Source organism: Giraffa tippelskirchi, chromosome 11, assembly GCF_054371585.1.
Source record: "Giraffa tippelskirchi isolate mGirTip1 chromosome 11, T2T-mGirTip1v1.2.pri, whole genome shotgun sequence".
In the NCBI taxonomy this organism is placed as follows: Eukaryota; Metazoa; Chordata; class Mammalia; order Artiodactyla; family Giraffidae; genus Giraffa; species Giraffa tippelskirchi.
In genome coordinates this window covers 50,183,211-50,327,389 of record NC_137285.1, presented here as the reverse complement: position 1 = coordinate 50,327,389, position 144,179 = coordinate 50,183,211, and the positions used below count along the sequence as shown (strand labels likewise).

At 42.0% G+C, this 144,179-nt stretch overlaps 2 protein-coding genes, 1 long non-coding RNA gene, 1 other non-coding gene and 2 pseudogenes across 6 annotated transcripts; 3 read left to right on the top strand and 3 right to left on the bottom strand.

Moving 5' to 3' along the window:
• The window catches only part of LOC145525210 (transmembrane 9 superfamily member 1 pseudogene), an 8,126-nt pseudogene extending 4,253 nt beyond the window's left edge, over window positions 1-3,873 (top strand).
• A 9,675-nt stretch (window positions 3,874-13,548) lies between these two features.
• Window positions 13,549-65,651, top strand: SETD7 (SET domain containing 7, histone lysine methyltransferase). 2 transcript variants are annotated; one of them, XM_081540609.1, is made up of 9 exons: window positions 13,549-13,797; window positions 14,627-14,759; window positions 23,829-23,958; window positions 38,665-38,866; window positions 43,613-43,802; window positions 49,782-49,863; window positions 52,301-52,418; window positions 53,923-54,080; window positions 60,054-65,651. In XM_081540609.1, the coding sequence occupies exons 1-9, from the start codon at window positions 13,783-13,785 to the stop codon at window positions 60,232-60,234; spliced, it is 1,209 nt and encodes a 402-aa protein (XP_081396735.1). In that variant the 5' UTR covers window positions 13,549-13,782; the 3' UTR covers window positions 60,235-65,651. The 2 variants fall into 2 exon arrangements, with proteins under 2 accessions (XP_081396735.1, XP_081396734.1); XM_081540608.1 differs by having other exon boundaries at window positions 13,549-13,922.
• A 24,455-nt stretch (window positions 65,652-90,106) lies between these two features.
• On the bottom strand, window positions 90,107-90,213 carry LOC145527998 (U6 spliceosomal RNA). The gene has a single exon (XR_014070078.1). It is a non-coding gene; the product is annotated as a U6 spliceosomal RNA (small nuclear RNA).
• A 5,343-nt stretch (window positions 90,214-95,556) lies between these two features.
• On the bottom strand, window positions 95,557-113,824 carry RAB33B (RAB33B, member RAS oncogene family). Its single transcript, XM_081540607.1, has 3 exons — window positions 113,596-113,824; window positions 113,196-113,448; window positions 95,557-98,362 (listed from the first exon to the last, which is right to left on the bottom strand). Exons 2-3 carry the CDS (start codon window positions 113,442-113,444, stop codon window positions 97,922-97,924), a joined length of 690 nt encoding a protein of 229 aa, XP_081396733.1. The 5' UTR covers window positions 113,445-113,448; window positions 113,596-113,824; the 3' UTR covers window positions 95,557-97,921.
• LOC145526030 (large ribosomal subunit protein eL33 pseudogene) lies at window positions 105,335-105,710 on the bottom strand (annotated as a pseudogene). The gene has a single exon (XR_014068630.1). The product of XR_014068630.1 is annotated as a large ribosomal subunit protein eL33 pseudogene (transcript).
• Window positions 113,825-113,925: 101 nt separating the features above from the next.
• On the top strand, window positions 113,926-128,925 carry LOC145526031 (uncharacterized). The gene is made up of 5 exons (XR_014068631.1): window positions 113,926-115,043; window positions 115,212-115,271; window positions 115,836-116,075; window positions 127,668-127,855; window positions 128,037-128,925. It is a non-coding gene; the product is annotated as an uncharacterized LOC145526031 (long non-coding RNA).
• The last annotated feature ends 15,254 nt before the right edge of the window (window positions 128,926-144,179 follow it).

Genomic DNA, 144,179 nt, shown 5'->3' with positions numbered 1-144,179 from the left:
CCACTTCTGTGTTACAGATGTGAAAACTAAGGCTCAGAGACATTACTAAATGGCTCAGTGGTGAGAGTGCTTGAATCTGAACTCAGGTCTGCTTGACTTAAAAGCTTGGCTTCCTGATTTCTATGTTCTTCCACATTCAGCTTGACTCTGAGACAGCTGACTCATACCAAGCTACACTGAGAGCCAGACAGCGTCCTAACATGCAGAGCTGGGTCATGCTCCCCTTGTCCTCCTCGTCTGCATCCCAAACTCCCACCCCTGTGGGAAGCGGATTTCCTGCAGTTTTTCTCTCCACCCTGCCCCCACTCCCTTCAACCTCTCTACCGTTCATGGGTGGTTTCTGATGAAAAGGTATTGACAACTCTTTATAACCATCCTTTAAGTTCTCCTTTAAAAAAACACACACATTCATATCTTAAAATGTGAAAATATGGCTCAGTGGTGTAAAAAATTATGTCGGAACAAATAACATAAAAGACAGGACCTACAGGAGGAGACCTACCAGTCTGTACAACCTGTTGCAAAGCTATTTTACATATCAAAAAAAAATCACAAATGCTCCAAGACCTGCTGTGCCCTGGAAATGCTTTCTGGAACAAGCAGCAGTGAGAGAATCTTTGTGTTCACCTTGTAAGCATCACCAGAATTAAAGCCCTGGCTCCAGAACTTCCCTGGCAGCCAGTGGTTGAGACTCTGGGCTTCCAGTGCAGGGGCTGTGGGTTTGATACTTGATTGGGGAACTAAGATCATACACGCACAGCTGGGGAACAACAACAACAAAAAAACGTCCTGGCATCATTGGAGAAGAAAGTTGGAGCATGGAACCAGCCCTCAACTAGGAGTCAGTCAACTACTTAACACCAACCAAGCATGAGGAGTCATGCAGCTTCCTTGGGCCTCATTGGAGAGCTTTTTTAAGGTTCCTCTCTCCCCTACCACTCTGATGGGATATCTCTCAGATGAAGCCTCGGAACTGCCACATTTCAAAATTTCCCTGAGTGACCCTTACCCACAGCCAGATTTGGGAACAACTAAACAAAATGGTATCTAAGAGATCTTCCAACTCTAAGAACTTATGATAGTTTCCCTTCCTCCACTAAGGGCAACTTGATAAGATACCCACAGTCCTGGTACTGCCAAGTACATCCTAAATGTCACATGAAACAGGGACACTGGTCTCTATTGCAGACCAGAGTCTATGAGGATGGATTTGGATGACCATCTGAAATCAAGACCTAGGGAGGGGCTTGGTGACCACCCAAGAGAGAATGGGTTTTGGTTCTTGCCTGTCTGGATGGAAGGCAGTGAATAGGGTACTGGTAACATGTACTGAACAGAATTCTGCTAGAAAGAATACCTCCCTCTTTAAACAAAGCAAATGCCTTATTTTCAAATTGATTGACCAACAGAACCAACTTAAGAGTTTACGTCTTTATAGCTAAACCTCCCTGATGAGCAAAATCTCAGTGATAATAAAATCTTGTGAGGAAAGATTTTAGACATGTGAGACACTACTTCTTACTCTGGAGAATTTTTTTTTTAAAAAAAAACTTGCATTACTGTTATGAGTCGAATAATGTCTCCACCTCTCTCCACCTCCACCAAAAAAAAAAAGATATGCTGAAGTCTGAATTCCAGGAGCTCAGAATGTAACATCATTTAAAAACAAGATCTTTGCAGAAGTCAAATTAAAATGAGGTCATGAATGTGGGCCCTAATCCAGTATCACAGGGTCCTTTCAAAAGGGAGAAATTTACACACAGAGATAGACATGCGTTCTGGGAAGACCATGTAAACCACACATGGAGAAAATGCCTCATGCCTGGAGTGATATACCTACAAGCCAAAGCACTAGAAGCTAGGAAGAGACAAAGATTCTCCTGCTCGTTTCAGAGGGAGCAGGCCCCTGCTAACAACCTGACTTCAAACTTCTAAGTGTTGAGAATTGTGAGACAATATATTTCTGTTATTTTAAGCCACTCAGTGTATGGTACTTTGTTACAGCAACACTTGAAGATGAATACAATTACCAGCCTAGATTTTAAAATAATAACACTATAGCAATAATGGCCACCATCTATTGCTGGGTTTTACATGCATGATCTCATGTAATCCTCTCAATAACCAATGAAGTAGATCCATCCCTGCCTGCGTGCTAAGTCACTTCAGTCGTGTCCAACTCTTTGCGATCCCATGGACTGTACCCCGCTAGGCTCTGTCCATGGGGTTCTTCAGGCAAGAATACTGGAGTGGGTTGCCATACCCTCCTCCAGGGGATCTTCCCAACCCAGGGATTGAACTCGAGTCTCTTATGTCTAACCTGCATTGTCAGGCAGGTTCTTTACCACTAGCGCCACCTGGGAAGCCCAGATTCATCCCTACTTTTATTTTATTCTCATCTCCATTTTAAAAAATAAAGGACAGGTGTGACTGAGTAAGATTAAGAATTTTGCTGAAGATCAGATGACTCTATAAAAGAATAGGACTTGAACTTGATCTCGGACTATCTGACCCCAATGCCTTCCACATTATACTGCTGCTGACCCTTCAGTAGTCTCTGTGGAAGGACTAAACTAGAACAGAAAGACTAAGTAATTCCTCAACTACTGATGCTAATATTTAGGATCTAGTGTCATTGTTTTGTTTAAAGTAAAATGCCAGGCCAGATACCTACAATTAGGTAAATACCAAAGCACATTAAGTAAAAGTCCTGAGTGTTCATTGGAAGGACTAATGATGAAGCTGAAACTCCAATACTTTGGCCACCTGATGAGAAGAGCTGACTCATTTGAAAAGACCCTGATGCAGGGAAGGATTGAGGGGAGGAGGAGAAGGGGACGACAGAGGATGAGATGGTTGGATGGCATCACCAACTCAATGGACATGAGTTTGGGTGGACTCTGGGAGTTGGTGATGGACAGGGAGGCCTGGCGTGCTGCAGTCCATGGGGTCGCAAAGAGTCGGACAAGATTGAGCGACTGAACTGAACTGAACTGAAAATGGCTTTAAATTAAATTATCCGAGATTTAAATCAAGTAAACAGGGATAAAGACCCTGCTTCTATTAGTATAAATTAATCAACAATTAAATCTACATATTTATAAGAAAAGTGACAAAAAACAGTGATGTAAGAAGTGTGACTGTTTTTATTTTATAGTTGATGAAACTGAGCTACTTCAGAGAGTGAAGCTTTGATCTCTGAGATGCTCTGTCTACAAACTTCCAGAATTAGAGTTGATTGAAGTTGTGTCAGGTTAATAGGTCTTCCCCAAATGGAACGCTTTCTTATGCAAAATAATACGCAACATTTCAGAAGAACTGCCATCAAAGGAGCCCCCCTGCTTTCTGGGGCTTAATTTTCAGGCAATAAAAGCTTTGGCCTTAAAGTGGCAGCACAAAGGTCAGATACAGGGAAAAACATGCTTGCAATTACCTTGTGGTACTTTCAGTGATGCAACGATGATCTTGGGTAATGAAACCAACACTGAACTTACTCTTTTTTAAGCTGCATTGTAATGTTTATACTTAGGTAACTCGGGCAGAAATTTTCTGAGAATGCTCATGGACCACCAGAATGACAGCCTTATGGGAACCTGGTCTTATGGGAGGACTCTCACGTGGTGACTCTAGCCTCTAGAATTGAGCGTGTGGAAGAAAGAGTAGGTGTCAGCCTCACAGGAATGTTCCCTCAGACAGGCTCGGACCTGTCTGCTCCTAGGAGACGTGGCTTTTATCAACGTCCCGGGTCCATCAGACCCAGGACCGAGGCGTGGCCGTGACAGCCAAGCTTCTCCTCTGCCCTCCAAATCCTCCACAACCTTCACCTACAGCCCCATTCTCCTTTGTTGGACGCTGCTTCCCCGCAAGCACTAGTATTCAAGAGAAACATCTAAACTATATTTCTTATTCATTTTGCTTGCTTTGTTTCCTAGATTAAAAATTTTTTTTTTTCTTCCCTACTGAGCATGGTAGGTTAAATAGGCTTTTGTGGGCTAGTCTGGGAACATTGTTTTCAGTGAAAAATGCATTCTGTGTTGGAAACAAACAACATACGCAGAGAAATGTTGGGAACACGACCTCTTTTGTAGAGTGGGGACTGCCTGTCCAGTCTCATGCATCAGAGTGAAAGCCTCTAAGGGTTCTCTTTTCAAATCTGGACAGCTCTTTTTTTTTTTTTTTAAGTCTCACTCTAGGTTGGAAAGCATGAATCTAGCCACATCTGGGAGACCCTAAGAAATAAACAGTTTTGATGCTTGTATCATCCGTTTTCTAATTGGGAGAAGGGGTTAGAAGTAAAGTGGGGACTTCCCTGGTGATCCAGTGGTTAAGACTCTGTGGTTTCAATGCAGGGGGTGCAGATTCAGACTCCATGCCATGTGACTTGGCCAAAAAAATAAGAAAAGAAAAAGAAATAAAGTGATATGTCTGCCACTGCCTTCTTCCTCTTTAGGAAAACACCAGCCCTCTGAAGAGAAGGCGGTGGGAAGTGACTGAACTGCTCAAAGATAATTTTCACTTAACAAGGATAATTTACTTAGTTAATTAAATCATCCAGCAACTATATATTGAGTGTTTGCAACCAGCTGGACACTGTGGTAGGTGTTCTAGAGGAAATTCTGACGAAAAGAAGAACGTCTATGGGGAGACGGACACTAGGAGTAATAGTGTAACAGAGTAATACAAATAAGCAAGAACATGTTGTTGCAAATGCTACCATGAAAAGGAAACAGAGGGAGAATTAAACAGGAGAGGTGTGCCCAGGCAGCTCCTTTTGGTTGAGTGGCCAGGAAGGCTTCCCTGAAGAGGGACTATTACACTAACACCAAAACCCAGCTATGAATTAGAATTGACCTATATACTCCATCATGTGTAAAACAGATAGCTAGTGGGAACCTGCCTTTTATCACGGGGAACTCAGCTTGGTGCTCTGTGATGACCTAGAGGCGTGCGATGGGAAGCGGGGTTGGGAGGGAAATCCAAGAGAGAGGGGATATATGTATGTATACACGTAGCTGATTCACTTCATGGTATAGCAGAAATTAACACAATATTGTGAAGCAATTTTACTCCGATTTTAAAAAAACAAAAGAATTTGAAAAAGTATATATGTAAATGTACGTATGTATGTATATGTGTAACTGAATCACTTTGCTCTATACCTAAAACTAAAATAACATTGTAAATCATCTATGACCTGCTCAGTAGCTCAACTGCGTATGACTCTTTGCAACCCCATGGACTGTAGCTCACCACGCTCAGTCCACAGGATTCTCTGGGCAAGAATACAAGAAGATCCTCCTCCAGAGGATCTTCCCAAACCAGGGAAGAGCCCAAGTCTCGAACCTAAGTCTCGTGCATCTCCTGCATTACAGGTGGACTCTTTCCTGCTGAGCCATTGGGGAAGCCAATAAATCAACTGTGCTTCTCTGTTTTTAGAAAGTGTCTGAAAGAGTATATGTGTTTAGTCACTCAGTCGTGTCTGACTCTTTATGACCTCCTGGACTCTCGCCCTCCAGGCTCCTCTGTCCTTGGGATTCTCCAGGCAAGAATACTGGAATGGGTTGCCATTTCCTCCTCCAGAGGATCTTCCCAACTCAAGGATCGAACCCAGGTCTCCCACATTGCAGGCAGATTATTTACCATTTGAGCCGCCATATACAGCATTGTCTTTTTATAAGTTACTATTGGTAGGATTTCAAGTGAGTTTTACTTTCTTCTTTTTGATATTCTACTTTTCTAATATCTCTACAATGAGTGTTTTGCTTCTGAAAGTAATAAAGTAAATGGTGATCTAAAATTATAGATTAAGATTGGTTCATCTTTGGGAATTCCCTGGCTGTCCAGTGGTTAGGACTTGGTGCTCTCATTGCTGGGGCCCCAGGTTTGATCCCTGGTCGGGGAACTAAGATCCCACAAGACACAGCCAAAAAAAAATAGACTAGATTTTTTAACTTTACGAAGTTCTCCAACAAACATTTTTCAGTCTTCTGCCATATCCATGACTCAAAAGTCATCTGTCAGACATAAGTTGCTCCCAAGATGGCCATTCCCAGCAACAGGCCCTTGGTGGGCTTGTTAGAACCAGTCCCTCAATGGTAGAGAGCACCTCTGGGCAACAAGCACACATCTCCTCAACACCTACGTGTCCAAACTGTACGAGGCACCATGCAGCCTAGTGCAGCAGCAGCAGCAGACATAATTTCTGCCCTCCCTCTCAGCCACCATCACCAGAAAAACAAACTGAGTAATGTGGGCCCAAGCAGTAGGCCATCTCAAATAAGTGAAGGTCAGCTAGGTCACCTCCATAAAAGCATACCTCCAAAGGTGGTGGAAAGGTACAAACCCTCAGTTATAAGGTAAGTAAGGACTAAAGATGCCATGGATATGACGACTACAGTTAACACTACTGTATGACATACAGGAATATTGTTAAGAGAGTAAAACCTAAGAGTTCTCATCACAAGAAAAAAATTCTTTCGCTTTTTTTTATTGTATCTGTATGAGATGATAGACGCCAACTAGCCGTATTGTGGTAATCATTTCATAATATACCTAAGTCAAACAACTATGCTGTACACCTTAAACTTATACAGTGATGTATGTCAGTTATGTCTCAATAAAACTGGGAGGGGTGAGCATACCTTCAGAGATAAAGTCAGAGCTTTCCTCTGCTAACCAAGGTCAACCATGTATACGCTCCTGTGGTTTTACTCCCGTAAATCCATCTTGCAAGACACCATGAAAACTGATGTACTTTTCCTTTACTCAATCAGCTTCTAGAATCGTTTCTCCACCACTATCCTGTCGCTTTCCCTTCCTCCATATGTGGCTCTTCATGGTTTGGACATCTTGGAATCCAGTCCCAAAACCACTACAGATATGATTATAGATGAGTTATTTAGAGTTTCAGGTTTCCTCATCTATATATGGAGATAATATTCCATAAGGTCATTTCAGGATTAAATGAAGTCACATGGATCAAGGCCCTGGGACATAGCAGACTGTCTCTAAGGACTGTTCTCTTCTCACTTGTCTCTTGCCCTCCCATGCCTGTCCTCTGAAGGATCTCATCACTCTGCATGAGATGTGTGATATGATTGAAGGACCAATGGACTTGATTTGAAGGACCAATGGACTTGATTTGAGCACCATTATGCCATGTTTTTGTTGTGGGATCCTGGGCAAGTCTTTACATCATCATGCTCTTGAGGGTTATTTTGAGATAACTGGGCTTCCCTGGTGGCTCAGTTGGTAAAGAATCCGCCTGCAACGCGGGAGACCTGGGTTCAGTCCCTGGGTTGGGAAGATCCCCTGGAGAATAGAATGGCTACCCACTCCAGTATTCTGGCCTGGAGAATTCCATGGACTGTATAGTACATGGGGTCACAAAAAGGCAGACACGACTAAGTGACTTTCACTTTCTTTCTTTGAAATACTGAGATCATAGATAACAAATTGCTTTCTATTCAACATAGAGTTCTCCATATACTAGAAGAGTATGGTAACAAAAGGACTTCCCAGGTGACTCAATAGTAAAGAATCCGCCTGCCAAGCAGAAGACACAGGAGACGTGGGTTCAGTCCCTGGGTTGGGAAGATTCCCTGGAGGAGGAAATGGCAACCCACTCCAGTATTCTTGCCTGGGAAATCCCATGGACTAAGGAGCCTGGTGGGCTACAGTCCATGGGGTCGCAATGAGTCAGTCACTACTTATTGATTAAGCAACAACAACATGGGAACAAGAGAAATAGGCCCATAGAAAAACGAATCTATAAATGAGATACATCCATTTTATAACCCACATGTTTTCAATAAGTATTTTCAGAAAGAGCCTTTTGAAATAGGAAAGTTCATTACAAAATACCCAAATCATATAGGATTGGTGGGAGGGAAAAGAAAATTGACTTCCCCATCTCTCTTATATACAACTTACAAAGAAACTAACTTGCTTTATATCACAATCTTTTGTTACTCCTGAATGAGTAGAGAATCCCAGGAGAAGCCAGTCCAGAGATGGGCAGCACAGGTAATGTGGAGGACGTGCCCTGTCTTCCTAGCCAAGCAATAACTAGGCAGCCCACCTCCACAGTGAACTGATGCTCAGCCCAGGCATGAGGCACCACCTAGATGCCAGGTTGGGAAAGGATGCTCAGGGCTTCTGGAAGACCTGCCCCCACAACACAGCTGCTCAGCTAGCATTGCTCTCCAAGGGGACAGTACAGGGCCTGCCCCTGGGCTTATTCTTTGTGTTTCTCTATCTTGAGCACAGGAGTATTTGATCTGGGCTCTTTAAGTTGGACCAAAAGATATTTCAAAAGTTGGCCACAGTATCTTTTCCTGGGACTTGATTTATGGGCTCAGCAAGAAGAATCAACAGGACCTTAGGTGACCGGAAGGGGCACTCTACATTCAAAAGGACTGCAAGGCAGGTAGCAGTAAAGTCCATCTCAACAAGGGATGGCTTAGCATCCAGCTTCTCTGGGTGGGGATACTTATAGGTCAAGGATGTCATTTCAATGCCAGGTTTCAGAAACACTTTGTCAATCTGCCCTTGTTTGTAACTTGAGTTAGTGAGGCCATGTGAATATTTTCATTTCTGAATATTAAGCTCAAAAATCAGAGTCCTGTTCACTCTCCATCTATGCTAGAGTAGATAGGACCTGCACCTTCAAGGTGGAATTTCGCAGCCTAAGTCATCATGAAAAAAGGCTAGTCTCTCTACTCCCACACAGAAGAGGAAAAATATCCTTCAGTTGGGTGCCCAGGAAAAGATGGACAACTCTATCACATCCCAGGACCTCTGGACCTTAATAAGCCTGATACCTTTATTGAAAGTCCATGATAACCAAAAGAAGGTTAGGTCACTGTCAGTACCCCATGAAGCAAAAATGAGCTGCTTTTCCAAGAACTTGTAAACCAGGAGACCCTCAGAAAGTTAGACTAGCAAAATCTGCATATATGGTGGATTTGACTAGAATTCAGCCCGAGTGAACCAAGACACTGAATGAATTTGTGACTAAAGAATTTGTAACCCAAATTCCCATCGAAGTGACTTGACCATAATATCAGGAAGGTAGACACGGAATGTGATTATGACTTTAAAAGTGTAACTCTGCCTAGTTGGCCATATAGGATGTTGTGTGGGAGAAACTGGCTTGAAGAGACTCGTGCATATGGAAAGGAAGGCCAAACTCTCAGAAGCTGGCAGGCCCACCTAAGCAAGTATGGGTGGGGTGGGTGGGCTGCATCATTCTTTCAGGGACTTGTGTCAGGGGTATTTCTCTGTGGACCATACAACTAATTTCATTTATTCTAAATCCAGTTTAAGCAAACATCTGGATAGAATTTGTCTTCTCAAGTACCTTTATTTATAGAGACTGTGCTTGCCATGGCAGCATGAGTATTCTGGTCTGTTGGTCATAATTCAGGTATGTACATCAGTCTCTGGGGGTCTGTTTAATGTGAGCTTATTTTAGGAATTTCAGAATCTGGGCCTTGATGAATATTGTGACATTTGTGGTAAATAAAACAACTGGAAATGCCCTTCCGTTCACTCTGTGGACGGTAATGTCAAAAGATACACAATGTACCCACCCCCTGAAATGTTAGCATTTGCACATGACTGATTATAGGACCCAATAACCTTAATTTCAGCCCAGTAAAATATTTTTTAAAAAGCAACACAATAACTTGATACTTAAGAAAACACATTTGTCTTGATGGTCATTATTTATCAAATTCCTGCACCTTATTGATTTTTCTAAAGTATTTTCTAAAGCAGTCACCTCTTTGAAATCGTTTCCAATTTTTTTTTGTAATTATGTCATTCAGCAGCTTCACAGAACCTGAGAATGACAAGGGTTTTTATAACCCATAATGCAAAGACCAAAAGAACCAGGCACACGGCAGAGGAAGAACATGTGCCCAGAGTGGACCCAGACAGGGAGACCTGGGCTTCATCTTCCCTTCCTCCATGCTGCAAAAGGTCTAAATTTAGTTTACCGTATATACTGCAATGACATTAACATGTTGCAAGAACAAGAATCAAGCCAAAGAGAGAAAAAGAAGCTTAAGGTGGTGCGAGATATTTAAATGCCATGGCAACAATGATGTCTTCTCCTTTAATTCACTTCCTCAGGTCAGATTATCCTGCCCTCTCTCCCCTGCACTTCCTGTTGCAGTGATCAAATCAGGTCACCCTGAATCCGTGAGTCCTCCTCACGACTGCAGTCATGTCTATTTCCAGCAGAATGAATTTTCTCCATCTCTTCCTTTGCTCCCAGACCTTTATTTTGGTGCCCTTGATGTTCCCAGTTGCTCTTCGCTGAGCTCCGCATGCTGTAAATGCTTCCCTTTCATCCACGTCTCCTCCCCCACACCCTTCCCCCAGCGCTGCTCTCTGCCCTTCCCTCCAGCTTCTGCAGTTGTCACTAACACAGTTAGCCACTTGATTAGCAACTCAGTGATTCAGAAGCCAAGAACCTTAGCTCTCCGCAAAGGCCCCTGCTTCTCTTTTCAGAGTCAGATCAAGTCCATCACCCCCAGATCTCTTTACCATTCAGTATAGATGACCAGGGGGCCTTGAATATTCCACTTGCCAGGTTTACCCCAGCTTCTTCCCTTTTCTTTTTCTGTGTGTGTCTCTGGAGCTCCTCATGCTCTATTTAACTTTTCCCCAAGAAAGGTGGACAGAGAAGGTTTGAACTTAGTATTTTGGTGGATGACCAACCTCCTCGTTTACAGATGGGAAAACCAAGGTCCAGAGAGTTTAACTGAGCAGCTGCATGGCTAGTCCTTGGAGGAACCAAAACAAATGGGGTGAAAACTCAAGTACAGTGGCAGATTTGGTGGGGACAAAAGTCTTATTAAGGGGTGAGCAGTGCCAAGACAAGACTTGATGATTATCTAAGAGTTCCTTCACTCTTTCTGCTCTTGTCTGCCTGCCAGCAGTGCAAGCAAAAGATCAAAGCAGAGCATGCATAACAGTCATAGATCCACCAGGACACCTGGGGAGGCTCCGCCTCCTAGGGGCATGGAGACCCTGAAGACCGCCTGCGCCCCTCCAGCCCGGATCAGTGGGACAAGACAGGGCTCAGAGACAGCCAGGCTAATGAACTCCACTCGAGTCCCACATCCACTAGGCTTTTCACTATTAGCCAGCGTGCACAGTGGTAAATTGACAGACAATTTCCCCCTCAATGTAGGAAGATGCATAAAATACACCATGCCTGTGAAAATATATTTATTGCAAAAGTTATATCAGTCTTGTAAGAAAGCACCAGCCTTCTCTGGGGAAAGGCATGGGTGGGAAAATGAATAAAATAACTCAGTATTTTTACTGTTTGCTGCAGTGGAAGAGGGACTTCTGTTTCTCAAGCTGAGTGGGAAGAGAGGGATTTATCCTTGGATGCCTAGGAACAAGGCAGAGTAGCGTAGAAAAGTCACTCCTTGGCGTTAGCATGGAAGCAAGTCCCCACCCCTACCCCCAGGCCTGGTCGATGGTTGTTCCAAGCCGTCCCATTCCTCCCTGGTCAGGCTTGTTCCAGCGCATTGGGATCTGCTGAGTTAGGCACTGAGCCTGGCTGCTGCGCCGCCGCCCAACACTGTGATTAAGAGCTCAATGATTGATTTTCTAGCCCATGACCACATTGGTAGGGACAGAGTATGGCAGAGGAGGCTGGCGGGAAGCCAAGTGGAAAGAGGGTTTATGAAACGAGCTCTCAATGAAGAAAACTGTGGGAAAGAATGTGATGGAAGCAGATCTGGGGCCAGTAGATGTGGGAAAGTAGAACAACTCAAAAATGCTCTTCAAACTCGAACTAAAAACACAGCATTTTGCCAAACACAGGAAGAGGATCCAGTGTGTGAGAAAGGCTCAGCACTGTTTATACAAAACAGACTCTTCCTCTCTGCACAACCATCACGGACAAGGCTTAACCTTCCTTCCGTACAGGGCACTGTGCTGGGTTCTGAGGCTAGAAAGAAGAATCAGTCCGTCTAGAGAAGGGGATTGAAAACACACACAATGACGTGTTAAAAATGCAAATGGCTCTTAAGGGAGTCATCAAAACATTTTGCCTAAACTTTGGGCCCAGAGCCAGCAGGCAGGAGCAGGGCAGGGAGGGCCTGGGACTGTGCCCTGGGTGCTGCCTGCCTCCTGTGCAAATCTGAGGAAGGTTCTAGCAGGAAGATTCTGATTGCTTCCCCCCTACCCCCACCCCCCTTACATCCAGAGGAGGTCTGCTGAAGTGATGGGGGCTGGGAAAACCTCCCAGCCCCAAGGGGGCAGTTAGACATCCTCCTTATAAGCCTAAGGTTGTGGCCACTTGTGACATGATTCCTTTCGCTCCCCCCACACACACCCCCACTCACCTCGAACTTGGGTCTCGGTTGACTCCACCTGTGTGTTTTGAGGGAAGATTTCTTTTAACCTACTGTGCCCCTGTTTCAACCCCCTTTGAGTAAAGAAATAAATTATTTGTGTTTCCTTTAGCTTTTAGCATCTTTTTTTTTTTTTGCCCTGGAAAATAAATTGGAAGCTGAAGATGAGTATCTGGGTGTTTTTGTGAATCAGTGTAATATGTAAGAGAGGAGATGATATGTTTTAAAAGGGGAAATAAGAAAAAAATATCATACAACTCAAAACTAGTGCTTGACCAAGCTCAGTACCTGATAGTTTTTTTTTTAAATATCAGAAATAAAATCCTATTTCTGCAGTTCATGTCTGAAAATGGTGTAATCCAAAGTGGCTCTTTCATCTTCCACCGCAGGAACCCGTTCTTTTTGTAGCTTTGGAGCCCAGGTGTCTGCCCTGGAGGACTTTAAGGAGGTTATATTTAAGCCAGAAGACTTTAGAAAAGTATAGACTAAGCTGGAGGACCTCTGAGCAGTCTAGCCTGAGCTGGCAGACCTGATACCAGTGTAGCCTAAGCCTCTTATCTCCTAGGGGAGGAATTCAAGCTGTGAAAAGGTGGCCTGCCCAGGCCCTTCTGCAGGTGAGCATCACCAGGACACAACCTTCTTAACCCCTGGTTCAGGGGCCTTCTCTGTCTTTCTCAGTCAAAACGGACTGAAATTTCTGGCAGCGCTGAGACAAATGTCCCTAACATTGTGCTCTTTTTCACAGAATAAAAACTGAATTTAAGAAGAAACACAGTACTCGATTAAAAAAAAAAAAAAACCTGGCATTTAAGCACAAAGCCCCAAAGCAAGGCGTGGTCTCCCGGGTACTGGAAGTACTCCGAAATCCGCAAAGTCTCATTCGTGGTTCAGAAAACAAAACAGAACAACTTTCTCTGCTCCCTCCTCTCCTCTCCCCACCCTCACCCACTCCGTGCAGTAGCTGTTCTTGGCAGATGCCCAAAGCGGCACCCGGTAATTCCACGGTACATTGTGTACATTTGCCTCCATTTAACGAGCTATTTACAGCCGCCCTTTAACGCCACCTGTAAGAGGCACGCCGTAACGACACTAAGTGGCGGGGCCGGGAAGCGGGGGCTCCGTGATGTTCTACACTTCAAGAGCAGGAATCTGTGACGGGCTGGCCCTTGGAGAAACCAGGAGACGGCTGGGGACATCACACGTACTGGGCGGGAGGCGCGAGGAGGAGGCGCGCCAGACGGAGGGTCCCTCCTCGGGAGCTCCACTCGGTGGCTCCTTTTCCGTTACCACCAGCGCGAGGAGGGACCTGCCGGGCCTTCCGCGCGGCTGATTTCCTGCCTGATAAAGAGCCCTCTGCCATTTGGATTTGCTGAATCTCTGAATCACTCGAGACGAACGCCTGATGGTCCCGAGGAGGGTGGGGACGCAGCGCGCTAGGGTGGGAGCCGCAGTCCGGCGGCATCCGGGCTGGATGTCACCCCCTGGCGCCTGGGAAACCTGCTCGCGGATGTGATGCGGCGACGCGGGGACACCTGCGCTCCCGTGCGTGCCGCACTCGTGCCGCTCCGGGTGGCAAACGGGATGGAGCGGGGGGAGGGCGAGAGGAAGTTGAGGCGCTGGAGTATCAGGAACGCTGCCTTAGCTTGCCTGGCTCTTTGGAGGCTGTCCCGAGGAGCCGGGGCGGGGAGGGGGGGGTTGCTGCGGCTGGCGGGCACTGAAGGCGGACTTCCAAGCGGTCCCTGGCATAGTTGGAGGTCGAGAGTTCTGAGCCCTCCTCCCCACCCCCAAGGGTGGCTACCCGGAGGTCCCAAGTGCCTCGAGGAGCGCGCTCGGAGCGCACCCAGCCTCGCAGAAGCAAAAGCTAAAGCCGTGATGGGCCGGGGGACTGGCGGGGTGGGGCGCAGGGCCAGCGCAGACCCGGAGCGCCTTTCGTTTTAAGGAGCCTTACTTCTGGGAAGGGACAGGGAACTGTCAATCAGCGAGGGAGGGAGCGCCCCGGCGCTGGGTGATGTCAGCGGATCAGCTGCTCGATAACAAAGAGGGGGTATTACAGGAGAAAGTTGCAGCGGCGGCGGCGGCCACGGCGGCACCCCGGAGCCTGGGAGGCAAGGGGGCAAGCGGGCGAAGGAAGGAGAGACGGCTGCCGCCGGAGCAGCTTAAGGCCAAGGAATTGAAAGGGCTGTAGGGGGAGGCAGTGCGAGCCAGCCCTGACTGCTCCTCCTCTTCCTCCTCCTCCAAACTCGCAGGGTTCAGCCCCAGCGCTCGCTCAGCCGCCGGGAGCACCGGGAGGGACGCGAGGCAGCCGCGCGGCCCAGAGCTGGGCAGGGTCCCCAGCCGCCATGGATAGCGACGATGAGATGGTGGAGGAGGCGGTGGAAGGTACAAGCATCTCTGTGGGGCCCCGGGAGGAGGCGCCGGAGGGGGCACGGGACGCGGAAGGAGTGGCGGGCTGCTACCGGCGTGGCTCCGGGCCCCCAGCGGCCGCCACTGTCCCCTACGCGGTGGCTGGGTTCGTGCAGGGGCCGGACAGCCACGGCCACGCCGCCGGGAGCGCGCACTTAGCGGCGGGGCGCAGGCCGGGAACGGGGCTCAGCTGGGCCGGGGTCCCTGGGGGCAGTCAGGAGGGGGGCACGGCTGCTCCATCCTGCCCGGCCACCGCCTGCATCCGCGCTCGGAGTTGCAAAACCTGCCCCGCACTCCGGCCTTCCCTCTTTCGGGGATGGGAGATGGAGGTGCGCAGGAGGACAGACCCCCCCCCGACCCCCCGCTGGCGATCTCGGCGGAGCAATCCCGAGCCCCTCTCCCGGCGCCAGCCCTTTCGTTCGGCTTGTCGCTGCGACCCCCGGTGACCGCGGCCGCGTCCGGGTCCGTCCCCCGGCGCAGCGCACGGGGCTGGACCAGGCACGTGGCAGCCGCGGCTCGGGCGGTCGCTCCTCCGAAAAGATGAAATCATTGCAGGGCCTGGGACAAGGCTCCCGACCCGAGGCTTGAACGCACGCCGACCTGGCCTCCGCTGCCCTGGAGCGCACTCGGCCAAACCGCCCCTCCCCCTTCCTGCTTCCCCGGCGGGTGCCGCCGCCGCCGCCACGCGGTGCAGGCGCGCCGCAAGCCCGGACCCAAATTGCTGGGTGACACTTAACTTTCTGAATTCCATGCAGTTGGCTGTGGGTGATATCACCGCCTCTGTGTCGTGTTTCTCCGCCCCTTCGCTTCCAGCGCCCCTCCCCCGACTTTTCTCGCCACTTTGTTTTGCTGAGTTTCTCCACCTCTTTTTTTTTTTTTTTGACTAGTTCTAAAAAAACGAGGTGGGGACGTTATACAATCTAGTTGTTTGTATCATGAGACGTTATGATTTTGTAACACTGAATACTGGAAAATACTCTTTAGCGTTATTTATTTATATGATTCTACCCTAGACGGTACGTCGTGATGTTTTGCCGTGTTGCGTGGTATTATTCAAGAATATTTTAACCAAACAGCTAAGTAAACATTTTTTAACTTTTGGTTGAATCTGCTTTCTGTCTCATTTGTATAAGCAAGTTCTTAGAAATGGTAAACAAAGACAAAGTGACAAGGCTTACAGATGCATGAGAATGCAGTTACTGCTACTTTGGGAGGAAAAAAAATCAATTTTTATATCAACATAATTGACTCCGTTTGCAATGCTCCCAAGGTCTTAGGGAGAGATTAAGTTGAATAATATTTTTGAATTCTCTAAAAGCTGTCTTCATGTAACTGTTGAAACTTCTTATTTCTTTAGCGTGCTTCAAGGACTGTTGGTTTTGTTTTAAATTCACAATGCCCTGAACTATTTCTCTCTAATAAGTAAAGCCAATGCTGGGACTTCCTGGGGCCCAAAGATGTTGATTGGTAGTCTTCTTTAAACTTAAATTATTGACTACGTGTTCCTTCATGTTATGAAAGATAATTGAAAAATGCTACTCTCAAATTGTCAGGACTTGCTCTCATTCTTCAAAGTTTACTTTGACTCGTAAAAATAATGCAAACCCTTGATCACAGGCAGTGCTCCCAATGTTAAACCACCTTACCCTTTGAAGCTGTTTGGAAACCTAAGGCCCAGTTGTCCACAGTCCCAGGCTCCTTGCAGAATGTGAACAAGCAGCTTTAGAAACATATCGATGCTTTTGAGATTGCTCAACGGGTGGAAGCAGAGAAACTTCTTTATATAAGCAAGGAAGTTTCTGTTATATAGAGTGTGAGGGTGTGTTCATATACATTATTATCCAAAGTCAGAATATACTTGAGAAGGGTCACTATTTAATACCTGCTAAGTCGCTTCAGTCGTGTCCGACTCTGTGCGACCCCATAGATGGCAGCCCACCAGGCTCCGCCGTCCCTAGGATTCTCCAGGCAAGAACACTGGAGTGGGTTGCCATTTCCTTCTCCAGTGCATGAAAGGGAAAAGTGAAAGTGAAGTCGCTCAGTCGTGTCCGACTCCTAGCGACCCCATGGGTCTGCAGCCTACCAGGCTCCTCCACCCATGGGATTTTCCAGGCAAGAGTACTGGAGTGGGGTGCCATTGCCTTCTCCGATTTAATACCTAGGCTGGCACAACTGGCTTAAACCTTGAATGCTGGAGCGATCCAGGACACATGGTTACTCAGTCATACCAACAGTGAACAAAGTAACACAGAGTCTTTAAGTCCTTAGAGGCCCACAAGGCTCAGACTCACACAGTGTCTAGAGCATGCATGTGTAAAAGTGGGCTTTTTTCCAGCCATTCTTGGCCTTTTAAAGTGCTGTCGGTGATGGTGTCAACATCTAACACATGCGTGGGGGACTGGTAAAAGCCTAGTCTGAGTAGCTTGGTGTTGAAGTACCAGCTAACCTACGTCTGTCCATATACAGAGCCTGTGTTCTCTGTCGTTTCATTGTCTTAGCTATCATTCCTGCTGTAATTATTTAGTTCTGACTATGTGCAGGCTCCGTGCTAAGTGTTTCACACACACATAATCCATTCAGTCTCATGACGTGGGTACTCATATTATCCTGATTTTACAGAGGAGGAAGCCAAGGCTTAGGGAAGTTAAGAACTGATCCGAGGACCCTCAGCCTTGCAGGGGACAGGCTTGGACCCCAGAGCCCTGCTCCGCATGCTACACTGTGTCCCTGTGTGTGTGTTAACAATCGCTCAGTCACGTCTGACTCTTGGCAACCCCACGGACTGTAGCCCGCCAGGCTCCTCTGTCCATGGAATTCTCCAGGCAAGAATACTGGAGTGGATTGCCATTCGCTTCTTCAGATAGTCTCCCTACACCCTTCTTATTTTTTATTTCTTAATGAGCCAGTCACATATAGGAAACAGTTGGTAGCTGAGTTTGAAAGCAACAGTTAAATGTTGTATCAGTGTCATTTTTTATCAGTGTCACTCTTTAGAGGCTGGTTCTGAAAGAGTTCAGTGACTTTCAGAAAAATATATATTTGGGGAAAGAGAATGTAACTTATAGCCTCTGCTACAGACATCCTCTTTCTTCCTCCTTAGAAATTACTCTGGGGAAGAAACTGGTCTCCGGGACTTCACTTTGAGAGTTGATTGTCACATCCCGTATCTTTTGGTTACCTCTCTGTTAGGGAGGAACTGTAGCTTGGTTGGAGTTCTAAGCTTTGGTGGAGGAATCCCTGAGGGCAGGTGAGTGGAGGGGAGGCAGTTTCTGTTCATGTTGGCTGTGCTTCCTTAGGAAGGCAGCTCTGGGCCTCAGCGGGCCTGCGAACATCACCTGAGCTCCCGCTGCGGTTTTTATTCTTTTATATTATTATTATTTTAAAGGTTTTCTTGGCTGCACTGCACAGCATGCGGGATCTTAGTTCCTACAAGGGAGCGAACCCATGCCCTTGGCATTGGAAGCGCAGAGTCTCAACCACTGGACGGCCAAGGACGTCTCCTTGCTGTAGCTTTTTTTCTTTGAGCCTCTTTGGTTCAGCAAAGGGTGAAGTTTAGCTTTGGGAATAGAATTATTTTTATTACATCTATTTCTTTGCCTACCAGTAGACACAAAGATGAATACAAGGTGGTCCCTAATATAATTTGAAATAAATATATCATATCTAATCAGATGAGTGATGGTGGTTGAGAGGAAGTGAAAATTGCATACAGCTTGTGGAAGTAGTTGGGGAAGAAATTCCCTGAAGAGCTGGCATAGAATTGAGTCCAATTGAAAGAGGCACTTTGCGAGTAAAGAGAGGTGTGGAATGAAACAATTCACAGGAAAAAAAGAAAACAAATGACCAACAAGCATTTGAAAAGAAACAACTTCACTAAATAAATACAAATGCAAATGCTGAAATAAAGGTTTTCTCTAATTAGGTTGGCAAAATTCAACAAAACTGATATCATCTTGCAGAGAAGGGAGCACTCTTATGTATGATTCATTAGTATCATCAAGGAATTTCAGCTAATCGAATATTAACCCAGGTGCACCAAACATTAAAAAAAAGAAAAGAAAAAAGGGAGGGGGAGAGTGGAATTATTGCAGGCACATTGCTTCTACTATAACAGAGGGTCGAGGAGGAGGGAAGTGGAACGGAGTCTTGTCACAGGCCCAGACCGTGAACTATGTCCTAAAGGCTCTTTAGAACTCAGAATGGAAGGATGAGGACTCTGCTCTGGGAGGAAGAACAGGCAGTGGGGAGCAGGTGAAGCGATCATCTAGAAGGCTCTTTGAAAGGCAGGAAAATCAGACAGGCCTGGAATCATAAAGGCGGCATGGAGGAAGAAAAACAGGGGAAAGAGCAGCATCGCTAGAACGAAGAAGCCAGAATGAAAATAAGAATCTCCGTGTTTCACTGCCCCAGTCCCCTCAAATAGTAAGAGGATTTTTTCCCCTTAAAATAGATTTATTTTTAATTGATTGATGATTGCCTTACAATATTGGTTTGATTTCTGCCGTACATCAAAATGAAGTAGCCACAGGTGTACATATATCCTCTGCCTCTCAAACCTCCCTCCCACCTCCCACCCTTTTGCACCCCTCTAGGACCCAGGGTTGAGCTCCCTGAGTCACACAGTGAATTTCTATTTGCTCTGTTACACGTGTTAATGTACATGCTTCCATGCTGTATGCGTGTGCTTCGTCACTCAGTCATGTCCAATTCTTTCTGACCCCACGGACTTGCAGCCTGCCAGGCTCCTCTGTCCACGGAATTCTCCAGGCAAGAATATTGCAGTGGGTTGCCATGCCCTCTTTCAGGGGACCTTCCCGATCTAGGGATTGAACCCACATTGCTGGTGGATTCTTTACCGTCTGAGCCACCATAGGAAGCCCCATGCTTCCATGCTACTCTCTCTCAAATATTAAGAGTATTTTTAACTGTCCTCCTAATGACTTATCCTACCTATCTCTAATAAGACTGCTGATGCTCTGAACTTAGGAAAAATACAGGTGAGGTGTTCCGGTAACACCCTTTGTATTTAGGCCTCACATTAAAACTATGACCCTCACAACTAATAACAGCTCTTGCAAAGGATGACTTTCAAAAATCAAACTGTGTTTTTAACCACAAGCATAAGTGCTTCATCATGAAGGCACATTCTTGCACTAAACAGAAGAAGTTTGCCTTTTTTATTATTATTACCTTTTAAAAAATAATTCTGTTCTACAAAACCAACAATGCATGTAAGGGTCTCTGGTTCTGAGAGGAACACACACACACGCACAGAAACACACTCAGATCTCCTGTGAGTAAGCCTGAGGCTGTAAGCTGCAGAGTGTCTGATCCAGAGGGAATTTCCTCTGCTGAGAGGAACCATCACTACACAGAATACAGCCCTCGCTCTCATCAGATTGAGGAAAAAAACTCGGAGGGAACCTGAGGGGAAAAAAATTGAACTTTCTGTCTGTTCAGTAGATAATGATCTTGAGAATAAAGTGGAAAAATAGATTTGTGAGAAGGTTCCTTTTTTTCCCCTTTCTCTAACTTCTGTCAATATTTGAACACCATGCGCCAGACAGATATACGACACAAGAGCTGGGGCAGCTCTCCCAACACACGACCGTCATTGGAGCGGGTTTTCCTTGTTTGGGTCTGGCATTCAACCTCTGTTGAGTGGGAACTGGCCTGGAAGGCTGTTGGCTGACTTGGCACATTGCACAGACCGACCTCGATCTGAGCAGGCAGGGCTAGTGTTTCCCTTTGCATTGGGTAACACGTAGAAGAGACAGGCATTTACCGTCAGGATACACTGGTGCTGTGAGAACTATCTTAACTATGAAGGCCTCTTCCATTTCTCTGCCTGGGACCTGAGATCACCTCTCTTTAGAGGTCGCTTCTTCTGCCTTCGGCAGGAAAGAAAGGATACCCTGCCAGTTTGCTCTTATCCCAGGATTGAAAGAGTTGGGGAAGGTGTTCTTAGCATCTATTAGCTCATTCAGGGTAGCTGTTAATGTGCTTCTTGGGCAATAGGGATGACTTTCTCATCTGTAAGACTGGAATTTGAGGGATGGTTGTGAGGTTTAATTTAGATAATAGGAAATTACATAACTCAGTGCCTGATGTATAGTAGGTATACCGATTTTTTTTCTTCTCTGTGTGCCAGTCTCCCTGTCCATTAAATTGACTTCCTGGCAAGATAAATATTACATGATCTTATTGTCCAAATGGCTTTGGAACAAGAGTTGTACCAGAAGCTCCTGTACCACTAGTTGGTAGGAGATGTGAGGTCATAGCAACCCAGTCTCTTCTCTTCCTGACATTTCTTTTCTTGAAAGGTCTCTTAGTTGTTATTGTTTTGGTTGTGGGTGTTGTTTTAAACATAAAGTTCTGCTGCCAGAAACACCACCCCAGGCTATTAAATATACAGGATGGACGTCTTGAATGATCATAAACCTTATTAGCTTTTAGCTCCTTTTCACTGATCCTGGTCATTGATCACATCCTGGTCACTGATCACATCATCCTGCTTTGGGAAGGATGAGAAGCAAACAAACAAGCCAACCAGAGGGCCCTGCTGTGATCTGATAGAAGGCGATTTCTGAGATTTCTCACCACACACAACCTGAACACCCATCCCAGCCTTCTTCCTAAACACATGGTGTCACCAGAAAAACAGCCATCATTCAGCAGCTCTTCTGTTCCTTTCTCCCTAGAGACTAAGAAGGTGATGGGACTTCCCTTCACTGGCCTGTAAAGAGGCAAGCACCCTTCATGGAGCCGAGTTGGTGTTACCGCTTTCATCTCAGTAGGATTCAGTACTGTCCCTCAAGTGTTTTTATTGTGTTCTGTGATGCTTCCAATTTTCTCTAAGATCTAAATGCCGCTGCTGAGGGTGCACCTGCAGTGTTTTGCTCAGAAGTAGGACAGGACTGAGGAAAGATGGAAATGAATTTACACTGGTTTTTTTTTTTTTTTTCCCCTTAGTGTTCATATTTATCATAATACTTCTCGATCTAAAGTAGAATAGGGACTTTCCCAGTGGTCCTGTGACTCTGTGCTCCCGATACAGGGGGCCCAGGTTTGATCCTTGGTCAGGGAACTATTAATAGATCCCACATGCTACAACTAAGACCCGACATATCCAAATAAATTTTTAAAATATATTTAAAAAAAAATAAGGTAGAATCACTACTTTCATCAAACATTAGTTTTATAAAGTCTGAAATATATGAACTGTTTTCTACGGAGAAAACATTTTCAACAGATTAGTAGGTACTTCAATATGAGGCTAAAATGGTTATTCTGATAGTTATACCTAAATCAAAAGTGGGTTGCTACATTCTTAGGAATGCTAACAGCTAAATTTAATTTGATCTGAGCAACATTTCATTAAAAAAAGCTCTTAACTATACACTGAGTGGGTTTTTTTATGAAAAAAGAAAAAGATTTAATTTATTTCAATGAGAAAAATGTCATCAGTAGATATTTAGAAAATAATTGTCCAAATTATTTTATATGATTCAAGTGTCATTGAATCATGTCACATACAGTTTCTGGTTTTTGAGCAAGGAAGCAAATGTGGCCTAGTTCCCTCCTAACCATTAATTTCCTGGCCCTTGGTGAAAAAAAATTGTATTAAGAGAAAAGGATCCTTATTGATTGTGATTTATTTAAGTAGCCATGTTTTCTTATGATATATTCTAGGTAATTCATTCTATACAGAATGAGATATAGCAATAAAACAGTCTTTGTTCATTTGTATTTTATGTTTATGTAATCAATAATACAAATAAACAGGTTTTTTATTCTTCATAAGAGTGCTTGCTTACTATCCCTTCTAAGGGATGACACTCTTATCACTTGAGAAGAAATTATTTTAGGAGAGTAAAGCATTCATTGTGGTGTTATGGTCTGTGTTCCTTTTTTTTTTAATGTCTATGAGCCATCTGGAAGCCATATTTAAGTGTTTAATGTGCCTGCATTGCACAGTTTTTAATGCTTTTATACCTTTTCGTCCATGACTCAGGTCATTAACCCAGGGAAAAGCCAGTAGATTAACTGCTGCCTTCATTTTCAACCCACCTCTGCAAAATTAACTCAGCAAAATGACTGGGGAGACACCAAGGAGGTGACTCCTGGGTTTTGTGAAATATGTGGATAATAATAAGAAACCTAAATGTTGACTGGAAACGTATATTAGAATATACCAACTGGTGACCCGGAAGAACCAGCAATTTAAAGATCACAGTGTAATCATGACTGCTGATGTTCAAAATCACTGCTTAAATGGTCATGTGGATATCTCTGGCTACCTTTAAAGCACAAACCCTCTGAACCCAATGGGCAGAAGGTATATGACAAGGTTATTACTGAATATTGAAAGCGGAAAGATTTTTACAAAGTAAAGCAGTAAGTTCAATGTTAAGCTTAAGTTCAAGCTTAGAAGGACTCTGAGTTTGTGTGTTTGTACAATGAGGTGCGGACATTAGGGCAGTTGTAGAGAGGTGGGTCGAGCTCTTGTTGTCAGAAGGTAACAAAGAACAGGGGGGTTTTCAGAGGGTGCCTGGCCAGCAGAGCTCCACATCAGACCATATACTGATGTATAAGATTGTATTGTACCTCATTCTAGAACCACATCACATATTGCCAAGACAGTGTGCCATCTCAACCACATTTCAGTTAAGCATGACTGTTCAGGGGCATTAATTCCAAACCTGAGGAGTACCATGTGGAGAAGTACTGAGTCAATTGAAACTCACACTGCAGATGTTATTATTGAGAATAACTTTCAGTCCCTAGTAAAATATGAGTGTGGTTTGGGTTCCTATTCTTACATGTGTCTAAGGTGCTCTACTGTGGACCTGGCCTTTTGAAAGAGTATCTAAGTGGAATTGATGGTGCTGATGCAGGCAGAGAAAGCTTGGCATTTGCCCTTCCCTGAGCAAGGAAGGGACCCCCAGGCTGCTCAGGGCACTTGCTGGCAGCACCTGAGCACAGACCTGATGGTGGGGGAACATGGAAGATGTTAAGGTTTGCCTCGTGTTTCCCTTTCCCCAGGGCACCTGGATGACGATGGATTGCCGCACGGCTTCTGCACAGTCACCTACTCCTCCACGGACAGATTCGAGGGCAACTTCATTCATGGAGAAAAGAATGGACGGGGCAAGTTCTTCTTCTTTGATGGCAGGTAGCACTCACGGTTTTGTTTTGTTTTGTTTTGGGGGTAGGATGTAGGTACCAAATTATTTGGAAGAATGATATGAATGAGAGAATTTCAGTATTTTAGTACAATTTATAGAAAAGGTCAGGGTAAGCCCAACATGCACGTACTGCTTTGGGGACCAGGGAATTCACCCCCTGTTACAGAACTCAAGTGGCCTGCACACAGTAAAGCCAATCTGCTGACACCAGGTGGTGGTGAAGGAAACTGTTTAGTGCAGGGTACCATGCAAGGAGTCCAGGGCACCTAGTGCTGCCTGTTACACCCCTGTACGGGCTTCAGGAAAGCATTTTTAAAGACAAGGTAAGGGCGGGGCACCCCAGGATATCTAATGAGCTTGTGTACAGTTCTCTGATTGACGGCGGGGTAATGGCAGCATCACAGGGGTTAGCTTTACCAACCCATAGGCACCAGTAAGTCTGGGGGCTACGTGCTCATGGTCATCAAGTGGTCAGTTTCTTCCATTTGGTGAGGGCTTTAGCATCTGTAAGTCAACTTGGGGAATGTGCATCAGATACTGTTATCTAGGTACTTCAGAGGGAAGCTACAGCAGAGGATATGGGGGAGGGGTCTGTCCCGGGAAGATCCCATAGGGTCCTGCTTGGTTACCCCCCTACCATGGCTCTGGCCTGAGACTCAGTGCTGCCGTCATCACCTCCGAGGGTGTACTTGTCAAAGACACCCTCTGCTGTGCCAGATTCAGGGGGCCCCATCTTGCACAAGTTGGTGGGTCTTTGATGGATTTCACCTGCTTGTTCAGGTAGTGCGTCTCCATAAAGTTACACAAGTGGGGATCGTTCTTTGTCAGGGACCAGTGTGTGAAATCCCAGAAGTGACTGATCCACGCTCTTTTTCAAGTGTAATGCACACTTACTCCATTGCATTCAGCCCATTCTCAGACATCATGGTCCAGTTTCTTGATTTCCTGAAAGAAGCTTCAGCCACCCCATTGTTCCTGCAGCTCCATCATTTTCTCAGCGTATTGTCTCTCCTCCTGAGATTAGTCAAGAGAATATTTAGCAGAGCTCTTCAAAGCCCCATCATCACGGTTCATGTAGTAAGACCAGTGAACACAGGAGGGGTTCCAGACCCAGTGCTGTAAAGGCTTGTCTTTGGGGTGACTAGACATTGCATGTGATACCTTAATGCTGATGTTTTAATAGTATTTCCTATGTTCTCCCTCTAGTTAAAATATTTTTCACAGCAGGATTCTTTTACTTTGCTTTCACCTCCTGTATGAGAACACCATGAGGAAGTTCTTCACCCTCTTGAGATAGGTGGGAATAGCTAGGACTGCTGCTGCTGCTGCTGCTAAGTTGCTTCAGTCGTGTCCGACTCCGTGCGACCCCATAAACGGCAGCCCACCAGGCTCTGCCGTCCCTGGGATTCTCCAGGCAAGAACACTGGAGTGGGTTGCCATTGCCTTCTCCGAGCTAGGGCTATTCTCTTTCAAAAGAGATGGGTTACACAGGCACAGCTTGCCAGTAGTGACTTTTAAGCCATGTCATCTTCAGAAATGAGGAGTGGCTGGGTGAATTTCTCCAGCAATTAGAGGAATTCAGAGGCACAGAAGAACTGGCTCTTTTCATACCACTTGACTGAGTAATACAGAAATGGATTTTTTTTGGCTGCATGTAAGATCTTAGTTCCCTGAACAGGGGTCCAACCCACGCCCCCCTGAGTGGAAGCACAGCATCCTAACCACTGGACTTCCAGGGAAGACCCCAGAAATGGATTTAGCTAAAGCAGATTATAGAATTCTGTGGGACAAGATGCTGAAAGCTCAGCTTCTCTGTACACCAGTGCTGAATCAAATCTTGGAGACAGGGTTTTGAGTGAACTAGAAAAGAGTAGCTTTATTGCTTTGCCAGGCAGAGGGAAACGCAATGGGCTAATGCCCTCAAAACCAAGTGTCCCAGCTTGGGGAAGACAGTGACAAGTTTTATAGTAATTGTTCAAAGAGGGTGTGACCAACTCATGGACATTCTTCTGATGGTTGGCAGTGAGATAAGTAGGAGTCCACATGGTCAACCTTCAGGTCCAACTGGTCTGGGGTCTTCATGCTTGTGGGCAGCATACCGTCATTAATCGCTAACTTCTCCCACCTGGAGGGGGTTTAAGTCTCTGCAGAATGTCTCAAAGATATTGTCTGTCACCTGTATCTGTTGATGGGAAAATAAGACCTTGCCCCAAGGCTGCTCTGGACTGTTTCTCCCTGGTCTTGCATCCCCTCCCTTCCCTAATTAACAACTGCTTGCATCTGCCCCTTGGAACTCAGGGGAGATCATGGAGGCTGAATGAAGGTTGTTGCCTGTAATCAAAGAAATGGGGGCACAGAAAGGCCTTCTGCCCAGGAGCCCCACAGGGTCCTGCTCAGTATCAGACATAGCACCACTTGCTAAATTCTTAGCGTTGGTAATAAGCTGAAGCTTCCACAAACCCTGGAATTCCTTCAGGAGAGAAATGGTCTAAGCTGATAGCTGAAGGGTGATCACAGACACTGGCTTGTGACCCAGCATCCCATCCCTTTTCTGTAGATGGAGTGAGTTGCTTTTTTTTAAAAAAAATATTAATACGTCTTCAGGCTCTCAATTACCTGAAATAAAGAGGGGTGAGGAAAGCAATAAAAGCCTCAGAGAACTTTTGTAAACTTTTAATTCCAACCTTCTCTTTCCCATTGTCCCCAACCCCACACTCAACCTCATTTTAGCAGAAACTGGCTTCCAAACTATTCACGTTAATCAGTATTCTACTTCCTTTTCTCTGCCCTGGTGGATACCCAAGGCCTGTAGTGGCCTCTTACTGGCTTTCCTGTCTCACAATCCCTTTAAGCCATCCAGAGGGAGATTTTTCCTGCCTCGTTTCCACAGAGGTTATTCATAACTCTTCATTTATTTATTTATGACACTTTTTTGTAAAGTGTCACTATTTACTTCATGCAGTTATTCTTCTATTCATTCAACAAATATACATTTACATAAATTTCTATGTATTTATATCTTATTTCCAAGGACTTCCCTGGCAGTCCAGTGGTTAAGACTCCTCACTTCCAATGCACAGGTTCAATCCCTAATTGGGGAACTGAGATTCCACAAGCAGCAAGGTGCGGCCAAAAATAAGTCTTATTTCCCCTACAGAAGTGAGGTTTCCTTGAGGGCAAAATCTGTGTCTGTTTCATCTTCTATGCTTCATAGCACTTTCTCTTAATTTGGTACTAAAAAAAAGTTCTTGCTGAATGAGGATGGGAGATGAAAAAGAGGGCAGAATTCTCACACACACACACACACACACACACACACACACACACACGCTTTAAATCTCTTAGTCTGAAGGTCATACCTAATTAATTGATTGGCTCTGGGAAAACAGTCCAGCAAGTTTCATTGAATTTAGTGTTGGTTACGGAGAAGGCAATGGCACCCCACTCCAGTACTCTTGCCTGGAAAATCCCATGGACGGAGGAGCCTGTTAGGCTGCAGCCCATGGGGTCGCTAAGAATCGGACACAACGGAGTGACTTCACTTTCACTTTTCCCTTTCATGCACTGGAGAAGGAAATGGCAACCCACTCCAGTGTTCTTGCCTGGAGAATCCCAGGGACGGGGGAGCCTGGTGGGCTGCCGTCTATGGGGTCGCACAGAGTCGGACACGACTGACGCGACTTAGCAGCAGCAGCAGCAGCAGTGTTGGTTATGGGCTTGCTTTGGGTTTTCCCAGGTGGCTCAGTGGTAAAGACTCCACCTGCCGACACAGGAGACTTGGGTTTGATCCCTGGGTCAAGAAGATCCCCTGGAGTAGGCAATGGCAACCTGCTTCAGTATTTTTCCCTGGAGAATTCCATGGACAGAGGAGCTTGATGAGCTACAGTCCATGGGGTCACAAAGAGTCTGACATGATGGAGTGACTGAGCATATAGGCTTCCTCTATACTCAAGAGTTAGGCTAAGCTTCCCAACCAGTGTGCCAGGAATGAGGCCTTGGGACCTTGAGACTTCCAAACATATCCCTCCTCCTGTCAAGCTAGTCACGTCCAGCTCTGACCAGCTTCATCCAGTTCCTCCAGTGTGCCCTACTAATGCAGTGATCTGCCTGTGGGTCAAGACCAGGGCGAACTGGAGCACCAGATAAGGCTGAAGCATTAGGTCGGTAACTATCTAAGGAATAGGAAAAAATTCACTTTTTTCCTTTTTTTCTTTTGGGGGCACAAATCCACTGGTTTTTATACCTACCACTGAAGCACCTGAAGAGACTTAGGTCCAGTGGGAGACTCAAAGAATGATGCTATTAGCAAGGACCTGAAAGGCTCACCCTTGTTAGCCTTGTGCACAGGGCAGGTGATCCCTTGAGGGGAGGTCAGTCTCACTGCCTTTGTGACATGGGATGAAGCAGTGTAGTGACAGCTTCTTAAAAGGTCATAATCACCTTCTTTCTGAAACCCAATAACGATCATGTTGTGAGACATCTATTAAAAGCATTTGTGAAAGAATAGATTTATGGTCACGGTGGGGGCAGGAAAGGGTGGGATGACTTGAGAGAGTGGTCCTAAAACATACATGAGCATATGTGAAGTGGACAGTCCGTGGGAATTTGCTGTACGACCCAGGAAACTGAAAGCTGGTGCTATGTGATGACTTGGAGCGGGGGTTGGGGAGGGAGGTGGAAAGGCATTTTAGGAGACAGGTTGGAGGGGTGTATGTGTGCCTTGACTGATTCATGTTAATGTATGGTGGATACCATCCCCATATTGTACTAATAGAGTAATTATTCTCCAGTTAAAAGTAAAAATTAAAAAAAAAAGAATTTGTGGAAAAATTAGTGAGTCTTATGACTGAAATAAAATGCTGTGGAATCTATTAGATCTAACCGGGAGGTGCAGGAAGTGGGCATAGAGAAGTCAGTTTCTACATGAAGCAGCACCTTAGTTTACAATGCTTTATTAATTTTTCTCCCTATTACTGCTTCCAATTTTTGGGGGTCTGAAGTATTGAGTAAAATAAAGTGGGCATTCAAGGTTTTTACTGCCAGTCAGGAGGCTTTAATCTGGAAAAATTCCTCCAAAAAGGGGGAAATTAAGGTTTTGAAATAACCATTGAGGAAACGAGGTTTCTGATAAAGTTTTTTAAAGTTGTGTGAACCTGTAGTACTAGCTTATGTTCCCATCAAAGGTTTTGTTTGCAGTTACAGGAGCCTGTGTTTGGAAGATTCCAGGGTAGTGACAGAAGACTTGGCTTGATGCATTTTTAATCTTATATAAAACCTGAACCTGGGTGTATGATTTTTTTTTAACTTGAGGCATGATTCATATTCAAAAATCTGTACATGTTTAACGTACACAACTTGAATTTGGCGTTGTCTGCATCCATGAAACCATCACCACAATCTGTGCTATAGACTGGGTGTGTGATTTATGAGAAGGTTTCAAACAAATAAAAACTTATATCAAGAAAGGTCTGGAATCAGTTTTTCCCTTTACACAGAATATGATAAATCTGAATAAGAATTTAAAGTATGCAGATTGCCAGGAAAGATGGCCTGGAAAAGTAGAAGCAGAATATTTTATTTTGATTTTAAATTACATAGGTAGCAAATACGTGGTAGAAAAAAGAACTTCAAGAAATACAGAAATGTAAAAAGTGAATATGCTCAGTTGCTTCAGTCATGTTGACCCTATGGACTATAGCCCACCAGGCTCCTCTGCCCATGGGAATTCCCAGGCAAGAATACTGGAGTGGGTTGCCATTTCCTTCTCCAGGGAATCTTCCCAACTCAGGGATCGAACCCAGGTCTACCACGTTGCAGGCAGATTCTTTTCCGTCTGAGCCATCAGGAACTAGCTATCTGTTTCTAAATCAGTATAAATAGCCAACATGTACATTTTTACTGCTGTCTCAGCTTCAGAGGCTTCAGAATTGTCACCAGTTTTGAGATCTTAACAAACAGTTGACCTGTCTTTTCTTAAGTTAAATCTGGCTTATTATGTCAGAAACCGAAAGTATGACCAACCAGATAGTTTATCCCACAAATGAGGAATGAATAAGAAAATTGACCTGATTTTTTAAATTGTCTTTTCAAGCAGCTGTTGTTTTCCAGTCTGCCCCTCCCACCCACCCCCACCTCCGCCCCAGCCTTTTTTTTTATTTTTTGGCCACATCATGCTACTTGCAGGATCTTAGTTTCCTGACCAGGGATTAAACTCAAGCCCTGCCGTGAAAGTGCCGAGTCCTAACTGCTGGACTACCAGGCAGTTCCCCGTTTTTCCCCCTTTCTAATGGAAAGAAGATTGTCCTAAGATTAGGTAATTGGGACTTCCTAACATCTGCTCAGGTCCTGATACAAAGATATTTATGTGGTGAGGAAAAAGGAATCTTGAGGCTTTGTTGGTGTGATTCTGGAGTCTCTCTGGCACCAGTAATTCGCTGGAGTACTGTAAGGTATTACAAAATGTTTAGTAGGCAAAATGCTTTGATATACACATCTCTGATTTTTATACAGTAATAATCCCAGATTCTGGGACATCTTAATGTCCCAGTTGTTCCCATCTCAACCAAGACTTGTGGATGTAAAGACAATTTAGCAGGACTTCTTGAAATCTTAGAACGGTAACAAGAAAAAGATATTTCAATGTAGAGTGGCTTTGGTCTGTGTGATATTAGGGCATCATGTGGTTTTTAGCCTGATTATGAAATAGAGATAAGTGAATTCATTCAGGTTTTTTTTTTTTTTTTTAACATTATTTACGCTTCCTCCTGACCTGCCAATTAGATTTCCAAGTATTATTTGTTACTCCATGACTTCATCCTCCTCTGCCCAAGTCATTTTCTGATGTTGATTTGTTCCTAATGAATCTGCTAAGAGGGCTCCTTGTAGTTAATCACTGACCAGATAATTTAAGAGAAGCTGCCCATCTGATGAGCCACTGAGAATGGTGATATTTTCCAGGTGACAGGTCCACAGAGGAGTTCTTTTGTTTGGTTTTTAGAAAGCACTTGGTTGCATTTCAGAGAAATTGGAGTTGGAACAGACTTCTGAAGTCATGTATCCCAACCTCCCACACAAGGCAAAAGTCCCTTCTATGTTGCTTTTGTTGGAACCAGGCTCAACAAATACATTCATCTGTATTCTAAGGAACAGTTCTGACTGAGGCAAAGAGTTTTGTGATGTATGAGAAGAAAGGGAGAGGGAATGAGATGGAGAACTTTGCATACCTACCACTTTGAATACCTACCATTTGTTCAACACTGGGCACACAGCCCTCACAACAATCTGTGAAGCAGGTTTTATAGTCCTTTTTTACTTATGAAGAAACTAAGGCACAGAGAGGTGAAGTGACTTGCCCCAGGTGACCTCATCGGTAGAAGTTGGAGCTGAGGGTCAAGCCAAGGTGAGTTCAATTCCAAAGCCACCCCACTTCTCACTGCATCTGCTCCCTTCCTCTCACAGGAAGCAAGGATATAGCTCCAAACTTCCCTGGCAGTCCAGTGGTTAAGCCTTCGCGCTTCCACTGCAGGGAGCGCAGATTCAATCCCTGGTCAGGGAACTAAGATCCCACATGCCAAGGAAAAAAAAATAGCTCTGATCCTGACAGTCTTTGTTTCATGCCTTCATTTTACTTGAGGTTACTCATTAGATTTAACTGTGGAAAATTCAAAGGAGTCCTGCTGTGAATTCGGTTACCTTCTTGTAGGAGCTTAAACAGCTTGGGAGCTTGGCACATTGACAGGAGATTTTCCTGAGGAATCACCTCTGAGGAGCCCTGACCTTGCGAGTTGGCCTCCCTAAACTTGTTTCCTCATTTGAAAAATGGGGATAATTATATCAACTTCTCCTAGTTGTGAAGACTGAGTTAAAAACCTGTGAAGACCTTAGAGAGGAGGGTACCTAGTAGGTGCTCTACTAGTAATTTTTTTAAAAACTTGATCACCAGTCTATTAAAAAAAGGATATAACTTAGGATATGACCCTTTATAACGGGTTTCCCTGGTGGCTCAGTCAGTAAAGAAACCCCCTGCAATGCACCTTCAGTCCCTGGGTCGGGAAGATCCCCTGGAGCAGGAAATGGCAACCCACTCCAGTCTTCTTGCCTGGAGAATCCCATGGACAGAGGAGCCTGGTGGGCTACAGTCCATGGGGTCGCAAAGAGTCAGACACAACTTAGCAACCAAACTCAGGAACAGCCAGATGGAAGAGATGCACTGAGCAAAGTAAGAGGAAGCGGCACAGGGCTCCCAGACCCCCTCCAAGGGCGTCACTTTCCCAGCGTCTTCACAAGTTCACCAACCCAGAAGCTCCCTACTTTTTTCCTATTACTCTGTGTCTGCATTTTTTTCCATACAATCAGATAACACTTCCATTTCCCCACATCATTGCCTTTTGGGTGTGTGTGTGGCGATAATACTTAAGATCTAACTCTCTTGGGAGTTCCCTGGTGGCCTAGTGGTTAAGATTTCAGACTTTCACTGTCAAGGCCCAGGTTCAGTCCCTGGTCAGGGAACTGAGATCCCACAGCTGTGTGGCATGGGCAAGAAAAAAAGATCTACTCTCTTAGCAACTTTCGAGTATAAAAGTATTGTTAATTATAGTCACTATGCTGTATATCCTCAGAACTTACTCATCTTATAACTGGAAGTTTGTACCCTTTGACCAACATATCTGCATCTCCCCACCCTCCAGCCCCTGGCGTCCACTACTCTTTACTAGTCTGTTTCTAGGAGTTAGACTTTTCTGTTTTTATTTATTTTTTATTTCAAATTTTTTGGCCATGCCAAAAGGCATGTGGGATCCTAGTTCCCCAACCAGGGATTGAACCCTCGCCCCCTGCATTGGAAGTGAGGGGTCCTAACCACTGGACTGCCAGGGAAGTCCCAAGTTAAGCTTTTTTAGGTTCCACATATGAGTGTGGACATAGAGTATTTGTCTTTGTCTGACTTACTTAACATAATGCCCTCGAGAGCAAGGGTGGATTATTATTGTTATGATTTTTACTATTATATTTCATTACTGCTATTAACTATTATCAGTTAACAGTGGCCAGCAGGGTTTTCTCAGGGCTTATTTTTACAGAGCAAAACTCAATTTCACTGATTGCTTTTCACATATCCTACTGTTATCTTGAACCTTGATAACAATCAGAAGCTATAGACTCATAGATCTTCTATTAAAAGGTAAGACATTTTGAAGCTGGAACACAGGAATACATGGAAGCATGATGGAGCTCCATTCAGTTTGGTGTCACATCCTGGAGGAAGTTGGCACTTCTGGTTGGATGGTGCCCTAGCAGATGCCTTGGGTTTTTTATTGCTGTTCTTCTTTACTCAGTTCTCAATATTTTAAGAGATAATATGTAATATAATGTTGTATGCTGATGATATCTCAATTTTTTAAAAAAGAGCATTTTAAAATATATATAGTCATATAACAATGTTTTAATAATGAGTCACAATTTAATTTGGTTAGAGATAGGCATTTAAAGTAGAATTACCCTTCATTTAAAAAATCCTTCTCGGGTCTTCCCTGATTGTGCAGTGGTTGCCCAATGCAGGGGTCCTAGATTTGGTCCCGAGTCAGGGAACTAGATCCCACGTTCTGCACCTGAAGAGCCATGTACTGCAGCTAAGACCCAGCATGGCCAAAAAATAAATAATTTTTTTTTTTAATAAGATTTCCCTCTAGGTTCTGTACCAGACAGAAGGAAGGGAACACAGTGCTGGAGGGAACAAGTTTATGCCTCAGGAGCTGGCAAGGCCCAAACCTTCTAGAGCCCAAAATATGAAGGAAAAGCCAAAGCTGTTTAGTCTCCTAAGAACACTTTTGTGTATTCAAATATTAAAGAGAATTCCTCAATGAAAATAGTTGAATAGATTGCAGATGTATCTGCCTAGGTAAACAACTATAAACTTTTTTCATTTCTTTGTAAGTTAGGTTTTCTTATTTAACTTAATACCGGAAAGTTAAGTACAAGAGCTTTGATAAAACAGATAAAAATGGTCTGTGTGTATATGGGAAGAAAGAAATCTAATTAAAATTGATTTTTAAATTTTCTCCATGTTTTCAAGTTATTTGATTCAAGTGCTGGTATCGGAAAAATCAAACCATTTTTTGTAGCTTCTTAACATACTAAAACATATGCCAAGTGTTGAAAGAAATTTTAAGAAAATACAAGTCAAGAACATTGGGTATGGTATGATCCCATTTTTGTTAAAACAGCAACCACACATGGTTGAAAAATGTATAATGTATTAATGGAAAAAAGTCTAAAATGATATACACTGAACCGAGGAAGAGTACAGGGAGTTTCTGCTTTCCACATCTTTGTAGTGTTTGATTTGCTTTATGTTTGTTTGTTTGTTCATTTTACAATGAATATGTTTTACTTCTTTCACTTAAAGAAGCATTTATTCCATCCTTCCCTCAGAGAGGAATCTTTCTAGCTGATTTTTTGAAAGTAAATCTAGAGCAGTGTTGTTAATTTCTTTGGCTGTCTACTCCAGGGTCTCATAACCAGTTCCCTAGAGCTGTTGTTTTAAGCTAAGTTTCTCAGTAAAAAGCTCACCGTCATACACATGAAAGTGCATGCTTCATAATAATAGTTGTTATTCAAGCAGTTGTTATGTTCTAACATCTTCTAAACACTTGCTGTGTATTAAACCTTGTAATTCTGAACAGCCTCATTAGTAGCTGCAGTTTACAAATGGAGAAATAAAGCACAGAGTTTAAGAAACTTTCCTCACTTGCAATTGAGTGGCTACAAGATAATGCCATTTTCTCATAGTTGATTTCTTTTTTAAATGCACATACACTTCATGTAAAAAATTCTCCCTGCGCTTGAGAAATACTCTTAACATGGTTATGTTCCCTCTCAATTTTCTCTTCTCAGAGCAAGATTATCCCAGTTCTGCTCTCATTTGGGAAATACCGCTGAAGATATGCTGTGTTTATATGTGAGGGGAGAAATACATAATGCCTGGTTTGTTCCTGTAAAGGGCTTACAATCTATTTAGAGAAATAGGACCCATAAGCTGATCATGGATAAAGACGTGGCACATCCTGTCCTAGTCCATGACTAGGCTCCAGTGATGGTGGTTGCAGAGGTCAAGGTAGCCACCTTTGGAAGTAGGGCTCCATGTGGGTGAAGGGTAGGCTCCAGGGAGGCCAGTGATGAGCACCCTTCTCTATAGCATAACTCCCCATGCCATTTCAGCAAGAAAGATTAGAAAGTTATCCCTCCATAGCTACTTCTCAAATATGATCAGATACTAACAATCTAGTGTAACATAATGCCATTTTCTCATAGTTGATTTCTTTTTTCAATAGAAAAAGACCAGAGGTTGGAGAATATTCATTTTTTTCCCAAAGTTATTTTTGTTTTGAATGATAAAATGGCAAATGTGACCCATAACTTTTTTTGAAGGCATCCTTAGGAATTTAAAAAGTTTAGTTACGTATGTTTTAAGGGAAGAACCAGGGAAAATAGAGTCTAGAAGCTAAGATACATAGAGGTGTGCTTGAAGCCAGTGAATAAACTAATGTAAGCAGAGGATTCTAGAGCAGAAGTCGGGTAAACCTTTTCTGCCCAGGGGGAGATAGTAAATATTTTAGACTTTGGGGGCGACATATGGCCTCTGTTGCAACTATTCAACTCCACTGTTGTGATATGAAAGCAGCCACAGAGGATACGGAAAGGAATGTTCGTGGCCGTGTTCCAGTAAAACTGTATTTACAAAAACAGGCAGCCAGCCACGGTTTGCCAACCTCTTTGGGAGGAAAAAGTTAGAGAAAGAAGTGGTGCCTTAACACCAGACTAAGAAGTTTTTTTTATTTTATTTCCTCAGTGACAGAGGATTTCAGAGCCTTATCATTTTTTTATTGCCGTGGAGATCACAGTTCATATGATAACATGTCCCTTTTTTGTTATCAGATTCCATCCAAGTTACCAAAAAAATTTACCAAGGAAGCTAAGCTGTTTCCTCAGGCAGGGACTGGAAAACAATGCAGTAAGTTTTGCTCTCCAAAGTCTTAAGCCTTTGCATTTGGGAATCTTAGGTTTATTGAGCTACAGGAAATAGCAGTTTGTTCTTAGGATTATGATACTAATAAGGGTGGGCTCTGGTGTAAGGGAGCGGGAGACAAGCTACTGGATGTGACCGGGGGAAATATGTGTAAATCCACATGATTGTTTAACTGATTCTTGAGACCCATTCCTTATAGATTTCATCATAAACCTAAGAAATATTTGCAGACTAGTCTATCAGGGGATAATTCTGCCCAAACACACACAGTAACATTTTGAATGCCGCTGAGAATTCAGTCAATAGGGTTGCCAGGTTTAGCAAATAAAAATCCAGGCCACCCAGTTAAAATGGTATTCCAAGTGGCTCAGTGGTAAAGAATCTGTCTGCAAGACAGGAGACCTGGGTTCAATTCCTGGGTTGGGAAGATCCCCTGGAGCAGGAAATGGCAACCCATCCCAAAATTCTTGCCTGGAAAATTCCACGGACAGAGGAGCCTGGCAGGCTACAGTCCACGGGGTCGCAAAGAGTCAGACATGACTGAGCACACACAAACACACAGATAAGCAACAAAAAATGTTTTAGTATAACTATGTCCTGTTCAATATTTGGGACATAATTATGCTAAAAAAGTTATTTGTTATTTATCGGAAACTCCACTGAGCATTCTGTATTTTATCTGGTAATTCCCCAAGTCAAGATGGATAATTAAATAGTTTTTTGTCCTGTCTGTTGAATCATTATATCGGTTGATTGGTTATCCTTTACCAAGGTTGTTCTTTTCTTTTTTTTTCATGGTGGGAATCTAATGACAGTGTAATCTCATTAATTCCAACCTCACTGATTTAGAATTTTGATTATTGATGCAAGGGCTATGCTGAAGTACACCTTCGTCTCTACATGAATTTACTAGGCCTATTTATCATTGATCGTACAAACAAAACTGAAAGAGAATGATTTATCTCTTTGGGAGACTACAAATAGTCTAATTACATTGTAATCAGAGGGTATCATTATTTCAACTGTGCTTTTCTTTTAATAATTACAGATCATTCTGTCATCCATTAACAGCAAGATAAGACTCTTCCAGGCAGAGTCAGGTGCAGCCACATCTGTCCCATGGCTCCCCCCGCCCCCAGTACCTGTCTCCTGGTTTTGTGGTTGTCTTGTTCATAGTGCTTCCTAGATTCTCATACAACTGTGCTCACTGCTTGAAGGTGTTCTATAAATATCTGTTAGTTGAATTAATGAATGAGTGTTATCTGTGCATGTTAAAATAATCAAACTGTTTGTTGCTAAGCATCTTATGTTTTAATTGTAAAAAATATAATAATTTGAGCTGGTCTTTCCCTTTAGTCCAAATTTCAATTCATGAAGGAATTTTTGGATAAAGTTAGCTTTGTTGCATAATGGCCTTTGCAAGGCTGACACTCAAAATATGTTATGAAATCCAAAAAGTGTTTTATGAGGAGAGAAAAAAAGGTTCTTATAAAATCACCATAAACACCCCTGTGAGCTTTCTTCAGTTTTGGGACTATGGATCGCAAACTTTCTATCAGGCTACTAATGAATCCACCTACAATGCAGGAGACTCAAAGAACTGGGTTTGATCTCTGGATCAGGAAGATCCCCTGGAGAATGAGATGGCAACCCACTCCAGTATTCTTGCCTCGAGAATCCCATGGACAGAGGAGCCTGGCGGGCTACAGTCTATGGGGTCACAAAAGAGTTGGACAGACTTAGTGACTAAACAACAACAATTGATGTTAGTCAGGTTTAGCCTGCGATCTTCCATACTTTACCCCCATTCCCACACACATCACACACACACACACACACACACACACACACACACACACACACGTACCTCCCCATATATCTTCCAAGAGATGGAAGGGGATACTTTTGATTGGATACTAATTATGGTTGTCACCAATAAATAACGCATTAATAATGTAAGACAGATAGGTAGACATCTACACATTCTAAACCACGTTTGTATTATTAGAGACCACTCTATACAAGCCATCTAAAGACCCTTGAGAATTCCCAGTGAATTCTGGACCACTCTTGAGGGAAATTAAGCAGGAGTGGTTGATGTGTGGAAAGGGTAGCACCAGCATTTCTGTTGCCTGATATTGGTCAGCATCTAGCCTTGGAAACGTGTGCTTAGTCACTCAGTCGTATCCAATTCTTTGTGACCCCACGGACTGTAGCCCACCAGGCTCCTCTGTCCAAGGGGATTCTCTAGGCAAGAATACTGGAATGGGTTGCCATGCATCCCTCCAGCGGCTCTTCCCAACTCAGGGATCAAACCTAGGTCTCCTACATTGCAGGTGGATTCTTTACCATCTGAGCCCCCAGGGAAGCCCCAGGAAACATAACTTCGATGAGGCTTATTCTGTTTCCACTTGTGGTTTCCTTCTCTTGTATTTCTTTCAGTAGAGAAACTGGATTTAATAGGAGCTAGGAGATTAGGAATTGAATCTTCCTCTGTTTCTAATCCTACCCATGTCTCAGGAGTACTTTTTCCTAGCAGTCTCAGAGAACTCAGGAGGATGTACTGAATACAGGTGGGCATTGCAACAGAGGTGGGCACGATACGATCCTTTCTTTTAGGAGAGTTGAGTCGCTGTCTCATTCTCCTCTTTTGTTCTCCCTTCTCTCACAGCACCCTGGAGGGATATTACGTGGATGATGCCCTGCAGGGCCAGGGAGTTTACACTTACGAGGATGGAGGAGTTCTCCAGGGCACCTATGTAGACGGAGAGCTGAATGGACCGGCCCAGGAGTACGACACAGATGGGAGACTGATCTTCAAGGGACAATATAAAGACAACATTCGGCATGGAGTGTGCTGGATATACTACCCAGTAAGTCTTGTCACTGCTCATTTTGCTGAAAAACAGCATGCTTTAAGACAAGGCTTTGAGTCTTCCCAACAAAGAATAAGATGTATTCTCTACATTAGAAAATGTGAGACTGTGAGAACTTGAGAGCCGGTAGCTGAAGCCAGCAGCTTACGGGGGTCGTCCTCTCGCTGTGAAACAGTTGACTTAAATTGTCCTCCGATCTGCTGTAAATTCCTCTTCAGGGTGGCTTTGGAAAGAAATGATTAGTCACGATTATAACAAAATGGAGGAGGCTTCCCGGTGGTCAAGTGGCCAAGACTCCATGCTCCCAATGCAGGGGACCTGAGTTTGATTCCACATGTGACAACTAAGACCTGGTGCAGCTAAATAAATATCTTTTAAAAAATTAAAAGAAAACCAAACTGAGACAAACTGGCCTGATTGTACCACCAATAAAAAACAAAAATACATTGATTTTAAATGATATTTCTTTGGGATATAGAAAGAATGTTGGAATGTTTCATTGTTGCAATTAGTTTTATTCTCTCATATGTAAGAATGATTCCAGCAATTTCACATCTTTCTGGACTTATTACATTATTGTTACTTGACTTTCCAATCCCCCTCCCCATTTTTTGGTTTATACTGCTTAAATTAAGGTGATTAAAATTAACTAGCCTTTGAATATTTGATAACATTTTATGATCTTTGTGGAGTTGACTAGAGCAGAAAGATGCAGCAAAAACCCATGTCTGGGAATTAATGCTGTAATTTTTGTTTGCATTTCAAATACCCCATCTGTTCTTAGTGAGTTTCCAGAAAATGTTTCAGAAAATAGACCTGCAAAAATATTTTATCTAATATTTTATTTTGTCCAGAGCTTAAGTCAAAATATGTTTTTTCTTACTCTTAATCTTGTCCTTTTATGATTTAAAAGTATCAATAAAAATAAAGTCTCTATATTATATGTATAACAAGAAAAATAATACCAGCGAAATATACTTACACATTATTGTTGCTAAAAAATCAGTTATACTCTAGCCAAAGAAAAAAATTGTGAAATGTTTTTTTAAATAATTATTAAAGCATTTACACATTCTCTTGGTAGGATCTGCAGTAGCTCAGAAGTTTCTGTTACAGAGGAAGAAGAGGTGGAGGTACTTACCAGATTAGGAAGCCTGAAGCTTCTGTTGCTTCGTCACTAGGCAGGATAAGCTTCCTACTGCATCGTGCTAGCGAGATGCCCGTAGCACAGTGAATCTTGAAGTCAGGGAAAGTGGAATTCCTCCTGGGGGTTGAAATGAGGGAAATACAATGGATTACAAGATTCCCCCACTACCTGTAATTTTACTTGTAACTGTGATCAATTTAAGTCCCTAGAGGAGATCAAAGATGCGCTAAGGTAAATGGATCTGATTCACTCAATGTAGTTGCAGTTTGAAACCTAAAACGCGCAGCTGCATTTTAGCCTTCAGCTTTAATTAGTGTCCTCTTAAACACCAAGAGAGGACTCCACCTTAGGAAGGAAGAAGCACTGAGGAGTTACAAGCTTTCAAAATTAACTTGGTTGATGACATTTGGTGTATAGTATCTGTTGGTATTGGAGCCAGGCGTGAGGCTGGTGATCACATCCCACTGCTCTGATCTCCGGGTTGAGAATCAGTTAAGAAGTGGGCTTCCCTGATGGCTCAGACAGTAAAGAGTCTGCCTGCAATGCAGGAGATCTGGACTCAGTCCCTGGGTATGGCAACCCACTCCAGTATTCTTACCTGGAGAATCCCGTGGACAGAGGAGCCTGGAGTAAAGAATCCGCCTGCATTGCAGGTGACCCAGGTTCGATCCCTCGGTTGGGAAGATCCCTTGGAGAAGGGAATTGCAACCCACTCCAGTGTTCTTACCTGGAGAATTCCATGGACAGAGGAGCCTGAAGGGCTACAGTCCATAAGGACACAAAGAGTCGGATTCAACTGAGCATTTAAGAAATGGACATAGGTGTCAGGGATCAGGACTTCACTATGGCAGAGTTAAAATGCAGCTGTGTCTCGCGTTTCTACTTCTGCCCCTCTGAACTAGACCGATGGGCCAGGCGCCCACAGAGCAGCCAGAAAGCTGCAGGTTTCCCTTGGGGAGTAGGGCTGCCTGGGGGAGCTTCCCCAAGGAGAAGAGAGGATGAGAGCAGCAGTCTTTATCCTGTTAACCCCCACCTGGTAGAGATGAGTGTCGGATTCTACCTTCTAACCAATCAAGTGAAGGATTCCTCTTCCCATAGGGGGAGCCACTGAGCAGAGGAGAAAAGGGAACAGCTTTCCCTCTGCTCCCCCTGGTACAGCCAACAAGGAAGTGTCTGTGACATGAGGTCAAAGTAGGAACAAAGCGAGGCAAAAAATAATGATCCTCCATACAGGATTCGTAAGCTCATTCTAAGGGTAGTTTATTTCTTCCAAAAGTTTACCTTGGAACAGTGATGGAGAGTTTTAATTAAAAACTCATAACTCCTTTCCCTGGTAGCTCAGTAGGTAAAGAATCTGCCTGCAGCAATGCAGCAGACCTGGGTTCAATCCATGGGTTGGGAAGTTCCCCTGGAGAAGGAAATGTCATCCCACTCCAGTATTCTTGCCTGGAGAATCCCATGGACAGAGGAGCCTGGAGGGCTACAGTCCATGGGGTTGTGAAGTCGGACATGACTTAGCAATTAAAACCACCAACTCCTTTCTGAAATAAAAGAAGAATCTCTTCTTTATCGTTCTAGACAAATCAAATCACTTGCCCCCAAAACGAAGTTTAAAGCATGTAAGGGGGAAGAAAACCTGAGACCCTAGAAAGACAGAATGCTGAGTAAATAGTAATCTTGATGGTTTAATTAGTTACGGTGTGTACAAGTGGTCTAACACCACTCAGCTGTCATCATCAGTGAAAGTCTGAAGGCAGATCTTGCAGAAAATACATCTCTGTTCAGGCTGAGTTATTAAGAATTAACTCAGGGAGGAGGAAGAGCAATAATACATCCCTAATGTCCTTTCTATCTGTGAAAAATGCTTCCAAGTATTTTCCTTTCTATGGAAGTGCTGTGATTCGTTTTTAAATTTATAACTTTTTTTCCTCCAAAGAGCAATTAGACTACAGTGAACTGGGGAGATCCTATACCTGGCGGTTATTTCTTCCTGCTCTCTCTCAGTAAACAGCATTTGAAATCATTCAGAAGTCATCCCACATCACTGACTCTGAGTAGCTTCTTCTAGAACCTTTCAGCTGAGGAAATAACCAAGCTTTTAGAAGATGTCATGGCCTTACTAGTCTTAGGTCAAACCTACAAAGGTCTTAGATTTCCATTTATACCATGAGGACCTCCTAGATGGAAAGGAAAAAAAAGGAAACATATCTTGTACCCTAGATTAGACTTTTAAAAATTAACTTTTTATTTAATAATATATAGTAATATTTAATTTATATAATTTAATAATATTTAATAATAATTAACTATTAGTTTATTTTTAGTGTTCCAATTCAATTTACAAAGTATTTATATCACCCCCTGTGTCCCTACCACTGGTACCAGGATACAGAATTCTACAATAGCCTCTGCCCTAAACCATTTAAGGACACTTGGGAATGAAGCAAGTGACAGTAAAACAGGAAGCACAGCTGGCTCCTCTCCTGGAAGGAGGCAGAAGGGAGCAGTAAATAAAGAAGAGTGGGAAGAGAGAAGTGATAGGAAAAGGAGGAGAATTTAGTTGTTCTTTTTTCACTTTGCATTCTAGCTCAAAAAAATAAAAAACCATGGTATAGGACTCTCAGAAAGACAGTATCCTTTGTTTATTCCTCAGAAAACACAGACAACTCTCTACTCATGTACACTGGACTAATTCTTAAGTATCTTTGAACTAAAGATTTTCTTAACAGACCAGAAATTCAGAATTCAATATTTGAAAAGCGAATTTCTAAGAATAGTGAGTAAGACTGGTTTGCTACAGATCCTCATCACATTTGCTATCGGCCCAGAGTAATCCTTGTTACTTTTCCTTTCAGTGTTTATGACACATTACAAATAGGTGGCTCAGTGAGTAAAGACTCCACCTGCAACACAGGAGACATAGGTTCCATCCCTGGGTGGGAAAGATCTGGAGGAGGACATGGCAACCCACTCCGATATTCTTGCCTGGAGAATCCCATGGACAGAGGAGCCTGGTGGGCTACAGTCCATGGGGTCACAAAAAGTCAGGCATGATTGAAGGGATTGAGTACACGTGCATGCACGAATATAGCATGTTTGTTTCTTAGATCAGAAACCAGGATTATAAAGTACAGCTCCATCTCTGACTCTCTAAATCAGGTTTATACGCCCCCGTGCATATAGCCTATAGGGGACTGGGTGGGGAGGGATGATATGCCTCATGCTTTTCATGCTCATGTGAAAAGCTGAGTTCTTAAACTGTTATGATCCATATTAGTGCTACTAACAGTGGGCGTGTACAAGAGAAATATCTTGAACTCGAGTCATATGAATGAGTGAGTGAAAGTCGCTCAGTCATGTCTGACTCTCTGGGACCCCATGGACTATACAGTCCGTGGAATTCTCCAGGCCAGAATACTGGAGTGGGTAGCCACTCTCCAGGGGATCTTCCCAACCCAGGGATTGAACTCGGATCTCCTGCATTGCAGGCAGATTCTTGACCAGCTAAGCCCCAAGGGAAGCCCAAGAATACTGGTTGTGTCATATAGATAGATACTATAATATAATATTTTCTGGTTTTGGGTTTCTCCCATCAGGATGGAGGCAGCCTTGTAGGAGAAGTAAATGAAGAAGGGGAGATGACAGGAGAGAAGATAGCCTACGTGTACCCTGATGAAAGGACTGCCCTGTATGGAAAATTCATCGATGGAGAGATGATAGAAGGGAAGCTAGCTACTCTTCTGTCCACTGAAGAAGGAAGGCCTCACTTTGAACTGATGCCTGGAAGTAAGTTGAATCTGCTTCGGATGGGTTGCTTTAATTCCAAAACAAGTTGTTAGGGCTTATTGGGGAGAAGTTAATTTCCTTGTCTTGTCTGGTGTATTAGCTTGACTGCTTCTGAGACACCTCAGCACCTCAATGGTTTACAACAGCAAACACAGGTCTGATAAGCAGCTGTATTCAACTGGTCCAGGTGGGGCGTGGCCAGGCCAGGTGGGACTCAAGGCTTCTAGTCAGCTCGGTGGTGGTGATGGTGGTTTAGTTGCTAAGTCATGTCCAACTCTTTGCGACCCCATGGACGGGAGTCCACCAGGCCCTTCTGTCCATGGTATTTCCCAGGCAAGAATACTGGATTCAGTAGCCATTCCCTTCTCCAGGGGATCTTCCCAACCCAGGGATCAAACCAGCATCTCCTACTGATTGGCAGGCAGATTCCTTAACACTGAACCACCATTCTCTAATGCTAGGGAAGTCCTAGTCAGCTCAGAGCCTGTGCTGTGTCTTAATTCTGGGCCCTGTCAGTTGGTTTTCTCAGGTAACTGCAGGAAGCCAGAGCTGAGCACACACCTGGGATGCCTCTTGAAGCCTCAGTGTGTAACTGACACAAAATCCCTTTCACCTGCTTGTCATTGGTCAAAGCAAGTCACACAGCCAAGCCAAACATCAGTGAAACAGGGAACTATATACCAGGCACTTTAGTAGCAGATGCTGAAAAGTTACCTGACAAGGGCATAGCTGTATAATTCTAATGCACAGGAGGAGTGAAGAAATGACAGCAGTAACTTAAACAGTTTTAAATATTGTACCTCAAGGGGATAAAAAACCCTACAGTTTAATGACTTAATTGATAAAGAATCAAATTAGGTAGATCTCCAAGTTGTAACACTGAATCTACCTGAGTTCCGATTGGGGAAGGTAAATGCACATTGGCACCTGGGCTCTCTTCAAAGTCTAACATCGAGACTTTCCTGGTGATCTGTGGTTAAGACGCTGTGCTTCCACTGCAGCAAGCATGGGTTCAAACCCTGATTGGCTAAGATCTCACATGCTGAGCGATGCGAGCGGGGGGAGGGGAAAGTCTAGCATCTTCTTGGAAGACATACTCCATGCACAAATGAGCCTGTTGGTCTCCGTGTTAGAAAAAGTCCTGTTTCCTTTTAGAAGTACGGGATGGCACCAAACTTTTTTTCTTATTACAAAATTATTTACTGTAGAAAATCTGGAAAATATACAAAGAAAAAAATCAAGGTTTTGTATTCTGAATGGCACAATATTAAGAAAGCTAAATTGGTCTGATTCGTTGAAAACAATGTATGAAAGTGAAAATGAAGTGCTCAGTTGTGTCTGACTCTTTGTGACCCCATGGACTGTAGCCCACCAGACTCCTCTGTCCATGGGATTTTCCAGGCAAGAATACTGGAGTGGGTTGCTATTTCCTTCTCCAGGGTATCTTCCCGACATATATGTATTTCCAATCTAAGTTAAGGTATAAGAAGAATAAAGTAGGAAAGATAGTGCATCTAGGCATTGCTAGGCCTAGATAATATTTAGCTCTTTGGATTGGAAGGAGATTCTCCAAAGGGTGGTTGTCCAAAAATAGGAAACCTAGCACTTTACATTTAGCTCCAACTTGGGCTGTTATAAATGTCTCCGTTTTTGTTTTTTTAAGTTAAAAATTGAGGCATTTTAAATGCAGTATGGGAGTCTGGATTGGATCCTGGAACGGAAAAAGGACATTCGTGGAAAAACTGGTGAAATCTGAATAAAGTCTGGAGTTCACTCAATAGTAACGCTATGTTGGTTTCTTAATTTGGACAAAGGTACCATGTAACATAAGAAATTAACATTAGGAGAAACAGTGAGGGGCATCAGGTGCTCTCTGTACTATGTTTGCAACTTTTCTGTAAATTTAGTCATTCCACAATGAAGTGTTGTTGTTGTTGTTGTTGTTTTTAAGTGTAATGGTAATCTTTCAACTTTAAACTCTAATATCTGCACTCTTCATGTCCATTTCAATAGGAGACAGTGTTAGAATGTTTAGAAATGAGGAGACTCCGGCCAGGGGAAGATCCCAGTTGGTGATGCAGATTTTAAAACTTCAGAAATGGCAACACTTTTAGTGGCAGGAGTCTTGAACTTGAGACTCACCTCATTCGAGTCTTATCTCCAACATTTACTGTATTATGGCTTGGGGGAGGTTACTTATCCTTTTAGAACCTGTTTCTTCATTATAAAATACAGATATTGGCACCTACCATAAAACCCCATCAGGGAAGTTATTGTGGTTATTACACTCCTCTTGGTATAAGTATGAAACACATTTTGAAAAGTGAGAGTGATCAGTCTCAGGGGAATTATGGTTTTTCTTAGAACTCCTGGATGCAAATAGCAAGCACCCTCTTCAAACTCACTGAAGACAAGAAAAGGAGGGGTGGATTTATTGGCAAGATTCCAGCAGGCCTCTGTTCTTTTAAGGCTAGGTTGAACAATTTGGGTCTCAAAGAGCTCAGAAAGCACAGTTGCTCTGGGTGACTGGGAGGAACCAGGCCCAGTCTCTGCTCTATGTTCTGCCCCTTTTATTTCTGTCTCCTTCCTCCTCCAGTTACAGGTACTGAACCACTGGCTGGCTGACAGATGAGGGCTTTCAGGGTCACGTGGCTCCTGGTCCCATGGTTGGGGGAGGAGGAAACGGGATGCGAGGGTCTCACCTAAAACCCTCCTAGCTGCGTTCTCCTTTCTCTCTGTGCTTTTGGATCAACAAACTGCTTCTCTCTCTCCACACTTCTTGCTGAGTTTTCTTGTGCCTCTGCCTGGAATTTCTTCCCTCCTCATTTCTTTGCCTCTTTACATAGCAATTCCATTCCCTGGCTAATGCCTATTCCCTCTCTTTTTTAGTGCATTTATCAGCATCACTTGAATGTTTCTTAGAAATGCAGGTTGTCAGGCCCCCTTCAGGACTATTAAATCAGAAGTTTCATTTTTTTAATTTAATTCTTTAAATTTTTATTGGAATATCGTTGATTTACAATGTTGTGTTAGTTTCAGGTGTACAACAAAGTGAATCAGTTATGCCCACACATATATCCACTCTTTTTTAGATTGTTTTGCCATATAGGCCATTGGAGTATTGAGTAGAGTTCCCTGCAATATAAAATAGGTCCTTATTAGTTTTTATTTTTTTGGCCGTGCCATGCAGCTTGCAGGATCATAGTTCCCCAACCAGGGGTTGAACCTGGGCCCTTGGCGGTGACAGTGCAGAGTCCCAACCACTGGACTGCAAGGGGAATCCTTGCCTGTCCCATCCTTATGGCTTGGCTCCCCTCTTAGAAGTAATGTTTGTCAAGTGAATGGATGAACTGCAGTCCCAGGTCATAGTACCAATGGCAGGGGAAGAGAGGGAGGAGAGGGTACCCTCAGTTGGCCTGGAGCACAGGCCTGTCTAAGGGAGCAGAGGGTGGGACGGTCAGCGTTGGAGAAGACACATTGACTCCTTGAAAGCAGGAAGGATATGATATGACTCCTGCTTGTATCTGCACAGCCCCCAACATGGTGTTTTATGTGTAGTTGGCACTTAGCACATATGCGAGGAAAGTTTTAGTCTAAGGAAAGGAGATGAGCGTTCTTAGGAGAATTTCTGCACAATAGGACGTGTATTCCACAGAAATGTTTGGTTTGGAAATGTGGCTTTTTTTTTTCTGGTTTGAACTTCCTTTCATCGGTCGTGTGCTGGTTCTCAGCCTTCCCTGCCCTGTTTTACTGCAGGCAGGAGTGTCTACCCCTTGCCTGGTGCGTTTCCCAGGCTCTGTGCCTCCGGCTTCTGTCTGGATTTGGCCACAGACCAGGGACAGGAGCAGGGAGAAGCCCGCTGTGTGTCCAGTAGAGTCCCCAGCAGGGGCCTGTCTCCTGATTCCATCTCCTAGCACGACGGCTCCCCATGACTCCAGCTTCCCTGGGCACCCCCAGCTCCAGAGCTCCAGGGATGTCTCTGTGGCTCAGACAGTAAAGAATCTGCCTGCCAATGCAGGAGATCTGGGTTCGATCCCTGGGTGGAGAAGATCCCCTGAAGAAGAGCATGGCAACCCACTCCAGTATTCTTGCCTGGAAAATTCTGTGGACAGAGGAGCCTGCCAGGCTACAGTCCATGGGGTCACAGAGTGTCGGACGTGACTGAGTGACTAACACTGCTCCTGTGACTCAGGGTGATGGCTTTCTGCTCTTGATAGTTTCTGGGCTCTTCATTGCCTTCTTTGGCTTCTCAGCTCTCATCTTCTGTGTAACCAATTCCCTGTATTAAATTCTCTCTCTTCAAAATACTCAAATGGTCTGTGATACGGACTGATCTGGATTGTGACATGGACTGATCTCAGACTTTTAGTCTGAGACATTAATTTGGGTTTTGATTGTATTAAAAAGAAAGAAAGAAAGAGGACCTGGTAACCATTGGTAACTACTTAGGAACTGCTTAATGGATAATTTATGATGCCTTAGTGCCTAAAATAATTGACTTTTCAGGAGTAAACTTGTTTCTTTACTTATTAGCCTTTGGAACACCGTATGTCTTCCTTGTGCTTTGGGAGGGTTCTTGGAGGCTAATTCTTTACAGAGAACTAACGTCAATTCTAGAGTGGCTGTGTGCCTTGGTTTCTGGAATAAATTACTAATTGGTTTCTGAACCACTTTAATAGAAATAAGATGACTTTGTTAATGCTTTATCAAAAGCAGTCTGTTCTTAATTCTGGTGAGGCTGAATGTTTATTTTTAGTGAAGGAGACAATTGCCAAGGGTGGGTGGTTGGATTCTACAGACTGTGTCTAATGTGAAAAAAACCACAAGGAAAATTTAAAACTACTATCCAATCTTATCCAACCAGAGAGAGATCCCAGGTTTTCATGACAAAGCTTTTTCTCGATTAAAAATTTTAATTACACAAGCAGCTTTTAAATCATGTGAATAAAGACAATTCAAAAGCAAAAATGGAATTTTAAGAGATACTCCTCATGGCTGTGAAGACCTGATAACAAAACTCCAGAACAAATCTGAAAACTATCCATTTATATTTTGCACAGCAGTCTGTAATTACTGGTGTAAACCTGCTTGTAAAAAGCATGTTATCTAGCCAGCCAGCAACTATTTCATCCTATCACGTATTTTAATTAGAATTAACATTATCATCTGGTACCCATGCCATCTACTAAGCACCCAATTGCTGTATTCAATAATAACCTAAAAATATATTTTAGCAACTCAATTCAGCATCACAAAGTTCAACAAATGAAACATCAGATTTTAATCCCCTTGTATAAGAATATTTGATGTTATGACAATATTTATTATACTTAACGATTCTCAAATTAGAAATGATCTTAGAAGTACAGCATGAGTTCTACCAGTGGGTTGGATGATGCTTAGATGTAGGTCACTCATGTAATTCCAGATATTTAAAGAATGAAAGAGTGAAAGTAAATTATGCTTTGTAACATGGTATCCATCTTCATTATTATATTCCTGAACATAGTGAAAGCATTTCAGGAGTAATAAAAAATTATTACTTTAAAAGATTAACTTTTTCCTAAGTATCTCTCTGTATTTTTTCCACTAGGATATTCAGCAAAAGAAAGAAAACCCATATGCATATCTTTTACTAGGTGACAAAATGGGTTGGGATTTATGTATTTACAATAATAAATTCTCTTAAAAATAATGAATGTTTATAGTCACCAAGAGATGCATAATAAATATGATGGAGAGTGAAGCTAAGAATTTCATCGTGTTTGCACATTTACTCAGGATAAGTAAACTTTCTTATCATGAAAAACTATTATTTAAAAAAGCTCTCCATTTATACTGAAGAATTTCATTCTAGTTGGTCTAACTTGAGTAACATTTTGCATTGTTTAACATATGCTGGTCCCATTGATAGAGAGACATGTTTTGGATGCGCTTCCCTGACTCTGGGCCTGTACTGACATTTCTGTTTGCTTTTAGGTTCGGTGTACCACTTTGATAAGTCAACTTCATCTTGCATTTCTACCAATGCTCTTCTCCCGGATCCATATGAATCAGAGAGGTAATTGTTCCCTTGTGGATTTAATGGCATCATTTATGTGAGATTAAATAACTCTTGTGGTGGGAATTATTGCTCCTTGGTGGCCCTCTACTCAGGCTGAGTTCCCTAGCAGAAAAAAAATGTGTATTCTGAGAAAGAGTATTTTTATGGTCATACAGCATCTGTTCCTGTAAGAGAGTTTCTCTTCCCATAAAGCACAGAACAGCCTGTGTGTCGGTCCCGGAGTGAAGCTTCTACAGAGGGACAGCAGTTGGGTCAGGCAGCCCGTTACACCCTGCCCAGGTGTCCGCTTTCCTGGGGCTCTGGCTGTGCAGCCTCTACTAGCCCCTCGGGAGCATTTCACACTCTTGAAAACTCTACTCGAGGCAGGACCAGATGTCTGCTGCTTTACTTAGCCCAGCTGAGAGGGTCTGGAGCACAAGATAATTTCTTTATCCACTAAGGGACGACAGGAGTAAATAAAACGTAAGAAGCATAAAAACATTCCAGCTTACAAATTACAGTTCTGTAAGCTCCGTTCCAGAGTGTCAAGCCCCATTCCATCTGACAAGCTAGCTAAACTGTAGCTCTGGATTCCTGGAATGGCTTTCTCTGGTCTCTTGACTGGGGTTCGTATCCCCCAGTGACTGGCCTGTTTGTGGGTAAGTGTGCCATCTGCAGTTGACTTTCTCTTGGCCTCACCCTGTAATCATGGCTTCCATTCAGTTTCTCTTCTGTCTGCATCTGAGAAAAGGCCTCTTCCCTGGTTTAACTGACAGGGCTGACACTACAATGTCACAATGAATGAATGGCCTCTTTCTTGAGATGAGGCTCTGGCCTGTTTGCAGAGAGAAAGATTCGGTTTTTGTTAGCCCCCAAACACAACAGTACCCTAACCGTATGTATCTGTCTTTTTTTGTTACTGTCATTGTGATAATGCCACAAAACAGTAGCCTCAGACTACCAGCAATTTATGAAAGCAAATATTTTCTTTTGCGCTCATACTTCTGTAGATTGGCTGAGGCTCAGCCATTTTTGACTGGGTTCCACTCGGCTCAGCTGGACTAGGCTGTGCTCCAGGTTTCAAGTTGGGTTCCGTTCTGTCTCACATGCCTTTATTCCAAGACTCAGGCTAAGCAAACAACAGCCCCCTGGGGCATCTTCTCCTTGTGGAGATGAATGGAAGCTCAAGGAAGCTGGCAGAAACTTGCCATGCTTCTTAACACCCAAGACCTAGCTTTGTAGTCACTTCTGCCTAGTGGCAAAGCAGATCACACAGCCAGGACCAAGTCAGTTGGGCAGGGACCTCCATGCAAGCTGAAGGGCAGTCACATGACCAAGGATCAGAATAACTCTGTCCCAGGGAGAGAGTCAGGAGGTGGAAGCAATAATTCAGCCTTCCAGCCCACCAAATAAGCAGAAGATCTACATAACAAAAATTCCAAATGACTATTTCCCCCAGACTCTTTATCTACCACAGGGACTGGAATAACTGAAATTATGTGATTGGGGCATGTACTTTCCTAATAAGAGGCTTCCCAGGTGGTGCAGGGGTAAAGGATCTGCCTGCCAATGCAGGAGCCATAGGAGATGTGAGTTCGATTCCTGGATCGGGAAGATCCCCTAGAGAAGGAAATGGCAACCCAGTCCACTGTTCTTGCCTGGGAAATCCTGTGGACAGAGGAGCCTGGCAGGCTACAGTCCTTGGGGTCATGAAGAGTCAGACACAACTGAGCGACTTAACATGCACGCACTCACTCTCTTAATAAATCTTGTTCTGTAATTATGAGTTCTATCTTCTTAAAACCAGCACTTGGCAAACTTGTTCTGTAAAGGACCACGTGGTCAATATTTTAGGCTTTGTGAGTTGCTACAGCAGCTACTCAAGTCAGCTTTGTAATGCCAAAGCAGTCATAGATAATACTGAACAAATAGGTGTGAATGTGTCCCAATAAAACTTTATTTACAAAAACAGACAACAGCCAGATTTGATCCTTGGGCCAGAGTTAGCTAATCTGTTATAAACTCCTTTGTTGGGAAGTACTTATTGAGTATCTTTTATTAATTATTTGTCACTCTTTTATGTAGAAGAGTCATCTTAGGGTTGAGAAACTTGGGTATAGCTTTAATTAGCTTTGGGAAATGTTTGCCTAGTCCAAGAAGACAGTGGAAATTGTCATTAATTAAAACACACAAAATTTTAAAAACCTTATATCAAGCACTGAGTTACTTTGTGAATATATACTAATAATCCCTTTATTAGAGAGCAATGAGAGTCATAAGTATACACCGTTCTCCAGTTTTCAGTGCCAAAATCTGTATTTCACTTTTTCTTTCTTCCTCATTGGATTACTATGAACTGGCATTTTGGATTCTGTAGCCATGACGGTATTTGGGTGGTTAGTAAGAGACGCTATATCAAACTAAAACAAATCATTTGCCTTTTTTTTCTTTTTAGGGTTTATGTTGCTGAATCTCTCATTTCCAGTGCTGGAGAAGGGCTGTTTTCAAAGGTAGCTGCGGGACCCAATACTGTTATGTCTTTTTACAATGGAGTCCGAATTACGCACCAAGAGGTGAGTGGGGTGGAAGTGGGAACGCAGTTTGATTGGTTAAAGGCCTTTGTTTCAGACACCCTTAATTTTCTCATTAGTCCTTTTACTTAAGTGTTCACTAAGACTATAAAGGAACAAAAGGCTAGGCTTTTTTATAAAATTGCTCAGATATCGTTCTACAGCCAACCTCAGACTGCTATAGCAAAGACATTGTAGATTAGGTAGCTTATGAACAACAGAAACTTCTTTCTTGCGGTTCTAGAAGCCAGGAAGTCAAAGATCAAGGTGCCAACCGATTCAGTGTCTGGTGAGAGCCTGCTTCCTGCTTCATTGATGTCCCTTTTTTTGCTATAACTACACATGGCAGGAGGGATGAGGGAGCTCTCGGGGGTCTCTTATAAGAACTCTGGTCTTATTCATAAGGGCTCTACCTGCCTCCATGACCTAAACACCTCCCAAATTCCTTTTTTATATAAAATAAGGGAAAGTTAATTAATAGTAAGCTGAAGACTTCTCTGGTGGCTTATGGGCTTCCCTGTGGCTCAGATGGTAAAGAATCTGCCTGCAATGCAGGAGATCCAGGTTTGATCCCTGGGTGGGGAAGATCCCTTGGAGAAGGGATTGGCAACCCATTCCAGTATTCTTGCCTGGGAAATTCACATGGACAGAGGAGCCTGGTGGGCTACAGTCCATGGGGTCACAAAGAGTCAGACATGACTGAGCAACTAACACTTTCACTTTTCACTTTCTGGTGGCTCAGAGGTAAAGACTCCACCTGCCAATGCAGGAGACATAGGTTCTATCCCTGATCTGGGAAGATCCCACATGCCACAGAATAACTAAGCCTGGGTGCCACAACTACTGAGCCTATGCTCTAGAGTGCAGGAGCCGCAACTACTGAGCCCATGTGCCTCACTACTGAAGTCCGCTTGCCTTAGAGCCTGTGCTCAGCAAAAAGAGAAGCCACCACAATGAGAAGCTGCACACCACAGCTGGAGAGTAGCCCCCTGCTCACTGCAACTAGAGAAAAGCCCATGCAGCAACAAAGACCCAGCACAGCCAAAAATCGATCAATCAATTAATTAATTAATTAAATTACTTTAAAAATAAATAGTAAGTTGAGCTGCCCTGCACTGCTCATGCATGCCCTTCCCACCATTGGTGTGTGGAGTGTGCCCCATCAAAGTGCAAAGGATGCCTTAGGCCAGGGGTCCCCAACCTCCAGGATCTATTGCCTGATGATCTGAGGTGGAGCTGATGTAATAATGACAGAAATAAAGTGCACAATAAATGTAATACACTTGAATCATCGTGAAACCATCCCCCCACTCTGATCCATGGAAGGATTGTCTTCCACAAAACCGGTCCCCGTTGTCAGAAAGGCTGGGGACCGGTGCTTTAGGCTTTTGCCATATATGTGGCACTGAAACCATGAGGTTAGGGATAAATGAGTTAATATCTCCAGTGGCCTTTCAGTTCCTAGGAGGAAGCGCGTTTCCAATATTCACTTTCTTGTTTTCTGCAGGTTGACAGCAGGGACTGGGCTCTCAATGGGAACACCCTCTCCCTTGACGAGGAAACGGTCATTGATGTGCCTGAGCCCTACAACCATGTATCCAAGTACTGTGCCTCCTTGGGACACAAGGCAAATCACTCCTTCACTCCAAACTGTATCTATGACATGTGAGTAGGACACCAAGCTGCCAGCACCGCGGGGCCCCGAGAACGAGGAGGGCACCTCAGAGCCCCAGGGAAGGTGGCTCCCTTAGAATATCAGAGGGTCTTTGCCAGGGGACTACTCATGCTTATTACTTGAAACTCAGAAATAGAAAAGTGCTTCAAAGAGTAGACATGCTGTGGAAATACTATACTTCGTGGCTGCTGTTTTATTGTGGCTTTTTCTGTTCTTCAGCTCTCTTATTCTGGAAAATTAAGGATAGTGTCATTGGAAGTAATAGTACAAATTGAAATTGCACTGTAGAGATTAGGGAATCCTTTTATGATGTGAAAGGAAGGAGGACTGTAAAATCCTAAACCTAGGGCATGAAGTCTGGGTGTTAGGGAAAAAAACCTATAAAATCAGAGTCCCTGTCATTTGACAGCCAAGAGGAATGAAATACCGACACATGCAACAACAGGGATGAGCCTTTGAAAACATACAAGGAGCCAGTCACTAAAGACTGTGTGGTGTTTGATTCCATTTGTATGAACAGTCCTCTATAGCCCCAGACACAGAATGCCCATCAGTGCTTGCCTAGAGCTAGGGGCTGGGGTTGGGGGAGCAAAAGTTGATGGCTAATGAGCGTGGAAATTCCTTTTTGTAATTTTATATTGGAGTGTAGCTGATTAACAGGTTATGGTAGTTTCAATTCAGCAGCAAAGGGACTCAGCCATACATATACATGCATCCATTCTCCCCCAAAGTCCCCTCCCATCCAGGCTGCCACATAACCTTGAGCAGAGTTCCATGTGCTATACAGCAGGTCCTTGTTGGTTATCCATTTAAAATATAGCAGTGTATACATGGCAATCTCCACCTCCCTAACTATCCCTTTTCCTCACCCTTCCCCTCTGGTAACCATAAGTTCATTCTCTAAGTCTGTGAGTCCATTTCTGTTTTGTAAATAAGTTTTTGTTTGTATCACTTGTTTAGATTTCATGTGTAAGTGATATCATATCATATTCCTCTTTCTCTGACTTACTTCACTCAGTATGACAAACTCTAGGCCACCCACGTTGCTACAAATGACATTATTTCATTCTTTTTTAACAGTCCATTGTATATATGTTTGAGGCTTCCAAAGTTAGTGGCTGTGGTTGCACAACTGAAAACCACTGAATTGTACACATTAAATGGGTGAATTTTCAGTTCAGTTCAGTTGTGTCTGACTCTGCGACCCCATGAACTGCAGCACGCCAGGCCTCCCTGACCATCCCAACTCCCGGAGTCCATCCAAACCCATGTCCATTGAATCAGTGATGCCAATCAACCATCTCATCCTCTGTTGTCCCCTTCTCCTCCTGCCCTCAATCTTTCCTAGCATCAGGGTCTTTTCAAATGAGTCAGCTCTTCACATCAGGTGGCCAAAGTATTGGAGTTTCAGCTTCAACATCAGTCCTCCCAGTGAACACCTAGGACTGATCTTTAGGATGGACTGGTTGCATCTCCTTGCAGTCCAAGGGACTCTCAAGAGTCTTCTCCAACATCACAGTTTGAAACATGAACTACATCTCACCACTGTCATTAGTTTTAAAAAATCAAATAATCCCTTTCAGTTTGAGCCTCCCCTTCCAATGGCACAGTGAACCTCTTGGAAACCTCCATGGATGAGAACCTTACCATTATCCACAAAGGCAGCTGTCTGGACAAACAAATACATATTATGGAGTTAGCTGTTGGGCTCTGGTGACTAGAAAGTGCTTTCTATTGAGCCCCAGTGGGTTTCCCTGTACTCTCCAGCCCTTGGCCCTAATTATCCCTTTTCTTCTTGTGTACAACGTCAATCTCTCTTCCACATAGTAGTCCTGCAAATATCATAGTGGTTTTCATGTGCTCTCAAAATGTCTTCCCAAAGTCAAGCATCTCTGACTATTCCTTAAAGGTAGAGCTGAGATTCCATGTCACCGCTGTCCTTAGCTCAGCCTGAGGATGACAGTTCCTCCTAGCAGCCAGGAGCCGTGTGCAATCTTTTCTGCTCAGCTGTAGTTTGCTGTTGCTTGGTCCTCTTGCTTGTTAACATAAGCGGGATCAGATCGTGTGCATTTAATCTGTAGGAGAAGTGCCAGGATTCAAGTGTCCCTTCTTGCATCCCTGAGATGGCTTTAAAATTGTTCTGGCAGTGACTTGCTCTCCTTGGCAGCCAGTACCAAGTACTGAAGCTACAACTTCTGTTTAAAGGGCAAGTAGAAATGGCAAAGGACATGTGTCATGTGAAATGAAACTGACACTGTTATTAACTCCAAGGCTTTCATGGCCAATGTAAATTAGGCCAAAGCATCGTTCCAGGCTGCACACAGCTGAACAACAACCATTTAAACCCGTGGTAACGAAGGATTATAAATGCTACTTAGGCTGCCCCTTAAAACGAATGAGTTTTGTGATTTCATGGAAAGGATATGATTTTTCTCATCAAAAGTAAGAGAGCACAGGAGAAAAGAGAAGGAACCATTTGTGCAAAATCAAGTCCCTCCTCAGAATTTTTTTTTCAAGCCCAATGTGAATGATTGATTATTTGGGGTCATGGAGAGACTGTGCCAAATCACTTGAGGTGCGTCCAACTCTGCGACTCTATGGACTGAAGCCTGCCAGGCTCCTCTGTGCATGGGATTCTCCAGGCAAGAACACTGGAGTGGATTGCCATGCCCTCCTGCAGGGGATCTGACCCAGGGATCAAACCTGCATCTCTTATGTCTCTTGCCTTAGCAGGTGGGTTCTTTACCACGAGCACCACCTGAGAAGCCCTAGGAGAGACTACCTGAATAATAATCAGATAGAACATTCAGATATCAGTCCATGGGATTCATTTGTTTCTAAAATCATTGGTACTGTTATGCACACTTTAACACAGAACAACAACTTCTGTAAGCTGTTTTAACTGTAGTCCAGTACAGTGTGCCAAATGGACAGACAGGAACTGCTTTCCTTGCTGTAGATGTAGCTTACTCATCAACAAGGAGCCGACTGCACGGTCAGAGGCTTGGTCTGAGGGCTGATCTTGCCCAGTGTTTCCTGAGCGCTTTCTCCAGGCCAGTACTGTGCACAGGCTTCTGTGCACGATGTCATTCAGTCTTCCCAGTAACTTCGTGGGGCCTCCAGTATTACCGGTGATTATTACCAGTATCTCAGATCAGGGACAAGAAACACAGGGGTCTTGTCAAAGTGAAGTGCTCTTAACCTCTGTGCTTTAGGGCTGCCTTGAAGAATCGGCACCTGAGACTGAGTTCTTTGTTTTCAGTCTGTCTATTTTCTACTCTGAAAATAATGAAAACGAGTAGGAAAATGAAAATGCAAGAGGATAATAAGGGAAATCTTAGGCTTCTTGTGGGATTTTTTTTTTTTGGTGTACCACAAGGTTAACTAGAGCTCCATTTCAGGAGTATTTTTTTTTTTGAAGTATCTGATTTACAATACTGTGTTAGTTTCAGGTGTATGACAAAATGATTCATATATATATATATGTATTCTTTTTCAGATGCTTTTCCTTTGTAGGTTATTATAAGATATTTAATATAGTTCCCTATAGTGTACAGTAGGTTCTTATTGTTTATTTTCTACATAGTAGTGTGTATCTATTAATATTAATCCCATACTCCTAATTTATCCCTCCTCCCTCCCCACCTTTCCCCTTTGGTAACCATAAGTTTGTTTTATGTCTGTGAGTCTGTGTTTTGTAAATTAAGTTCATTTGTATCTTTTTTTTTCAATTCTATGTATAAGTGATATCATATGATATTTGTCTTTGTCTGACTTACTTCACTTAGTATAATAATCTCTAGGTCTGTCCACATGGCTGCAAATGGCAATATTTCTTCCTTTTTTGTGGCTGAGTAATATTCTACTGCAAGGAGTATTATTTTTTAATGAAATATTTTAGAGACCAGAAGTTGTGATTTTAATAAGTAATTCCCAAATCCCTGGTCCAGGAATATCTTTCGTGCCAGAGAACATTTGAGAAGTCTGTGCATGTGCACAATCTCACACACCCACAGGCTTGCTTGCCTGCGTAGTAACTGATAAGAGTCTTCAGTTGTGCCAGGCACATGCTAGTGGTAAAGAACCTACCTGCCTGCCAATGCAAGAGACATAAGAGATGCAGGTTCAGTCCCTGGGTGGGGAAGATCCCCTGGAGAAGGAAATAGCAACCCACTCCAGTATTCTTGCCTGGAGAATCCCATGGACAGAGGAGCCTGGCGGGCTACATAGGGTCACAAAGAGACAGACATGACTGCAGTGACTGAGCACAGCACAGCACTTTGTCACTACAGGAACACTTGGAGGATAAGAATCACTAGTCTTATGATTGCAGAGGAGGAAAGTGAGATTCCGAGTTGCAGAGGTGAGTTTCCAGAAGGAGACAGTAATAACGTCTGGAACCAGGACTCACACCAGAGTCTTCAGCCCCAAATCAAGTGTGCTTGCCAGGGAGCAGGACACCCAGGATGGGTAGACATGAGGCCCCTTGAAGTGAGGGTGTGTTTGTTCCTCTTCATCCCACACAAAGTATGTCCACACACCGTAGACACACCTCTCCCACCGAGCGCTTGCCATCATGCGCCATGTGCCACCTAACGTAGGATCTAGGACCTTCTGTGATGTTTCAGTGCCCTTTGTTCAAAATGTAACTGTAAATGAACCAGATTCAACCATATGCATACAAAAATGTAAGATTGTTTCTGGCCATGCCTTCCATGTACCTGCAGCCCTCCAGGCTCCTCTGTCCATGGGATTCTCTAGGCAAGAATACTGGAATGGACTGCTATGTGCTCCTCCAGGGGATTGTCCCCACCCAGGAATCAAACCCAAGTCTCTTACATCTCCTGCATTGGCAGACAGGTTCTTTACCACTAGTGCCACTTGGGAATCCCTTGTTAGAGGAGACAAATATATTGATACTTACTTAGCCCCTGCTCTCCTGCAGGGAGCTGTGCAGGTGAGCCGGGCTGGGAGCCTTCGGCAGATGAGCATAATCCTAGCACGAGCCCAGCCTCTCCCTTCACAGCGTGGGTCAGAGGGAAATCTGAAAGAAGCAGGATGGCAGAGCGTCTGGGCTTCCCTCTTGGAAAGAAATCTTCATTTACTTTCAAAGCTAGAAAATAACGCTTCTGCAAGAAGTACAGGATGGAATACAGCATTTTTTACTTTTGAAAATCCACAGGGCTCTCTCTTAGAACTCCAAAAGTCCCCTTGCCCTGAGGCACAGCCAGGTAATCTGATGCTTCCAATTTCTCATTAAAGGCAGATTTTTGGGGTAGATCCTGGCTGTTGATTTATAAATACAGCGTGCCAAATATGCTCAAAAAGGAAGATAAGGCCATACTTTTTATTTACTTACTTATTTATTTTGGCCATCCCAAATGGCAGGTGGGATCTTAGTTGGAACCAGGGATCCAACCCATCCTCTTGCATTGGAAGCAGAGAGTCTTAACAACTGGACCACCGGGGAAGTCCCAGGGCCATGCTTTTTAAGCCTCAATGCAGTGGTAAACAATCTGCCTGCAGTGCAGGAAGCAGGAAATGAGGGTTCGATCCCTGGATCAGGAAGATCCTCTGGAGGAAGAAATGTCAACCCTCTCCAGTATTCTTGCCTGGAGAATCCCAAGGACAGAGGAAACTGGTGGGCTACCATTCATGGGGCCACAGAGAGTCAGACATGACTGAGCAACTGAGCGTGCACACATAAGAGTCCCCTGGGGGAGGGGGAGGGGGTGTTAAAATGCAGATTCCACTGCCAGGTCTGGGTGGGGTAGCCTAGGTGTCACTGTGAGCACCAGGCTCCCAGGGAACGCTGATGCTGGTTCCTCTGTGACCCTCACACTGAGGACCTGCCCCTGGTGTCCAGGACACAGCATATGGATGATTTCTGTCTCAGCCCCTCTAGCCTTTGTGTCTGACCTTCTGGTCTACCCGGGAATGACTGTGTGCATCTTGATGTCTAGGTTTGTCCACCCCCGGTTCGGGCCCATCAAATGCATCCGCACCCTCCGAGCCGTGGAGGCCGACGAGGAACTCACCGTTGCCTACGGCTACGACCACAGCCCCCCAGGGAAGAGCGGGCCAGAAGCCCCCGAGTGGTACCAGGTGGAGCTGAAGGCCTTCCAGGCCAGCCAGCAGAAGTGAAAGGCCTGGCTCTGGGCTTCAGGGGACCTGGAATAGAAACTTGGATCTATGCACTACGTTTATCCGACAACGGGACAACCAGGGACTGCTCGTGCTGTGACATCACACCCTCTCACTCCGCGTTCGCTACAACTTTCTTGAATACTAACTTGGTCTGACTGTATTACTCATACCAGATTTAAAATTAGCTAGCCTCGCAACAACGCCCTCCTGAGAGGTGCTGTCGAGCACTTGACAGAAGACAGCATGATGTTCTTGGGTGGTTCAAGTCTAAATCTGTACCACTTCAGAGATGCCAAATGATTAGACTGAAAAAAGGGAAAAAAGGGGGGTTTTCAGTCATTTTTAGTCAGTGGTTTTTCCATGAGGTTTATTTCCATGGCCAATGCAAATTGTGCTGTCACACTTGCATATGCGCCATACGAAGGGGAGAATTACTACATTTTTATTCTCTAAATGTAGTATAATTTGCCTTTTAACCTTTGATCTGTCTCTTGCAATAGAATGGCTTTGTTTTTTCCCCCGAGCGAACAGAACCCCACTTTTTGAGTCAGTTCACCTCTTAGTCCTCTTCTCTCTCTTAGGTATCTTTCACAAGAGAAAACTTCCAAACAGATTTCGTGTCAGCGCCAGTGTGTAGGTCTCTCTGGCTCTTTCTATCGATCTGTCATTGTTTCATTATCATGTCCTAATATAAAGACCTGGCTTCTAGGGCCAGGCTATTATTATAGAATTATTATTCTCGCATGTAAACAAAGATATCTTTGCTTTAAGATGTGAGAAGAAATGAATTTACTTTGTTTGCATTAAGTTATGGAAGAGTTGTAATATATACTTTAAGAAAGAAGAGAGGGAAATTAGTATTTCTAAGCAGTAACTGTGGCAATTTTGCAGTACCTTCAATAGTGCTAGTCATTTTTTTTCTCCTTGAGTACACATTAAATGTACATAACATACAGCAGTCTGGCTTGTGGCGCAGTGCATTGAATTCAAAAGTCAAATAGCAAACTTGAATTCTAATACAGAATTCGAAAGTCCTTTGTTTTGTTTCTTTTTAAATCGCTACTATTAAGAGAGACGTACTGATCACTAGGTACAAATCAAACCTTAACCGCTAAAACTCTTCATCATTGTAATTTCAAAGCATTTACCTGCTTCAAAGCCTTGTGAATTAAGATTAACACCTGTATAGTTTAAAAGCAACAGTATCAATAGCATTTCAGTCATTTTGCTAGCCATGTGTAATCACAACTGCAGAAATAAGGAGAAAACCCCCTGTTTTTTAGTTTAGCTAATTAGGTTTGTAATTTAACTGGGACTGCTCTGAATGAATTCTGAGAGTTTGGGGGTTATTGCAAGTGCCCTTGCCACATGCCACAGCTATGCCTTCCCTAGATGCCTCGCTGTGGAGCTGGGCGGTCTAGAGATTAACATTTGTTCCAAGTCACAGCTGTCAGCAGAGCACCTGTCACCAAGTCAGTCTGGTCTTGAAAGCTGAAGCCTTCCACGCTGTAGCTCCTGTAACTAGGGAAGGCTTAGAAAAGAGAAAAGAAACAGGAGGAAGTTTGCTCTTTTGTGTCAGTTACACATGCTCTGGGAAGAACTTCACAGAAGTGCTTGATCCAGGGCTGCTCACAACTTTCAGTTCTGGCAGTTTGCTCCAGGCACAGGATTCAGCCTTTCCCTTGGTCAGGCTTTCCCAGAGCCCCTGTGTCCCCAGGAGAGCAGCTAAGTGGCCTTGGTTTCAGGGAGATATGCTGCTGGTTCACTTGTGAGAAGTTCTGAGGGCTGCCAGAAAGATCTTCCATGAAGGGAACCGAAAAGTTTTCAGATTAAAAGGCACCAGGATAGGATCGCTTCTATTCTGTAGAAAGAGACCGTTCAGTAAACTGTGACAGACGGATGGAGTCTTGGGACTTGTATTCCGACAGGTGCTTTCATTCATACGTGTCCCAAAGTGAGTGACTGTCTCCGGAGAAAGATGGTTTGAACTAACCCTGGTCAGTGGGGTTGGGAGTGAAGTCAGGGGGAGGACCCAGGACCCCAAACCAAGGACTTCAGGCTGCCGTGGGATATAATTTCTACACCAGTGGGCTACCCCCTTCAAATGGAATTTTTCTTTTCTTTTGGTAAAAGTGCTTGAAGTGAATTAAATAGTAGTGATTAACCAGCACAAATCCATTTTTCGGATGAGATCGTGAATGACGACACTGGAGTTCAGAGCCCCGGCAGTGTGTCTGTGACGTTCAGACACATCAGAGGAAGCAGTGCCCCCAGGCTGAGCCCCTCTGCATCTCCGGGCTCTTCTTTCTCCTGCGCTCCCCTTTCTTCTCTCTCTGTCATCTGTGAGAATGCCCCAGTGTGCCTGCATAACCCACCAGCTGATCCCTCCCTCCCACTCCCTCTGTCCACCTCTCCTGCCCCTGTGTGCACCCCTGGGGCCCTGTCTGTCTGTCTTTCCCTCTGGGAGTACCTCTCTCCATCACTCTGCATCCATGTCTGAATCTACCGCTCCTGCTGTCCCCCGCCCTCCCCCGACACACTCCTAAATGTAAGACCTCGTCACAGGGTGGGGTCAGAGGGCGCCCTAAGAGTCACTGTGTTCTGTAGGTAGACAAAACCGTCAAGGGGGTTGGGGTCCCCCGAGGAATGAACTGCTGAGGGAATAAGGGTGTTTTTTCCCCGTTTGAGCCAAAGCTGAGGGATGTATTTTTCTACTGAATCTTGATATCCGCTGTGGAAGGAACTGTGTCAGGAAGCAAGTAGTTTCACGAGCAACAGCACAGAAATGTGGAAGAATCTGTGTAGTGGGGATAGAGTAACTTTCTGACTCCCCATAAAGGGCCAGCGCTGAGATGGGTGTGTGATGCCATGGTCCCCAGGAGATTCACTCAGAGCCATCTCAGTCCAACTCCTGCATGACTAGATCTTTCCTTAGCAGCTTTTCTATGACAAAATATTATCTTGTGTTAGAGTTAGGAATAGGAACTAATCTGTAGGAGTATGTCCCCAAATGGGCATTTGAATGGACTCAGAAAAAAACAAACGTAAGGACTGAATTTCTGAAAAAGGAATGATGAGATTAAAAAGCTACTGGCATGGAAGACTTGAGTTTTGCAGTACCTATTCTTATTTTAACCTGCTTCATCCCTGGTCTGCCTGAGAAACTGAGAAGAAAATTTGTTGTTGAAGACCCCTTTGAACCTGTCTGAGGCTGTCTTTAAACTTATCTGCCCTCTGGGGGTTCTTCTCACTTGAAAAACAATTTCCTCATCACCAACAACCTGAAAAAGGCCAGCGTGAAGGCCAAGTGTAACCATTGACAATATTTAGTTGTAACCATAAAATTGCAGTAACTGTGAACAGTGAGTTCAAGGGTTGTCTTCTCCGTGAGTCGTATGTGGCACTTCAGTAACTTTCCTTTAATCTATGAAATTTTAAATCACTCACTGCAAACTGCATTTAAGATCTTCCAGGAAGGTATCGTTTTTCTGTTGTGCTTTGTTTTAAAACAGTTGCCTCAAGTTTCTGTCTTAAGAGTAGTGATTTAGAATCCAGACATCTTCTGTTTTAGAAAAACAAGCAAAACTATGTTGCAAGACTGATAGTGGTAATGTTTATTTGCCGCAGATCAAAGGTTCACAAAATATATGAAATTTTTACATCTACTTGAGGTACCTTGATAGATTTTTTTTTTTCTTTTCTTTCAGGAATTTGGAACTTCGGTGTCTGTTTTTATTTTAAAAATACTAAATTGTTATGGTTTTATTTTGCCAAATGTGTGTAGACATATTCAAAGCAATGAAAACTATTTCAAGCCATACAACCACAGGGATGGAAACCCTTTTCACAAATTTTAATGTGTTTGTATGTAAATAGATGTTTGTATGAACTATTTTCATGGTAGAATGAATATATTTAAATGAAGTTGAATTATTCCAGTGCTATTTAAACAAATTGCAAAAATTTTTTGGTGAGACTTCTCTGAGTCTATTGAGATACAATGCAGATCAATTTTGATTTTTAAAGAATCAAAAGCCTACAAATAACTCTGACGCCTGGCAACTTCCCCGCGTTGTTGCCCCTGACGTGGAGAGAGCGCGTAGGCTTCCCCAGTGCCTCAGCTGCTTCCTGGTGGAAGTTAGGTGCTCGTGGAGTTGTGTCCACCCTTTAGTGACATCACTCCAGGCCTTCGGGGGCCGGGGAGTGACTCAGAGGCATTAGAGACACTGGTGCAGTTATCTGGAGCACAATTTCTTTGCAGGGCAGCAGAATCAGAAGCCAGACGTGGCCGTGGGAACCTTGGAACGGGTTTTCTGGCCGCCATCCACCGCCACCCTTACTGCCTAGTCACACACGTCAGGGAGGCTGCCCTGAGTGGAGTTGGGGTTCAGATCCCCCGGGTGGGGCTTCACGGTTTTGCCAGCAGTCCCTGCCTCCGGGCCTTCACCTCGAGAGAGGATGGAGGAGGGTCCTGCTGGCAAGGCAGGGCCCATTTCTCAGCACAGTCCACTTCCTGTCTCAGCTCTGGGCGACTATGCACCCAAGCACTGAACTTTCCACCAGAGAGAGACATCCTTGGATAACGCAGATCATTGCTTCCTCTGTCTGTGACTTGACACACCATTGTTAGACGTCATTTTAACATCAAGACCAGTCACCTCCCTAGGACATACCTCCCAACTGCCCTGACTCTTACTAGAACACTCCTTTATAATGATAGTCAACTTGAGTGGGTTTTGTTTGTTTCCACTTTGGTCCTGGGTGAAATGAAATGATAAATATGATGACAAATTTTCACTGTGTATACTAGCAATATGTACACATGTTCTGATGTATCTTAATATACAACTTGGTTACATTTTGGATGACTGTCATTCATCTCTATTCATGCATTGGGAAACTACAGGGACTACGTAGTGTCTGCTTATCATAGAAGAGAGTTGGGTTCATGGTTCTGAGCTCCCTACTTCAAGAGTTTTTTCTCCTGCGTTTTCTGTGTTTTCTTTTTATCCTGAAACAAATCAATTAGGTTGTGAGGTATGTTTAAGGATTGGAAGCCAAGGGAATGCTTTCAGCATTTATTGCAACCAAAAGTTAACCTCATCACAGTTTATGAGCATCTTTGATTGGTCTTTTGTGGAATTTGAACTAAATCTATGAGCCTTATTCAATATCTATAATTCTATGGTTTTTTTAAATTATGGGAAATCAATGAAAGATGTTTACATGAATACTGTTTGCCCTTACTGTGTTATGAATGAGTTTTTTGTAGTGTGTCTGGGTGCATGTGCAAGAGAGTAGGAAAAATGTTTCTGAAACAAAACTTGACAAATATTTGTAATGAGAAGTCAATTCAAAGATTGCTATAATTGCGCTATAGAAACAATGCAAGTATTAAACAAAATATACAATCACCTGTCATTGTCTTCCTTTGGTTGCCTGAGACTGAAAAGCAGTAACATTTCGCATGCCATGTCTATTTATATATTTAAATTACTATGCAAACTTTACATTTGAACTTGTTTCAAAATGGTATTCACCTTTTACCATTTCCAAAGCATTATAGTAAGAACTGAGAGAGGGCTACGGGAAGATTAGAAGCGTGCTGTGTATTTGGCATGATACCACATACACCCATGAATCCAGGAAAATTAGCAACATCGGCCAAATATATCTGATTGACTCCATAAATGTTAAGAGTATTGAACGGAAGAGAAAATCAGAGAAAAGATAAGAAGAATGGGAAACTCATGGTTAAGATACAGGAATGTTGTTAGATGTCATGATAGATATTGGTGATCTTAGGATAGCTTTGAGCCAAGGAACGCAGGAACCCCTTATTGCTTTAAAAAAAAACAAAAAAACTTTTTAACTTAAATTGGAGTATAGCCGATTAACAATGTTATTGTGATAATTTCATGTGACCAGCAAAGGGATTCAGCCATACATATACACATATCAAAACTCCCCTCCCATCCAGGCTGCCATGTAACATTGAACAGAGCTCCCTGTGCTATACCATAGGTCCTTGTTGGTTATCCATTTTAAATGTAGCAGTACGTACATGTCCATCTCAAACTCCCTAACTATTCTCCCCAGGCACCCCCCCGAGCAACCATAAATTCATTTTCTACATCTGTGAATCTGTTCCTGTTTGTAAATAAGTTCATTTGTATCATATCTTTTCAGATTCTGCATATGAGGGATGTCATACAATAGTTCTCCTTCTCTGTCTGACTTATTTCACTCAGTTGGAACCCCTTATTTCTGCCTAATCACAGTCAACTTCCCCAAATTCTCCCCTACAACATTCCCAAAGCACAAAAGCCAGTGACAAAGGGGATAAAAATAGTACTTCACTATCAACCACACCATCTGCCCAGGGTCCCAAAGCAGTGAATTCCAGTGAGTTGGGCCAGGCTGTGTGAGTCAGTTGGATGTCAAACTGGAGCAATCCATGAACATGCCTGCTTTCTCTTAGCCCCCTCAGCTGCCCATTCCTAGCTCTTATCACACTTCCTTCCATTGAAGCAAGTGAGATGACTCAGTCCAAACCAGCACTGGATCAGCTTTACCGCCTGGATGAAGACACATCCATACCCTGGATCCTTAAGGCAAAGTTTCACTCACCAACGCACAGTATTCTTCCTGCTTGTGAGGGAGAGGAGTGTGAGATTAAAATGAATAAAATTGGAATAAACCTAAGAAGCTGAATTCTCAAAAGTGAGGGATCAGGCAATTTTTTGTGGGTTGAGATGGATGTGGGCTAAAGGGTTGTAGAATAAGGGATTGTGAGGACGATCGAGATCAAATTGTTTTATGCTCAGTAATCGCCCCACATATACTGTTTACAAAATATCGGCCTTTAGGCTTTAATGTTCCAGATCACTTAGGCTGATAATTCATACTAAATTTGAAATTATTTCAGCGGTCATCTCTAGAATTAGAATTAGATAACAGTCATTCAGAAGATTGGGGTTTGGGGTTGTTCAACTAGAAAGTTTTGCCCCAAATATTTTAGAAAACAACAGTTGCCTTCCATATAGAAAGATGATGCAAACTCCCCTGCAATGCATTGGTGTGTTTTTCTAAAAGTTTTGTTTCTCTGTGAAAACCAAAAGCCACGATTTTGAATTTAGAGCTTCACTTTTTACAATATACATAGAAAAGGATGAATGTCTCCATCTACATTGTTACCAAATTTTTACTTTTGCAAGTATCAGAATGTTTCTAGCTTCAAGAAACATAAAAACCTGCCTCAATATAGCTGAAGTAATTAAGATTTACTCTTTCACATAACAAGAAGTGTGGAGTGACCCTGGAGTTGGTTAATTCTAACCAACTTTCTATTTTTCTGCTTTGCCATTCTTAGCAGGTCAGGTTTGCCCTTAGGGGCCAGTTCACCCCATAGTCACAAAGTGACTATGTGATGTGTTCCAGACATCACAGCCAGATTTGGCAATATACAGTGGGTGAAAAGGTAAGTCTCTTGTATGGCCTCTACCATGGAGGAAACCTTGCATGGACCATGGGAGCACCATTAGTATCTGAGGGAAGCATACAGCTGTGAGGGGAAGGATAGCAGGGCCTGAACAAAGCTGAGATTCTCCCAGCAAGGAAGGAAAGAGAAATAAGGGTTGGGCTGACCACCCACAGTGTCTGTTTCTTTTGCAACATAGATTTTGTCTTATTTTCTCCAGAGAAAAAAGGAGGTTAGTCTCTTCAAATAAATAAATGGATTTTCTTTGCCTTTTTTTTTTTTTTAGTTTATTTGGCTGCACCTGGTCTTAGTTGCAGCATGTGGGGTCTTTAGTTGAATGTGGGAACTAGTTCTCTGACCAGAAATCAAACACAGGCTGCCTGCATTAGGAGCACATTTTCTTAGCCACTGGACCAGTAGGGAAATCCCAAAATGGATTTTCTAATTAATCAAATCAACTCAGAATTTTCCAGTGACTGATGTGGGAGAGGTCTACAAAGATACATGTAGGTCAAGTTTATAAGGCAGTTTTAAATGTTTAGGTTATTCATTTATTTCTCAAACAGCCATGGGTATAGGTACTGCTATCACCCCATTTTAGAGAAAGAAAGACTGAGGCATAGAGATGTTACCTTACCTTGCAATTAAGTAACCAGTCACAGAACTAACAAGGAAGCAGCAGAGGCAAAGCATGAAGCCAGGCAGCTGAGCTCCACACTACTTTCCAGACCACACTTATGGGAGCTCCTTTCTCCTCCTGCCCTTCCCTTCTTCATGCTCTCCAGAGTAAAGCCAACTTCCTTTCCCTTGATCATTTACTTAGCCTCCCGATGAACTGATCTCCCAAGCCCCAGGTCCTACTAGGTCCAATTCATGCAATAGTGAAACCAAGTTGGAGCCCTATGGGGCTCCCAGGCACCGAGGCCTTTTTTTGTAGGCAATACTCCAGCCTGCATGACCTTCCCTGTGTTCCAAAGGGCAGACTGAACCATTACTAATCAAGGGAGAAGCAACCACTTAAGGAAAGATTAAAGGAGCCTGAGAAGCTCATCAAGACTAGGAGACCAACCACCTGAGACCCGGCACACACCCTAATCTTGTCAGCAACCCCACCCTTGAACTATTGCTGTAAAACTCCTCAACATATCCTCCTGGGTTGGGACACATGATTTTCAAAGACAGGAACCCACTGTGTCCCCCTTCACCTGGCAAAGCAATAAAACTATCCTTTTTTTGCTTCACCCAAAACTCTTGTCTTGAGATTTGATTTAGCACTGGTGTGCAGAGAAGCTGAGCTTTCGGCATCAATACCTGGACCAACTTCCCATAGTTTTGCGCACATCACCTTCTGCCCTGATCCAGAACCTCCACATCCTCTGCCTGGATTCCAGTTGTAGCTTCTCCACCTCAGCCTATTTCTCATTCTTCACCTTCACTACCTGAAGCTCCCTTAGGGATATTTCACTATTCCTGCCTCTCCGTGGTGGCACCAGGGAGAGTTATGAGGTGAGGGGGACCTGGCTCTGGAGTCAGACTGGTTTCTATCAGCTCTGCCCACAGGACAGTGGACTTTAGATTGCTGTCTAGCAAAAGTGGATAACACCTGTGGCACAGGGCTGCTTGGGGGTTGTAAAGATTGAACCTTTGCAAGCCCTCTTCTTTCCCTGACCCTCTTCCTTCCTCTCCAGCCACTCTTACTGTCTTCCCGTTCTGTAGGGGCCCCCAAAGCCATTTTAAGGATTTGGTTTTTAACTTAGAATGGATGAAAAGTCAACCAATGACATAAACTACTTCTGTGTGTTTAAAAAAAAAACAAACACAAAACACAGCTTTATCCAATCTTAGTTTTCTTACGGTTCTATCAATTAAAAGATTCGTAACTTGAGAGTTGCGAGTTAAGTTTTCCTCCGGGCCAGATGAGGACTGCAGGCCTGGAGACAGCACCTCAGACAGCTCTGAGAGACTGCTCCAAAGAGGCAGTGGGGGAAGGTCAATATATAAGATTTTTGAGAAAGGGGAGTTCAAAGCAATCAAGTGCTTACTTTACAAAAGGTTTTCTGCTAGTCACAAGGAGCTGATGTCACCAAAAAGGGATTTAGTGATTTTCTAGATATGAGAAGATGCAAGGATGGGGATGAAGAAATCAGTTCCCGAAAATATCTAACTATCTAAAGACCTGTTCGATCAGTTTCCCTGGAGCACTGAATGCCTCACTCTCCACCCTGAACCCCCCTCAGGGGTCTCAAAGGTCAGCAGGTGCAATAGCGCAGTGTTCATCTCGGCAGAGGCAGGTGGAAATGCCCTTGTTGTTGTTCAGTCTCTGGCAACGATCTTGGCAAGTGCCCATTTGTAGCTGACAGTTCCAAAAATGGAGTTGAAACTGTAATTGCGTTTAGCCCTTCAATTGGATGGCTCTGAAGAGAAGAGTGATAAGACTGGCCTTACCTGCACCTGCGTAACAGGTTCACCTTGACTGCACACAGTGTGGAGCATAGCCTAGAGATGGGGAGGGGGGCCCAGGTGGAAGCTGGAAGAATAAGACCCAGAAGGGGCGCTGGCGATGAGGAGTGCTTGAATTGGGGATGTGCCGTAAAGGCAGTGACAGCAGGACTTGCTGAGATGGGGAGTTACAGATTTTAAGGTATTGGTTTTATTATCACTCAGGTGATGAGGCCAACAGATCAGTGCTGTCAACCAGGCAGTTCATTACTCACAGTTCCCAAGGCGAGGGGGTACCAAGCCATGGTGGTGGTCGGGGTGGGAGGGGACCCAGGGTGGATCAGGAGGCAGAGGGGACCAAGGAAAACAGGGACAAGAGGCTGGACTGTGGTTTCTGGGGGAAGGAACAGGCACAGAAGGTTTAGAATTAACTATTTTGAATAATTTCAGTGGGCTCTGGGGTGTGGCTTAGCGATGAAGACTCTGCCTGCCAATGTGAGAGGGGCATGGGGTGGGACAAGTAACCCAGATTTAGGAAGATCAAGGACTGCTTCACGCAGGAAGTGCTGAATAAGCTGAGATCTTATGTATAGGTGTGAATTATGGGGAGAGGGGACAAAGAGCAAGGGAAGAGAGAGTGTTTTAGGCAGGAAACAGCATATTCAAAGTCTGAGAAGCAGAGTAAGAAAGGTGGAGACATTGAAAAAAGGCTGCTTCCTATCTTATATGGTTGTTGTGAGATTTAGCTCTTAGAATAGTGTCTGTCACAGAACATTCCATAAATGGGCTTCCCTGGTGGCTCAGATGATAAAGAATCTGCCTGCAATGCAGGACACCCGAGGTTGATCCTTGGGTCAGGAAGATCCCCTGGAGAAGGAAATGGCAACCCACTCCAGTATCCTTGCCTGGAGAATCCCACGGACAGAGGAGCCTGGTGGGCCACAGTCCATGGGGTCACAAAGAGTCAGACACAACTTAGCAACTAAACAAGTTTGAATAGTTTTAACAGGCTCTGGAGTGTAGGGGGTGCTTTTAGTTACTTAGTACCTGGCCCTGGGGTGATGGAGGCCTGGAGTGTAAGAGCCAAAAAGGAAGCAGGTTTGTAAAGCAGCTGTACTCCAATAAAAACTAATTTAAACAAATTTTAAAAATAACATATATCATAAATATATTTCCATTGAAAAATTTGGGTTCTAGGCTTCTCAGATGACGCTAGAGAACCCACCTCCCAGTGCAGGAAACTTAAGAGACCCAGGTTTGATCCCTGGGTGGGGAAGAACCCCTGGAGCAGGGCATGGCAACCCACTCCAGTATTCTTGCCTGGAGAATCCCATGGATAGAGGAGCCTGGTGGGCTACAGTCCATGGGATCACAAAGAGTCAGATATGACTGAAGTGGCTTAGTACACAGGCATAATTTTTAAAAGCTACACTGTACTATATTATATGACAGTACCATGATTTCTTTAACCTATCCCCTATTGAATATTCAAGTTGCTTAGCACTATGGAATCATAAATAACACTGCAATGAGTATCTTTATGGATTAAAAAAGAAGAAACCAGTTGCAGGATGGGCTCTGGATGGCTTGGTTTGCATATGAAAGGACAAATTGTTTGCTAAAGGAATCGGTGGCCCAGCTCAGCAAGGTCTCAGATGTCAACAGCATCAGAAGAGAAAGACACGCTTAACTAGTTCATTGGGAAGTAAGGAATCAAGGACGATTCTGCTCTTGGTCTGAACAACTACAAGAATGAAATAATTGCTTGTGAAAATCATTTCTGTCACCACTGCTGATGCTGACAGCCTTGCCATGAAACACCAGCACTCTCCCAGTTTTTATTTCTATTTCCAAAACAACCCATTAGTTTCTTCGTGATCCAGCTCCCTCTTGTGGTAAGGATTTATTCCCATACTGTTTCTGACACGAGGCTGCAGAACAGAAAGAACTTAAGCAAGAAGATGATTTAATACATTTTGAAAACAAACATGAAAACTGAGCTGATGTTTATTCCCATCACCAGGCTGAACTTTGAACAGACAAATGAAGACACAATTTCCAGGGCTTTTTTATTTTTTAAATACACCTAAATTACAAAAGGGCTTCCCTGGTAGCTCAGATGGTAAAGAATCTGCCTGCAATGCTGGAATCTTGGGTTTGATCATGGCAACCCACTCCAGTATTCTTGACTGGAAAATCCCCACGGACAGAGGAGCCTGGCGGGCTATAGTCCATGGGGTCACAAAGAGTCGGACATGACCGAGTGACTAAGCACAGAATAGCACTTTTGGAACTTGCAATAAACTATGTTGAACAAAGCTTGTTTTCCTTTCAAACTAAAACAAAAACTAAAAAGCATTTTAAGGTCATATAGCTCTTTAAAAGCACTGTTTCCTGCAAAATATGGGTTGTGAGTTCATCAGTCCCAAATCAATCTTATCTTGTACTTCCGTGGCTTATCTCTTTATTTTTTTTAATGAGTCACCCCATGGTGTCATGAGAGGGTCATGGATCAGCAGAGGAAGTTATCTCCCAGCCATCCACATGCACAAGCTACACTCTTTTTGAGACCCCATGGACTGTAGCCCACTAGGCTCCTCTGTCCATGTGATTTCCCAGGTAAGATTACTGAAGTGAGTTGCCATTTCCTCCTCCAGGGGATCTTTCCGACCCAGGGATCAAACCCGAGTCTCCTGCATTGCAGGCGGATTCTTTACCACTGAGCCACCGGGGAGTCCGCAGAGGAATATAGTTTCTCCAAAGCAAGGAAATCTTACGCAGCTTGAAATAAAAAAACAGAGTCATAGTCAAACTTTCCATATGACTGGGACGAACACTGTGGGAGCATGAGTGTTCACCCCGTACTACTGCAACCGGTCACTCAGAGGGAACTTTATCCCAGTGGAACTGAGATAGTACAGAAATTTCTCAAAATGGTGCTATATAGTAGAACCATTCAAAATATAACACTCTACTCCTGGGCAAATATCCAGGGAAAACTCTAATTTGAAAAGATCCATGCACCCCAATGTTCACAGCAACACTATTTACAGTAGCCAAGATGTCCATCGACGGAGGAATGGACAAGAAGATGTGGTACATGTATATAACAGGATGTTACTTCGCCATAAAAAAGAGTAAGATGATGCCACTTGCAGCAACATGCATTGACCTAGAGATTATCATACTCAGTGAAGTACGTCAGAGACAGGCAAATAGCATCTGATATCACTTATATGTGGGATCTTAAAAAATGATACAAATGAACTTATTTACAAAATGCAAACAGCCTCACAGACATAGAAAACAAACCTATGGTTATCAAAGGGGAAAGGTGAGGGGCTGAAGGGAGAGATAAATTAGGAGTGTGGAATTAGCTGATACACACTACTATATATAAAACAGATAAACAACAAGGACCTATAGCACAGGGAGATATATTCAATGTCTAATAGTAAACTATAATGGAAAATAAACTGAAAAAGAATATAGCTGAATCACTTTGGTGTACACCTGAAACTAACACATTTAAAATCAACAATACTTCAATTTTTTAAAAAAGCAAAACTAGTATTCAGCCTGTGTGTGTTTGTGTGTGTATTCAGTTGCTCAGTCATGTCCGACTCTTTGCGACCCCATGGACTGTAGAGTGCCAGGCTCCTCTGTCCTCGGGATTCTCCTCCAGGAGATCTTCCCAACCCAGGGACCGAACCCGGGTCTCTTGCATTGGCAGGCTGATACTTCACCACCAGTGCCACCTGTGAAGCCCACAGCAACACCACTTACCTAGGTAAGACCTACAGCACCCACAGCTATGTAGGACACAGCCAGGAACAGAAGTCAAGGGACTTCTAAGCAGCCAATTGCTATTTTGAAGTTTATGCACTTTGCTCTGCAGAACTACCTTGGCACAGCCACCAAGGAATAGATTCCAGCCTCAAGGCCTCTGACCCAAGAGGTATGACAACTAGCAACAGAAGGAAGAAGGAAGCACCAGAAAAATGCAGCTGGTTTTCTAAAAGTCTCTTTCAGTTTTTCAGCACCATGGCTGGAAACCTAAGTACTTTGAAACCTTAGCAATCTCTGACAACATTCTCCAACCTCAGGGGCAGAATCACCTGGGAATTTGTTACAGATGCAGTTTCTTGGACCCAGCTCCCAGAGACTCTGCATGTGGATCAAGTCCCCTGGGCAGAGCACAGAAATCTAGCATGTCTGCTTTGCAGTGCAGTCCAGTAAGTGATGCTCAGAGTGATCAGTTCAGTTCACTTCAGTCGCTCAGTCATGTCTGACTCTTTGTGGCCCCACGGACTGCAGCATGCCAGGCCTCCCTGTCCATCACCAACTCCCGAAGCTTACTCAAATTCATGTCCATCGAGTCGGTGATGCCATCCAACCATCTCATCCTCTGTTGTCCCCTTCTCCTTCTGCCTTTTAACTTTCCCAGCATCAGGGTCTTTTCCAATGAGTCAGTTCTTCACATCAGGTGTCCAAAGGATTGGAGCTTCGGCTTCAGCATCAGTCCCTTCCAATGAATATTCAGGACTGTTTTCCTTTAGGATTGACTGGTTTGATCTCCTTGCAGTTGAAGGAACTCTCAAGAGTCTTCTCCAACACCACAGTTCAAAAGCATCAATTCTTCCGCGTACAGCTTTCTTTATGGTCCAGTTCTCACATCCATACATGACTACTGGAAAAACCAAAGCTTTGACTAAATGGACCTTTGTCGGCAAAGTAATGTCTCTGCTTTTTAATACGCTGTCTAGGTTTGTCATAGCTTTCCTTCTAAGGAGCAAGCATCATTTAATTTCATGGCTGCGGTCACCATCTGCAGTGATCTTGAAACCCAAGAAAATAAAATATGTCACTGTTTCCATTGTTCCCCCAACTATTTGCCATGAAGTGATCTTACTTTTTTGAATGTTGAGTTTTAAGCCAGCTTTTTCACTCTCCTCTTTCACTTTCATCAAGAGGCTCTTCAGTTTTTCTTCGCTTTCTGCCATTAGAGTGTTGTCATCTGCATATCTGAGGTTATTGATATTTCTCCCTGAAATCCTGATGCCAGCTTGTGCGTCATCCAGCCCGACATTTCGCATGATGTACTCTGCACATAAGTTGAATAAACAGGATGACAATACACAGCCTTGTCATACTCCTTTCCCAATCTGGAACCAGTCCATTGTTCCATGTCCCCTTCTAACTGTTGCTTCTTGACCTGCATACAGATTTCTCAAGAGGCAGGTAAGGTGGTCTGGTTTTTCCTTCTCTTTAAGAATTTTCCACGGCTTGTTGTGATCCACACAGTCAAAGACTTCGGTGTAGTTGATAAAGCAGAAGTAGATGATTTTCTGGAACTGTCTTGCTTTTTCCATGATCTAACGGACGTTGGCAATTTGATCTCTGGTACCTCTGCCATTTCTAAATCCAGCTTGAACATCTGGAAGTTCACAGTTCACTTACTGTTGAAGCCTAACTTGGAGAATTTTGAGCGTTACTTTGCTAGCATGTGAGATGAGTGCAATTGTGAGGTAGTTTGAACATTTTTTGGCATTGCCTTTCTTTGGGATTGGAATGAAAATTTACCTTTTCCAGTCCTGTGACCACTGCTGAGTTTTCCAAATTTGCTGGCATATTGACAGCAGCACTTTAACAGCATCATCTTTTAGGATTTGCATAGGATCCTGGAATGTTAGGTCCATGAATCAAGGTAAATTGGAAGTGGTCAAACAGGAGATGGCAAGAGTGAACATGGACATTTTAGGAATCAGTGAACTAAAATGGACCAGAATGAGCAAATTTAATTCAGGTGACCATTACATCTACTATCGTGGGCAAGAATCCCTTAGAAGAAATGGAGTAGCCCTCAGAGTCAACAAAAGAGTCTGAAATGCAGTACTTGGGTGCAATCTCAAAAACGACAGAATGATCTCTATTCATGTCCAAGGCAAACCATTCAATGTCACAGTAATCCTAGTCTATCCCCCAACCACTAATGCCAAAGAAGTTGAAGTTAACAGTTCTATGATGACCTACAAGATCTTTTAGAACTAACACCAAGAAAAGATGTCCTTTTTATCATAGGGGACTGGAATGCAAAAGTAGGCAGTCAAGAGCTACCTGGAGTAACAGGCAAGTTTGGCCTTGGAGTACAAAATGAAGCAGGGAAAAGGTTAACAGAGTTTTGCCAAAAGAACGCACTGGTCATAGAAAACACCAACACCCTCTTCCAACAACATAAGAGATGACTCTACATGTGGGCATCACCAGATGGTCAATGCTGAAATCAGATTGATTATATTTTTTGCAGCCAAAGATGGAGAAGCTCTATACAGTCAGCAACAACAAGACTTGGAGCTGACTGTGGCTCAGATCTTGAACTCCTTATTGCCAAATTCAGACAAATTGAAGAAAGTAGGGAAAACCACTGGAGAAGGCAATGGCACCCCACTCCAGTACTCTTGCCTGGAAAATCCCATGGACGGAGGAGCCTGGTAGGCTACAGTCCATGGGGTCGCTAAGAGTCGGACACAACTGAGCGAATTCACTTTCACTTTTCCCTTTCATGCACTGGAGAAGGAAATGGCAACCCACTCCAGTATTCTTGCCTGGAGAATCCCAGGGACGGCAGAGCCTGGTGGGCTGCCATCTATGGGGTCGCACAGAGTCGGACACAACTGAAGCGACTTAGCAGCAGCAGGGAAAACCACTAGGCCATTCAGGTATGACCTAAATCAAATCCCTTACAGTTATACAGTGGAAGTGACAAATAGATTCAAGGGATTAGATCTGATAGACAGAGTGCTTGAAGAACTATGGACAGAGGTTCGTGACTTGGACAGAGTTTCGTGACTTGTACAGGAGGCAGTGATCAAGACCATCCCCAAGAAAAAGAAATGCAAAAAGGCAAAATGGTTGTCTGAGGAGGCCTTACAAATAGCTGAGAAAAGAAGAAAAGCTAATGGCAAAGGAGAAAAGGAAAGATAAACCCATTTGAATGCAGAGTTCCAAAGAATAGCAAGGAGAGATAAGAAAGCCTTCCTCAGTGATCAATGCAAAGAAATAGAGGAAAACAATAGAATGGGAAAGACTAGAGATCTCTTCAAGAAAATTAGAGATGCCAAGGGAACATTTCAGACAAAGAAGGGCACAAAAAAGGACAGAAATGGTATGGACCTAACAGAAGCAGAAGATATTAAGAAGAGGTGGTAAGAATATACAGAAGAACTATACAAAAAAAAAGATCTTAATGACCCAGATAACCAATATGGTGTGATCACTCACCTAGAGCCAGACATCTTGGAGTGCAAAGCCAAGTGGGCCTTAGGAAGCATCACTAGGAACAAAGCTAGTGGAGGTGATGGAATTCCAGTTGAGCTATTTCAGATCCTAAAAGATGATGCTCAGAGTGATATCCCTGGGTAATTAAGGAGAGATAAAAGTGAGTGGAATGTACCCTGCCTAATGATAATGGCAACTGTTTTCAGAACCATAGGCTTCCCTTGAGAACTAAATACTCACTCTCTGGGAGGCACTTTAAGATCAGAGCAGAGATAGCTAAAGTCACCAGAAAAAATAAAAATAAAAATGGTGCTCAAACCAGCAGGACTTGATTCAATAACGTATCTTTAAAACCAATCAGGATGTTTAGAATTTTCTTCAAATTCCGATACAGAAGGGTAGGAGAAGTGGGTGAGGATGTAAATAAAAGCAGACTGACTGAGCATGTGTGGACAGAGACTGAAGCTAGGTGATGGGTACACGGGGCTCATTAACTTACACCGTGTATGTTTCAGAATCTCCATAACGATGAGTTAAAGAAAAAAAAAGGAACTGAAAAAGAGAATGTTATTAATCATAAACATATTGTCAAGGAGGAGGAAATCTTCCTCTATCCTTCTAGGTTCCTCTGGCTGGTCTAAAGAATCAAATTGACATGAGACAGTAACAGGAGAAAAATCAATCAAACAAGTTTAATAGCATGTAAACATGGGGACTTCCCAGGTGTCTCAGTAGCAAAGAATCCACCTGCCAATGCAGGAGACTTAAGAGACACAGGTTCCATCCCTGGGTCTGGAAGATCACCTGGAGGAGGAAGTGGCAACCCACTCCAGTATTCTTGCCTGGAAAATTCCATGGACAGAGGTGCCTGGTGGGCACGGGGTGTTCATGGGGTCACAAAGAGTCAGAGACAACTGAGTGACTGAGCAGGCATGTACATGGGAGAGACCCAAGGGGACTGAGTGACTTAACGAAAGGAATGGCCGAAACCCTCACCTTAAATATCATCCTTGCTAAAGACAAGAGGGTGGAAAGAGTCGGTTATGGAGAGTTACCTGGAAAAGCACAGTAAGCGAGTGTAAGGTTCTTACGCAGATTTAAGTCACTGTCTTCTCCATTCATGAAAGTATCTAGAGATCTGATCATTCTCTTCCTCCTGGTACAGCCAGGGAGACACCCTTGCACACGGAAGTTTCTCTTATAAATCTGAGTGTTTCTTACCAAAGGGTAACTTCTACTTGGTTTTTAGAGTTTTTCCTATGTCTGATGTTTCCTAGAAAATAGCCAACTTAATATAATGAATATACCAAAGAGACACGTTTGGGGGTGGCGTATCCTGCTCCCCTACAATATCAAAATCAAGTATCACAGAGGCAAACACATTACCTGCCCTGATTCTGTCCAAGGAATTGCCTGCCTTGAATTTCCTTAGTGTATTGGCAAATTAATCCCTACTGTGAAACAGATCTATCAGAGGGCATTAAACAGTACATGTGTATAAGTGAAAGCTCCCCTTGTTCTTCACAAAGCACTCCTCTGATTATCAGTCCACCTTCAGGGAGAAAATATTCTGATCACGTTAGCATCACTTCACAATCCGTACAACAGTCATATCATCCATCACTAAACTCGGATTCAAGAGATGCAAGAAACTCAAGGTTCGATCCTTGGTTCGAGAAGATCCCCTGGAGGAGGGCATGGCTACCCACTCCAGTATTCTTGCCTCAAGAATCCCATGGACAGAGGAGCCTGGTGGGCTACAGTCCATGGGGTTGCAAAGAGTCGGACACGACTTAGCAACTGAGCATGTAAGCAAACTCGGATTCTGGGTTTGATTCTGGTCTTGTAAGTTTGACTAATGAATCTGTCCTGAAAGGTGAAGCTATTAATAATGTGCTGACAAAATATCCAGGGTCTGAGCCCAGGAAAAGCATTAAGCCAAGGAAAACTTCCCAAGGAATGTCTCCTGATGTAACCACTAAGAGGCCAGCCAGGTGAATAACACTCTAACCAGTTTGTGATTATTTTTCTTGATTAATTGAATGTTTATGAAAATACATACAGCAGGCATTGTACTAGGTGCTTCCTGTTAGCTATCTTAATTTTCATAGTAGAAAACACTGTGGTATGTAATTACATACATACCTATGTACATGACATACCTATGTTGAATTCTTACTGCGTATAATCCATAATGATTGTCTGGCTATATGTGACTATATATATATGTATATATATGTAATGCTTGTTTAGCATTGTTCTTCTAAGTATAATTTCACTGAAACTCTCTATCTCATTAAAAAAAAATTATAGAGTTTACCATTTAAGATAACATTACTAGTGAATCCACATAATCAGGCTCTCAGCAACCCCTATTGCCACAATCCATTGACAGTGAATAAACAAACAGTGAGAGTACGGCTGTTAACTTCTCCATGGTATAGACTGTAGAATCAGGATATGATTTGAATCCCACATGTGTAAGGCATATGTCTGTCTGATACCCAGTGTCAATTCATGTATTAAATGTTAGCGATGCTGGGACTTCCCTGGTGGTCCAGCGGTTAAGCCTCCGTGCTCCCAATGCAGGGGGCCTGGGTTCAATCCCTGAGCTAGAGCCACGTGTTGCAACTAACAGCCAGCGCAGCCTGATAAAAATAAATAAATATTAGCAATGCTGAACTGCTATGTCTATAGCTGTATCATCTATATTCATGCAAACACAAAATCCCAACATTCTCCACTTTTCACCCAGCAACCAGAGACGAGCCTTTAAAGTAGTGATGTGGGTCATTCCATTGCCTTATTGAACCCCTTGCCAATGCGTTTGGAATGCACACTGGCCTGGCTCCCTCTACATCCCCAGCATCAGTCAGTCCATTCCCCCGCCCCCCATTCTCCAGTTGGACCTTCTGTTCCCCAAACTTGCCAAGTGTTGTCCTGGCTCTAGGCCCTGACACCTGCTGATTCCTCTGCCCAGTGCTCTCCTCCGGGTCTTTGCGTGGCTGGTGTCACCTGTCAGCCCTTCAGTCATGAGTCTGCCTTTGAGATGCCTTCCTGACCATCCTCCACTCACCCTGTCTCCTGACTCACCCTTTCTATCTCCCGACCCAATTTGTTTCATTGTTATCTAGTATCCCAACCCAGTTATGTTGTTTATTTGTTTATGTTAGTTGTCTGTCTTCTATCACTAGAATAAAGGCATTCCTGAGGTACAGCCTTTTGTCTCATTTATTGCTGTGTCTTTAGCTCCTTGCCTGGTACATGAAATACAGCAGACACTCATTCAGTACTTGCTGAATAAATGAATGGGTTTTGCCTATACATCTCCATCTTCTATTCATTTGTTGTTGTTTTTCAGTCACTAAGTCATGTCTGACTCTTTGCGACCCCATGGACTGCAGCATTCCAGGCTTCCCTAACTTTCACTGTCTTCCAGTGTTTGCTCAAATTCATGTCCATTGAGTCGTGGGACTAACAAATCATAGTGGGAATAACAAGTGCCTAACACAGAATATGTATAACCACTGGATGAACTCCAGGAACGGATAATCAGGGAAGCCAATTTGGTAGCAAAAAACCAAAAAACTGTAAGGGAACAATTGTAATTGGCCAACAATGGAATGCTGTAAAAAAAATACGGTGTTACCCCATTGCCCAATAGCTGTTTGGGTTTTTTGATTGCTGTTTGATTTTGCTTTTTCACTTTTTTAAAAAATTGAAGTATGGATGGTTTACAGTGTTGCCCAGTAGCTGTGTGGATTGCCACAGCTCTTAGCACTGCAGGGGTTCTTGGGAGGAGACATTTGGAAGTGAAGGTGACCCAGCCAGTCAAGATAAAATGCCTGCTTCTGGCAAACTCAGCATCACATGCCTGTGAGGTGGCTTTCACTGTCCATTTAAATTTCCATTTCTCTTTACTTCCCCTCCTAGTAGGCCTCCTTTGTTCAAACCAACTGCTCTGATTCATCGCCCTAGGATTCCCTGTACTGAATAAATTTCAACCCAAGAATAAGGTAGCAAAGATTTCTGGGACGAAAAGAGCCTGCAAAGTTAGACAAGCTTCAATGAATCCCCTTGTAGCATATAGTTTTAGGAAAGTTACTTCTCTAAGAGAAGGAATAATACCTACCTCATAAGGGTTATTGTCAAGGTTGAAGGAAATAATTCTTAAAGCACCTAGCCCAGGATGGACCAGAGTAATAAAGTTATAAACTGAAAACCAACAGGTGGGTTTGGAGGGAATTTAATGAGGAAAAGAAGGGGGAAAACATGTGATGTTTGATTTATAACAAGAAATGTATATCCAGTCTTCATTCCTGGTTCCTGGCTCACAGATCCCCAAACTCTTGGGGTTTCCTAAGTGATTAAAAACAGAGGGAGCATCTTTTGTTACAATATTTGATCTTTTGCCCTCAGTTCCTAAACAATAAAGGTAAAATTGGTGTCTTGTTATTAATAACAAGTCTCTTTTAACCACATGTACGTTTATGTCAATGCAAGGTGACTTTTGGAAACCTGGAGGACATCTAAGGATGGAGGCTGGTTCCCAGTGGAAACCACCACGTGAATAGAGGGTTGGAACTTTCGGGCCCATCCCCTCACCTCCAGGGAGGAGGCAGGAGCTGATTGATTCACCACCAGTTACCCATGGTCCACGATTTAATCAATCGTGCTTGTGTAATTAGGCCTTCATAAAATTTCCTAAACTATGGGGTTCAGAGAGCTTCAGGGCTGGTGAATCAGAATGGATCCATGTGACCGGAGGGTGGCCCATCTCAAACTCCACAGGACAAGAAGCTCCTGTGTTCAAGAACACTGCAGACCTCACCCCCTGTATCTCTTCATTCCTTTAAGATCCTGTCATAAACTAGAAAGTAATCTAGCAAGTAAAATGGTTTTCCTGAGTTCTAGGAGTGTCTCTAGCAAATTAATTGAAGCCAAGGAGGGGTCACGGGAACGTCCAGTTTATCGCCAGTTGGTCAGAAGCACAGGTAACAACCTGGACTTGCTTCTGATTCGCATGTGAAGTGGGGGCTGTCTTGAGAGACTGAGCTCCTAACCTGTGAGACCTGACTCTATCTCCAGGTAGAGAGTGTCAGAGTTTAGTTAAATTTGTAGGACAACTTGTCAGTGTCTGCTGAGAATTGGAGAATTGCTTGGTGGTGTTGGAAAACACACATCAGAAAAGGTTTCTGTGAAAAACCTACAGCAGACCTCACATTCTGTGAAATACCTGAAGCGTTTTCTTTAAGATCAGGAATATATGTCAGCTGTCACCTCCCTATTTAATATTGTGTTGGACATCTTGGTCAGTGCAATAAAAAAAAGATAAAGGTAAAACATGTATAAGAATTGGAAATAATGATAAAGGTTGTTCTCATTTGCAAGTTATTATTTATGTAAAACACCAAAAAGAATCTACAAGTAAAAAATTAGAATTAGTGTTTTACCTGGTTCCTAGATAAAATCAATATACAGATATCAGTTGCATTTTCATACAACAGCAAAAAACAATTAGAAGCTGTATAAAGATAACCTTTAAAAAAGAACAAAAAATGAAGTTCTTAGAACTGTCAAGTCCTTTAAGAAAAAAATTATAAATTATTGAAAGACTAAAGAAAAATCTGGGGACTTCCCTGGTGGTTCAGTGGTTAAGAATCTGCCTTCTAATGCAGGGGGCACAAGTTCAAGCCCTCGTCGGGGAACTAAAATTCCCACATGCCTTGGAGCAACTATGCCGGTGTGCCACAACACTAAGCCCACACGCCACAACTTGGAGAGAAGCCTGTCAGTTGCAAGGAGGAGCCCCCATACAGCAACTACAGATCCAGTGCAGCCAAACAAATGAATAAATTTTTTAAAAATAAAAAAACCGAAATAAATAGAAAGACGTACCATACGGAAGACTCAACACTGTTAAGGTGTCAATTCCCTTAAGTTCAGAGCATTCCAATCAAAATCCCAACTGAGCTTTTCGTAGACCTTGGCAAGTTAAATGGAAATTTTAGGTAGAAGAACAAAGGTCAAAAAATAACCAAGACTCCGCATGAAGGCAAGGGACTTGCCTCACCAAATATCAAGATATAAAGCTCTAGAAATTAAGATAGGTAGTATTGGTCCAGTAACAGCCAAATAGATCAATGGAATAAAATTAGTCAAGAAACAGATCCAAGAATATATGGAGCCCTTATTGACAAAGAGTGATCACTACAGATCATTAGGGAGAGAGTGGCTACTTAATACATGGTGCCAAAAAAATTAGATATTCAATATGGAAAAAAATACAAAATTGGGTTCTCACCTTATACTGTATGAAAATCAATTTTAGGCAAATTAAAGACAGTGTGAAAAACAATCATAAAGCACTTAGAGTAGCTTAGTGGGACATCTTTTTCCACTTCAGGGTAAGAAAAATTGTCTTAATTAAGACACAAAAATGCACACCATAAATAAAATGACTGATAAACTCAATGGAATTAAAATTAATAGCACCTATTCCTTGAAAGACACCCTAAAAAGACAGAAAAGATGATCCATAAATAAGAAGAAGATAATTGCCACACATATAATGGGCAAAGGAGTCATTATCCAGAATATAAGGACTATAGATCAATAAGAAAAAGACAACCCAATAGAACAATAAACAAAAGATAAGAATTTCACAAAAAATGACACACACATAAAAAATAAATATACTAAAAATTTCTTATTAGTAAACAGGGAAATACAAATTTAAAATAATTAAAGTCTGTTTTACTTTCATTAGACTAACAACAGCAAAAAATTTGTTGGACATTATCAGGTGTTTTGAAGTCCTGCCTCAGAGCCTTTGCATATGCCTAACAAACACTTCTTTCAAATCTTCATATATCTTATTCATTCATATCTGACTCAGATCCAGTTCAGATGTTACTCCTCCAAAAGGCTTCCTGATTGTGCTATCCAAACAATGCCCCTTGGCTTCCATCATTCTTAGTCCCCTAACCTGCTTTACTAGTCTTCAAAACACTTGTTAACATTTCACTGCATTTATCCTGTACACGTGTGTGTATATAAACACACACATATTTGGTATTATCATTTTACAGAAAGTTTTGAAAGCAAGTGGCTGACATGCTGAGTAATTTTCAAATGACAAACACTTAAGAAAAAAGGATGACTGTGTAGGAAACAAATGACATTCAAATAAAAGATACTGACTGCAAAGATACGGAAATTTTTATCCATAATCAAGGCTACCCATAAGCAGAAGAAATGGAATTAGTGCTTCCTTCTTTCCATCATATAGTTATTATTTTTCAGTACATTTTGATGGCAAGTTGCTAATATCAAGGTACCTTACCCCTAAATATACTTCCATAAGTAGCTCCTCAGATTCTTCCACTTAACCTCAATATCATTATCACAACTAAGAAAATTAACAATCATTCTATAATGCCATCTAGTATATATACAGTCTTCTTTCAAATTCCCAAGCCCTCTGCTGCTGCTGCTGCTGCTAAGACGCTTTAGTCGTGTCCGACTCTGCGACTCCATAGACGGCAGCCCACCAGGCTCCCCTGTCCCTGGGATTCTCCAGGCAAGAACACTGGAGTGGGTTGCCATTTCCTTTTCCATCCCAAGCCCTCTACATCATATCAAATATATTAAAATGCACCCACAGTACTATTTTTCTGAATTAAAAATTTTTAACAATTTAGCTACAACTCAGCCATTTCATTTGTAATCAATTTCTCAGCAAGCATGGTACACGGTCCTTTTGAAGGGGAATAATCTAACCTCCTATTTTTTTATTATGATTTTTGAATATTAACATTTTGCTAATAATAGCCTAATTATTAGTTTGTAGACATTTAATTAAATGATTCTTAGTTGTGTTTTATTTTCATATTTTGGGGTCAATCCCTTTTTTCTCTAGGTCTCAAAAATTGTCATCAGTCTTCAGAAAGCTCTTTGTCCTAGGCTCCATATAGTGGCCACCCAAAGGGTAAAGAGCCTGTGGAGTTAGGAATGGGTGACTCAGCGAAGAGCCTCCAAAACAGAGATCCATTTAAGCCTGGGCCACCCAAAGGGTAAAGAGCCTGTGGAGTTAGGAATGGGTGACTCAGCGAAGAGCCTCCAAAACAGAGATCCATTTAAGCCTGGGAAGTCCCTCTTCTTGAGACAGCTGCCATTGCACAAGTTCCAAAAATTGGGCTGAAGTAAGAAGTCCTGAGTTTCCAAGGGCAGCAAGGGTGAGAGATTCCTGCCTATGCAGCCCAGTGTTAACGGGTCACCGCCGAGGAAAACAGCCTTTAAGACAGTAGCCAAATAGAGCAAATTCCCATCGGCTTTCCAGTTTTACATGTGGTAATGTACGTTTCAGTGCTAGTTTGCTGTATGACACAGGGAGCTCAGATCTGATGCCCTGTGACAACCTAGAGGGATGGGATGGGTGGGAAGTGGGAGGGAGGTTCAAGAGGGAGGGGACATATATATTACCTATGGCTGATTCATGATGATGTATGGCAGAAACCAGCACAATATTGTAAAGCAATTACCCTCCAATTAAAAATAAATAATTTTTTAATTAAAAAATAAATGCCATATACACTAAAAAAACAAAAAACAGGAACCAGATATAATCTGAGCAAGGCTCTGTGCTGGTCAGGAACTCCAGACTGGCACAACCAGATTGGAAAAGTCTAAAGGCTTTTTGTTTGTTTCATTTCATTTCTGCAGTGGAGGATATCCATTGCAGAAATCAAGAGTATCTGATCTAAATTCAATTCATAAGGTTAAAAGAGACTCTGGCTGTAGGAAATGTGGGCACAATGGCTCCCACCAGACAAAATACAATACAAAGCAGAGAAGTTTGCATTAGAAACAACTTTGTCAACAGCAGAAGAAAGAAGTCTTACACTTCTAAGAGGATTTCATCAGCATAAATCAATTTAATAATAACTATGTTAAGGCATAAAAGGGAGCAGGTATTATTATAGACTGTTACTGGCCCCATTTTACAGATGGGGAAACTGAGGCTGAGGGACATGTAACATGGCTTGTAGGGTCTTGCCCAGGTTTGGCTGATCTCGTTTGCAAGAGAAAAACAAGAGAAATACAAGAGGAAAACATGAGGACCTCAGTGTTTTAAGTTTACTAACATTAAGAAAGCCTGCTTTGATTTGTTTTTTTTGTTTGTTTTTTTTTTTTAAGCTTAGCAAAGGGGTTAAAGCAGAGTGACTTTATTTTTACTTTCATGTAACAGAATTCCCAGAAGACACATGTTCTCCCAAAATCTGAATGCAGTATTGCTTTAGCATCGTGCCAGGCTTGAGCTGCTCATTTCACCAAGCATGACTCAACCATCATATCAGGAATATTTTTCCTTTTGAAAGCCCTTGAAGTCAAATCATTAACGAATCAAGAAGAATTGCTTAAATATGAGTGATTTTCAAATAGCGAACACTTTGGGAAAGTGGGTGACTGTGGAGGAAACAAATCACATTCAAAGACTAGATACTGACTGTGAAAATGTGGAGATTATTATAGATAATCAAGGCTACCATCAGCAGAATTAAGGCAAGTGGTTCCTTCTCATTTCCCCTATGATATCCTAGGGAGGGATGAATTAAGGGGAGGATGCCTAGCACAAATCCCCAAGCAGTGGCTCCTGCCTCTTCCCACGTTGTAAAGAGCTGTTGTTGTCCAGTCACTAAATCATGTCCAACTCTTTCTGACTCCATGAACTGCAGCACACCGGGCTTCTCTGTCCTCCACTATCTTCCAGAGTTTGCTCAAATTCATGTCTATTGAGTCGTGATACCATCCAAGCATCTCATCCTCTATTGCCCCCTTCTCTTCCTGCCCTCAATCTTTCCCAGCATAAGGGTTTTTTTCCAATGAGTTAGCTCTTTGCATCAGATGGCCAAAAAGGATTGGAGCTTCAGCATCAGTCCTTCCAATGAATATTCAAAGTTGATTTCCTTTAGGATTGACTGGGTTGATCTCCTAGCTGTCCAAGGGACTCTCAAGAGTTTTCTTCACACCACAATTCAAAAGCATCAATTTCTTGGCATTCAGCCTTCTTTTGTAAAGAGACACAGCCCAAATCCACAAAGTGCAGGAGGACATGCATGCCAACAGCTCAGGGTGTTTCATAGACGCTGATGGAAGTGTGCACCTCAGTGGTCTTCAAACTCTTCAGACCAGACACTCTTATCAGAAAAAGTGTGTGACTAGCACTTCTGTAACTAAGCAGGACCCTCTGAGGCCTTCCCAAAATGGATTTCCCCCCATGTCCTCCGCTGACCTTCTGTCTGTATAAAAAAAACTTTAGTCAAAGGAAAAACTTCATCAGAGAAGTGAGAAAATGCAGGGGGAGAAAAGGAAAACAGTCAAGCAAGGCAAAAAAAAAAAAAAAAAATTTAGCCATTAAGCCAAGCCAAGGACTTTTAGTTCTTCCTCAAGGGCTATAGACAATATTCTGAGTCATGTCCTTTGAGGTGTTTTGCAGATACTGAAATCCCCTACCAGGGGGAAGAAGTCAACTGACCCCAAAAGAAGAACACAGATCCCAGACCAGTTGGGACTAGAAGGTTGATGACATTGTCTCCCTCACCACCAACCAACCAGAAGGATGTCCATAAGTTGATCAAAACCCCACAATCCCCCTCTCACTCTGTCTTTAAAAATCTTCAAAACCTTTGGGAAGTTTGAGTCTTTCAAATACTAGCTACCCTGAACTCCACGCGTGGCACCCTGCACTAAACACTGCACTTTTCTTCACCACAACTTTGTATTGGTAAATTGGCTTTACTGTGCACTTGGGCAAGCAGACCTAAGATTGGTTTGGTAACACTTCCAGTGAATATCCATTGGTTCATCTAAAACTATACCACGATCAAGGGACTTCCCTGGCAGTCCAGCGGTTACAACTCCATGCTCCCACTGCTGTGGGCACAGGTTCAATTCCTGGTCAGGGAACAAAGATCCTTCACACCACACGGTCAAAAAATAATAAATAAATATATAAAAATGTTAAAAATAAAAAACAAAGGAATTTTCAACTGTTTAAAAAAAAAACTATAACTACAATCTGTACTGATAACCTTAAGTAAATTAAGAAACATACACAAAATAGAAATTTAAGAGATGAGATGAAGTACAGTTTTAAATAATTATTGTATTTTTCACATAGTCTTTTTTTTATTATTTATTTTAGCTGGGGGCTAATTACTTTACAGTATTGTAGTGGTTTTTGCCATACATTGACATGAATCAGCCATGGGTTTACATGTGTTCCCCATCCTGAACCCCCCTCCCACCTCCCTCCCCATCCCATCCTTCTGGGTCATCCCAGTACACCAGCCCTGAGCATTTCTCCCATGCATCGAACTTGGAATGGCATTCTGTTTCACATATGATAATATACATGTTTCAATGCTATTCTCTCAGATCGTCCAACCCTCACCTTCTCCCACAGAGTCCATAAGACTGTTCTATGCATCTGTGTCTCTTATTCTGTCTCACATATAGGGTTATTGTTACCATCTTTCAAATTCCATATATATGCGTTAGTATACTGTATTGGTGTTTTTCTTTCTGGCTTACTTCACTCTGTATAATGGGCTCCAGTTTCATCCATCTCAATAGAACTGATTCAAATGTACTCTTTTTAATGGCTGAGTAATATTCCATTGTGTATATGTACCACAGCTTCCTTATCCATTCGTCTGCTGATGGCCATCTAGGCGGCTTCCATGTCCTGGCTATTATAAACAGTGCTGCGATGAACATTGGAGTACATGTGTCTCTTTCAGTTCTGCTTTCCTCAGTGTGTATGCCCAGCAGTGGGATTTCTGCATCATATGGCAGTTCTATTCCCAGTCTTTTAAGGAATCTCCACACTGTTCTCCATAGTGGCTGTACTAGTTTGCATTCCCACCAAGAGTTTAAGAGGGTTCCCTTTTCTCCACACCCTCTCCAGCATTTATTGCTTGTAGATTTTTAGATAGCAGCCATTCTGACTGGCGTGAAATGGTACCTCATTGTGGTTTTGATTTGCATTTCTCTAATAATGAGTGATGTTGAGCATTTTTTCATGTGTTTGTTAGCCATTTGTATGTCTTCTTTGGAGAAATGTCTGTTTAGTTCTTTGGCCCATTTTTTGATTGGGTCATTTATTTTTCTGGAATTGAGCTGCAGGAGTTGCTTGTATATTTTTGAGATTAATTCTTTGTCTGTGGCTTTGTTTGCTATTATTTTCTCCCATTCTGAAGGCTGTCTTTTCACCTTGCTTATAGTTCCTTTGTTGTGCAAAAGCTCTTAATTTTAATTAGGTCCCATTTGTTTATTTTTGCTTTTATTTCCAATATTCTGGGAGGTGGGTCATAGAAGATCCTGCTGTGATTTATGTCGGAGAGTGTTTTGCCTATGTTTTCCTTTAGGAGTTTTATAGTTTCTGGTCTTACGTTTAGATCTTTAATCCATTTTGAGTTTATTTTTGTGTATGGTGTTAGAAAGTGTTCTAGTTTCATTCTTTTACAAGTGGTTGACCAGTTTTCCCAGCACCACTTGTTAAAGAGATTGTCTTTTCTCCATTGTATATTCTTGCCTCCTTTGTCGAAGATAAGGTGTCCATAGGTGCGTGGATTTATCTCTGGGCTTTCTATTTTGTTCCACTGATCTAAAAATATGGAACGCTTCACGAATTTGCATGTCATCCTTGCGCAGGGGCCATGCTAATCTTCTCTGTATCGTTCCAATTTTAGTATATGTGCTGCCGAAGCGAGCACTCACATAGTCTTAAAGAGCCTTTTTATTCTATCTCTCACATAGCCCTATTTAGCTGAAAATAATTTTCAGTGAAAGTGGTCGGATTAAATATGCTTCATTATTTTGAAAATCTTTAATACTTCAACATAAAGCATGGCAAAAGTCTATTTATAAACTCAGTTTACATTGATACTTGCATTTAATGACTACCAAAGTTAAGAAAAAAAATTAAAAACCCACAAAAATCCTTAGGTCCAAATAGAAGAACATCATTCACAGGCTTAATTAAACCTTGATGCTGAGTTCTCAATTCCACCTACCAGATATGCAAAGGTTTTTACTGGAAACCATTTGCTAGATATCCATCTCCCCAATTCATTCTTGCAAACTAATTGTTTTATTTTAACAAACAGATCCAAAGTCTAGTGTAAGTCTTAGTTTGGAAGAACTTTAAACAAAATGGAAAATTCTAACTTTCAGAATGTTCAGATAGAATTTTTATAGGTGACACAGAGTTTAGAAATAAAAGCGTATCAGATAAAAACAGTTTCAGACACCCACCGGGAAGAAATGGTGCTTTTCTAAAAATAACTATTAAGGTAGCATATTCTTTAGTATGAAATACATTCCAGACACTCATCATTAGAGAAATGTCCAGTAATTTGAATCATATCTTTTTGTGAAAGAAAAACGTGCAGCACATCTCAGTTCCAGTTTTTTGATGAGACTGCCATGAGATAAGCAGTCATCTGAATGGTACAAAACATTCTCATGGTCACTCTCTGTGATGGTTTTAAGAAAGGTCCACAAGTGTTCTGACAGGCCTCCATGCAGAGTTGGAGTTCATGTCTCCCCACTTTCAATCCTGGAAGGTTTTTTGAGGGGTTTTTGTTTTACAATGTTCCACCAATGCCTCTTTGATTCATCGTTTTATCCTCTATATCTGTCCTTTAGGATTCCTATTATTCCCTTCCCAGCCTCCCTTTTATTCTCTTTGTTGTTCAGTTACTAAGTCGTGTCCAACTTTGTGACACCACGGACTGCAGCACGCCAGGCTTCCCTGTCCTTCACTGTCTCCCAGAGTTTGCTCAATCTCATGTCCATTGAGTCAGTGATGCCATCCAACCATCTCATCCTCTTGCCCTCAATCTTTCCTGGCATCAGGGTCCCTTCCAATGCGTCAGCTCTTCATTCTAATCCATCTTCATTCTTTCTCTTTCTTTAGATCTTCTTTCCCCAGCAGGTTGTCCTCAATCAAGACAATAGAGCAGGACTTCTGAGCTAAGTGAGAAAAGACCCTGGGGCATCTGCAGGTGTATCTGGGGCTGATGCTCAGGGTACCTCCAGCCGTCCTAGCAGAAGTCTGGCTACCTTGAGGCTACCAAGTGGGGGTACCAGACAGAAGGAGATACCTGGGGAGTGCCAGCTGTTCCAGCCCCAGCTGTTAGATGACTACAGCATCATGAGAGACCCAAGCCAGAATTGCCTTGCCGGACAGCTCCCCAATGCCTAACTCACCGCAACAGTGAGAGGTAACACACGAGTGTGGTTTCATCTATTAAGTTGTGGAAATATTTGTCATGCAACACTGGATAACACACATATTAACTCATTTAATTCTCACAATAACCCTATGAATTATTGTCAGTCCCCTTTAAAAATGAGAGGTCCCTGGTGGTCCAGTGGTTGAGACTTCACCTTCCAAAGCAGGATCAGGGAACTAAGATCCCACATGCCTCACAGTCACAAAGCCAAAATATAAAATGAAAGCAATACTGTAACAAATTCAATAAAGACTTAAAAAGAAATTAGAGGATACTGAAGCCCTGAGAGATTTTACCGTTAGATCCAGTGCCCCTGTAGCTAGACCTCAGAGTCTGTGTGCAGTACAGACTCTCAGAAAGAAGACAAATAGAAGGACCAGAAGCCATGGAAGCAATGGACCCTGGTGGGAGACCATATAGGAGGTGAAGGAAAGGAAGCCTCAAACAGAGTCTAGGGGTTCTGAGGAAACATAGGGGAAAAAAATAAAAAGTTTAGGGAGGAGGACTGTAAGTTTGGATTTTGACATACCTAGTTGCGTGTGTTACTGGTACCCTAAAAGGAAGATGGCCCAGAGGAATTCAGGGGCCAAGTCAAGGCCCTGGAAGTGGGTTGGGGAATCAAGAGCCTCCTGAAGATGAGCTCATAAAGGGAAAGGGTGTTCAGCTAGAAGAGAAGAGAAAGAAGGACAAAGGCTTAGGGAGTGCCTCCTTGTGCAGTTTATGATACACATGACCTTCTGTGATTAAGTTCCCAGAGTTGTCAGAACGTTTAAATGCGTGCTATACAGCGTCTATGGATATACAATGAACTAATAGACACCACAAAGCAGATAACATTTACTAATCTTATATTTGCTTAAGAAGTTTGTGAATTGCGGGCCTGAGAAACTGGAGGGTCTCTGTCAGTAAGCCAAACCTAGAGTACACGTTGACGGCACGGAGACTGGCAGACATAAACGCTAGGAGTACTAATGAACCACTTGTGGGTTCTCAAGTATCCCACAGAGTGAATATATCATTTCAGATGAATATCCGGGTTTTGGGAGACCTGGTTTCTTTTTGGTGGATTTTACTTTGGTCGACCTTTTCTTTAAGAAAATGACTACATGACACCAAAAGCAAAGGCAACAAAGCAAAAATAAACAAGTGGGACTCCGTGAAACTAAACAGCTTCTGAACAGCAAAGGAAACCATCAACACATTAAAAGACAACATGTGGAATGGCAGAAACTTTACAAATCACATATCCCATAAGGAGTTAACATCCAAAATACACAAGAATCTCATGCAACTCAATAGCAAAAGTAAGTAAAAGTAGAAGAGCCTGAACATTCTTCCAAAGAAGAAATACCAGAGGCTGACAGGTACCTGAGAAGGTGCTCAATATCACTAATCATCAGGGAAATGCAAATCAAAACCACAATGAGTTATCACCTCACATCTCTTAGGATGACTATCATCAAAAAGAAGGATGTGGAGAAAAGAGAACCTTTGTGTACCGCTGCTGGGAATGTAAACTGGTACAGCTACTATGGAGATACCTCAAGAAATCAAACATGTACCTACCATATGATCCAACAATCCCACTTCTGGGTATACAAAGCAAAAAAATCACTATCTCAAAAAGATCTGTACTACCATCCTCATTAGATCCTTAATTCACAATAGCCAAGGTATGGAAACAATCTACGTGCCTACTGATAAGTGAATAGATAAAGAAAATATGATACATACACCCCCACACAGGAATATTATTGTCCTAAAAAGACGGAAATCCGGACATTTGAGAAAACATGGATAAATCTGGAGGGTCTCATGCTAAGTGAAATAAGCCAGCCAGAGGAAGATAAGTGCTGTATGGCATATTGTTCTGTCAGCATCCCAGTTGAAAGTTCTTTCTTCTAGGATATTACAGTAAACTGGCCCCCATGTCTCCATTCTCAACCTCCCCCTTGCCAATGGAATTTTAGGCATAAATCTGATTATTTTACTTACTTCCTTGATAAAATGTTTTCACGCTTTCTTAAGTATTTCATGCTTAAATGCTTTTTCTACCCATAGCACCACCAACTCAGTGAACATGAGTTTGAGCAAACTCTAGGAGACAGTGAAGGACAGGGAAGCCTGGCTGCAGCCTGTGCTGCAGTCCATGTGGTCACAAAGAGTCAGACATGACTTAGCAACTGAATAACCCATTGTCTAAACAGTAAAGCTCAAGTGATTTTGTGTGGCTTTTTCCCTTCCGTTCCCCAAAATTCCTTCTTCCCCAGAGATGGAAATTTGCTAATCGATCTTTTCTTAGCTATTGGTCTTACGCTCGGCACCTGAATCTAGCCAGGTCATCCTAGACATTTTGACTTGGGACTGACAGTCAGTTTCTCTTTGGATTTCTGCAGCATGCAAAAGCTCAGAAGCGGTCAGTGGCCATGTTTTCTGCCAAGTGAACCAGAAACGTGGAGAAATCCAGTAATAAAGGAGAGAGAGAATGAAGGTGTGCAGTGAGTTGAGCCCACAGGTAGGAAACTGCTCCATTCCACCTCTTCTTTAGACTCCAGGACAAGGATGCAGCTGGACCCAAAGTCAGACAAGTCAGACTCTGGCAATAAATGCCCCCTTGTAGGCTGATGTGAACTGAGCTGCTGATACCTGCACCCAAGTCAGTCCTAATTCCACTGCATATGGCAACTTGGAGGTTCAACCTCACCCTGCCTTGCTGCCTCCATTTCCCAGTGTTCTGACCACCCCTTCATTTCACCACACACTCACTCCTCTGCATCAGAGCCACAAGGTCATGCCATTTCTGCGCTCATTGTCCTTTGTATCTGACTCTTTAATTACATCTACCACATGACACTGTAGAATTCCTATTGGTTTATGTATTGTTTTCTAAGTTCTTCAAGGACAATCTTGTTCGTCTATGCAGCTCACCGCCTAACACAACTGGAAAGTGCATAGCAGGTACTTGACAAATGTTTGATACATCAGGTTATTTCAGCAAACAAAGTGAATTGGTGTTTGCCACACAGGCTTCCCAGGTGGCACAGTGGTAAAGAATCTGCTTGGAAATGCAGGAGAGGCAGGAGACTCGGGTTTGATCCCTGGGTCAGGAAGACTGATCCCCTGGAAGAGGAAATGGCAACCCACTCCAGTATTCTTGCCTGGAAAATTCCATGGACAGAGGTGCCTGGCAGGCTACAGTCCAGGGGGTCGCAAAGAGTATGACACGACTGAGTGACTGAACACGCACATACACAGGCTCTAGTAAGTTTGCCCCCAAAAGACCAACCTATTGTCTTATTACTCAATTAAAAAAAGCAGTCTTTCATGAATAATGCAATTTTGTGTTTGAACAGAAGAGGAACATATACAAGATAAACTGACCAGGGAAAGCAGTATGAACTTCAGAGGCCCCAAGCCCCAGTCCACATTCTCCTAAATCAGTTATCTGAATACAGAGATTGTAATTTTACACTTGCCACATCTTCTTTCTCACACATTTTATAGTTATTCATGCTTCTAAATCTTTTGACCTCTAAATCTAGAAATCATTCTCGTGGTATCTGCCAATTGCACTGAAGTGTTTGTTCTTAAAACAAGGTGACCTACTCACAAATAAAAAAGCTACCCTATCAGCTCATTTTAAAACTTAGGGATTTTACCTGAAAACTTCTTTAACCTCAAATGTATTTCCAAATAAATTTTCAAATGAGTGTTTTTGTTTGTTCAATATATTACACATTACCTAGAATCCAAGGGAAAAAAAGAAAGGTTTTTTTGGTTTTATTTTCTACTCAACCAAAGAAAGAAAATAAGCTACAATTTCCTTACGTCAAAGCTGGTTTATTGAACTTCATGAGGGTAAAATTACAGTGACACTACTTCACAACAAAATTATTTAACTCTGGTTTAGATTTCATGAAGAAATGTATTAGCAACATACTGTCAATAAAGCACTGTCATTAAGAACTAACTTTATTACAGCCTAGATTAGCTTCCTTTGGTGTTCTCCCAAACTATGACTTTTCCAAAACATATCTGAGGTTTTCAACTAAAGGACACAGTTAAAATAAACTCACATGGGAGTTATACAACTTGTGACTTGTGCTTTAAAAATTGATTATAGCCACCATTTTGGAAGTGATTTGTCAATAGTTGGTGAAGTGTTTTATAAATATTTTGGAAAATATCTAAAAGCTTCATCCCCATTCAACTGATAAGTATGTTCTTTCTAAAAATGAAAACATGTATAGAAAAAATTAAAACAACAAATCACCACAAATGAGATACAAATATTTTTAAATTAATAAATATTAAAGTGGAAAAAATAAGTCCTTTCAGAGAACTTTAAAGGATACTTACTAACTAACTCCTTACAAAAAGAAATAAAGTTAAATTACTTTTTAAAAAATTATTAATAACAGCACTGAAAAAACATAAATGTGCTTGGAAAGTCTGTAAACTTTCTTCCCCCATTTTAGAAAATGTTTTGATAAGCAATAAACAGATTCCCTTCTTTAAAAAACTGTTAACACCCACAACAATTATAACAGCTGTCATTGTTTAACTATAAAAATAGTTACATATTAATATCAATTTAGATAAATTCAAACTACTTTTAATTCTAGCATGATAATAAAAATGGATTAATCTCATTAAAAACAAAGACGGTTTCATTTTCCTTAAGGTCTAGCGTTTAAAACAGAATAATTATTTCCTCTAATTATTATTTTCAGTTAGTTTATTTAATACAATTGTCTTGTTTTTATAACTAATTACTCAACCAGGATCACCATGATGATTAAGTAAAAAATTCTAAACTAGATTAGATCACATATTGCATTGGTTTCCCACATTCTGAAAATATCTTAAGTATAATCACCTTTCGGCTTAATTTCCTCTAAAATGGTAAATTCAGCAATCTTTCAGAATTAGTGAATGTGCACACTTCAGTTAGAGTTCATGGCTTACATTCCATTCATGTAATAGCTTCATATGCAAACTTATTATTTCCTATGTGCAAAGTCTTATATTTAAAACAAAAGTATTTAGGGTAAAATACTTTCTGAAATATTCTTTCCATCACTGAGGGATTGACTAGATATTTTTTAATACCTAATTTATTTTTCATACGGAGGAGGAGTAGTTTGTTGTGACCATTAAATTTAAAGATTTAAACAGCAGTTTACTATGACACAATTCTATTACAGAAATAAATGTAGACTCACAGCAATTATAGGTATGCCCTCAGAGTTACAATCCAAATGGAAGAGATGATGAATGCATTTAGGCATTAAGTTGATTGGGGATGGGGGGGAGCATGAGATCCTATGTCAGGTACACAGCTTGAAATGACTAAAAGCCAGGAACTGGAAGATCTCTGATGGCAGCCAGGAACCATGTTTACTTATTTCTCCTAAACTATAACTTCTCAAATCTTTCAATTAGTTTTTTACTATTTAAATATATCAAAGTAAAGTATAAAGCACCTTATTATGTCATTTCATTTGCATTAAAATCTGATTAACTTCTGCATGTTTTATAGAATTACTCTTTTTAAAAATAACAATGATATTTTTATAGACCTGATTGACACTGATTACAAAGATCAAACACCTAGAACTGTTGGAAAAGTCATTCTTTCTGGGTTGAGAACCAGAAAACATTCTAGGTCTTCTTCCACCAGATCTGAAGTCTTGGCTCTTAAAATGTACCAATAATAATGTAACTAATATACTAACAATACAAAGAAAGAACTCTAGGGAGAGGCAAATACCAGTTTTTAATCCTACTGAGAATACTTCCTATTCAAAGGACATACCAGTAAGTCTCCTAAACCCCTAATATATTTTTTCAATTTCAGGAACACAGGATTAAACAATCACTGACTCTTAAAATCCCATTATGCTCTCATATGAAGCCTCCTCCTTGAGCTCTCAATGCAAAGATGTTCTAATTCATCCTAATATTGCTTCATTTTAACCTCACCTGAAAACTTTTTCCTTGTGGTGTCACAGTGACAAACTTGATTAAGTAGACACAAAATACAAAAATAGGCATGACAATGATAAACAGTAACGTGTCAAGATGATCCATTGTATCTGAGATTAAATTCTATGACTTATCACTGTCATACTTCAGAAGTATTTCTTTAGTCAGTATTACATAGTGTAATAAAGACTGTGACTTAGCACCAGCATGTCATTGCAGGCTTTGGTTCAGGCTTCAGGGTAATTCCGTTATCAGGGGGTTGACTAAGCATTAACGGTTTGTGGCTCTTAAGCTTATGAGCCAAGGTCATAAATATAGCTTCCACATGGTCATTATCATTGGGGTTTTTAGCAGAGGTTTCAAACAAAGGCATACTGTGTGTGTCAGCAAATTTTTGTGCCAAGTCTGTGGGTACCTGAATGGCACTTCTCAAGTCACATTTATTCCCAACAAGAATCCGTGGGATATCGGTGGCTAGCAAATGCTGCTTGCATTCTTCTATCCAAGACGGCAGGCTATGAAAACTCGCCATGTTGGTCATATCATACACGAAGACAACAGCATGAACATTTCTGTAGTAATGCTGGACCATGCTTTTCCTGAATCGTTCTTGTCCCGCTGTGTCCCATAACTGGATCTGAAAGTGGAAAAAAGAAGAGAAAAACTGATAATTTCCTCCAGTTATACATATAGAAAAATTCCATTACTTTTGCACGGTCCTTTGTACTTCTTCCCTTATACTACTGTGCTCCCTTCTAAAATGCCTTTTTGGTGTTATTTATGTGATTTAAATGTCATGATACTAGTCCAGTTGCTTCATGATTAACACAAGTGTCAGAACAAGTACTTGAATTTAGCACTTTAATTCAGTAAGTTTGTTTGGAAAAATTATACCTCAAAAATTGATTTTAAAATGCTAAAAGAAACAGACATCAGATTTTAAAAACATGTTAAGTGTATAATTTCTGAAAATCTGGTTACAATATACCCTTCCGTGCCTTTCACTCATGTAATTTAAAATAGAATTAGGATAGATGTGAAAAGTCATGAGGTCTAGCCCCCACATCAACATATATATACATCTGACAAAATCCAGGCCCCTTTAAAAAATTTAAATGACTAGGAGATCACTTCTCTATCCTAAACATCTCTACCAATAAAAATATTCCAATACCTCCCAATGGAAATACGGGGTGGTGGTGGGGGGAATGATATCTAAAGCTAAATACAAGTCATGTGTTATGACTCTCTTAAAACATGGAATTTATGGTGCCTCTGCTTAGTTCCTAAGACAAATTAAATGATGAGAGTACTAATCACAATGGAAAAGACTAGGGACAGAGATGCTCAGACAACTTTTCTTTTTTAATTTTTGGTTGTGCTGGGTAATCATTACACATGGGCTTTCTCTAGTTTCAGCAAGTGGGGGCTTCTTGTGGCGGAGCATGGGCTCTAGGTAAGCGGGCTTCAGTAATTGTGGCACATGGGCTTAGCTGCTCTACCCAATGTAGGATCTTTCAGGACCAGGAGTTGAACCTGTGTCTCCGGCACTGGCTGGCGCATTCTTATCCACTGTGCCACCAAAGAAGTCCCTTAGATAATTTTTAACTGAAAGACTTGTATTATTTATAGATACTCAGAGTATGGAAGCCTAAATAGATGACTTCTCTAGAGAATATCAATAACCTCAGATATGCAGATGACACCACCCTCAGGGCAGAAAGCAAAGAGGAACTAAAGAGCCTCTTGATGAAAGTGAAAGAGGAGAGTGAAAAAGTTGACTTAAAACTCAACATTCAAAAAACTAAGATCATGGCATCTGGTTCCATCACTTCATGGCAAATAGATGGGGAAACAATGGAAACAGGGGCAGATTTTATTTTCTTGGGCTCTAAAGTCACTGCAGATGGGGACTGCAGTCATGAAATTAAAAGACGCTTGCTTCTTAGAAGAAAAGGTATCTTCAACCTAGACAGCAGATTAAAAAGCAGAGACATTTCTTTGCCAACAAAGCTCCATCTAGTCAAAGCTATGGTTTTTCCAGTAGTCATGTATGGATGTGAGGGTTGGACTATAAAGAAAGCTGAGCACTGAAGAATTGATGCTTTTGAACTGTGGTGTTGGAGAAGACTCTTGAGAGTCCCTTGGACTGCAAGGAGATCAAACCGGTCAATCCTAAAGGAAATCAGTCCTGAATAGTCATTGGAAGGACTGATGCTGAAGCTGAAACTCCAATACTTTGGCCACCTGATGCAAAGAACTGACTCATTAGAAAAGACCCTGATGCTAGGAAAGACTGAAGGCAGGAAGAGAAGGAGATGACAGGATGAGATGGCTGGATGGCATCACCGACTCCATGGACATGAGTTTGAGAAAGCTCCAGGAGTTAGTAATGGACAGGGAAGCCCGGCACTCTGCAGTCCATGAGAGTCGGACACGACTCATTGAACTGAAAGCAATACCAAAGGAGAAGAAAACTGAGGGGATACTGTAGATGGCCCCCAAAGTAGGTAGTATTTAAAAGAGGAAGTGCTAAAACATGGCAGTAAATGCTCAATTAAGATGGAATGACTTAATGAATACATTTTAAAAATGTGGTTGGAGATGGAAACATTGATCACCACTCTCAGGCTATCTTAATTTTTCAGTTCTGATTTCTTTTCATCTTTTTTTTTTATGGTAGCTCTTCTTAGTCCAGGTGTATCCATTTTTGAAACAATCTCCCTTTCTTCCTAAGTCTAACTTCGTTCAAGGTAGAAATATAACATAAGGCATATCCTGGAGATATTGCAGATTCAGTTCCAGATCACTGCAATAAAGCAAATATCACAATTAAGCAAGTCACATGAATTTTTTGGTTTCCTACTGCATATAAAAGTTATGTTTGCCGGGCTGTGACCCAGGGCCAACGTTCATCCCACCAGTTGGCTTCTGAGCAGGTCTCAAGGGCCCGAAAAAGTAGCTCCTGAGTTGCAGTCCCTGCCCTCTGGCAGGGGGGCACCCCCTGTGCCCCCGTGGCTCAGCTCAGGAAGGTCAGACCACTGACCAGCAGCGTATGGCTGGAGCCGAATGGGGACAGAGGGGGACAAGTGCTAGGGAAAAAAAAAAAAAAGTTATGTTTACACTATATTGGTAAAAAATCCGCCTGCAATGCAGGAGACCCTGGCTCAATCCCTGGGTTGGAAAGATGCCCTGGAAAAGGGAATGGCAACCTGCTCCAGTATTCTTGCCTGGAGAATTCCATGGACAGAGAAGCCTGGCGGGTTACAGTTCCCAGGGTTGCTAACAGTCAGACACAACTGAACGACTAACATGTTGAACTTTCAAAAGGTGGAAACAATCCAAATACCCACCAACTTATGAATGGGTAAATAAAATATATATCCATATAATGGAACATTATTCAGCCATAAAAAGGAATGAAATATTGACACATAGTACAACATGGATGAACATTATGCTTAGTAAAAGAAGCCAGACACAAAAGACCAGGCATCATAAGATTCCACGTATATGAAACATCCACTATAAAGCAAGTCTCCAGAGATAGTAAATAGATTCCTGGTTGCCAGGGTCTGAGAGAATGGGAAGAATGAGGAGTGACTGATGATGGGTAAGCGGTTTCTTTCTGGACTGGTGAAATGTTCTAGAGTTCGTAAGTGATGTTACACAGGCTTGTGAATACACTAAAACCCAATGAATTGTTTATTTTCAAAGCACAAATCTTAAACATCTCAGTTTTTTAGAATGAAAAAAAAATCCCACTTCAAACTGTATCTTTGACATTCAGCAAGACATTTTGGGAATAATTTGGATGATCTATATAAAAGCCATCCAAAGAAATGGAACGACTTCTTCCTCTTTTAATAACGTTTTCCCAGCTCAGGTATTCAAAATTCATTTCATTGATGAAGAATGATTTATAATGTTTTAAGCAGAGGACATATTTAAGTTAAAAAAATTAAAAGTATATAAGAAGGTAACAGACCAAAACATGATCAATGGTTGTCTTTTGTAGAGAACAGACTCATGGACACAGTAGGGGAAGGAGAGGGTGGGACGAATTGAGAGAGCAGGATTGAAATATACTGAAATATATACATTACCATGTGTGAAACAGACAGCTAATGGGAAGTTGCTGTGTAGCGCAGGGAGCTCAGCCTAGTACACTGTGACAACCTAGAGGGTGGGATGGGGTGGGAGGTGGGAGGGAGGTTCAAGAAGGAGGCGACATATATATTACCTATGGCTGATTCATACTGATAAAAGGGAGAAAACAACACAATATTGTAAAACAATTATCCTCCAATTAAAAGTAATTTTTTAAATGCTTGCATTTAAGGCAAATTTCCCCCTTTATTTCTACTTTTCTGTTTTCTGTAACAAACATACATTTGTTTTAACAAACTAAAGTTAAAGAAAAATCATGCAGAATTTAGACTCAAAGAACTGTGAAAGTCCTCAATAAATGCAAGTGGTGATGATGGGGATATTAATCCTTAAGAAAACTGTTTGTTTAAGCTAGGAGTGACTCAACAATACACCTCCTTCCATCAAACTTCCTCAAAACATTCCGATCATATCAAGACTTCCAGGAAACAAGAAGTATGGGATAATAACTCCTCACATTTTACTGGAGAGCCTTAAAAGTATATACTATGTTAGTGAGTCACTTACAAAGAAATGCCGCTGTCTCTCAGTATCCATGGGGCATTGGTTCCAGGAACCCCCACCAAAGTCTAACACCAAAATCACAGATGCTCAAGTCCTTTATATAAAACGGCATAGTTATTTGCATTTAACTTACATCTGTATACTTTAAGTCATCTCTAAATTACTTATAATATCTAATGCAATGTAAATGCTATGTAAACAGTTGCCAGCAATGGGCAAATTCAAGTTTTGCTTTGGGGAATTTTTTTTCCCCAAATATTCTCACATAGATACGGAGGGTCAACTGAATTTAAAAGGAAGCTTCAAAATTTCACTCACTGAATTACTAAAACAAGTGAAGGCCTAGGACATACTGTTACGCTGACTGCAGCCTTTCAGGTCTCCACTGAGGTGAGGGCACAGAGACTCGGCAAAGAGAGGACAGGACAACTGATAAAAACTGTCAGCCACGAAGGCTAGAGAAAACTATGACTGAAAGAGAGAGACAGATATAGCCCCCCAATGGGGAACAAACCTTATGATAACCTAGAAAAATCTTTAGGTTTAGCTCTGAGTGCAGTGGTTCACAATGCTTAGAAGAGAAAATGACACTCTGGAAACTAAGGAAATGACGTGCTTTTGTCTGGCAGGTGTTAAGTTAGGAAGTGTTTTCAGAGCAATTTTTCCCAATTTAATACTTAATATCTTAGGAAAAAGAATGGCTCACAGGTGCTTTTACAAGATATTCTCCCATTTGAGACATTATAAAGACAACATAAAATATACTCGTAAAATATTTCATGAATCCCTACTTTAAATCCAAGTATCAAGTTCTAATACAAATGGCAACCTGTTTGCTAAATCCTAAGAGAAGCTTCTTACTATTCGCGAAAGCTCTTTTTAGTAGTTTCATTACTAAAATGAAAATGATCTGGCAAATTGATTTAATACTTTTTTGGTTGACTAAAGAAGATAAAGTATTAGCCCAGATGATCTTTCTTTCTTTGATCAGCTATCAAATTTCCTCTTCCCCTGTTCTTTCAAAGACCACATTTTTATTGTAGCTCAGCTGGTAACAGCTCAGTTGGTAAAGAATTCGCCTGCAATTCAGGAGACCCTGGTTTGATTCCTGACTGGAGAAGGGATAGGCTACCCACTCCAGTATTCTTGGGCTTCCCTTGGGACTTAGCTGGTAAAGAATCTGCCCACAATGCGGAGACCTGGGTTCGATACCTGGGTTGGGAAGATTGCCTGGAGAAGGGAAAGGCTACCCACTCCAGTATCCTAGCCTGGAGAATTCCATGCACTATACAGTCCATGGAGTCACAAAGAGTCAGACACGACTGAGTGACTTTCACTTTCACTTTTCACTTTCAGCTGGTAAAGAATCCCCCTGCAATGCAAGAGACCCCGGTTTGATTCCTGGATCAGGAAGATCCCCTGAAGAAGGGATAGGCTACCCAGTCCAGTATTCTTGGATTTCCCTGGTGGCTCAGATGATAAAGAATCTGCCTGCAATGCAGGAAGATTCCCCCGGAGGAGGGCATGGCAATCCCCTCCAGTATTCTTGCCTGGAGAATCCCCATGGGCAGAGGAGCCTGGCAGGCTACAGTCCATGGGGTCGCAAAGAGTAGGACACAACTGAGTGACTAAGCATGGCACTGTTCTTTCAAAGAACACATTTTTATTATTTTTGTTTCTAAGCAGCCTGTATAAAAGATCACCTGATGATTACATAAAAGCTTCTATTAATAGCTTGATGATGTAAATCAACATCATAACTAGTATTAGTAACACTGTAACAGAACTTTTTCCATTTAGCATACTGTACAGAGTAGTAATATGTATATCTGACGTATAGATCTGCACGGCAAATTTTAAAAATAAATTTTAGCTTCCCTAACAAGGAGAAGTGACACATTTTGTGTGACTAGAAATACTTTAAAGGAAGAATTTAATTATCACATAATGCAAGAGATAGGAAGTCAACAAGGAGAGAAAGGAAGCAAGAGCTGGGTTGTAAATTCCAGCCCGGCCACCAATTTGTGGGATCTTGATCCAGTCATTCACCTTTTCAAAAGCCTGTTTTAACCTTATAATCAGGGCTAATTTACATAACATAATGAGCTCATCTTCTTTTCTTTTCATTAGCTGCGGTCTTAAGAGTAAAGAATACACATAATTTGGAAACAGCAATCTTATCTATCCTCTGTCCCTATGCTTTCTCTGCTTATTTATGTATTTTCCATTATTACCATCTCTCCTGAAGATATTAGTGTTCACTCAAAGATTTGATGCTTTTGAACGGTGGTGTTGGAGAAGACTCTTGAGAGTCCCTTGGACCACAAGGAGATGCAACCAGTCCATCCTAAAGGAAATCAGTCCTGGGTGTTCATTGGAAGAATTGATGCTGAAGCTGAAATTCCAATACTTTAGCCACCTGATGCGAAGAACTGACTCATTGGAAAAGACCCTGATGCTGGGAAAGACTGAAGGTGGGAGGAGAAGGGGACAACAGAAGATGAGATGGTTGGATGGCATAACCGACTTGAAAGACATGAGTCTGAGCAAGCTCCATCAGTTGGTGATGGACAGGAAAGCCTGGCGTGCTGGAGTCCATAGGGCTGCAAAGAGTCAGACACGACTGAGCAGCTGAACTGAACTTAAACTACTCATATTTACTTGGGGTTTTGCACAGCCCAAGCATGTTCCAGGCACTATGCTAAGTCCTTTACAAGCACTATCTTATTTAATATACATGGCCCTAATGTAACAATTACCTAATCTTGCAGATGAGGAATTTGAGGTTTACTAAGGTTATGTAACTCACCTGAGGACACAAAGAGACTATGAAGCCTTTTTTTTTTAATTGAAGTACACTTTACAATTTAATTGATTTACAAAATTGTGTTAGTTTCAGGTGTATACCACAGTGATTCAGTTATGCTACGAAGCCTTTTTTTTTTTAAACAAATCCACACTTTTATTTACTGTTCAATAAATTTAAATCCTTGATGCGTACAGCACCACAGGGATTCTGCATCCAATGACCTTAACAAGAAGGTTGCTGCAGAATTTGAGACAAACCATGCCGCTGTTTCCAAAGCGCCAGTTACCTTTACCCACATAACTCTGCTTTTGTTAGGTTTTCCACCAGAAGTAACTGTGTTTTTTGCTTTGTACACATAAGTACATCTCTTGCCTAGACAGAATTCAGTTTCATCTTGAGCACAAACATCTTCAATTTTACAAAGAGCTGTATGCTCCCTCTAGGTCCGGAGACCCGGCTTACAGCCAGCAAAACTGGCCTTGGACCACAGTCTTCCAGACATATCATTAAGAGTTGTGCTAGAAGTCCTGTTCCCAGCAGGCCTCCACAGGCTCCAAGATGGTTGAAAGAGCTGTACTACTACGGTCTTACAGCCAGGATTTAAACCTCGGCTAAGTGATTCTATTACGGATGAGTGTTGGTTTTCCCAGTCTACCATACAACCCCAATTCTGTTTATTGCTGTTCGTTTTTCAGTCTTTTAAGTTATTTCCAACTCTCTGCAACCCCATGGACTGCAGCACACCAGGCTTCCCTGTTCTTAATTATCTCCCAGAGTTTGCTCAAACTCATGCCTATTGAGTTGGTGATGCCATCCAACCATCTTATCTACCTTCGCCCTCTTCTCCTCCTGTCCTCAATCTTTCCCAACATCAGGGTCTTTTCCAGTGAGTTGGCTCTTCACCAGATACTGTTAGTAGCACCTCATTTTCCTTGGGGAACCACCCCTCCCCTGCCTTCAGTTCATGTGAACACCCAGCCAGGCACGTGATCCATCCCCACACCCATGTCACCACCACAGTTTGGGGATGGGCATATGTCACAGTCCCCAAGCAGAATCACTGAGTCTCCATTTTAGTACTGGTATTAGACTGACAGAAAAAGAAGTACTTTCTTCTGAGTTTTCAGCTATGTGAAAAAAAAAAATTCTCATTTTGCTTAAGCTAATTTGAGTACAGAAATCTGACACAGACTCTAAAACAAAAGATCTTAACTACTGATGAAAGATCCCTGGAAAATTAATAATTCCATCACATCTCACATCTGAGTACAAACACCAATGCTGCTACTTTTCAAGGAAGAGCTGTAAGAATCACAGGCTTCTGATCAGGCTGGAAGAACAATGGGAGCTCTGGCCTGGTTCCAGGGATCCTTCAGATAGTGGAATGGCTTGGGTCTGTGAAAATGAGACTGCTTATATCAAACAGGACTCAAGACCAAACCACTGCAGACCCAAATATCCCAGTTTTCTGAGCTAAGGAGTCATAGATTAAGATCCTTTTTTAGGGTACCCCAACTGGCAATACTCCCATTCACTGAATTCCAGGGCAAATCAAATCAAGAGGACCAATTTGGTATCTCACTAACCACCATCACCACTTTTTTTTTTTAATTTTTTTTAATTGGAGGCTAATTACTTTGCAATATTGCACCATCACCACTTCTAAGATGAAATCTCAATTTAATTCTAGTTAGGTAAGGTGTAAGATGTCTTATAAAATATTGTTTGACTTATAAACGTTGGATTAATTTTAATAAAGATCAAGACAAAACAATGGAGAAGGGTAAATAATCTGATTTCTATTTGGGTTCAGCATTCATGGTATATCCTCTTCATTACACTATGAAGCCAAGTTCTAGTCCACTCTCTAAGCATGTTAACTACACTGGGCATTTTGTCTTCGTCTACCTACGCTCCCCAACTTCATCTTCATAGTCATGATTATTTCCTCCAGTTCCACACTTCTAGCTGCCAATCCAACATTTCCATTTGAATATAACACCATCTCAACAAAGAAATGATGAACACAAAATTTTTTTACAGAGCCTCTCAAAAATCAACCTACCATACTATATTCCTTATCTCTACTAAAGATACTACCTACCTTCAATCAATCAGACCCACAACCTCAGCCATCTGAGTCCTCTTCCTTCTCTTCACGAAAAGCCAGTTACTGAAGCCTTTTGGCTTTGTCATCAAAATATCTCTTGTGTCATCTGTTTCTTTCCTTAGCTTCCCTCATCACCCCAATTCTGGATTTCCAGAGCAGGCTACCTACTGATCTCCTGTTTCCAATACATGCAACACTTATCTGAGTCCTATATAGTTTAGAAATGGAGCTGGACACTGGAAGATGTCTACAGAATTATCAGATACGGACTCTGTCCTGAATAAAACTGAGTAAGACCTAATAAAGGAGGTGGACACACATATAGTACAAACAGCAAAGATTTAAAGACTCAGGTAAGGTGCTAAAGGAAGTTGAGAGAAGGAAGAAATAGAAAGGAGAATGAGAGGTAGGGAGATTCCTGCCAGAGACACACTGAGGTGAGTCAGGAAGAATTACATGTGGTGAAATATGGAAAGGGAGGTTATTCCAGGCAAAGAGTGGGAAACAACAGGAAAACATAGGGATAAGCAAATAATTGGCTGGACTATAGAGTACTCAAAGGGAATTAATGGGGTGGGGGGAGGAGTTAGACAAGCAGTCTGGAGCAAGGGAAGGAAGGTCTTCTGTTAATTTTAAAAGTTGGAACTTTTTACAATACAATGGAGAACTACTCTGGGCATCTGAGGCAGGGGAGATTACTCGCCCTAAAGGGCAACATCAATCTGGCATTTTGGCAACAATGTATAAAACAAATTAATTGAGGGCTGGGGTTGGGAGCTGCTACAATAGAGCAGAGCATAAAAAGAACTAAGTCCCCATCTGCTTTGCAAATAGGTTCATCTGTACCATTTTTCTTGATTTCACATATATGTGTTAATATATGTTATTTGTTTTTCTCTTTCTGACTTACTTCATACTGTATGACAGTCTTCAGGTCCATCCACATCTCTGCAAATGGCACAATTTTGTTCCTTTTTATGGCTGAGGAGTATTCCATTGTATAGGAGGTGAAAAAGATGAACTAGGATTTTGAAGGAAGAATGGATGAGAGAAGTCACCCATGTAGAAAACTAACTGGATTTGGGGAGCAAAGGAAAGAGAATGGTGAGGCCTTTGGGGTGAGGAGGACAAGATCAGGACCATGTAGGTCACGTAGAGGAGAAGCAGAAGAGGCGTATTTGAGAGGAAAGACGAACCCACCTCAGAATTTTGAGGTGAGGGAGGGCTTATCCAAATAGCCATGTCTACAAAATAGGGAACGCAGAGTGACAGGTGAGGAGTGAGGGATGGGCCAAACAAAGCTTTGGAAGTTATCTTCATAGAAGTGATACCTGAAGTCAAGAGTCTACTAAAGGAGAGAATGTAGACAGAAAACCAGTTCATCAAGGGGCAGATCCAGGCTCACTCAGGATTCATCCTCAATCGCTGCCACATTTATCTTCCTAAAACACTTGGACTTTTCAGCACGCATACAAAATGAAATCTAGATTCTAGCTGGTCAGAAACTCTTCAGAAATGTTGCTAGCAACACCTATGCAATTCTTCTCACTTGCCACTTTTCCACGGGAACCTTTAATGCTGCTGGAGCATCCCACTAATGTTACTCATGAAAATATCCCTCCAGTGAGAATGAGCCCTCCACTAACATCCAAAAATAACTTGGCAGCCACCTACTGCCTGGTTTTGCTAGTCATCTTTCTGTTGTGGTTGTTGTTCAGTCGCTCAGTTGTGTCCAACTCTTTGTGAACCCATGGACACACCAGGCTTCCCTGTCCTTCACTATCTCACAGAGTTTGCTCATGTCCAATGAGTCAATGATGCTATCCAATCATCTCATCCTCTGTCGCCCCCATCTTTTTAGGTATATAAATTTTATCCTTATGTAGGACTGCAAATCATCTATGCAGTGTATCAGGGTCAGCAAACTTTTCCTGTAAAGCGTCAGAATACTAAGTATCTTAGGCTTCACATTCCTAACGGTCTCTGTCACAACTACTCAACTCGGTCACTGTGGTGCAAAAGCAAGCACAATATGTAAATAAATGAGCCTAGTTGTGTTTCAATACAACTTTATTATTTATGGACACTGAAATTTAAATTTCATGTAACTTTCATTTGTCATGAAATCTTACTCTTTTGGTTCTTTTTTCCCCCGTCATCTGAAAATGTAAAGCTCACGCTTAGCTTGCAGGCCACATAGAAACAGGCAGCAGGGTACAGACTGTTTCTGGACTTACAGTGGCGATCATTTCATAATGTATGCAAATATCAAATGACAATGTAGGACACCTGAAACTAACATAATACTGTACATCAACCATATTTCAATTAAAAAAAAACAGAAAAATAAATTAACCAGGCAGCAGGCCGTATTTAGCCCTCAAGTATGGTTTGCTGATTCCTGCACTGTATCATAATTATTTTTGCCTAACAAAATGTCTTCTTTCCATTAAATGTTTACTCATTAAATGTTTGATTTACCAATGGAGGGAGAGGCCCTGATTATTTTTCTTTAGTTAATATTAACATCTTGCATTTAGCACGTAAAATCTCATTCACTACAAATGACAGGTACGCTATCCCAATATTCAAATAGGAACTGAGGATCCCTAGTGAGAGACAGAGATCAAATCCAACACTAGGTTTTAATGATTCTGTCGGTGTCTGACATTGTCACGTGCTGATATGAAAGGAAAATAGCTGCCATGATGAGGATACACAGAGATGGAAGGAGCATAGGATTAAAGTCTTGATTTAAATACCAAATGTATTTTTATTTAAGGAATTAACTATATAATTTTATCCAACTTTCAAAATTCTCCAAACAAGATTTTACACATTCCATTATACAAATATAGTACTTAGGAACAGATTAGCAAACACAGACTTTATCACATTTTATAAAACATTTTAAGTGATTCTGAAACATCACTGCTATAAGATATGCTTTCTGAAAAATTTACAGTCCACAAAACATTTAACACAACCTCTCACTTTTACCAAACAAGTAAAAGTAATGTCTACTTACTAATAAATAATAAAGTAACCTAGAGCTTTCCAGCTTTCACTTTAAGATGAAAAATTAGAAGAAATGTCATTTCAGGTTAGGCTTACAAAGCTCCAAAGAGATAATATGAACATCTCAGCAGCACTTAAGACATAATATAGGTTAACAAAAAAGCAGCAGCAATATATGGAATAAAGCTCTTCTATATCACCTCATTTTTTTTAAGACAAAAAAAAAAAACATTTAAACATTTAAACTTTTCCCTCACCAAAATATTCGTATCTTTTTCTATTACAGAAATCTCTGTAATCTTTTTAACCACAATAAAAACCTCAAGTGTTACAGTTGGAAGTACAAGTCAACGGATAAGGCCTTAGAGAGAAGAAAAAGAAATCCAATGTCTCTGCCAACTAGGATACCAACTCAGGGGCCCTATCAACGTATGAGGCCAGGCTAAGGCTCAGGAAGGACAATCACAGAGAAAAGTGTTTTCTCCTTGCTCCTCTCAACCAGAAGGATCAACTCTGTGCTCCCAGATTCATCCCACCTGAGGTTCTGCTTCACTTATCACCACCAGCACCAATCTCAGGAGCTAAGCCTTCGATGTTACACACTGGACATAGTTCATAAGTTTAATATGTTTAATATGTTTAATAAGAGATACTGTAAGTATCTCTTAAATTTGCACCTGATTCATCTGTGACCTAAAGTATAAATGGCAACCTGGAGGCAGGTAAAGGGTCACTGAACCCCAACTCCTTGCCTGCCTCCAGTCCCTCTATTGTGTTACTATCCTGCTTCCATTTGGGGGGAATACCTTCCCTTCAGGTGTCTGCCTATGCCCTACTCTATCCCTGTTTCACTCTCTGGTTGTGCAGTCACAGAATTGATGGTGCCAAAGAGAAATCATGATGTTAAACCACCAGGGGAGAAGAATCTTCTCAAGATCAGTGACTCTGAGCCACGTGCCTTCTATATGTTCTCATCTAACCCTCATGTGAGCCTGATGTGGTACTATTATCCCAATTTTTCAGATGAGAAAAATAGACTCTGAAAGATTAAGGAAACTGCCTAACCACTAGACTAGCCAACCACACCAATTCGCCTAAGACTGAGAGGGTTCCTGGGATGTGAGACTTTACACTGAAAACTGGGTAATGCTGATCTCCCTACAAAGGACACATAGCCCTTTCACAGGTTCAGATTTGAGCCAGGCCAGCTGGGCTTCAAAACCCATGCACTTTCTCTCAGAACTCCTTCTGCCAAACAAACTCCCTCTCTAACCTCAGAAGTCCTATTATTTTCCTCCTCCAGACATTCCTGGGCCTAACTTAATTCTGATGGAAAATACTCAGCCTCTTATTCTACCTTTTTCTTTGCAATGTATGCAGATCTTTCTTAACTCCCTAACACAGTGCATCCAAAAGACCACCAATCCCAGCTTGAATGGGACAATGAAAAATTAAAGCTAAGATTAAAAGGCAAAAGGGCCTACAGAGGACTGATGCCTTTTCAACCCTATTTCTCCTTTACTGTCATTGGCAGTAAAACCCCTTTGGGGGTGGGGAGATGGGCCAGAGATTATGCTATGCTATGCTACACCGCTTCAGTCGTGTCCGACTCTTTGTGACCCCCATGGACTGTAGCCCACCAGGCTGCTCTGTCCAGGGATTCTCTAGGCATGAATACTGGAGTTGGTTGTCCTGTCCTTCTCTAGGGGATCTTCCTGACCCAGGGCTCCATCCCACCTCTCACTATGTTTCCTGCATTGGCAGGTGGGTTCTTTACCATTAGCACCACCGGGGAAGCCCCGAGTTTGGGGAACCAAAAACTAAATTGTTCATGTCTGAAGAATGTGGGTGTGGGAATGAAGTGAGCCTATTTTTTTTTTTCCCCACAGTGGACTGAGGTAAAGATGAACATCCTAATTTAAAGCAAAAAAGAAAGAAAGAAATAAACACAGTATAAGGAAGGCAGAGTAGTTCCTCGAGTCCACCTGTTTTAAGGGATTGTATCAGCGGGTGGCTGATCATCAGTCAGAGTGAAGAAGTGTGTCTAAGGTTTACGCTACCAGAAGGCCTCAGCCCTGTCACTGATGCCTTATTCTCCAATGCCTCCATTCGATCCTGAGAATCCCAGGCTTGGCCTTGAGCTTACTACCTTCTCCACTGTTACTGTGTTCTCCAGTCTCAGGAGCCACCAATAAGACTTTAGACTTGAAAGAGGGTGGCACCAAGAATGTGGTCTGGCAACCCAATGAGGAACCAAGTACAAACTACAGAATGTTTCTGCAAGAAAACAGAATTTTCTAAACAACTCAATGTCATACGGAAACTACTGTAACAAAACTGCATGCAAGAGAATACCTAGGTACTTCCTCAAAGGCAACTGGGGTTTTACTTCCACAATACCTAGGACAGTGCTCAAATGACTGTTTAACAAATAATATTTACTAAATGAATTTCCCATACTTGAGAAATTTCACTATTTTCCCTCTGGCCTTACTTCAGTAACTCCCAACACGTGAGACACGGCCCATAAGTCAGTCCTACACGCTGGCTTCACAATGTGTGCCCCACTGACAAGCTGCATGTGCAACACCGGAGACCTGACCACCAAATCAGAATCTTTACTTGGGGGAAAAAAAAAACAACCCAGATAAATCTCATGCACAATAAAGTTGGAGAAACGCCGCCTTAGAAGTTTGCTATATACAAATCCTTCCAATCCCCAACTCCCATCTTCACATCAGCGTGAGAAAAGATGAAACGCACGCCCTGCAACCGGGTCCCCGCAATTAACCCACGAAGGATATAGCACACGTGTCATCCCGGGATAACCTTCCTCCCGACAGTCTCCCATCCACTCACCTTGATACGCTCCCCATCAATCTCCACCGCTCGTTCTCGGAAATCCACCCCGATCGTAGCCTCGGTGCGGTCGGGGAAGCGGCCGGCGCAGAACCGGTAGGTCAGGCACGTCTTGCCCACATTGGAGTCGCCAATCACGATTATCTTGAAGATGCGGGAGCGAGCCGGTGGCAGAAACCCTGAGCCCCCTGACACTGCACCGCTGGATGAGAAGCTCGCCTCGAGCGACGACTCTATGTCCGAAGCCATTCTCCTGACCCGCCCCAAACGGAGGCGGAGGGAAGGAGACGCTGAGAGGCTGCGAGATTACACCACCGCCACCCTGCGCGCCCAGCCCGCGGGTTTCGCGGCTCAGCGTCCCCGGAGCCACCGCCCTCCCGCAGGCAGCGCGCGTGCGCACCTTCCCGCCGTCCTCCGCCCGCGCAGGTGTGGTGCCCGCCAGCCCAGGCTCGCTGACCCTTCCGCCCGGCCTACGGCTCCACCGCAGCGTCAGTCAGGCCGGGGCCCGTCTACCTGGGAAGGCACTGGGCCTGTCGGGGGCTTGTCGGGGGCGCGGAAGGCCGGCTGCTGAGAAGCCGAGCGGACCGCCCCGGGCCCGGCACCCTGGCTGGCCCGGCCCGGCCACGTCCAAGGCTCCCGCCCCCGGGAGGAAGCCGCGCGAGCACTCTGGGGGCGGGGAGAGAAAGCTGAAAGGAAGGAGGTACCACCAGGCACTCTCTCGCGAGAGGGCGGGAGAGCCGCTTCGACGCGGGCGTGGGCCCGTTGCGGACATGTGAGGTCTCCGGAAGGTTCGGGCGTCAGGTTCGGGGCTGTCCTCGGCTTGTCGTTTGGGCTCCCCGGACTTGGAAGGGGAGGCGGGTCCCCTGCGCTTTGCAGCTGGGGGCCGCGGAGTCGGCCGCGTTCCCTGCTCCCTCCGGACTCTCGGAATCGCTGGAGATGCGACAGCGACCAGGGCCGAGGGGCGCGAGGCGCCGCCAGAAGCCCAGTGGGCACAGGAGACCCTTACAGGCGAGCTCCGGGACGCGCGGAACTTGAGTACTTGGCAGGAGCAGGGCTGTCAGTGAGCAGGCGGGAGTTCGAGGCCGCCCGCCGCCTTCGCACGGAGAATTTCGTTAGGCGCCGTAGCAATGCTCCGGTACCCGCGGGACTCAGATGCCCGAGGCCCGCGGCCTAAGAGAAGATCCCAGGAGGACCGCTTGGTGGCATTGAACCCAGGAGCTGGTGCTAGATGGCCTCTCTCATGAGAGTATATAACTTGGGCCCAAGTTATGTCTTCGTGCCTGGGTGACGATGATGTAGCCGTTGAATATTACGGAGCGCACACAGTTGTCTTCAGCCATATATCTCAGGAAAATATTAATAGACGAGATCACCAAGCCTTAAAGAGGATTCTCTGGATCACTGAGAGTTTTCCGAGGAAACCTACCATACACTAAGTCATAGAAAAGTTCCAAAATGTGCAAAAATATTGCTTTTTGTGAAGAGTTTTGTTTTCTGATAACAAGACTGGAGTTTTGGGGGTGTTTTGTTTTGTTTGAGCGCATAGTTTGGAAATTCAAGGACTATGGTGAGGAGGACATGGCATGCCTTAAATAGAATGAGGGGAACAACAGAGAACCAAAAGCCCTAGGAAAGGAGATAAACTGCTCATTTCAGTCCATAAAATGAAAATGTGGTCAGAGCAGATTAGTAGTAAAAGCTGAGCATGCCGAGCTGCAGCAATTTGCAAAAGGCTATAATAGACAATAATTTCTGTTGTGGAAGAAAAACTTTATACAGTTACTGATATACCAAGTTATGTTAGCCAGGGGGAAGAAGGTTACACACCTGGTTGAATGTGTGTACCAGGTGAGTAAATTACATTTACTCAGTTTCCTGTTACAGAAACCAGAACGTGGCCTGGAAAATCCTAATTGTTTACCTGTGACTTTATTTCCATAAAGATAAATCATCCCAGAGACTATTAGAGACCCTTAGAAGTATTCCTCTAATCTTCTCTACTTATCCCATTTAAAGGATAGCATCTGAAGATTTAATAACAAAAAACAGTTGAAGAATTCAAAGCTGGATAATCAGGTAATTTTAAAGGATGGTGAAAAAGCATCAGTGTCTCTGCACCACAAGACCCTTGCTCTATATTTTTTGTATTCTGATTTTTTTTGGTTTAGTCTTTTTCTTGTCTGTTTATTTAGATCCTGTTCACATTTCATATCCTGGTTCAAAAGTCTCATCTCTGAGCAGCTACTCCTGATTACTTCAGCTCAGAATGTTCTTGATTTAGTCTGAATCTAGTACACTTTAGGGGTATTGCTCTTTGGTCTCAGCAATACTGTCTTTGCTGTTTGTTTCATGGTTATGTGTTGTGCCTTCCAGCTAGATTGTCAGCTCTTGACTACTGACAGAGAGCTCACTGTTACTCAGCAAATGATGAATAAATGAGTTTAGGGAGAAATTTCTTGTGTAAGCATTGTCAATTTGCACCCTTTACCAGTTATACACAGTTCAGCACCACTTAGATGGATAAATCACTGTAAACCCTTGACATTGTTACGAAGAGTTTTGTATTTTCGGTCTGCAGTTTGAGAGATTCCTTATGTGAGTAAAGTGTATGTCACTCTTTTTTTTATTGACTAATCCTAGAACCTCCAGGTTTGACTCTTGAAGAAGATGCTACTGTTGGGAAGAATGGATGGATTATGCAGCCCTGTTTTCTGAGAATTCATTTGTTCTTGGAGTTTGTCACTGCTTGCCACCACTACCACTTGGCCTCAAAGTATAAGCATGTAACCCTTCCTTTCCTTCATATTTTACTACACAGCTGAGGAGAGACTGAATTTGGATCCTTCAGTGGTACAACTGGAATATTATACATAGTTTAGGGTAAGATGGCTTATTTAAAAGTATTTTTCTAATAGGAGAAAAAAACTGGATATTAAAAACCAAATAAGGGTAATCTTATGTACAAAATACAACTACTTACGGTCAACTTTTATTTATTAAGAGATGCCACCACCCTGTGGCAGAGGCCATTTTTTAACTGGTTTTAACCAAGGAGTAGCTCCTAGAAAACTTCACTCTTTAAGTTCAGGCCTGAGTACAGAGGACAACAGAGAATTTACCTGCTTGCCTTTATTGGCACTACTGACATTTTGCACCAGATAATTCTTTTTTTGTAAATTTTTGAAGTATGGTTGATTTATAATATATTAGATTCAAGTATATAGCATAGTGATTCAGTACTTTTGCAGATTAAACTCCATTATAGGTTATTACAAGATAATGGCTATAATTCACTGTGCTATACAGTATATCCTTACTGTTTATTTTATAAACATAGTAGTTTGTCCCTAACTTGTCCCTCCTCTCTTCCCTCTATCTTTTGGTAACCACAGGTTTGTTTTCTATATCTGTGAGTTTGTTTCTATTTTGGATATACAATCAGTTGTATTATTTGTTAGATTCCACATATAAGTGATATCATGCAGTATTTGTCAGTAAGCCAGATAATTCCTTGTTGTGGGCAGCTGTCCTGTGCATTATAAGATGTTTAGTAGCGTACTTGGCTTCTACCCACTACCTGCCAGTAGTACCCCACCCCTACTTGTAACAACCCAAATCAACTCTAGACATTGCCAAATTCCCCTGAGGGGTATTATGTCCCTTTCCCACTTTCATTGAGAATCACTGACCTATATAAGGGCTTTTCTGCTAATTCTAGTTTCCTGTCCATCCCATTTGACAGCAGGAATCATCTCTCCCTTAAAGACAGAATTCCAGTTCCCCAGAGAAGTATAGCTTTGGTCTTGTTGGCCTCCACCGGATTACCAAATCACTGGTTAATAGGTAACCCCAAATATTTTATGAGAGATACTATGTTATAAATAACAAGGACTTTAGTTTTAGCATCTAAGTAGCAAATTACCATCAACATTTTATAGGTAAATTTACTGAGTTTCAGAATTCTTCAAGTTATATCTTCATAAATAGGATCATTGAGGATTTATGAAATGTAACCATTCTATATATCTCCACTGTGCTTGTGGTTGGGGCAAGGGAGAAGACTTCAGAAATTCTAGATATGTTCAAGTGTGGAGGCAGACAAGGAGCTAAGTTAAAGGTGAGTGTGCCTGTGGTATTCCATTCTTCTCGATAATAAATTATGAGTAAGCAAGACTTAAAAATATTTGATATATGCAAAATGCAGTCATAGTGGTCTTTGCTGTTTCCTTTATTCCATTCCCATTCTCCCTGCTCATCTTTGGAATGTTTGATTATATAGCATTCCCTGTATTTGACATAACAAAGACAACCGATAATTCTGAAGATGATCTAAGTAACTAGGAGATTTAAAAGTAAACTTCCTACCTTGAAGATGAAGTACTTTTTTAATGTCTACATTTATAGACATTTATTTCTAAATAACTACACAGAAAAATCTCAATTTTAAGTTAAACTGTCTGATACCAAATCAATAAAAACAAGCTATTCTTTCTTTTTCTTTTTTCTTTAAGTAGAAGGAAAAAAGAAAATTTATCTACTATACTTGGAAGCTAAGAGGAAAATCTCTAATTCTGGTTCAAGGAGAAAAATCACAATCGCTGATTTACAGACTAGAAAGTAATGACAATAAAACAACTTAAAGATTCAGCTGAAGTAGTACATAAAGGAAAATCACAGATCAATGTTTTAATACTAACCAATATAGAAAAATATTAGTAAATCATATTAGTAAATATTAGTAAAATCATAGTAAAAATATGGTTTACCTATCACTTATATAGTACTTAATGTGTCAGACACTGTTGTGTTCTATAAAAATTAACCCGTATTAAGCAAGTAACATTCTCCCTTTTTTATCAGTAAAGAATCTGAGGCTCAGAGAGTTAACTGGTTTCCTGAAGTTCACTCAGCTAACAAGTGATAAACTCAATATCCAAACCCAGTCCTTTGACCACTACATTACACAGCCTCTTATCTTAAATGAGAAAAACACAAAGTTTTAAGGCACAGCAGGCAAAATAATAATAGTAGACAGCAGTGAATTAGAATCCAGAAATACAGAACAGATCATAAAAGGAAAGAGCTGGTTATTTGACATGTTCAATAAAATAAATCTGGCAAAATAAAAGTAGCAAAGATTTTAAAACAGGAGAGATGATGTTAGAAATGAAAAAAGAGGGACTTGCCTGGTAGCCCAGTGGTTAAGAATTGACCTTCCAATGCAGGAGACTCTGTTTCAATCCTTGGTTGGAAAACTTAAGATCTCACATGCTGCAGGTCAACTAAGCCCGCATGCCACAACTAGAGAAGCCTGTGCACTACAATGAAGACCCAGTGCAGTCAAGAAAAATAAATGAAAAAGGAGATATACTCTGATAAAGGAAACTTTAAATATGAAAGAATACAAGTCCATGTATTCATAAAAATATTTTGTTGAGCACCTACCACATAACATGCAGGCCCTATACATGTGGCTAAGAGTATTGTTAGCAAAAAGATGCAATTTGTGGAATTTGCTTGACAGAATACTGGAGAAAAAGGAATCTTCTTTACTCCAAGAAGATTTACAGAAATCTTGAGTCTTTGACTGACTGCTTGTGATTACACATGCTAAATCTGAGCATGTGTAGAGTAATACTCTGCAAGGCCAAGCAAAGATCAACTACCAAGAAAAGAACAATTACCTGGGAGCTATAAATGGAAAAATTCCCAGAGCTCATAATGGACTGGATGACTTCAGAGTTACCAGCTGGAGTAAATACCTCACTGAACACTTGAGGAATTAAGTAGACACCTGAAGGCTTATACTGTTAGTAGTAGGGCTACATTAGCCCTAGATTAAAAGCTACTCTAGATTTAACCTAGTAACATTTAAAAACAAGGCTTGAAAGGATCAAGATGATCCACAAGGAACTTAACTTCCTGCCAAAACAAGACTCAACAGTTACATACACACACACAAGACAATCAGCAATGTAATGTTTACAATCACCAGTATACAAAAAATTACTAGATACGTGAAGCTTCAGCAAAATTTGACCCATAACCAAGAGAAAAATCAGTTGACAGAACCAGAGATGACAGAGATCACAGAATTAGCAGTAAGACATTTAAAAAGCTATATGAATATAATCGAGTTTACAATTAAATATGAACATTATGATAAAAATGGAAGATACATAGAAGAATGAAATCCAACTTCTGAAGATGAAAAATATAAGAAAAAAATTTTAAATCACTGTAGAACCTTAACAGCAAATTAGATACTGTAGAAGATTGGTGAACTTGAAGCCAGCAATAGAAGCTGTTCAAACGATAGCACAATTAAAAATAAACAACTATAACACATAGTTAAAAAGGCAAGAGTTTCAGTTTCGTGGGGAACAATATGACGTGCTCTGATATACAGGGCTTCCCTGATAGCTCAATTGGTAAAGAATCTGCCTGCAATGCAGGACACGCCAGTTCAATTCCTGGGTTGGGAAGATCCGCTGGGGAAGGGATAGGCTACCCACTCCAGTACTCTTGGGCTTCCCTTGTGGCTCAGATGGTAAAGAATATGCCCGCAATGCACAAGACCTGGGTCCGATCCCTGGGTTGGGAAGATCCCCTGCAGAAGGGAAAGGCTCCCCATTCCAGTATTCTGGCCTGAAGAATTCCATGCACTGTATAGTCCATGGGGTCGCAAAGAATTGGACGCAACTGAGTGACTTTCACTTTCACTTCAATATACAGGTAATTGGAGTACCCCTGAGAGAGGGCAGTATTTGAAAAAATAATGCCACAAATATTTCCAAATTTGGTGACAACTATACTATCATAGTGGAGGAGGAAATGGCAACCCACTCCAGTGTTCTTGCCTGGAGAATCCCAGGGACGGAGGAGCCTGGTGGGCTGCCATCTATGGGGTCGCACAGAGTTGGACACGACTGAAGCGACTTAGCAGCAGCAGCAGCATACTATCATAGATCTAAGAAGCTCCATGAACCCCAAGTAGGATAAACAAAAAGAAAACATCAAAGCACTTTATGATCAGTTGCTGAAAACCAGTGAGACGAGAAACTCTTAAAAGCAGCCAGAAAAAAAAAAATAAATACATAAGAACAGAGAATTGTCACTAACTATATATATCAGAGACAAAAAACAAGACAGTGTCTCTAAAGTGCTGAAAGAAAAAAAAGTCAATCTAGAATTTTTTTATGGAGCAAACTTTTCTTTCAAAACTTAAGGCAACCTAAGGCAAAATAAGGACATTTTCAGATAAAAGCCAAGAGAATGTGTCACAACAGATCTATGCTATGTAAAATATTAAAGGAAGTTCTTGAGATTGAAGGCAAATGATATCAGGTGGAAATGCAGAACTACACAAAGGGATGAAGAGCACCAGAAATGATAAATATCTGGATAAATTTTAAGACTCCTTTCTCATTTTAAAATTTCTTTCAGAGTTGACTGTTTAAAGCAAAAATAATAGCAGTATAGTGTGAGATTATAACACATACAAAGAAAATATATGCCCATAATATCACAAAGAATGAGAGGGAAAAACAGAAGTATACACACACACACATATATATATATATATATTACACTATGTATAAGTATACACATATATATATTACACTATGTATTATAGTATGATTAATAAAAGTAGACTATGATGAGTTAAAGATGCATATTGTAAAACTTAGGACAACAACAGAAATGATGAAAGAAGCATAGCTAAGGCAGTCAATAGAGTAATTAAATGGAATATTCTACATATTACTCAAAAAGGAAGCCAAGAAAAGAGAAAAAAATTCAAAATGTAGATTGGACAAATAGAAAACAAATATCAACTATATCAATAATTAAATTCATTGTAAGTGGTCTAAACCGTGCAATTAAAAAGACAAAATCTCCAAATAAAAAAGGAACGTCCAATTATGTATTGTTTACAAAATATGATATACTTCTTACATAAAAGGCATCATCAACATAAAGACACAGGTAAGTTCAAAGTAAAATGATAAAAGATGTGCAAATAGAATAAAGCTAGAATACCTATATTATTGTCAGACAAAGTAGACTTTAGGAAAAAGAATTTGGCCTACCCTCAAGACCAGGGATAAAGAGGGATGTTTCATAATAATAAAAGGGTCAATCCATCAAGGAGGTATAGTAACAAAGCTTCAAATTACATGAATTAAAAACTGACAACAGAAAAGAGAAATAGACAAATCCACAATTATAACAGAATTCAACATTCACCTCACAGTTTTTGATAGATAAGTTGATTTAAAAAATCAGCAATGATATGGAAGACTCGAACAAGTTTATCAACCAATTTGGTCTAATTAATATTTATAGAATTCTATATCAAACAATGGGAGAGTACACATTTATTTCAAAATGCATATGGAACATTCCACCAATATACACCATAAACTGGGAGGTTTTTTTTTTAATTTTCAGTAAATTTAGAAATACTGAAAGTATCAGTCAAGGTCCAGTCAGGAAACAGAAACCACAGTAATTTGACCATGCAAAGTTTAATACAGAGAATTATAACTGATGAGACTGGGATAGCAATGGGTTCGCTAGTAGAAAGTAAAGAGAACTCTAAATATTATAGGAATATCAGATAAAAGAATTAATTACTAACCCTAGGGCTAAGATAGATTCCCCATGGTGCATCTGGGCCATGCCCCAACTCCAGGCTGACATCCAGACCTTCCAAGAGGACAAGTTGTTGTGTTGTTGTTTAGTTGCTAAGTTGTGTCCAACTCTTTTGTGACCGCATGGACTGTAGCCCGCCAGTCTTCTCTGTGGGATTTCCCAAGCAAAGATCCTGGAGTGGGCTGCCATTTCCTTCTCCAGGGGATCTTCCTGACCCAGGGATCAAACCCGTATCTCCTGCATTAGAAGCATACTCTTTACCACTGAGCCACCAGGGAAGCCCATAGAGGACAAGGCCATGGCTTGTCGACTGACAAGCAATTTGCTTTGCTTCTGTACCAGTGAAGCCTACTGGAAATCCACCTTCTGAAATTTATTGAAAATGTACCCTCTGGGGTACCAGAGAAAGTTGTTCATGGGTAGGAGTCTTGTGGGAGCCACTCGGCTCCAAAATAGTCTGAAGGTGGTGGATCTAGCGGAGCTGCTGAGCCCTGGGGGACACACTTGTAGTGCAGGAGCCAGGCAAAGGAAGAGCTGCAGGCACTGCAAGATGAGGGCTGCAAGAGAAGCTCTGTGTGCTCCAAGTGCCAAGCAACAAAGCAAGCAAGACTCGAGAAGGAAAATTCTTTCCAGCACTCTCTACTGACATAGCTTAACACTGTGCCAACTGGCAAAGGAAAAATATTTAAAGAGCATAGTTCCAGTTTTAGAACAATGAATCTAGGAGATAAAACAGTTCTTAATACTACTGGTTAAAGAAGAAATATCTGTTTTCTCTACAGATGCTGAAAAGGCATTTGATATTAAAATTTAACACCCATTTTTAATTTAAAAATCTGATAAATTAGGAGTTAAATACATCCTTTACTAATAAAAAATGTCAAATATTTTCTTCTAGAAGCATGGCTGGTAAGGTTCTTAGAGGGGCCCTCCTCCTGTAGAATGGGTACAATCTGCCTAAGACATGCTCTATTATTCTCAAGAGGTTAAGAAAGTCCTAAGGAATCTCTTCTACCACCACCCGTGCTTAGCCCAGGCTAATCAGCAAGCAGATTTGAGGACCTATGCTGATATCAGCGGAGAAGGCAATGGCACCCCACTCCAGTACTCTTGCCTGGAAAATCCCATGGATGGAGGAGCCTGGTAGGCTATAGTCCATGGGGTCGCTAAGAGTCGGACACGACTGAGCAACTTCACTTTCACTTTTCCCTTTCATGCACTGGAGAAGGAAATGGCAACCCACTCCAGTATTCTTGCCTGGAGAATCCCAGAACGGCAGAGCCTGGTGGGCTGCCGTCTTTGGGGTCGCACAGAGTCGGACACGACTGGAGCGACTTAGCAGCAGCAGCAGCAGCAGCTGATATCAGCTGTGATTCTGATACACTGCCCTGGCCCAGCTGCCAGGTGGAAAGCCAAGCATGAGAGTCCCTACTGAAACAAGATTCTCTAAGGGAGCTGAATTCATTTCAAGTCTGTTTTGCTCCCTGGCTGTGAGCAGAAAAAGAAGCAAAACTTTCTGAGCGAAAACATCCCCGGTTTAGGTTAGGAGGATTCCTAAAATTAAGGTCAAGAGATGAGGTGAAGGGAATTTTCTGGCAGCCCAGTGCTTTAAGACCCACTCTTTCACTGCCAAGTCCCCAGGTTCTATGCCTGGTTGAGGAAGTAAGATCCTAAAGCCAAGTGGCATGGCCAAAAAAAAAAAAGAAACAGAAGAGCTTACAATCAAAGAACTACAAGCACCAAGAAGCCAACCTTTTATGAGTGAGTATATGCAGAAATAATATTCAATAGACATGTAACTCCAAAGGCCATAGTAGTAGAGCTGGTAAAGTGTAGAATATCTATGTTCCAAATGTTTAAAAAAGTGAGAGATCTTCACATTGCTGTACTGCTGAAACCAATACAACATTGTAAAGCAATTATCCTCCAACTAAATTTTTTTTAATGACATAATCTGATTTCAGTATTGACCATCTGGTGATATCCACATGTAGAGTCTTCCCTTGTGTTGCTGGAAGAGGGTGTTTGCTATGACCTGTGCGTTCTCTTGGCAAAGCTCTACTAGCCTTTGCCCTTCATTCTGTACTCCAAGGCCAAATTTGCCTATTACTCCAGGTATTTCTTGACTTCCTACTTTTGCATTCCAGTCCCCTATAATGAAAAGGACAAATTTTTTAAGGGTTAGTTCTAGAAGGTCTTGTAGGTCTTGATAGAACCGTTTAACTTCAGCTTCTTCAGCATTACTGGTCGGAGCATAGACTTGGATTACTGTCATACTGAATGGTTTGCCTTGGAAATGAACAGAGATCATTCTGTCATTTTTGAGATTGCATCCAAATACTGTATTTTGGACTCTTTTGTTGACTACGATGGCTACTCCATTTCTTCTAAGGGATTCTTGCCCAACTAAAAATAACTAAAACATGAAGCTTAACTAAAATATAAAAATAACTAAAAATATGAAAGAGATAATTAAGAGATGGAGGCTAGAATGAGAGGGTCAGTCATATAACTAACAGTAGTCTCAGAAGAATAGAGTAGAATAAAGAAGAGGCAGTAGTCTCCCCTAACATTTTACAAAACTTTTCAAACATACAGAAAAGTTAAAAGAATTGTGGAGTGAACACTCATATATACCACCTAAATTCTAACTAATATTTTGTTACATTTGCTATATCATTTAAAGAGTCTGCCTGCCAATGCAAGAGATGCAAGAGACGCAAGAGACACCAGTTTGATCCCTGGGTCAGGAAGATCCCCTGGAGTAGGAAATGGCAACCCACTCCAGTATTCTTGCCTGGAAAATTCCAAGGACAGAGGAGCCTGGTGGGCTACAGTCCTGCGGTTGCAAAAAGTCAGACATGACTGAGCATGCACGCACACATTCATTCTTTCCCCCATCCATCAATGCGTTTTTGTTTGGTTGGTTTTTGTTTTTTTTTTCCTGGTGCATTTTAGAGTAAGTTGCAGACCTCACCCCTAAAAATTTCAGTGTTTCCATTAACTGGTGTTCAATATTGTTCTATAGTTCTTTTCTTCCCCCCAGGTAAATTTTACATATAGTAAAATGCACACATCTTAAATGCATCACTCTTGAGTTTTTATAAGTGCATATACGGTTATAACTTGGAGGAGGAAATGGCAACCCACTCCAGTATTCTTGCCTGGAGAATCCCATGGACAGAAGAGCTGGGAGGGCTACAGTCCACGGGGTCGCAAAGAGTCAGACACAACTGAGCGACTAACACACACACACATACAGCTATAAAGCAAAATCATATCAAAAAACGGAACATATTCATCACCCCAGAAAGTTCCCTCAGGCCTCCTGTCAGTCAACCCTGCCCTCTATCTCCCCTGGTTACTACTGTCCTAATGAGCTCAACGTTCAGAAAACTAAGATCATGGCATCCGGCCCCATCACTTCATGGCAAATAGATGGGGAAACAGTGGAAACAGTGGCTGACTTTATTTTTCTGGACTCCAAAATCACTGCAGATGGTGATTGCAGAAATGAAATTAAAAGACGCTTACTCCTTGGAAGGAAAGTTATGACCAACCTAGACAGCATATTTAAAAGCAGAGACATTACTTTGCCAACAAAGGTCCGTCTAGTCAAGGCTATGGTTTTTCCAGTAGTCATGTGTGGATGTGAGAGTTGGACTGTGAAGAAAGCTGAGCGCGGAAGAATTGACGCTTTTGAACTGTGCTGTTGGAGAAGACTCTTGAGAGTCCCTTGGATTGCAAGGAGATCCAACCAGTCCATCCTAAAGGAGATCAGTCCTGGGTGTTCATTGGAAGGACTGATGTTGAAGCTGAAACTCCAATCCTTTGGCCACCTCATGCAAAGAGTTGACTCACTGGAAAAGACCCTAATGCTGGGAAGGACTGGGGGCAGGAGGAGAAGGGGATGACAGAGGATGAGATGGCTGGATGGCATCACTGACTCAATGGACATGGGTTTGGGTAAACTCCAGGAGTTGGTGATGGACAGGGAGGCCTGGCGTGCTGTGATTCATGGGGTCACAAAGAGTCGGACACGACAGCAACTGAACTGAACTGAACTGAACTGATGTCCCAGGTAGCACTAGTAGTAAAGAAGCCATCTGCCAATGCAGGAGACTTAAGAGACACAGGTTCAATCCCAGGGTCAGGAAAATCCCCTGGAGGAGGGCATGGCAACCCACTCCAGTATTCTTGCCTAAAGAATACCATGGACAGAGGAGCCTGCTGGGCTATGGTCCATAGGGTAGCAGAGTCGGCCATAATTGAAGCAACTTAGCATGCACGTTAAAAAAACCCTTCAGACAAAGGTGTAATTTTTGCTTTTAACATCAAATAAATTTTATAAACTCAAAAATAATCTACCATATTTATGCAAATATTTACCATTTCTCGTGCTCTTTCTTCATTCCTGATGTTTCAGGTTTTCTCCTAGTGTCATTTCTCTTCTGTCTGAACTTCTCTTAGCAATTCTTTTAGAACAGACCAACTGGCAATGAGTTCTTTTAGTTTTTCTTCATCTGAGAAGGCCTTTATTTCACCTTAATTTCTGAAACATATTTTTACTGCATATACTATTATGTGTTGACCATTCTTCTATTGCAGCACTTTAAAAATGTGTTACTTACTTCTGGACTGCATGGTTTCTGATGAGAAATCTGTAGTAATTCAAACTGATGCTACCCTGTAGTAATATGTTGCATTTCTCTGGCTGCTTTCAAGATTTTTTTTGTCTTTTTCAGCATTTTGATGAAGATGTGTCTGGACTCAGATTTATGTTCATTATGTTTGGGGTTTGTTGAGCTTCTTGAATCTATAGGTTTATATCTTTTGCCAAACTTGAGACTTTTCATTCATTATATATTCAAAAAATTTTCAACACCTTTTGCTATTATCCCACAGGTCCTTGAGATTCTATTCATTATTTATCCAATATTTCCCCCCTCTGTTGTTCAGGTTGGATAATTTGTATTGATGTTTTCAATTTCACTGACACTTTCGTCTGTCATCTCCTCTGCTACTGAGACCGTGTGGTGAATTTTTATAATTAATTTTGGCTGCTACACTTTTTAATTTTAAACTAAACATTTGTTTCTTTATATTTTCTGTTTCTTGTTGATACTTTATATTTTTCCATTGGTTTCAAAAGTGCTTTTTTTATTGCTTGTTAAGAGAATTTTTATAACAGAGTTCAGAATTTTGAAAGGTCTGACATTTTACTTTACTTAGAAGTTAACAAGTTAGGGTGTTGCAGTTTAATGCATAGTGGTGAAGATGTGAGTCTCCTGAATCAGAGACAAAGGACAATTTATCACTCACTGTAGTAGTGGGAAGTAGAATATCAGGATTTCTGACAGTTTCCTGAGTCCCAGTTCCTACCAAGTAATGCCAGGAAGACCAGGTGATACCTGTATATGCAGTGAGTTTCCTGATAGGAGAGGAACTTTATGGGGAAACTCCAGTTTGTAATAAAGGACTAGCTGCTGCTGCTGCTAAGTCACTTCAGTCGAGTCCGACTCTGTGCGACCCCATAGACGGCAGCCCACCAGGCTCCTCCCTGGGATTCTCCAAGCAAGAACACTGGAGTGGGTTGCCATTTCCTTCTCCAATGCAGGAAAGCGAAAAGTGAAAGTGAAGTTGCTCAGTCATGTCCGACTCTTAGCGACCCCATGGACTGCAGCCTACCAGGCTCCTCCATCCATGGGAGTTTCCAGGCAAGAGTACTGGAGTGGGGTGCCATTGCCTTCTCTGTAAGGACTAGCAAACCTATCCAACTGAGTAACGGAGAGAAACTCATCTTTTTTATTCTAGAGAGCAAACAAATCTCCCCTTGGGCCCAGAGGAAGACATCTCTGTCTTCTAAGGATGTTTGCTACACAAACATCCCATAAAAAATCAGGAAAAAGCTGTTAATGCCCTTGCCCAAAAGACATGCAGAAATACAAGAGATCAATGGAGAGCTGTCTTCCAACAGATGACTGCTTCAGAGCCTTTGTCACGTAAGTCCACTATCTGTGTTCTCTCAGCACGGATATCTTTTTTTCCCATGTGAATTGAGATTTTCCTGGTTCTTTGTATGCTTAGTAATTTTATATTGTATCCTTGACATTTTGATTCTTCTGTTTTGAAACTCTGTGTATTGCTTAAATTCTATTGAGAATGTTTACATTTTTGTTTTAGTAGGCTTCCCAGGTATCGCTAGTGGTAAAGAACTCACCTGCCAATGCAGGAGACCTAAGAGAAATGGGATCCATCCCTGCGCAGGAAGATCCCCTGGAGAAGGGAATGGCAACGCACTCCAGTATTCTTCCCTGGAGAATCCCATAGACGGAGGAGCCTGGCGGGCCACAGTCCATGGGGTCGCAAAGAGTCGGAGATGACTACAGTGACTGAGCACCAGACACAACCTGGATAGATCCAGGCTGTAGTGTAATGGTGTGCACCTCAAAGGGACTAGGATTGTCGAAGGAAGGGGAAACGTTTGGAATTGGGAGCAAGCAGGACCTGGAGGATTTAAAGCAAAACAAAACAGCTACAACTTGAGAGTATTGCAAGGAAACAATATTACAGGAGATGACTAGGTTTGGGGTTAGAGTAAGAAGATAAAGGGAATGTTTAGAAAAGTTGTTAAGGACAATAGGGGATTTGACTGATAAGAGCACAATGAAAGAATCAAAACAGATTAAGAGAAGCGGGAAGTTAGGCTAGATTAAAACAAAATATTATGGGGTTAAGGATCTATAGTCAGGGCTTCCCTGGTGGCTCAGTAATAAAGAATCTGCCTGCCAAGGCAGGAGACGTGGGTTTGATCCCTCATCCGGGAAGATCTCGCATGCTTTGGAGCAACTAAAGCCTGTGTGCCACAACCACTGAGCCTCTGTTCTGGAGCCTGGGAGCCTCAGCTACTGAAGTCTAGAGCCCATGCTCCACAACAAGAGAAGCCACCGCAGTGCGAAGCCCTCACACCACAACTGGAGAGCAGCCACTGCTCACAACTAGAGAAGAGTCCACGTAGCAACGAAGTCCCAGCACGGCAACAAATAAATAAAATTGTTGTTTTTAAAATCTATATGATGAACTTGACCTGCTAAAAGAGGCAAATAGGCGTATGAGTTATGATGGAATTATTTCTAATTTTTTTAAAAAGGAAATTATAGCCGGTTGGGATTGTTCTTTCAAACAGCTTGGAGCCTGTAGTAATGGTCTCTTGGGATTGTCCCCTTAGGCAGTTTATATTGGTGAAGCAGGTAGATCCCGTGATTTGGGAGGGGAAGGGAAAACTAGACTTACCAGGAGCACACTGAACTCTGGGAACCTCTAAAATCCACTTGGGGTTGCGGCTGGAAAGACTTCTGGAGCCATAATTTAAATCTTTAAACACTGAGAGTATGAAACACTGTCACCGAAAACCTTAGAAGCCTCCTTTACAGACTAAATCTTTGGTGTCACTGCCACTGGACAGACAATCTTCCAGGAGCATGGAGACCCTGCTGTGGGGTGGGGTGGCGGGGGACATTTGATGATGTAAATATCTACTGGGAAAACCCAAGAAAAACAACATCATTTTAGGTGTCTCCTCAAACTTCAACTTATCAGAGGGGGCTTATTTAAACACATTATCCAAACTAGTGTTTTTTGTGGTCAGTTTCCCTCCTCTTACTATGCTTTCCCACCTTCTTAGCACTTAGCACCACCTGTCATATATTTATTTGTTTAGTATTTTCTCTCAGTAGAATGTAAAGATCTTGAGACCAGATTTTTTTTTTTTAACTACTTATTTCCAAGACCCAGAATAGTGCGTTGCACACTGTAAGCACTCAATGAGTATTTACAAAATGAGTGAAAGGATAGATAAGAGTATTAGACCCATGGCCAACTACAGAATCAATAACCCTGAAATTAATAGTGTTTCTACATACCAGCACAAGCCATTAGAAAAATATTTTTACAGATAGTATTTATTAACAGCGACAACAAAAAAAATATGCTGAAGCAAACTAAATGAAAGCTAAATAACATTGAAATTTTTCTGACAGAATTGAGTAACTAGAGAAGTATACCATACTGCTGGATGGAAAGACAAAATATTGGAATGATGCAGATTCCACCCCCTCCCAAATTAATCTGTAAATTTAACACAGTATCAGTCAAAATCCCAGTGAAATTTTTAGGGGAGACAGAGGGGCAGAATTTGATTAAAAGATTTAAAATTTCATCAAGAAGAATAAAGGCTTTAGATAGTCAATTAAATTCTGAAGGAAGGCACTAATAAGGAACCTTGTTCTACCAGATGCAAAAACAAAAAGTAGAGAAAAAATGGGGTGCACAGCCCAGGATTTCACTTCTGGAAATTTTTCCAATCAGTGTTTGCTAAGTAGAGGATAATTCAAACAAATCATGGTTTAAACAAATACCTGTGGAATACCAAGGAACTTTTAAGAATGATGATGTAGAACTACATCAATTGCTATGGAAGGTGTTCACCATATAATCAAAAAAAACTGATTACAAAACAATATATGTTACCCATTTCTCATAAAATTGAAAAATAATTTACATGTATATGTGAAGAAATAACCTGGATGGAAGGTTATATGTCAAAATTTTAATGGTATTTCCTTGGGAATAGAGATTATGAGTGATTAAACTTTTTTTTTTTGTATACTGAAAAAATTAGGAAGTTTCCCCCAAAGTGGGACGTCCGTAAAACTCATTACTGCCACCTGGTGGCTACCGTAGGAAGATTTCTTACTTCTTTGCTATCACCTTAACAAACATCATAACTATAAAGTTGTAAAGAAATCGGCAGTATCACTTAGTTCTATCGATCATTTTACAGCTGAGGAAATAAAAGGCAAAAAAGTTTAAGCTGTCTGTCTAGAGTCACACTGATAGTGAAACTTATTAATAGTAACAAACTCTTGTGGAGCGCTCTGGCTAAGTACTTTATAGACTGACTCATTTTAGTCTTATAGGAACCTATGAGGTAGTTCCTATTTTTACTCATTTATCCCTATTTAGATAACCTACCTCATAGGTTCCATTTATCCCTATTTAGGCTTCCCTGGTGGCTCAGATGGTAAAAGCGTCTGCCTACAATGTGGGTTATCTAAAAACCTGCTTAAGTAGTTCTTACATTGCTGTGCTGTGCTTTGCTTAGTCACTCAGTCGTGTCTGACTCTGCAACCCCAAAGACTGTTGCCCAACAGGCTGTTCTCCAGGCAAGAATACTGGAGTGGATTGCCATGCCCTCCTCCAGGGGATCTTCCAAACCCAGGTATCAATCCCAAGTTCCCGCATTGCAGACGGATTCTTTACCTCCTGAGCCACCAGGTGATTTAATTTCAACCCATGATATATTTGTTTTTTGGCAAATGCTAAAAAGCATTAGCTTTTTCTTTTATAATTCATCTAATTTCTAACCTCACATGAACTGTTAAGACGTCACAGCTGTTAAGTTCCAGCGGTAAGGTTCCTACAGCCCAAAATTCAAGTGGAAAATGACCAGTAATCTCTTCCAAGCAACTTCTGGCTGCATCTTCTGGTTCTGAGCCATCTTTTAACCTACAACTTGTTTAAAATGTATTGGTTATCCTGTGTAGTGACCTTTCTTGTGGTAAGTTAATACATTTAACCTGGCAGTCAAATTTATTCAGCAGTTTGTGTAAACTGATCTCTCAGACCTTCATTACCAGTGGATAAAGTTTTAAAACAGAGTTCCTGAACCTGTGCTTAGCTGCCTATCAGGCCCAACCCTGCTGTCTACCATTAGACACCACTATTTAAGCAATCCACTAGTTGGTCATATGCAAACTCATAACCAATACAGGTCATGTGGAAATCATTCCGTTTTTTTTTTTTTTGGTCTATGTCTCTTACAGATTTTGATGATGAAAACTGTCCTTTTGCTAATCAAATTAAGGGCATATATAATGTCTTCCCAATTTTTACATTTCCAGGTGAGACAAAACTCATTCACTTGGTAAATATTCAGTGAGCATTTCTTATATGCAAGACTTTATGGTTGGTGTAGTGAGGGACTAAGAAAGTAAAATACATGGTCCCAGGTCCCAATCCAATTGGAATAAAAATTTTTTATAAATAAAAACATCAAATAATCAAGAACTAAATAACAGTTTGTGCTGATGCAAACATCAGATATTCTGATGTGAGTAGAAAGGACAGTAAAGCTGAATTTCTAGGAGGGGAGCATCACTGTGGGTTAACATGGTCAGGGATACATCACAAAGAAAGTGAGACATATGCTATACTTGGAAAGGAAAAGGAATTGAATGGTGAATTCCATGCCAGAAGAATGGAATGGGCAAAAGCTCTAATTTTAAAGGTTGGTGTGAGTTAGTTTAGCTGGAAGGGAGTTGTGACTAGGAGAGTTGTGGGAAATCAGATTGCAAAGGTAAGAGGAAGCGAGACCATGCTTGTTGCCAATAACAGATGTCGTATGCAACTGTCAAAATTCAGCTTATATAATATATATTTCATCTTAAATGTCCCTGTCATATCAAAAGTACCCATTCTAATGCTAAGACCACAAGCCTGGGACATGGTGGAATACAGTATTATGGCAACGATACTCTGTTTTTAATGTTGGTGAGGGACTTGGTAAAAAGCTCACATGGCTCCAAATGTATTTAAGTATCCAATGGATGCTCCCTTTGGAATCCTAGCACAATCCTCCAGAAGGCTAATAATGGAACTAATTATGACTTTCTTGTTTATCGCAACATACTGAGTACCAACCAGGCATTTAGTATACACTTTGGGGGATTTAAAGATGAATAAATGTGATTTCTGCCCTTAAAGAGCTTACAATAGTATAAAAATAAGATAAACAGTCAAAAAAGTTCAAGTTAACACTACAAATAAAGATGAATAAAAGAAAGATGATATGTGCTAAGAAAGATTAGAGAAGAAATTCTACTTGGCTGAGAAAAAGATGGGCAGAATTTGCTCAGTTGGTAACTGAGGAAAGAACATTTCAGCAAGAGTGAGAAGTATGAAAAGACTTGACACGGGAAAGCACGGGGAATGTTCACAGAACTGTGAATAATCCAGTTGGTGACTTATCTGTTCATAGATTAACAGAAAGCAGATTTCTAGTTTTTTAATTATGATGTGCTGATTTCCACTTGGGTAAGACACTGTACAACAATGGAAGTGGCCCGTTCTTTCAACTTTCAATGTTAGTATTTTTAACAAGCCTCCAGTGTGGTCCTCTTGACCACATGATGAGTAAAGCTAAACCTGAGACTTTCATGAGCAATGATGAAAGAGCACACGAGGCACAATATTAATACAGATTAATATCATTTTATTGGCATATGTACCCATGGTTGATTCATGTCGATGGAAGGCAAAAACCACAATATGTAATTATCCTCCAATTAAAATAATTAATCAAAAAATATATAATTAGTATCAGACCATTTTGATCAGAAAATTTCATTTAAATGTCTGAAAAACAGAAGTCCCAGTGCTTCATGGTAATTTCTTCATCTAACAGCTCAAAATTGTTTTTTCTAGAGCACCTCTAGGGGGTTATTACTCAACACTAAAAAGGAATTAGCTACTGATATGTGCAGCAACACAGATGATTCTGAAAATAATTATGAGTGGAGGAAACCCAATTTTAAAAAGCAAATACTGAATGATGATCTTTTACATAAAACTCTAGAAAATGCAGACTCATCTATAGACATAGAAAGTTGAGGCTGGGGGCTGGGACAGATGGGAGGGAAGGATTACAGACGGGCCTGAGGAAACTTTCTGGGGTAATGGGTATGTTCATTGTGGTGATGATTCATGGATGTGCACATGTAGATAATGGAATAAACTGTCCTGTTATTACCTCATGCAATAATGTAAAACCAGGCCATTCACTGACAGAAAATTTGATCAACTTCTTAAGACGCAAAGACAACATTGCCATCTAGCTGTTGAATACTGAGTATATCGTAGAAACATTCTTGACAGTGTTCAATTTCTCTTTCATATAGCTACTTAATAAACATACAGAAGGCCCCAACCAATTAGATTTCCTTCCTAAGGGTGTGACTGTGACTACCACAGTGTGGCTTATGCTGCCCCACTACGGATAAGGCAGGTAGGTGACTGTGTCTCCTCTGACCACCTCATGCTCAAGGCTCTCCTGGGAAAAATTTCATTAAGTACTTTTTGTGTTTAAGGCACCTGACATACAAGGTTCCATTATCTCCAAGATGCATATATACCTCAGAAATGTTAAGTAAACTGGCTAAGAAGCTTTCAGGATTCAGACCCAAGTGTGTGTGACTCCATGCTTTTCCCACTGTAGCATCAGTTCAGTTCAGTTCAGTCATTCAGTCGTGTCCAACTCTTTGTGACCCCCCAGACTGCAGCATGCCAGGCTTCCCTGCCCATTTCCAACTCCTAGTTTGCCCAAGCTCGTGTCTATTGAGTCAGTGATGCCATCTAACCATCTCATCCTCTGTCGTCCCCTTCTCCTCCTGCCTTCAATCTTTCCAAGCATCAAGGTCTTTTCCAATGAGTCAGTTCTTCGCATCAGGTGCCCGAAGTATTGGAGTTTCAGCTTCAGCATCAGTCCTTCCAATGAATCTTCAGGACTGATTTCCTTTAGGACTGACTGGCTTGATTTCCTTGTAGTCCAAGGGACTCTCAAGAGTCTTCTCCAACACCACAGTTCAAAAGCATCAATTCTTTGGCTCTCAGCTTACTTTATGGTTCAACTCTCACATTCATACATGACTACTGGAAAAACCATAGCTTTGACTAGACAGAGCTTTGTTGGCAAAGTAATGTCTCTGCTTTTTAATATGCCATCTAGGTTGGTCATACCTTTTCTTCCAAGGAGCAAGCATCTTTCAAATTCGTGGCTGCAGTCACTATCTGTAGTGATTTTGGAGACCAAGAAAATAAAGTCTGTCACTGTTTCCATTGTTTCCCCCAATTATTTTCCATGAAGTAATGGAACTGGATGCCATGATCTTAGTTTTTTGAATGGTAAGTTTTAAGCCAGCTTTTTCACTTTCCTCTTTCACTTTCATCAGGAGGCTCATTAGTTCCTCATTTTCTGCCATAATGGTGGTGCCATCTTCATATCTGAGGTTATTGATATTTCTCCCAGCAATCTTGATTCCAGTTTGTGCTTCACCCAGCCTGGCATTTTGCATGATGTACTCTGCATATTAAGTTAAATAAACAAGGTAACAATATACAGCCTTGATGCACTCCTTTCCCAATTTGGAACCAGTCTGTTGCTCCATGTCCGGTTCTAACTGTTGTTTCTTGACCTGCCTACAGGTTTCTCAGGAGACAGGTAAGATGATGGTCTGGTATTCCCATTTCTTTAAGAATTTTCCACAGTTTGTTGTGATCCACAAAGTCAAAGGCTTTGGCATAGACAATGAAGCAGAAATAGATGTTTTTCTGGAGCTCTTGCTTTTTCTATGATCCAATGGATGTTGGCACCACTGTATCATACTCTCTCCAAAAGACTGGTGAATGAAATCTTTTTCAAAAGCAGGAAAAAAGGGAATTGCGTATTATGTAAAGCACAGATACTGATTCTTATACTAAAGAGGGTACAGTCCTACAGAGAAAGTCCAGGGGTCCTGTCCTCTAGAAGATGGGGTGCTGCACACCAGCCAGAGTGTGGCAAATCCATGGCAGCTTATTTTAAATCACAAGGAAGTCCAGCAGAGACTAGGCCAAATACTTCCATACTTAACTTTCTGCAGAGCAACCCCCGCAAAGCAGCAGCAATTACCACCACACCACACTCCTACAAAGATAAGGCTAAACACTCCACGGGACCCTCACTTAACCAGTTTTGTCCAAAATAACTGGATAAAAAGCTGAGAAACTACAGTTCCATCCCAACTTTTCATTCTTGGTCACTGCTCAAAAGGCAGCCTCCTCACCCATCCATCAGCTTCCTGTCATTTCTTATCTCCTGACTGCTGCGTACCTGATAGCATGCCCTCTTGACCCCTCGTCTCCACCATTCCCACAAAACCCTCCCTTGGCCCTTGGTGTGGGCCTTGGCAACCTATTCTGCTATAAGTAAACTCACCTATATCTTTACAGCCTTTTTTGAAGACTCTATTTCCTCGACTTCTTTCTCGGAGATACTGTTTCCTTGGCAGTTTCAGCTTCCCCAAGCTGTATGTTCCACAAAGCTCAGAATTGGTAATGCCCTTTTTTGTCCCATAGTCCCTTCGAAAGCATTTCACTTTTCTATAAAAACTTTCATTCTTTTGAAGTTTATTCCATCCAATTTTGCTATTCTTTGCCTTGCTTTTATCCTTCACATCTAAATCTCCAGGTCATTCCCCAGAATAACATTATACCTGGATCATTTTATTTCTTTAAACTTCAATTCACTGCATGAAACATTTCCTATTTTCAGATTTGTGTGGATGGCCTGTTGAACAGCCAAACATCACAGATCAAGGGCTATTTCAACCTCATTCCGTGTGCCGCAGTCTCTGCTTTGCTATGGAGTAGCTCTGAGTGATTTCAGTACCCTTGTCCTTCCATCCAAAGTGTCCTCAGTATGCCTGATCCACAAGCTCATCAAGACCTTCGTTCCTATAATGCCTTTGCTTCCCGGTTATTCTTCATACCACTTCCTTCCATAACTGGCTTTTATCTGGTGCTTCCAATTCCCCTCCATATGTTCCCTCCCCTGCTCTCTTCCAACACACATTTACAGAACATCGCTATATTTTGCTGGGCATGAGTGCCCTCAACCCGCTTCCCTTCATCCTCGTCAACTTCTCTGTGCCTCATCCAGCTCACAGTTCTCGGTCAGTCCTGTAACATGCCTGGTTCTATAAGCCATTCAGCTGAAGTACTAGAAACAATCAGAAAATCACTATACTTTCATGATTTCCAAAATCAATTCAGTGGTTAATACTGTTCATCAATGTTTTTGTCTTTAGTCAGCTGTTTATTCCAAACCATCTCCATCTTCTTTTCAAACCTCTCCCTGGCTTCACTTCCCACTACTCTGTGGAAACTGATTTTGCAAAGTTTGTGAAGGACTTCCTAACTACAAAATGTAACAAACGTTAGAATTGTGAGTTTATGCTACTTTTCACTAGTGGTAATGTTTTCTCTCATTTTACTCAGGAAGAGTCACTGTTCGGTTTGAAGTATAATATTGTAGTTGGTGTCAAAGGACAAAATAGACTCAATTATCTCAGTTTTTAATCATAATACTTTAGCAAGACAGCCTGACAATCTCTAATAATCAATACATCTATAACTTACAGCTCTCGGCCAGGTTACTATGGGTATCTTAGCAGCTGCAGTTGTTTCTTTCACTGCGTGTAAATTAAGGAATAAAGGGTGAATTGGTAAATGATCTTAAGGGATAAAGGAGGAGTTGGTAAATGATCTTAAACATTGATCTTCACTATCTTAAAAATTCACTTCCCATTGAGTGGAAATCCAAACATAAAAAGGGGCTATGGGGGAAAACGGAGAAGGCAATGGCACCCCACTCCAGTACTCTTGCCTGGGAAACCCCATGGACGGAGGAGCCTGGTAGGCTGCAGCCCATGGGGTCGCGAAGAGTCAGACACAACTGAGCGACTTCACTTTCACTTTTCACTTTCATGCACTGGAGGAGGAAATGGCAATCTACTCCAGTATTCTTGCCTGGAGAATCCCAGGGATGCGGGAGCCTGGTGAGCCTGGTGGGCTGCCGTCTATGGGGTCGCACGGAGTCGGACACGACTGACGTGACTTAGCAGCAGCAGCAGCAGCATGGGGGAAAAAGGTTAAGTTTGAAACAAAGCAGTGTCAACATAAAATATGTTGTATATAGCAAAAAGGATAAACAAATACTGTACAAAAATGCATAGTTTAGAAAATATCCATTTTTAAAAATGGCAGAAACTCTTTCTTCTAAGGCATTTCTAAATAGCCAAGGCACTTAACCTCAATAATAGCTCTTTAAGCAAAATACTGTGATCCAGGAATACTGCGTAGATTATAATTTGCCTTGAAACGAAAACCTGGGCTCAAGTTCTGCTCTAACATTCGTTTCGTGCTTGAACACCTAGTTTATAATGGGAGAAGGAACACAAGGAAAGATGCACACAGGTCCATTGAACCAGCTTTCTACTACTAGCTGGATACTGTTTAGCCAGTCATGTAACGTCTCTGAGACACATATCTTCATCCGTAAAGGAAGGAAAATAATACCTACACATGAGCACTTTCTTCTCCAAGGCCAAACTTGCCTGTTACTCCAGTTATCTCTTGACTCTTGCATTTCAATGCCCTATGATGAAAAGGATGGGAAAAAGGCCAGTTTTCACTCCAGTCCCAAAGGACAATGCCCAAGAATGTTCAAACTACCATACAATGGCATTCATTTCACATGCTAGCAAGGTCATGCTCAAAATCCTTCAAGCTAGGCTTCAGCATTATGTGAACCGAGAACTTCTGGGTTTAGAAAAGGCAGAGGAACCAGAGATCAAATTGCCAACACTGGTTGGATGAGAGAAAGCAAGGGAATTCCAGAAAAACATCTATTTCTGCTTCATTGACTATGTGAAAGCCTTTGACTGTGTGGTCACAACAAACCGGAAAATTCTTAGAGAGAGGAGAATACCAGACCACCTTCCCTGTCTCCTGAGAAACCTGTAGGCAGGTCAAGAAGCAACAGTTAGAAGTGGATATGGAACAACTGATTGGTTCAAAATTGGGAAAGGAGTACATCAAGGCTATATATTGTCACCTTGCTTATTTAACTTCTATGCAGAGTACATCATGTGAAATGCCAGGCTGGATGAAGCAGAAGCTGGAATCAAGACTGCCGGGAGAAATATCAACAACCTCAGAAACACAGATGATACCACTCTAATGGCAGAAAGCAACGAACCAAAGAGCCTCTTGAATAGGGTGAAAGAGTGAGAAAGCTGGCTGTCTCACTCAACATTCAAAACGAAGTTTTTTGCAAGTTAAGTTTTTTGAACTTAACATTCAAAAAACTAAGATCATGGCATCTGATCCCACCACATCATGGCAAATGGAGAAAAAGTGAGAACAGTGATAGATTTTATTTCTTTGGGCTCCAAAATCACTGGTGACTGCAGACATGAAATTAAAAGATGCTTGCTCCTCTGAAGGAAAGCTACGACAAACCTAGACAGTGTATCAAAGACATTTTGCCAACAAAGGTCTGTATATTCAAAGCTATGGTTTTTTCAGTAGTCATGTATGGATGTGAGAGTTGGATCATAAAGAAGGCTGAGCAGCAAAGAATTGATGCTTTCGAATTGTGGTGCTGGAGACTTTTGAGAGTCCCTTAGACTGCAAGGAGAGCAAACCAGTCCATCCTAAAGGAAATCAACACTGAATATTCATTGGAAGGACTGGTGCTGAAGCTCCAATCCTTTGGCCACATGATGCAAAGAGCCGACTCACTGGAAAAGACCCTGATGGTGGGAAAGATTGAGGGCAGGAGCAGCAGGCAACAGAGGCTGAGATAGTTAGATAGCATCACCAACTCAATGGACATGAGTTTGAGCAAACTCTGGGAGACAGTGAGGCACAAGAAGCCTGGCACGTTGCAGTCCATGGAGTGGCAAAGAGTTGGACGCGACTTAGCAACTAAATAATAAATGAGTACTTTGGAAATTACAAAGGGCAATAATGTTTTAGGTATTATTTGAGTCTCTTTTCTTCTGGAAAAATTGTTACACATCCTCCAACTGGGTCTTCCTTGCTGTTTGGGCTTTTCTCTAGTTGTGGCAAGCACGCGCTTTTCATTGCGGTGGGTTTTCTTGTTGCTGAGCACGGGCTCTAGCGCACGTAGGCTTCAGTCTTTGTGGTTCCCAGGCTGTAGAGCATGGACGGGTCAATAGTTGTAGAGCATGGCCTAGATGCTCCACAGTATGTGTGAGATCTTCCCAGACCAGGGACTGAAACCATGTCTCCTGCATTGGCAGGTGGATTCTTTACCACTGAGCCATCAGGGAAGCCCCCTCATCACTCTTAATACATCAGTAAAAGTACTCTTAACGTTCTGGAAAACCAAAGAAGCATTTGTTTTGACTATAGATTTTTTTCTCTACTGAGTTAGTATTATCTTAGTATATTTTTTGTCCACCCACTTTTATCAGTAGGGAATTAAAAAATTTTAACTTTCTAAAAAAGTATCCCACCCCAAATGAACAAAAACACCTAATGTTAACAATTTGCCATATTTATCTCAAACATGTTTTTTAAGAAATAAAAACTATAGGACCCTCACCTTCCCAAAATGACTCTCCCTTGTTTAAAGAGAACCACTGTCCCGAATCTGGACAGTGGTTCTGGACAGTTTAAAATTCCCAAACCTGTTTTTAAACTTTTACTTTATGTGAATATTCACATAAACCATACTTAGTATTATCTGGCTTAAAAAATTTAGAAGAAATTTTTAAATTTCTACATACAACAAATATAATGCGATTTAACTTCCTTTTTGCTTTTGGATCATTACTGTTTTGGAGAGCAATTCTTGATTCACTTAATGCCAGCTTATTTAACTGTAGAGCATTTCATTAAATGAATATACCACAATTTAGTCATTTACGTTACATTTTATTTCCAAGTTTCATTATTATAAACAATACTGCAATGAACATCCTTGCACGTATCTCTGGCAAATATGTGGGAATGTTTACAGGGCATAACTCTATATATCTACAGACACAGAGATCTATATCGAGAGTTAGATCTATAGATACAGGTATCCTATCAGAATAGCTGGTTTATGCACGTTTCATTTTAGTAAATGAATATTGCCCTCATAATGATTATACCAATCTATACACTCAAAGACAGGATACCTGAGAGTTCCTCTGTTGTTTTTCAACATCTTGGCCAACATTTGATATTCAGACTTATTCTAAAATGTTACCAACTAGTAGATGTGAATTATCGCATCTTGATTTTGAACTTATTGACCCCAATCCTTGAAAACCTTTGATTCCTCAAAACAATTATTTTCAAATTCTAGCTTCTTGACTACTAGGTTCTTTTACGAACTTCTCTTCCTCTACCCTCTTTTCTTATTCTCTTTGAGCAGTCAAGTCATACCACTCATAGCTCACTCTTCAAGTCACTTCTCTAGTTAAGTTTCAGACTCATATACCTAGCTGCCCACTACACATTATGTTACCTGCCTACAATTCATGTCTGAAAAGACCTTTCTTTTTCCCTCAATTTCCTCTCAATTCTTGACTCTGTTTAATGATAACGTTAAAGATAGTTTTTTTTTGCCAAAACCCTGTGCATCACTGCTAACTTTCACTTCTCGCTGATGGAGGTCCTATCTGCCTAACATTTCTTGTATCCTTGGCTCTCTTCTTCATGTTAGTACTTAACTGTTGCTGTCCTCTCTTTCCAGTTGTTGTACTGATCTGAAGCAAGACATACCTGGGCCTGAATGCCTATTTTTCTCACTCACAAGCTATGTGACCAGCGGAAAATTATGATTCTCAAGCTGTTAAACGGGAACAATACCTGCCTCATATTTTTTTGAGGTTTAAATTAGCTAACCGGTACAAAATGCTTAATACATTGCCTGGCACAGAGTAGGAACTCAGGAGTATTAGCTCAGCTTGAGTCTTCTGATTAGCCTTGGTGCCTCCAATCTCACTCCCTATTCCCACCATCACATTGCTAGTGGAATTTTCTCAAATACTTATCATCTTTCCCTAATTCTTCAATAACTGACCTTTGCTTACACAAAGCCAAATCTAGTCTTTTAGTAGGCCATCTAAGTATCGCTAATTTGAGCTCCAGCCTTATTTCCCAGATTCTGTTCATATATTTTATAGTCCCTGAATACATGACCTTGTTTCATGTATCTGAACCTTTAGGCACATGCTATCTTTTGTCTGTATATGAAATTCATCTTTATCTTCCCAAGCTCAAGGAAAATACTGTTAAGCTTCTCCCAGTTCATCCAAACAGAAATGAGTACTGATTCCTAGGGGTTTATATATTGCTGCTGCAATCATTTCTTGATTTGCCCCTCTCCTTCACTAGCCTGTGAAAACTGTGAGAGCAACAGCTATGTCATATATCCCCAGTATGAAGCATCGTTTCTGGAGGTGGTAGGCATTTACTAACTACTGAATGGATCAGGAAAGACACTGGGACTGGTCTTATTTTGTATCTTCTAAATAATTATAAAGCAGCATCAAAGAAATCTGCCAAGTTCACTAACACTAGTAAAAGTTTCCATGAATGTCAGAATGGAGGATGGAGGTGTTACTGGTGGTTTTCTCTATTGTATGAAAAGGCAAAATAACCTAAAGTGCTAGTACATGTAAAGTAAAACACTAGGGGAAAAAAAAAGCATAATTTGAGCTGTTAATATCTACAAAAAGATTATAAACTATTTTCTGAGTATACTGGTCCAGTGTACTACAGGAGACAAACAGAGATAATCAAATAGAGATAATCAAATAGAATGCTGACAAGTAAACGGAAGAGAACATCCTTTTGCAAATACTAATACTTATAATGAATGCTTACAAATATTGCCTATGAATATTTATAATGAATCCTTATGTGTCAGGCTTTCTGATAACCACTTATATACAATATGTTACTTAATCCTTCCAACGACTATATGAACTAGGAATTCCTAGTATCTTGCCTAAGATACCTGAGCCAGGATTTAAGCGTGGTTCTGTCTGATCTAAAAACTTAAGGTGAAGGAAAACCATCCATGTCTATAAACACAAAATGAACAGTATTAGCTTGTCTCATTCATCAAAATCTCTAACCAATCAAGAATAAAGTAGATACACATAAGGGTTGGTCTATAAAACAATTCCTATCTCATTACAGAAAACTAGTAGGTTGGATAAATTTGGGAGAACTACTCAGAATATTATTTCAGCAGCTCTCATAAGCTAGTTTTTAACATGATATATGATTCTGTAGCACATAAACCTCCTTACCAGGTTCTATACCAACAAGCCGTATTTTGTTTTTAATTCTATCACAGAATCAGGGTTCCTCTCATACTTGACATGTGTAATAGAAATTCATTCATCTATAGAAATGCAGGGACTTGCCCGGTGGTCCAGGGGTTAAGAATCTACCTTTCAATGCAGGGGACAGAGTTTTGATCTCTGGTCAGGGAACTAAGATCCCACATACTGCAGGGTAACTAAGACTGCACGCCACAACTAGAGAGCCCACACACTGCAACTACTGAGCCAGCGCACTCTAGAGCCCGTGCTCCACAACCAGAGAAGGCCGCATGACGCAACTAGAGAAAGCCCGCCACCACGACAAAGACCCAGTGCAGCCAACATTTAAAAATTTATATTAAAATAAACTTTTTTAAAAGTTAACTTTCAGTTAAAAGAAAGAAGGAAAATGTAGTCCTTTATGGAGGAAAAAAAACCCCTACATATTTGATTGGAGGTTTAGGTATGTATATTGCTGCTAAGTCGCTTCAGTCGTGTCCGACTCTGCGCGACCCCATAGACGGCAGCTCACCAGGCTCCGCCGTCCCTGGGATTCTCCAGGCAAGAATACTGGAGTGGGTTGCCATTTCCTTCTCCAGTGCATGAAAGGGAAAAGTGAAAGTGAAGTCTCCCAGTCGTGTCCAACTCGTAGCGACCCCATGGACTGTAGCCTAGCAGGCTTCTCCATCCATGGGATTTTCCAGGCAAGAGTACTGGAGTGGGGTGCCATTGCCTTCTCCGAGGTATGTATATTAGGAGGGTATGAATTCTCAGGGAATAATACCACCACCTATCCTTATTTAAACGACTTTGTGCTTTGCTGGGGTATTCATCCATTAGAAAACTCAATCATGCATCTACAGGAATTATTGCTTAAATGAAGCCAAGTTACCAGAACATGTAACAAAACTATGTAGAAGTGATGATTTTTTTTCTTCTTCTTTGAATACCAGCATATCAGAACAGGGAGCTCTCCTGGAGTAAGAAATGGCAACCCAATGCAGTATTCTTGACTGGAAAATCCCATGGACAGAGGAGCCCGGTGGGCTACACAGTCCATGGGGTCTCAAACAGTCAGACACTACTGAGTGACTAAGTGTATACACACACATCTCAGGTAGTAAGAGCAGAAGAATGAGGAAAAAAAGCATGGGATTTCAAAATAACATGACAATCTTTTGACACAAAGTTCAAATACAAATTCTTCCCCTTAATGTAAGATAGGTGAAAATTCATCTTTTTGCTTGTATCCCTTTAAAATATTTTGAACTTCCTCAAAAAAAGAATAGTATACCTTAAGAATAACTGGGGTAGT

Bases quoted from the DNA above. Each gene is read 5' to 3' on its own strand.
- RAB33B (XM_081540607.1), bottom strand. From the start codon at position 113,444: ATGGCTTCGGACATAGAGTCGTCGCTCGAGGCGAGCTTCTCATCCAGC. The intron at 98,363-113,195 runs GTGAGTGGATGG...TTCCACTTTCAG, and splicing joins TTGATGGGGAGCGTATCAAG to ATCCAGTTATGGGACACAGC.
- SETD7 (XM_081540608.1), top strand. From the start codon at position 13,893: ATGCGGCGACGCGGGGACACCTGCGCTCCC. The intron at 23,959-38,664 runs GTAGCACTCACG...CTTCTCTCACAG, and splicing joins TTCTTCTTCTTTGATGGCAG to CACCCTGGAGGGATATTACG. The intron at 49,864-52,300 runs GTAATTGTTCCC...TTTTCTTTTTAG, and splicing joins GATCCATATGAATCAGAGAG to GGTTTATGTTGCTGAATCTC.